The sequence below is a fragment of the Phoxinus phoxinus genome, assembly GCF_949152265.1.
Source record: "Phoxinus phoxinus genome assembly, chromosome: 7".
Lineage (NCBI taxonomy): Eukaryota > Metazoa > Chordata > Actinopteri > Cypriniformes > Leuciscidae > Phoxinus > Phoxinus phoxinus.
In genome coordinates this window covers 35,062,667-35,206,845 of record NC_136882.1, presented here as the reverse complement: position 1 = coordinate 35,206,845, position 144,179 = coordinate 35,062,667, and the positions used below count along the sequence as shown (strand labels likewise).

General features: G+C 37.9%; 2 protein-coding genes and 1 long non-coding RNA gene across 6 annotated transcripts; 1 reads left to right on the top strand and 2 right to left on the bottom strand.

The window, feature by feature from the left end:
* Positions 1-40,425: 40,425 nt before the first annotated feature.
* Positions 40,426-91,471, bottom strand: LOC307001861. Its single transcript, XR_013798335.1, has 6 exons — positions 91,414-91,471; positions 52,969-53,086; positions 42,926-43,075; positions 42,058-42,221; positions 41,806-41,933; positions 40,426-41,706 (listed from the first exon to the last, which is right to left on the bottom strand). It is a non-coding gene; the product is annotated as an uncharacterized lncRNA (long non-coding RNA).
* A 2,998-nt stretch (positions 91,472-94,469) lies between these two features.
* Positions 94,470-109,874, top strand: igfbp5b (insulin-like growth factor binding protein 5b). Of its 2 annotated transcripts, none has more exons than XM_079617915.1 (4): positions 94,470-95,582; positions 103,072-103,280; positions 103,374-103,493; positions 105,496-109,874. In XM_079617915.1, the coding sequence occupies exons 1-4, from the start codon at positions 95,255-95,257 to the stop codon at positions 105,628-105,630; spliced, it is 792 nt and encodes a 263-aa protein (XP_079474041.1). In that variant the 5' UTR covers positions 94,470-95,254; the 3' UTR covers positions 105,631-109,874. The 2 variants fall into 2 exon arrangements, with proteins under 2 accessions (XP_079474041.1, XP_079474042.1); XM_079617916.1 differs by having other exon boundaries at positions 94,889-95,582; positions 103,156-103,280.
* A 3,100-nt stretch (positions 109,875-112,974) lies between these two features.
* On the bottom strand, positions 112,975-138,285 carry igfbp2b (insulin-like growth factor binding protein 2b). 3 transcript variants are annotated; one of them, XR_013798283.1, is made up of 5 exons: positions 137,734-138,285; positions 125,631-125,788; positions 121,156-121,296; positions 116,420-119,156; positions 112,975-114,300 (listed from the first exon to the last, which is right to left on the bottom strand). XR_013798283.1 is itself a non-coding variant. In XM_079618480.1 (4 exons), the coding sequence occupies exons 1-4, from the start codon at positions 138,074-138,076 to the stop codon at positions 118,998-119,000; spliced, it is 801 nt and encodes a 266-aa protein (XP_079474606.1). In that variant the 5' UTR covers positions 138,077-138,262; the 3' UTR covers positions 115,274-118,997. The 3 variants fall into 3 exon arrangements, 1 of the variants encoding a protein (XP_079474606.1); XR_013798284.1 differs by lacking the exon at positions 112,975-114,300 and having other exon boundaries at positions 117,780-118,741; positions 118,820-119,156; positions 137,734-138,174; XM_079618480.1 differs by lacking the exon at positions 112,975-114,300 and having other exon boundaries at positions 115,274-119,156; positions 137,734-138,262.
* Positions 138,286-144,179: the final 5,894 nt, after the last annotated feature.

The window sequence follows — 144,179 nt, the reverse complement described above, 5'->3', positions numbered from 1 at the left end:
CTTTGTGGTTTGTAACTTTGCAGAGCTTTTTAATGCTCAAACAGCAACATCACATTTTTTTTTAAACCCCTCTTTTTAAAGGTTCTCTTTAAAATTATTTTAATTTGTGTTTCGAAGATTAAAACAAATCATAATGGGTCTGTAATGACACAAAGGTGAGTAAATGTTGACAGAACTTGGGTGAACTATCCATTTAAATCTACTGTGATTTTCACCAGTTGCTGCCATCAAGCTCTTAAAATCTGTAAGGGGACATTTATGAACATCTAGAAGCTTTATTTTGTTGCTAGTTCAGCTAGGACACACTCTCCCAAAGTGGAGCTAGAAATAGGAGAGTAAAAAGCAAACAAAAGTGAGCAGGTGTTTTTATTAGTCAGAGTGGCTCCAAGGAGATCTGGGTGGGGATTGTCCATTATCGAAACCTGGCAAGCCCAAATCAGAAACCCTGGGGGATTATTCTATCGAAAGGAACCTCCCGAGCAAAGTTAAAAAATCCTCTATGTGAGGCCAGAGACACACGAGAAGATGCACTATCATGTTGTACAATTACCCCGCAGGGTCTGACAACATGAGCGCTGGAAAAATAATGAAAGCAAGACGAGTATCGGCTGACTTTTCAGGACGAGTGGAAAACTAAATAGACGAGACACTGATTGCTCGTCTTGCCTGTCATAAGTCATTGCCTGACATAAGTCAGAGCTCTCCTTAATACCCCAGACTTAGGGGAACAATGGTGCACCTGCCGAAAGCAGTCTCAACACACACTCTCGCACATGGCAACAATGAGTCTACGCCTGTTGCGGAGGGTGTCCACTTGAAGGCACAGCATGGAAAACATGTCAAAACACTCTGGGATTAAAGGTCGGGTGATTACTTGCCACAGTCAGTGACTGATCAGCAGGTCTGAGATCTGAGCACTCTGCATTTATTTAAACATGGAAACATTTGTTAAACAGAGTACTACACAGCACTAATTTTTACACAATTTCATGATTTATTTATAGTTTTCAACTCTTGAAAAAAAGCCAATATTTAATCAAATGTATTCATTTTACTAAAATGCCATATAACTAAACAATGAAACCAACATTTTCGTTGGCAAAAAATTGCAAAACCCTTTTCTCTGGTCAACAGTAGGCCTATGGATTGCATTGCAAATGCGTAATTATTGTCATGATGCACATTTTCCGTTCCGCCTCCATTATCGTAAAAAAAACCTTTGTCAACAAAATTTTTTCTGTGATTTCATTGAAAAGATTATCTTTGGATCTACAATCTCATTGGTAGCAAATTAGCCAACAATATTTAGCCAAAGTACACAAAGGTTGGGGGATGTGTAGTCTTCTGTAGCTAGACTTTAGACCGACGGCATAAAGTCTAGCCCAAATTGCAGCTTATTCTGTCCAAGAACCGCCTACAACCATAGTAGTTTTGGTTTTATGTTCCGTTTAGAGGCGGATTTATCTGGAATAGATTATGCTGCAATAGAATGGTGACGGGGGGGAAAAAAGAATAATATTTCAAATAGCCTATATAAGGGTCTGTGATTGGTTATACAGAAAATGTCAAACAATAGAGAAAAAAAAGTGTATAGGCTTAATGATCAGAAATTCTGTCAGTTCAAAAGTACTGATTATTTCAAAGACATAATTCAAAAAGGAAGCGGAATATACAGTTGCCCAATTGGTACTTAGTACCCAAAAATTCAAACGGCTTGAAAAACTCAAAAGTCTCTTCAACCCCGTATCTTGAAGTGGATTCTAGGTAGAATGAAAAAAAAAAAAAGTGTTTTTACTCCTGGCAATTACGTTAAAGGCCTATTTCACCCAGAAATTAAAATTCTGTCATTAATTACTCACTATCATGTCGTTCCAAACCCGAAAGACCATCGTTCATCTTTGGAACACAAATTAAGATATTTTTGATGAAATCCGAGAGCTTTCTGATCCCCGATAGACAGCAATGTAAACACCACTTTCAAGCCCCAGAAAGGTAGTAAAACAATCGGTAAAATAGTCCATGTGACTACAGTCGTTCAACCTTAATTTTATGAACCGACAAGAATACTTTATGTGCGGAAAAAACAAACAATTATTCAACAATTTATTCTCTTCCATGTAAATCTCTGACGCTGTTACTACCAATGTAACCACTTTATAACTTTCTGGTCCTTGAAAGTGGTGATTACATTGCAGTCTGTGTGGGACAGAAAGCTCTCGGATTTCAGATTTTCATTTCAATTTGTGTTTAATCAATTAAATACAGCCTGGGTGAGCATAAGAGACATATAAAAAAGCTTTGAATGATAGTGCATGCATTACAACTTGCTGTAGAACTTTAGGTGTAACATTTCATACCCACCCAAACCAACACTCCCCTAACACTAATAAAACCATTTGAATATACATTCCCCTCAAGGCCTCAAGTACAGGGCAAAGAGAAGCACATTTGGAGCATGACTGTATGACTCCTCCTAAGAGTTAAAAGCTTAAGCTTTCACTGTAATGGCAAGGAGGTCCCTGGCCAGAAGGCACACTAATTCAAATGTGCAAGATTGAGAGCACACATCTCAGGCCGACCAACATGGTTTTCAATTTGTGTATAAGTAAAAGTACTTCTCTAGCCTGTTGGGTTGTAACTCTTCTCGTGACATGGAAGCTTTTCATAGAGGTTAGCTCCAGGGCTCTATTATTACACAGTAGGTGAATATCCTTGATGTGTCACCAAAAAAAAAAAAAAAAAGTCACTTAAGGCAACAGTTAGACTGAGGTGTTTGAGCAACTCTTTATTTTGGTGATCACCATGGCTACCGACCTCAAAAATTGAGCCAATGCTTCAGGGAACATTGACTATCTGCTCCGATTAACGTATTGGTAGTGATGCAGATAAAAAAAATATGTTAAGAAAACATATTTCAAAGTTGTACAAGTCTCAGAAGTCAGCTTTCATTCCTTCAAGATATCAAATCAGACTTGACACCATTGCTCCAACAAACACTGGTCACGGTGATTTTGCCAAGTAAGAAATGTTCCTGCATCAACATATTTTGTTGATCCTGGAACAACATTCCTGTCCAAACATTGAGGCCTAACCCTATACCTACCCTTAAACCTAACCCTACCCACAATTGATCCTTAAAATCAGAGGGAAATGATGAATAACACTGATGTGGAAGCACCTAACCCTGGCTGTAAGCCTAAACTTGACACACTATTAACGTGTCCCTCACATCTGATTGGTTGTTTGGAATGATTGGAATATTGGAAATTTGAAATTGAAATGTTGCTCCAGGATAAACAAAGATGTTGATTCAGGAACGTGATGTACTTTGTGAAATCACGTTCACCAACAAAACACTAGTTCAAAATTCTGGGCTGCTTTAGCACTAGTCTTGCTGGCTAAACTGGATAGTCATGATGTTTACCAGCCAAACTTTGCCGCACTCAAAAGCTTGAAATATTTAATATACGTTTTTGAAAGAAGTCTCACCAAGGCTGAATTAAATACAGTAATACAGTGAAAACAAAACTACAGTAAAAACAGTACAATTTTGAAATATCATCATTGCTATTTCAAACAACAGTTTTTTTATGTCATGACAAAACTGAATATGTAATGAATTACAACATCAGCAAATTTGAATGACATCTGAAGGATCATGAGGCACTGGAGTAAGGGCTGCTGAAAAGTCAGATTCGCCATCACAGGAATAAAGTACATTTAAAATATATTTCAAATCCCCCTTTTTCACTGTTTTTTAATCAAATAAATGAAGCCTTGTTGAGCATAAGAGACTTTAGAAACATTTAAAATCTCTTAATAATTACAAACTTTTGACCGGTATACGCTAAGTTTTTCAATGTTGTCACCAGCCTTTTTGAAACTAGCTTAGCCAGCAAAATGTCTTTGGTGAAACAGATTCATTGTCTTTCTTTGGGGAACAGCATTATAGTGTCCATTAGTTAGATCAGGACCAAACCAAACTAGCATTAAAAAAATTATAATTAATGCTTTTCTAAACTGGTCTTTTCAGCAGGTGTGTAAAATACACATTTGCAATGATAATTAAAAAATAATAATAATAATAATAACAAAAAGCCTGGAGGAAAAACCTGAAAGACTTCAGAAAAGGGTCATGGGAGACGGGTTTTCCCATTAGTAAAGCTCTAGCACATTATTATCATGTAAAGAAAGACTGGGTCAGGTTCAGTAGGGAATTGCACTCCATTAGTTACATATCTCGCCATGGTGTAAATCTGCCAAAGTGTTTTTTTTCCATAAACTATTCAGGTTATGAATGCTCTCTTGGGCCAGAGGGAAATGTACCCCACCTTTAGAAGAGGCTCCTCTCTGTTGTGGTCACTGGCTTGTTTAACATATTAATTTCTCAATTTATCACCAGTTTTGAACTTTGTCTGAAGTTTTGTTCCCCTCGAGTATTTTGCATTCACGCGATGCGAGTTGACGTGCCCGGCGCGTGTCCCCACCCCTGTGGAGTTCTGTCACAGAGTGCATGCGTGTGACTTTAGTCTGCTCCTTTAATCTCCCACTTCGTGGGCCTCTCAGTCATAACCACAAAAGAAAAATAGTATGCTCTCACTTTCTCTCCATACCCCCTCTGTGTTATTTGTGTGATTTTTAATTCCTTTCTCCAGCTCTCATGCACAGCAGAGGTTAAAGGTACAATCAGTTTTCCTCATTTAAAAAGGTTTTGCACATAAAGAAATGAATAGCACTTTTGACAAATGTGATTTGAATAATTCATACATGATGATGAAAATGCTATTTTATTCTACATTGAGTGGGATCACATGACCAGCCTTGTTATGTGGACCGTCCGCTTTTTCAGAGACTTTCAGATTCAAGGTGTGAGAGTTGGATAAATTTTCAATTAAGAAAGTAATTTTCAAAATGTTTATATATTGTGTTATATAAATAATATATTATATTAGAAAGTATATAGTTAAATATTAAACAATATGAAAAAAATCCTACTAAAAGCATTGTGTCATCTCAAGGTAAATTCATACACATGAATATGCTTTTGGAATGCAACATTTCTAACCAACTTGGCTGCTGCTGATCAAGGTCATGGCCTTCTCAACTACAAAATACATGTTCTATTAATAGAAGAAAAAAAGTATTGTATGCCAGTTGAAATGTAATGACTGATAATGCATGAAACACAACAAATTAAGTTTGAAATCAAAGTAGCACATACCAACTTCTGAACACGGTTCCTCTGTAGACAAAATTGATGTCACTTCCTCTTCAGTATGACATTTAAAAGACCGTTCACTATTTGAGGTTAAATAAAAGGCATTGGGAAAGTGAGATAAATCAGATATACCATCCTTATTAGCTATATTTTTTTTAAGGAAATATTTTAAATATGGTAAAATGCATGCATGTATGAAATAAAATAAAAAATAGACAAATGCAATAAAATAAAATTCAACATATATAAAATTATAATTTATTTAGTTAAGATCTTTTTATTGATTGTGGTGAGCAGGACGAGGCTAAGGGGGCGTGATTATTAATGAGCGACACCTGCGCGACGCACCGGTCTCGTATCTCTCACGGAGGAGCGGAACCATAAAAGAAGGAGCGACGGCAGTGGAGGTCAAGAGAGGCCAGGCCTGGATTTATGTTGTGTTGTTTATGTTTTATTATGTGACAGCAGTTGTCCGTGAGGGGCTGCTGTCTTTAACTTTCATTTTGTATTTTTTTTGTATTTTGTTATTAAATTATTTAAATGTTTGCCGGTTCCCGCCTCCTTCTTCCCATAACGTCTGAATTGCGTTACATTGATATTTCCAATACAATATTTGTTTGGCATTCACAGGGCTAAAATAAAATTAACTTTAAATTATATTTAAGCTGCAAAATATTGTGTTTAGTATACATAGTACTCTTTTCATGGATTTACCTGTGATTCCGGTGCTGGTATCCTCCTGCAACTCTATTTTCAACGCTTCACAAAAGAGATTTCCCAGCATCCTCCTGCTCCACCAGCGGCTACATACTGCAGTATGTGAAGAAAGAATGTTTACAAACTCTGGTTTCAAATGTACACACATATATCCGTCTCAAATTACCATTGCTTGTCACCAGAAAACTAATGTGCTTGCACAGGCTCCATATGATGACGAGGAGACGGCAACAAACGCCTGCGTGTTTTTGACAGGTCCCGTGTGAACCAGTTAAACAGCTGCCATCTCTAAAGCCCCGAGGGATCTCGCAAATGTGTTGCACTGAGCAAGAAACTGTCTGATTGTGGGTCTCCTTGTGGTTAACCCCAATGCTACGCTGAACATGGCGTTTTGTGACCTTATTTATATTTGGTGTCTGGGTCTCAGAATCACTGTACTTTCACTAATTTCTCTAAATTACTTTTCATCGCATTTGGATAACATGAATTAATTGTATGCAGTGCATTTATGTTATAGGCTAGTTATACATGACTTGACAGTTTGACATTTGTTCAAAACGAGCTTTGTTGTGTTTTAATTTCTGTATAAATTTGAGACAAATATCTAATCATGCAGACTTAAAGTCTCCAGTGTGAAATTGACCCTGAATCACAATGATGCAGATTGAATGCCAATTCCTGTTCATTTATTTGTCAAGGCCCATATAATGAGACAAACCTTCTCAGCCGGCAAGATGTAAATGTGTTTGGAAAAGACTCCAATTTCCGAGAAGAAAGTGTGTGTAGTAAGCATTTATTTTCAAAGGCCTTTGGCTAATGGGATGGACGTACTCGAGAGCTCAAATCAATGTCACGGGCAAGTCAGGATTTGTTGCCAGTTCTCTGTCTCATAATCAGCCTACACAAACATGATAAACACACTGTAGGGAATACTCCCTTCATAAAAAAGTCGAAAAATCCTCAAATAATCAAAGGCTTTGGCTCAAGTTAATTAAGCTGACACCGAACCTGACAATGCTTTAATTCCTTGACCTCCTTTAAAGTAAAGCAGAGTGTGAAAGCCTGATCTTAGTTGTTTGTATAATCATTACCTCTTCTTGTAGTCTTTCTTTTTCTTTGAAGAGTTCACAGTCCAGTGTTCCTTGGCTAGGGTATGTTAGTTTAAGCCAGTCTTTCTTGTGGTTTTCCGGGCTGGCTATTAAAGTATGCATTTTTTTTTCCCCGTCAGTGTTTACGTTCGCTGAACTTGTGGGATATTAGCAATGTCTTCAATATTTTCAGTTGTTTCTTTGGCCATAGAGTGGATTACTCATCTTCTCCTTGGCAATTCCAGCATTTTCTCTCTTTTTTTTCGTTTTCGCCTTTTCTACTCTCCGTAATGGCTTTTCCAATCCTGTCATTAAATAGTTTTATATCTGTTTGTGCAATAATGTTTTGTTCTGCTTTAGTCAAAGAGCCAAATCATAAAGTTCTCTGCCAGTCGGGCAGGAAGTCTATGGCACCATCACTGTATTTCGCATCTAACGCCATTTCTCGCTCTTGCTTGACGTATCTTGCCAAAGCCAACCGCTCAGCAGCTTGTGAATGTACATGACGGTCGATTTTTTAAAATGACAGTCCCTTTGAAGACTGATGAATTATCCACCTTTGATCTGATATTAGTTTAATAAGAAGCGCAGTGTGTGGCCTGGGAATAACGAGGCCACCTTCTGAAGATTCATTGCATGACTTTAGAATGTCCTGAATTTATATATGTGTAGATATCAATCTTAAACACATTCTGCTTTCCAAACAATGAACATTAGAGACAGTTGAACTGTTATCCATTTTTCATTTGCATCTGGAGCCAGACTGGAATCCGTTCAACCCACTTTAGGCCTCTTTTCTCAAGTACCTTTTGAGAGCTTATAAACCTAAGCAGTAGTAAAATATGGGATAAATATATAATCGCATGCAGTCTCTGTTCCAAAACCTGGTGTGCGCGCTTGCTGTCTACTGCTTACATATTGACTTCTTTCTAAGACAGCATCTTAACCTCAAGGGGGGTTTGATTTGAAAAATAGGTAGATTTGTTTTACTGCCTAGACCTCACAAGGCTATATGAAAAATAAAACAACATACTGCAATCTTTTTAAAGACTCATTTTAATCTAAATGTAAAAAAGTCTAAATGCACTTTTAGGTTGCATAAGGCAAATATCATCCGACTATGTGATGATTCCACTATTAAAGGATTTTCATTATGCAGTGCAAAAGACCAGTCAGCATACCGGCGTCTTGAATGACAGATAAACATGTGTGAATTAAAGTGAGTAAATGAGAAAAGGGTTTTGATTACACTGTCTACAGCATTCAAGCTTCTGACCAACAAACACCTGGGGTGCGTTTTGCAAAAGCAACGTTAGCCAACTATGGTCGCAAGTTCCATCGTTATCAGCATAGTTTAACGAGATCATAGTTCCAATGAACATTCGCAAACAGCATCGCAAAGTTGTGTGGTTGGAATGACAGCTCTCAAGCTGTGGTTAGAAACATAATTTCTTGTTTTCATGACATGGATTTAATAAATCCTTATCTTGAGCAAAATAAGCAAGCTGAGATTCAGGGCAATCTATATCTTTTATTTTGAATATAAACAAATGTCATTTAAGTCTTGTTTGTCAAGAGATTTAAAGCACTGTTTTTGAAGCGTACATGCTCTAGTACTATGACTGAATCTGGAAATAAAGTAAAAAATGAGAATTAGTACTCAGATCCTATGTCCGCAATTTATAGCAACAAATCTAGCATTAATTTGGTCTCAAATTGATTAATTAAAATAAGTTATTACTCCACCATGTGTGTTACATCATTAACCAACGTGGTTAACGAACAAATTTGCAACAATAAGGTTTCAGGAAACGGTCATGACTAGTTGATTTCTTCAACAATGCATCCTACTGTGGCAATTCAGCAGCGAGCTATGACATTGTACGGGAAACACACCCCTGTTTGTAAGAGCAGATTGTGTGTGAATATTAGCGAATTATTCAAAATCATTTGTCGCTTAACCATATGGTAGTGCAAAAAGACCAGGTTAGGCAACAAAAAGGAAAAACTAGCACCATAAAATATTTACATTTACACATTTGGCTGACACTTTTATGCAAAGCGACTAACATTGCATTCAAGGCAGATGCTTTATAAGTTCTTGCTTTCCCTTGGAATTTAAGCCTTGATATTGACATTGCTAGTCCTGAGCTATACTGTTATACGTATACATATACAACAGATTTATGCATTTGGCAGATGCTTTTATCAGAAGTAACTTACATTGCATTCAAGATATATATTGTATCAGTTCATGCATTCCCTGGAAATCAAACCCAAGACCTCTGCCATTCCTAGTGCCTAGTACAGAAATGAAAGCAGGCACATAAAAGTAGTCCATTGGACTTATGGGCTACATTCCAATTTTTCTGGAGCCATTTGATAGGTTTGTGCGAGGAACAGACCAAAAGTTTCCCCACAAAGCTATATTCTTAAGAATATAGTGCACAAGTACAACAGACTACTTTTGTGATGATTTTGTCATTTTTGGTGCTCAAAAGCCTCAAATATCTACCCCTATACACTTTCATTGAATGAAAAAAGGCACCTCAGAGATTCTACTAAACTTGTTCTGTTCCACCAAAAAAAAAACTACAAAACGGTAAGTAAATGATGACAAAATGTTAATTTTTGAGTGAACCTGTTTACAACCCAAGGGACCAGAGTAAGCTCAGGTCAAGCGTGGTCTTACAAGCCCTGCTGCTGTCAAGTTCATTGGAAACTTCAGCCAGAACTTGAAGCCAACAGCGGCAGTGTGAGGCCTGGCAGCAGGCGCTGGCGAGGAGACTGATTAGCTCTGCAGGCATTAGAGGATTATTACCTGATTGGTGGCTCTCGGAGAGGCAACCCGACGAGCTCCCATGTTCCGACATGGCTGAATCCCACAAGGCCATCATTCCTGGAATTAAGGGTTCATGTGGCGCTTGATCTCCCAGTGCCAGGTGCAGGGGAACCCAGAGGTGGAGTGCGCTAGGATTTATGAAGAAATTTGAGTATCTGCAAGAGCGTCAAGTCAATCCCAGAACGAGGCATGCATACGCTGGCACGCTAAACTCGCAGGTCAAGAGCACAAGGCCATTTTCGTCATCTAACCCTCTTGACTGGGACATTGAGACAAGAATAAAAATATTTGATAATACCATGCTGGTTTACAATCCTGCGGTTGTGTAAATTAAACTGGCCTGCATAAAAGCCAAATAATAAAATTACAAGTCAAAGGTAAAAGCTTTGAGCCTCGTTTACTAATCATCTTATCATAATCCTGTGAAAAATGTCATATCAGATCCAAAAAACAGATTGAGGCAATAATAAGAAATCTGATATGCATGGCATCTGAATCCACTACATACCATAATGTAAAAAAAAAAACCCTCTTTTATGTATTTCTCCTGCTACAAATCCCATATTTTGGTTACATAATTTATAACGTTGACCTAAAATTGGTCTAACAAATTTAATTAGCAATGGACAAAGAAGTCTCATGAAGTGTTGCATTTCGGTAGGGTTTGGAGCTTGTCTCGAGTCTAAACATCTTTCCTGGCTGCCGAGTTTAACCTTCTTGGATGAGGTTGAAGCCTCTTCGGAGCAAACCACAGGAGCACAAAGACTATGAAACCGACTAATTGTCTGCTGTGTTTTTGGAAATACATCTGCTCGTTGACGTTTGAGCCTCAACGTCATCCTGAAAACGCAACATTCCCTTTGTGTCCACCCATGTGATAATCATTTCGCTTGATTGCGGAATATCTGAGTGTAAATGGTCGTACATGTCAGGGTCCCATAAAAGCCATTGTGGAAGCTTTGAAAAGCAGTTTGTTTCACCAGCCAGCTTTACCTGGATTTGAGAGGACTTCGTTTTTCCATCTGCTCCCACACTAATTTATGTCCTTCTTTCCTTACTTCCTTACCCCCCTCCCCTAACTTCCCATGACTTTTCCCAAAAACCTGATCTCAGCACCAGCCCAACCTCCATCCCTTCCCGTTACCCAGCCCATCCCAGCATGTCTTTGTTCCAGCACATGATGTAATGCTTCAACAAGCTCTCGGGGACCTGAGAGATACAAGCCTCGACAAAGGGAACTAGATCTCTTTTCATGCATGAGATCTAGATAGAGGAGCATGTTTCGACAAAGTGCGAGGAGAACGAGAGGGTGAGAGCGAGCGCGTTAGAGCGAGCGGGAAAGCCACTAGTGTATAAATACTGATTACAGCGATAATGACTCAGATGAGTGTAGCATAATAAGCTCTTGATTGGTCCCCCTGCATTACATTACAGTGTCACGAGAAAAGAATTTTAAACACCGGTAAGGTTCGAACATTAAGGTGTAGTTTGTCTCTCATCTCATCATTTGATCCACACATGCATCCTCCAATTGCCCCTGCTAGATCATGGTTTATTTTTACCCCGAGCTCTGAGGGAGCGGGTGAGGAGCGATCCAACCGCTGTTTTGACGTTTCGGACCAAAACAAAGCTATTTTTCACAAATGAATCGACATCATGTAAACGTTGTTGTCTGCCGGATTCGCATGGATTCGAGAGATCACAGAGGCCTTAATTTTGGCCGGAACAAACTGATTGGGTCTCCAGAACTGGATACGGCACATATTTTAAAGGATACTCATCTGCCTCCAGTGCATGTGTTTAATGGAAAATAGAATAGAACTATAGTAGGCCTACGTTTACCTTTTCTGAAGAAAATTTGAGTTTCTCATCCAAAACATGCCACAGTTGCCTGGATGTTGAAGGTGCCCATCAAGTGGTTGCTATTGCTATGCAGTTTCTAGGGTGTTCTGGGTGATTGCAAGGGATATATTGCTTATTAGCAAATGAGTACAGCCCAAATCTTTATGTCTTTGTTGAGACAGGCAGGAAATTTGTTTTTGTCTCTCCGTCTAAAAAGGAAAAAGAAAAAACATGAAATGTAGTTCTCACAAGATTATGGTTTGTTAATGATTTAAATACTCCCCTAACCAACAATAAACTGACTTGAGAAGACACTATTGTCTTTTTAGAGCTGCTTTAACGCTGAAATGAGCCATAATTGAAGAACTTTGCATCATTATTACCGTTGTTTTCTTGTTTAATGCTGTGAAGCTGCTTTGAAACAATCTTTATTGTATTAACCCCTATTCATTTAATTGTTTGCACCATTACTATGACATTAAATGTGGACGTACTGGCAAAAAACAACTGCAGAACAGCAGTCAGTCTAAAATAATTGTTTTGTTTAATTTACAGTAAAAAAAAATCTAAAAATCCTAAAAACAAGATAGACTTTCTTGAGAAGCAACATTGCATTCGATTTTAAGACACATAAATCATTCTGCACTCACAGATTTTTCACTTGTTTTATTTATTAACAAGTTAAAAACAAGTAAAGGAACCTGTCAATGCAATACAACAACAACAACAACAAAAACTTATATTAGATACATTCTCTTAAGTTATTAGGAAACTCATCCAGCACCGTATAACGCCACGTCAACACGCCACCCGAGCAACATGGGCTTACAATGGAATTTGGAAACTCTAGAAAGTGTGAACGAATATAGAGTCCTTCCTATTGACAAGTACAAAAATAGGGAGCTTGGAGGATGGAATAACAGAGCACCCCTGGAAGCCATCTGCAAACTAGTTCGGAGGTCATTGCCTGGGGAGAAGACATGCTCTGTGCATAATGCTTTTGGATGGAATAGTTACTGGCACTGAATTTAATGTATATTGCGAGTCTTATACAGCTGTTGCTCCCAGCCTTGTAAAATAACCATCTTACTACTTAAAAAAACAGCCTTACCTAAAACACACTGCCACTCAGTGGCTCTGCAGGTCCACCCCCGCGGCCCGTTAGGCCACTTGCTGGGACCTATAAATCCATAGACACGCTGAATTCAGTTTGAAGACAGCGTACAGTTGTAGCCTCTGAAATAGGTGTTTTTTCTGTGGCTTTATATAACATTTCGTCAAGTCTTTGCTGTGGTCTATTTGCTGTGGTTTATCTGGAGTGCATTAATGTTCAACGCTGAGACTGGCTGACTGCTCTTACACAAGGGGGACGAAGAGGAGTGTTTGTGTGTGCGTGCCATTCGACACTTCACCACGTGGACAATGCAGATGAACGATTTCATTCTTTCCCTTATTGTTTCTTATTTTCTTTTGTGTATACTGAATGGCATTGCATTATTACCTCATGGAATGCCTACAGGTCATGGTTAGGAATAATGTATTCCAGAGTGCAAGAGGCTGAGAAAAGAAAATGCAGTTCTTCGTAGCTGCCGTTCGAAGGTGCTGCATCTGAAGTTTTACTTCTTTCCCAAACCTTAGATGCAACACCTTGGAACGGCAGCTACGAAGAACTGAAAATGCTGAAAAAAAAATCAAACTGAAAGGCTAGTAAAAACAGAATATGTGCACATATTTAATACTTAATTAAATATGGGTTTATATACACTACTGTCAAAAGTTTGGGGTCAGTAAGATGTTTTATGTTTTAAGTCTCTTATGCTCACCAAGGCTGCATTTATTTTATCAAAATACAAAACAGTAAAAAACAGTAATATTGCAAAATATTATTGCAATTTAAAATTAATGTTTTCTATTTTAATATATTTTAAAATGGAATTTAATCCTGTGACGGCAAATTTTCATGAATTTTCAGCTTCATTACTACTCCAGTTTCACATGACCTTCTTTTTGGCGTGTTCGCACCTCAGGAACTGGGAACAATTTTAGTTATAGAAAAGCCTTTTGGGGGGACTTTGGGCCTCTCCAAATACCCACAATTGCGGTCTTTGCACTTGACCACTTATCTACCTACATGACGTATTTCCTGTATTTGGCACAAGTGTTCAAGTGGCCGCGAAAACCACAACTGTGTGGAGAACTTTTCATTCCCCGATGGGACACAATTATAGGCCTGGTTTCACATACAGGGCTTAGATTAAGCCAGGATTAGGCTTGGTTCAATTAGGACATTTGAGTAGCTTTTTATAAACATGCCTTATAAAAAAAACATTACTGGTGTGCATCTTAAGACAGAACAATGGCACTGACATATTTTAAGATATTTAAGTTGCTTTCAGTTGAAACAGCTCAAACATGCATTTTAGTCTGGACTAGCTTAAGCCTTGTCTGTGAAACAGGGGATAGTGTTGTAAAAAGGCAAGCGTTTACTGAGCTTTATTTTGATTTTATTGGTGCATCTTTGCACTAATAAAATGTGCAACACTTTTTGTTTTACAACCAAATTATATGTTGTTTCAAATTAATGTAACTTACAGTGGAATGTTTTCCTCAACATCTTGCGATTTCGAGGCACGTGAGTGCCTGAACATGGAAAACAGCAATAGATGGATCGACACCAAAGTCCAGGCAATTCTCAAACTTTACACTGAGAAAATCCAACACGACTTTCCAAAGGGACCAAACAAAACATGATTATGTATTGCTGCTCAGCTAGGGACATTGGGCATCAACCACACGGCAAACACTATAATACTTACTTTGTTTAACAGTTCTATCTAATAACTTTTAGATAGGACTGTTCCACATATCGTAAACCAATGAAGACGGAGAATGAGAGCGATGTGTGCTCAGGCTCTGGAGTTCACAGCGCCGTCAAAATAAAAGTCCCACTCAACAACCAGAACGGCAGGACATAAGTGAAGTCACTTCAGAGTTCCAACTGGTTGGTTCCTATAACTGATTTTCATCCACAGAACTACCGCTCACTGGATATTTTCTCTTTTTTGGACCATTCTCTGATGGTTGTGTGTGAAAAATCCCAGTAGATCAGCAGTTTCTGTAATACTCAGACCAGCACATCAGGTGTTCAAAGTCACAAATCCCCTTTCTTCCAATTTCTGATGCTCAGTTTGAACTTCAGCAAATCGTTTTGACCATGCCTAAATGCATTAAGTTGCTGCCATGTGATTGGCTGATTATATATATGCGTTAATGAGCAGTTGAACTGGTGTACCTATAAAGTGTTGGTGAGTGCATATATGTATATAGAATACATTCAATTTATAAAAAGTGACAGTAAACTATTTAAAATAAATGCTGGTCTATTCAACTTTCTATTTTTTCTATTAATTGCGTTTTAAAATAATATAAAGTAGCCTACATATTTATGTATATACACACAAAATATTTGAAAATATAACACAAAAAAATAACTAAATAGGCTACATTCAGTGTTTCTTCCATTTGTTGTTTCTGCTCAGGTGGCCTGTGCCCAATAGATATAGGAATTGCTCTGAAAGAACAAAAATTAGAGGGAACATTGTTAGAGATTACAGTGTACGATTAACTTAGAATTGAGCATTGAGCAGCTTCAGTCGGATTCCATCTTTAGGTTAAAAAGTAACAGGGGCTTGTCTGGCAGGCAGGTTTCCTCCTGCATACTGGCAGCACTGACTGTAGCCAGAGGCTTATTTACAACTGGGCCTGCTCTCGCTCTGAATCACTTCAGCCTGACAAGAGACAAACACACAAGCTCAAGTTCATGCCTGCCTTGAAGAGATATATATATATGTATATATGCCCTTGGAGCAGAGATACTTCTAGAGCTGCACTATATGTGTTATTTAATATCACTTACACAAGTTTATTAATTAAATGTCTCTATCAAGTTGACTCTGGTACATTAAATGTGTGTGTAAGTTTCCAGAAAAAACATAAAAAGAAATAATATGCTGCCAGGCTGGTGTTATCCTGTCATCTCAATTCCTCTATGTTTGCGTGTGGTCGAACATAACAGGCATCAAAAAAAAATTCTGTGCTCCTACCTCTGACGTGGATTACCCAGACCTGCCAGCAGCTGTATTCTCAAAATATACTGTAATGTATGGTCACACATTGGAACCATGAATTAAGTGGGCAGTGGAAACAAAACAAGTTGTCCTTGTTACTGTGCTAAGCTCTGAGTCAGCCACAGGGTTATGGTATAGAGCTACTTGATAAATATGCTTAAGCCCAGCTCACTTTTTGCCACTTTCCATGAATACAGTACGCTGTATTAGTGTCCCGTAGAAGCACAAATCCTGTTAACTATAGCGTAAATTTATCCTTGTGGCTTTTTTAAACGCATCAAAATTTGCTAAATGTTTCTTAACTGTAAGCAATTGTGGCAGGATGGACTGTGATTGAATCCAGTCCCTCCTCCTCATTTGATTACATTGGCCGCGATTGGCTCGTGGTGTTTTTGGTGGCCAATCATGTCAGGAGGAGGATGTTATAACTTGAACGTAACCCCTGGCAGTGCGTGACGCTGGAGGCTTGTGTTGTTTGGGTTCACCCAGTTTTTGGTGGTGTCGCAGAGTTCCTTGCTGTGTTGCGGCTACCCCATTTCCCATCGGATTGATTTGTTTTCATCATTGCGTTTGTTGACATGCGCACTGCACATTGCCTGTGGGGTTTGTGTGTCAGCGCGCTGTTGCTCAGGGATAGCTGCCATAGCAGGGAAGCGTTTGTGGCCTGCTTTGGATCAACTGCTGCTTTGCTTTGCGCTGTGAATGCACGTCTCCCCTATGTACTGAACCTTTTTGGCCGCCGAGTCCAAGCTAGTGGACTGAGCTCATTTTGTTCAAGACTGCATCATAGGCCACTTGTGTGGCCGACCGAGTAAGATTTGTGCTATTCACGGATGAATGTGTTTGTTACGTGATTCATTGTGATCGTTCGAGTGTGCGTCTTTGCTTTCTGTTATTTCATTTGCCTTTTTGTTTACTTCATTTATTAGCATTATTGTCCTTTTTGCAACGTTTTCCTTTACCTTTTTGTTTATTTGATTTACTAGCATTATTGTCCTTTGTGCAACGTTTCATCTATATTTTTGTTTATTTCATTTATTAGCATTATTGTCCTTTTTGCAACGTTTCATCTATCTTTTTGTTTATTTCATTTATTAGGATTATTGTCCTTTTTGCAACGATAGTTAATTTGCCTTTTTGTTTATTTCATTTATTAGCATTATTGTCCTTTTTGCAACGTTTTATTTATCTTTTTGTTTATTCCATTTATTAGCATTATTGTCCTTTTTGCAACGTTTTCCCTTACCTTTTTGTTTATTTGATTTACTAGCATTATTGCCCCTTTTGCAACGTTATTTCCTTTATCCTTTTGTTTGTTTATTTCATTTACCAGCATGATTGTTGTTTGGTAACAGGTCATTTTCGTCGTTGTTTATTTAATTTATCAGTACTGCTGTTGTGGGGAAAGTTATTTTATTTTTGTCATTGTGTGTTAGTCTGATTTATGGTGTGAAATCATGACCTGTAGTTAATTTAGTTTATTCTGTCCTTGTTATGTGTTGAGGAGCTGAGTGGTGGTGTGGACGGCGTGCTCGAGGTGGTGGGCCCTCTTTGGTGTGTAGTGTGGGTACCTTCACAGTGTGACCGTTGCCGTGCTGGTTGTGTGGCTGTGCACGTGTGTTGGGGTGGATTATTTTGGATACTCATGCCCGAGTCGCTGGACGCCCACCAGTAAGCATCAAGCCTGGTCTTGTGAGTGTGTGTGTGTGAACTAGACTCCATGTCAGTATACTGATGCACACATCTTTGTGTGTTATTTATGATTGTGTTTTATTGACGACGATGCATTTCATCTCCATTGGATTGATGTGAATTTGATTAATAAAATTTGTATTTTTGTATGGAATCATTTCTCTGTTTGTTCAGTGCCCGAACCTGATTGCCTAATTTTATAGAAGCCTTGTTACTTACAGTTCCCCGGGTTAGATCTCGGGGTGGCGTAGGCAAATTATAATACTGCCACTGCTACACAATCATCAAAATCATGCAACGTCTTTTTTACAAATGAAAAATGTTTGAATATAGTTTATGGTGAATATACTCTAAGTTTATTAATAATATCAATAATAGTTTAACAGCATTTGGTCCAAAACTATCTTGCCTTATTAAGTAAGAAATCAAAGGCAATTATTTGTTTACACATTATTTGTCTATGTAATTCTGATGTTTATTTCATGTTTTATTGGTAGAAAATTACAAATCAGGGTTTAAAACTAATTTAGACATGTCCCAAATAAAACTACTCATATAATCTTTAGTTTGACATCCTTACATTGGCAATCGACATATTCTTAAGGTTAAGCACACAGCTGACCATTTGTTGAAAAGAGAGAAGAAAAAAACGTTTTAAGAGTTTCAGGCGCTGTTTTGAACCCTATGCCTGTAAAGTGCCTTTTGTTTTTAATTTCCATTCCTGTGGATGGATGACACTTCAATAAACATCATCCTCAAACTGAAATTGAACTGAGTGAACTGTGTTGCGCACTGAACTTGCTGAGTTGACAGGATTCTGAGCCAACTTTTAGTTCTCATAAAGTAACTTAACTTGTCAGGCAAGAGTCTCGAGCTCCTCGGGGGTTATTTTCTAAATAACAGGTCAAGCATTGTTCTTTAGAGATTACTCACTGTTTTACCCAGGAAACTCAGACAGTTGTATTTTCTGCATCTACTGTATCATCTATGCATCCAACTCCATTTACAATGAAACCACCATGAACTAAGACTATGAAAAACAACATTATATTATTTTAATTTCCTCCGATTCCTGTACTTCTTAAAGGTGTGCTCAGTGATGTTTTTCCTAAAAACATAAAATAAAATTATAAACAAAAAATTTAATACAACTTTTAGCAAATATGATTAAGATTACGTGAACTCACATGAGATTAGAAAAGGTTCCAGATGTTCTGGAAAACTTGTGCCGCACCTCATGGGCACCACCATGTTGAGACCTGCTGTGTCATGCAGCTGATTATTTATTGAATTAATAAAAATCAGCACTTCACTTCAGACAAAGTGCTTTTCAATTTGAATTTGGAAATCTGCGTTGTCATTGCATAAACACAAAGTGAAGCAAATCAAACAGTAGGATGCCGAAAATCAGATGAACAAACAGGAAAACTGGTCTCATCATATTTGCTTGTCAGAAAAACAGCAGTAGGCTATATTGACTTTTAAGGAAAACAGCTAACCTAGCTGGTTAGGTTAGGAGTTATTATACCTAGGAGTTTTATTCAATTTTAATATCCAAGTGTTAGAGAAAAAAATTAAAATAAAAAACGTTTAGATATCAATGTGCATATGTGATGGACTTTGGTTACACCGTGTCTACACCGGACACGACCTCTGTAGCTCGTGTTGTGCCGCAACAGCTAAAGGCTGTCTACTGGACGCGACAAAGCACCCGTTGCAAAGCATTTGTCCTTCATGCCAGTACGTCGTAAATAGAACGAAGCATCAGTTTCCTGTTGTAGATCTCTTGCTCGCGTCTCTCGCTGCATCCAGTGTAGACAGAATCGCTGTTTATTATGAGTTTCATTGGTTTTAGTCACATCGCATCACGCCGCTCGTGTCCGGTGTAGACAAGGTGTTATGCTCATTTTTGAAATCTGCTCTGAAGGCATTTTGAATAAAACAGCTCTATATTTAACAAAGCACATACAAAAGACTTGAAGTTAAGTCCAGTCACATTTATTTATATAGTGCTTTTTACAATACAGATTGTTTCAATGCAGCTTTACAGTGATAACAGGAAAATAATGCAACAAAGTTGGTTTCCAGAAGAAAATAGCGCCACAGTCCAGCTTAAGTAAGTTTCATTTTTGTTGTAAAAAATGTATTAATTTAGTTAATTTATATAGTCGCTCTGGAGAAAACCGTGATGTCATTGTCCAGCTCAGTTCAGTTCTCATATGGAGTCAATGCAGGCAGATTATTATTACTGTTGAATATTAAATTCATGTTAAATTCATGCCAAAAGCCAATGACAACAAAGGTGGAAAAAAAGGCGACAGTGGCAAGAAACCAAAACTTAATCAGATGGCAGAATGGAGGGGAAAAAAAACCTTGGGAGAAACCAGGCTCAAAAATTAAATTGATGAAGACCAGTGTATTTACTTTATAGGCTATCGTTTAGACTTGTAAAAAATCCGCGTTTACACATCGCCTGTACAGGGATCATTTGCAAAGCGTAAATGTAAGAAACTTATCCAAGATGATTATGACGATGATTACTATTATTTAACTGACGTTATGATTACAAATGCCTTTATCTGAATGTATTTTTATCTGCGGGGATGTTAAGGTTTCATTTCTCTCCGTCATGTCTAAATGCAATATGTTGTTGTCATCCATCCATTAAAGAATAATCCAGATATAACTTCGTTGGTGTTGTTTATTTGTAGTTTTACATCTCAACGCACTGGTATAAAATCACATCAGTACCCGAGGGAGCAGCAACACTTTCTGTATACAAAGTTCTGAACTTGAGTTAAAATAAAAGTCCTCTTTTGTTCACACATGCGCACAATGAACTCTTGCACATTTTTGGCATACAACAGTAGGTAGCATAATATAACATAAATTATATGATTAATGAGAACATATAACTCAACAGGGGACGATAGAATTTACGTCAATACGCGAGGACGTATAAAAGAACTGGTGAACCGTGTTTTTTTTAACTGATTCATTGAAACGAACTGTCCGAAAGAACCAGTTCGCGATAAAGAACCGGACTTCCCATCACTACAAATTAGACCAAACTACTATTTTATGTAACTGACTTAAAAAGTTTGGACTAGTCTAAAAAAGTAGATGACTAACTTAAAAGACTAGTCTAAGCAGTTTATGCAACCGGCCACTGTTTTACAGAATACGGAAGTTTGCTGTGCATAACAAGTTTTCCAAAGCGAACAATCCTTCTTTTCCTGCAAATGAGGCCCAGAATTACCAGAATGATGTGCAGTTGTCATTTGATTCTTCATGTGGATGAAAAGATACTAAACAAAAGGCAAAACATGTGAAACGGCAGGAGTTAGTGTATGAACATCATACATCCATGCCAATAGGTGTCAGTATAAATTAAAAACAAAAGCAAAAAATTAAATAAAAAAATAATTGAAAGCAAAAAAGTTTATAAAACAACTTACAGTACTGAGTGCAACTTGAAGTCTGGGGAGAATTCTGAGAAATGCACATAAACATGGTGTGTTAGCAGAGTTGACAACATTTTCTAGCTGAAAGCATAATCAAAACAGCCAAAATATGTATTAAACAGACACACAAGCACCAGGGATGTATAGAGCTTTGATGCACATTTGAATCCTGTGGCGTTTTCTGTTTTGAGTTTCCTGGTTGTATGTAGATGAAGGCTGGCATAGCATGCACTTAGCAGCACATTTCAGTGCCAAACAGTGGTAGTGTTTGCTTTGGAGACTGTCAAAATTGATTGAAAATCTTCCAGCATAGACCTGTATTCAAATGTATTGTATGTATATACACAGTATATATACTGTATGACAGGAAGGAATTTTGGCACTCAAAGGGCTTATTGCTTTTATAAAATGGTTATTCCAAATACCTGGCAAGGATTCATAAAATAAACACGCAGACACAAAAATGTAATGCTATTTATGCGTTGTAATGCGGTCACCGCAATTTACAACGGCTTCAAACGAGGCTCAACCAATCATAATCAAGGACCAGAACTATCCGTTTTATAAACTGTTTTATTGCACACCTTCCAATCAGAATCGAGTATTCAGACAGACTATGGATTCGTAAAATAATATAAAGCCTAGAACGCAGTGAGGGTGAATAAATGATGACAGTGTTTTTTTTTTTTTTGGGGGGGGGGGGGGGGTGGACTATCCCTTTAAGATGAGCCAATTTGGCTGAGTACTTCATATGCCGGTCATTCCTGTCTAATCCAGGGTTAGCGGTTGTGTAAATATGAGGGGGTGAGTGTGGGAGCTTGTGTAGTGGGTGTGGCGGTGGCTTTGGGCTGAGGAAGGTTGAGCCCTGCATTCTGTACGTAGTGATTGTGGATCAGGACAGGGTCACTGGCACACAGCGGACAGCAGGGAGAGTGCCGAGTACTTCCGTCAGACAGAGGGTTTAGGCCAGCCAGAGGAATGCAAGATTTTTTTTAAAAAACTCTCTCTCTCTGCTCTTTGATTGCAACCCTTCAACCCAAGCAGCAGCACTTTATTTAGTATATATTTTACAGTGGCTCGATCCACACTGGTATTCTGACCGTAGAAAAAGCATTGACGGACTCTGCCAAAGGGAAACGTTTTCTGCTAAGGCTTTGTACACTCAGATAGTGATTTGTTTAGGGAACCGCTGTGAAAGTTCACCCTGAAAGTAAGAATGAAAAAGAAAATGTCTTTGAAGTGATTAACGATATCCTGATGTGGATAAAATATCATCTGAAATACATTTTCCATTAAGAAACATTCTTCTTCGTTGCTTAACGCAAATTTATGCAACGTAATTCACAACTGAGTTCAAATGCAGAACCTGTCTGCATGTCTGACTCCCTTCCCAGGCTTTATCTGAGCTGGATTCAAAATGAACATTTAGGTGTAAATCCTACCAAACTGCAAAAAAAGTTGAATTAAATCCCCTTTCAAATCAGCATCATGAGGAATCAAATTGTTCTTCTTTTGAGATAAGAGTTCAGTTTACTGTTGAAACAAACTGCATTATCCAGAACCCCTTCCCAGTCCAAAAATACAAATTAGCTGCAAAATTGGCTTGTTCCGTGGATTTTTGATGTCAAAAGATTAACTTTTGACCACATTTATACATCATTGATGCCTATTCTGCCAGAACATGACTGCCTAGTTACAGGAAGAAATAAGATACATACCAGTATTTAATACATTCTTCTTGTTGTTTCCCCCTCTCTCATTGAATATCTAATTTCAGATAACAAGGAAAATGGGGAGCAAACTCAGTTTAATGAGGACTGAACCGCAGTACTGGAGGATGCTGAAGGATAATAGTGTCTACCTGACCACTTTCAAAATTATATTTTTTATATTTAAACGCCTTCAATAAAGTACTTGAAGCTACTTGCCTTGACAATAAGTTGCCAATTCACCAAAAAAAAAAAAAAAATGGGAGCATACTAGTCTAGAAGAATAAATGTGCATTGCTATTTTTATATGTGCTCATTAAAATGTATGTAGCAATAATATTACATGTTGTTGTATGCATTTTCATGAGATTAAAAACAAATATATGTTTTTCTATCCCTCATAGCATCAGATTCGACAATGAAAAGGGCCTGCCATTTCAATAGGCTCACTCCATCTATTGCAACAGTCTTCTCTTTGTATCAGTACTGGAGGACAGACAATCTGCATAATGTTGCCAAGAGTGCCAAGCGTTAGGATTTCTGCTTTTGAAAGGCCTGGGTCAGTGCCTAGCATTTGTACACCCTCTGCGTGAGACTGGCACAGTTGCAGTGTTTGGGAAGCTACTTACTGCAGTTGGCCAAGTAATCAGTATTTTGTTATGTTCTACAGAATAAAATATATATATTTTATTTTGAAAACAAAAAATATATAATATATATTATATTGTATATATTATAAAAATAAAATATATTAAAACGAGGTACATTTACTTGAGAACCAAATATTTTTTTTTAAAAGACATGTTTTCAGAATATATATATCTTAAATAAATTTATTTTTCTTACCCTACTAACAAATAGTTTTCTTCTTTCTGTAATTAAGACGGGGGGAAACGTCTTTAGAAACAATTTTCTAAAATGTGCAGAAAGTACATTACTTTAAGATAGACACTATAGCTGTTTCGATATTTATTTAGATTTTTTGCAGTGAAAAAGCATATACTTTTAGTGAGTTACTCAACACTGCACAGTTGGCACAGTGAGCCAAACCCTGGATTCTTGGGCACTTTTGCTTTGTTCAACGCTGCCAGTGATTGCAAATGGACCGCCTAGATACAAGAAATGGCTCTCTCGCACGAGAGGGGCGTAGCTGTAGATTTCATCCCCATTAGTTTGATGGAGCCTCGTCCAGGTCAGAGGACAGCTGTCTTTGTGAGGCTGGCTTCCAGTCTGCGAGAACACCCTGGGTTCGTGCGTTACCGGATGGGCAGTGAGAGTATGCACAAACATGCCCCTCCTCTGCGATGTCCCTCTGGGGAAACCTTTCATCGTGTGATAGTATCACAAGCAAACATCTGACTGCAGAAATGGCTTTGACAATTAAATGGACATTAAAAATGTACCTTATTATTCACTCGCTCTCACAGCGTGGGCCTGTTCAAAGAGAAGTACAAATGGACCCGTGGCGCTCGAGGGGTTTGCTAGAAACTGCGTCCCCATAAGTATTTAAATGGATGATGTCATTGTGAAGCTCTGAGAATAGCTGGAATCACATTAAAATTGCATCAAAGAACCCAGACAGTTTAGCCGGTGCGCGTAGCTGTCTGTTGCAACACAGTTGAATACCTAATGGCACTTAGACTGACTGTACCCACGGAGACAGGTTGAAATAGAGTTCCACCTTACACATGGACATCTTAGGGAACATTTTTGATTTTGATTTTTTGTACAAAAATTAAACCAACTTGATATAGGAAGCTTTGCAATACAGTGTTTATGGTATCATTGAGCACTTAATAATACTAATGGATTGCATATTTGTTAAATACACACACACACGCTTGTTTCACCACTGTAAACCTGAATAAGTTGGCAAAACTCAAAACATTTAAGGCAATCAATTGCCTCAAATCTTTTAAGTTATGAAATTCAAAGTTTAAGTAAGCAGAACTAGCAGATTTATATTTTGTACTTATACATTTTAATTGTTCTTAAATTCATACAATTAACTTAAAACTTTCATGTTATCTCAATGTGAGCACTTTTATTAGTATAAACTTAGCTAGCTTTAACAAGCTAATCTGCTAACATACTAATTTGTTAACATATTAGCAAACAGAAGCACTTGCTGTATGAGTGCAACAATATAAAGGTAATATTTGGTCTCAAATCAAGCTGCATGCACCCAGCGGCGGCCTTAAGCATCTGGGGGCCCGTTTCAATAATTAATATGGGGCCATACCCACATAAAACAGAAACATAATAGAGCAGAAAAAGCAAGGATTCCTGTTGATTTGCATCAATGGTATATATTATTTTATTACTTGCACTTTCAGCTTCATGAACAGGCAGCTCAACATAGAAATAATCCAACCTTATTTGATTAAAACTATATACAATTATACAGCGTTTTACGTTGGAATAAGCCTCGCCCCTTTCACGCAGGGCAACTTCACTGCTTAAAGATTTGCGCAGTATATTTTCAGCAATCTAAGCTGACTTAAAAAAAAAAAAAAAACTCAAACATCCCCTCAACTTTCCTGCTCAAAGTAACATTTTAACCTAACGGCAAAAAGGGCAAAGGTATAGACACAAACTACCGATATTATACTTCAGATAGCTTAAGCCGTTCGCGGGGCCAGTAAACATCGCCATGGTAACCGCGGCGCGATTTCGACCAATCAGTATTTCTCCAGAAGATCGCAATTAACAAGGTTGATTTCATACCTTGTGGCTTTGAGCAGAAACTTTCGTTTCACAACGTCGTAGCTCGTGCTCAATCTACCTTGGATGGTTTAGACATTATGGCTGAAAATTAATATCCTACGGAGAAAATGAATGTGATTCTGCTGGTCTGTTGAGGCCCCCCTTGCGGGCGGGGAACACAGGTAAGCGTCTGCATGCACCATTTGTCTCCATGAGGGTAACTATCCTACAACAAACATTAACAGAAATTATTCTAAATTAGTTTAACAAAACATTATTCACCAATTCTCCCACTTTACATCAATCTTGCAGAAAAACAAACAAACATTATATTACATTTAATTTCAGCATTTACTCTCCCTTTCGAGTGCCATCGGCAAAGCGTGCTGGGAAATAAGACATCCCAGCCGTTTCACTTAAGATAGTCTAAATTAAAAGAAGTAATAAAACTCAAAACAATGAAACAGTTCAGTTTACTTAAAATATATAAGTTATGTGAACTTGAAAGAAAAAGAAAGTGCTAAATACTCATTAAAGTTCATTTGACTGAACTCAAACCAATTAATTATTTTGAGCGTTATGCATACACTTCCACTGATTTTATATCAGGTTCATGATATGTTCTATCACCTAACCCAACCTCTGCCCCTAAACCTAAACCTACCCATCACAGAAGCATGTGCAAAACAATTTTAACTATGAGGACCAGTAAATTGTCCTCACGATTCAGTCGTCATAGTTTTCGCATGCACACACAACTGTCCTTGCACAATTCAATCAAAACAAGCCCACATGGCAACATTGTTCCTTAAAACTTTTACTCTTTTCACTAAAACAGCAAACCTAAAATCTGAGACAAAAAAAAAAAATATATATATATATATATATATATTATATTGAGATTAGAAAACTGGTTGAAAAATCTAAAGAAAATTCTCTTTAAAAAATAAAAAGATGTAAAAATCACCATTTCGTGCAGGGTTCCTGCATTAAATATCGATATGCATTAGCCTGTTCTTGTAAATGTATTTAAACACTATGGCATTTGCCTTCCCATTATTATTTCTGGAATTGTAACTAAGTGCCAATGAATGGTTTGGGAGCCACTATAGGTCACACAATCAGGCATGATGGTCAGACGTAAAATTGCAATGACACAGCAATTTTTCTATGTAATTGGTTTAGCATTATTCTATAATTCCAGAAGAAACAATGAGTCAAGTTAACATTTTACATTAAGCCTCTACATTCATGATCCATATCTGTGCAGTTCCGGTTCAATTAGTAATTCTGTCTGGCTAACATTGATCGTGATGTATAACTGCACACATCTGCTGAAGGTTCTGCTGAATGCTCTCCGCATCAAGGCTAAAATTAAACAATTATTACCAAATATACAAGTTCATTTTGACAAATACACAAAGCAACTCAACTCAAAATATTTTCTTTCTGACTATTTTCATGCAGATTACATATTAAGGAGATTAATTTAGGTAATGTTGATATCATTCAATGAATTCTGAAACCTTTTATATTCAAGAGTTCATATGATCTCATAATTCATTCATTTTTTTGATTCTATATAGTTATTTTATCTTTAGATCAATGTACAACAGATTCAAAATAGCTCATATATTGGTGCATTTAAAAATAAATGAGATTGATTACATGTTTCACTGCATCAAATCTGTCTACAGCTACCTAATTTGACATTATAATAATGGCTTCATTCTGTTCTGTGTGATTTTTAAAGACAGAATCAGAATAATTGACAAAACACGTTATTAAATTACCACATCAACAGTGTTTTATTAATGTTTCATATTTGTTGAGCCTGAACGATAGATAAATTCAGCCAAAGAGTGCATTTGACTTTACTTTCGTTAAACCACATCTGGAATTCTTCTAAAAGTAAATTAGCCATTAAAAAGGTCTTTCTAAGACAAATTTTCACCATCATTTACCGATAATTAAGAGACCTGCTAAGGCAGGGGTTTCCAAACTTTTTCTCAGCTGAACCCCAATTGGCCTCAATTATTTACTTGCAATGCCCTCTATGATTTTAAGTAATGTTAACCATTCGAAATCGATGGATGAATGGATGAACAAATTATTGAATGCGTGTTATAACACATATTTACATAAATTAGCATGAAAAGATAAAAGAAAAATTATATATAATATAATAAACTTTTTATGATTTCCAAGCCCTAATTGACCTATATTATGTACTTAAAATTATATCTGTGATTTAAATAAATAAAAATTACTATGATGATATTGTGTTTAAATTGTAGTCCACTTTTTTTATTTACTGTAATTTAACTCTGAATGAAGATATTAAGTTCTATCACTATGATTATCACTATGACATTCTAACCAGCCTTCATCGTAAAGATTTGTATGTCTCTAAATGTGGTCATACGATGCTGCCAGTATGTTAACATTGTACAGTTTAGCCAACATTTACCCCAACATTAATACATTTACAGATACACTTAAATTTGAATTAGATCCCACCATTCCAGCAGCAGAATATAGCTGGAGTGCATACCTAATTCATTTGTGAGGTATGAACTTTTATGAGGCATACTATATTGTAGTATTTCCTTACTTCTAATTGACTTTACAACGTAATGGACAGGGTAATCGAAGGGTAATTTCACTCTTCTCAAGGTCAGTTTTTCTTCTTTAGTCACACACTGCAAAACTGACATGAAACAATCATAAAAAGACACTAGCCCTGTTTCATGTCAGAATCCTTTACTAACTGGATTTGCAATGCAGCTGCGATCGAACGTGTAGCCTCACGAGTCCAGAGGAAGATAATATAATCCCCCCACTTTGTTTCTGGGGCTCGGGTTCATGGGAAGAGGGCAGTGCCAGAGTGGAACTGGCCCGGAGACAAGACTCCCCTACGCTTGGCTGCTTTATTCCTCTAACTTCACATAGCACACCTGAATACACAGATTTATACTCATGCTGAATCTGGAATATTCCACTCAATGCATACTGACATCATTACAGCTGTTCTGCATTTTGAAAGAGGCGAACAGGTCTTCAAACACTCCGAGGGCTCTGATCTCTACCCGCTCTCTTCATTTCTCAATGTGCTGGGTTCGTTTCTTCGCTCTCTCTCTCTGGCTCCATTCCAAAATGTGAGCTGCCTTGCTGTCTACTGCCTACATAGGTATCAGCATAACTGAAATGGTACCCTATAAGTAACCGATTTGGAATGCTCTGCATATGTACAGTAGCAACTCAGTGCATCATTCAAACAGCGGTTGCGCACGGGAGTTGATTTCAGACTGACCCACAATGTTTTATTTCGATTGTAAGTGGACGCTTAAAAAAGTAGACATTTAACAGCTTATTTTTTCATATTTCTTAAGTCTGTATGACCAAAAATGACGGAGTATTTTAAGTCTATTTTGCTGCTATGTAAAACAAAACAAGCAAAACGCGCCGGCACGTTTGCCGTTCCCCTGAGGGTTAAAGCCTATTCAAAAACAACATGAAATTTAACATTTAGTCCATGTCTGTTGGTTTTGAGTCAATATTGTTAGGATTTTTTTTTATTGATTTTGATGTTGCATTACAAAGGCTTTTTTGTCCAATCAAATATTATCTAGAAGAAGAATCCTGTATCAAATCATGGTTCATATTTGGCCTTATATTATCAAACTTTTTTTCCATGAAAGTCCAGTTAATTGTTTAGCCTTATAGAGTAAACAAACCAGGGTTACACTTTTTTTTTATTCGTCCACTGACATTTTACTAACTATAAGTAACTTTGCAACTACATGTCAACTAACTCTCATTATCTCATAGAATAAGTTGACACGTAAAGTTAGTAGAATGTCTAAAGTGGACAAACAACATGTTACATAAACCAGTGATACCTACACTGAAAAAAAATGCTAGTAAATTTTTACAAATGATTACAAAGAAATGGTGAGTAATACACTGAATTAAATGTGAAATTGAAAGACTAAAACTGTATTTTCTTGGTAAATGTGCTATACAACAATCTTTGTGTCATTTACGTATATGTGACCCTGGTTTACAAAACCAGTCACATGTCGCACGGGTATATTTGTGGCAATAGCCAACTATATTGTATGGGTCAAAATGATCTATTTTTCTTTTATGCCAAAGATCATTCGGATATTAAGTAAAGATCATGTTCCATGAAGATATTTTGTAAATTTCCATACCGTAAATATATAAAAAAAATCATTTTTGTGAGTGAATGCAGCACAATCGCGAACATAAATGGACAACTTTAAAGGAGATTTTCTCAATGTGTTCGATTTTTTTGCACCATCAGATTCCAGATTTTCAAATAGTTGCATCTCGACCAAATATTGTCATATCCTAACAAACCATGCATCAATGGAAAGATTGTCTTATAAGCAATTCTGCATTAAAAGCTGAATAAAATTAGATACATATTTTAATGATGTGCCTACCTTTTAGAACAGCCTACCTTTTAGAACACTTCACTTCATGTGTGTGATGCCTTTGTAGGCAGCATTAGACGTTGGAACAGAGCCATTCTCTCCTCCTTTTCTGTTTCTTAGTTGCAAAGCTAATAGAGAACAGGCCGAAGCAGAGAGCCACAGTTCATTAGTGTACGCCAGCTCAGGACCACTACATTTGAGTTAGTTGTGTATCGCAGTGAATAACAGACTGAGGAATAGGAAAAAAGAGAGGATTTCTGGATCCCTATAGGATGTGTGCAAATGGAATCATTGTGCATGGGTCAGAAGTTAAAGGGTGGTTTTAATGTTCTGGCATCTGAAGAACATCATTCACTATCATACCTCATAACTATTACAACATCAGAAAAATCAAATCATAACTATGTCATCCGTCTCACTCCATTGTACATTTCGTAATACTAGCTCACACTGAATTTGAGGTGGTGGTAGAACCCTAAAATCTGGCAGTGATTCTCATGCTCAAGAAAGGATGACGCATCTTCAAAAAACCTTTTGTGATAGTGATACACCACCGTTCAAAAGTTTTGAAGTAATGAATACGTTTATTCAGGATACTGTAACGGTGGCTGTCCCAAATCAAATTTGACTAGCACATTTTCAAATTTAAATTGTTCGGGCGCCAGACAAGTCAAAACTTGTCAAGTAAAAAAATATATATATGTAAAGAAATTCAAATTCCCAGATAGCTCAAAACCACTGTTACACAACTAAATTCCTTCCAATACCCACACTAACGTAGAATAAGGCTTAAATGACACACATTCAAAGATTGAAGGATTTCAGGTCAAAAAATATATATTTTAAGAAAACATTTAGCCAAACAAAATTTAGACAGTTCAATTTTCACACAGAGTTTGTATTTGTTTCTTTGCCTCACATGACAAATGACACAAAAAATGAATGAAAACAGACAGTAAGGAGGTTGCGTGCGCAGTTCAAGTTCCGTTCAAGATTTCCCAAACAAAACAAACAAACAAATAAACAAAAAACATTCATGAGAGTCCTTGATTGATAATGTCCTTAAGTTCGTTATTTTTTCAGACTCAGTATTTCAAGTTCACTTGCAACCAAAAGAAAATGTAAATAAAATAATAAAAAAAACACAAAGAAAAATAAATAATCCAAACGAGTGTTTGGAGTATGCGTGTGTGCGTAATGAGCGTGTGTGCGTAATGAGCGTGTGTGGGTGTGTGTCGGCTGCGTGAAGCAGTCTGTATAGCGGCCGCAAATCCAGGGCCGGGGAAAGAGTTTGGAGACTTGACGTGAGGTTAAAAGATGATGGACATCAACACTAGTACCTGAGGCAGGCGAACCAGACTGGCTTGTGTTGCACCAGGCAGACGAACCATGCAGAGTTAAATTTCTCCGTCACTTCGGCGATCGCACCCAGTCAGCGCATGCACAGAGACTCCAGCAAACAATAGCAACGACAGCCTTCAGGTAGCGTGTGTCCCACTCCGATAAACTCCACGTTCGTTTAGTTTGTTTTTCTTTGCTCCTCCTCTTCCGTTTCTTGCTCTCTTTTATATTCACTTTCCTAATTGGTTTCCGCCCATTAAAAGAATGAAAAGCTGATATGGATTTCTTCCATATCGCCACAATACATTAAATGGATCAAAAGTGACAGTAAAGACAAAAATATATATATTTCAAGTAAATGCTGTTCTTTTGAAGAAAATGTTTAATGGTTTCCACAAAATATATTAAGCTGCACAACTGTTTGTAACATTCGTAATAAGAAATGTTTTTAAGCACCAAATCAGCATATTCAAATTATTAATAAAGGATCATGTGACACTGAAGACTGGAGTAATGATGCTGAAAATTCAGCTTTCCCATTACAGGAATAAATTACATTTTAAAATGCATTAAAATAGAAAACAGTTGTTTAAAATTGTATTGTTTTTCCCCTCACAATATAAATGTTACTGTATTTTTCATCAAATAAATGCAGCCTTGGTGAGCATAAGATAATTATTTAACAACATTTTTAGTACATACTGTATAATATATTTCCTATAAAATAAAATAAAAACTGAACAATAAATAATTAAAAACAGAAATATAGCACATACCATAGAAATATAGCACACACACTTTCCATTGAAAATCTCTTTGGTTTAAATATGAACCAATATATATATTGTTTGATTTTCTGATTGTCAAACTTTGAAGCTCAAGTATATGTTTTGTTTGCAGATGCCACTTGGTTGCATATTATAAATGAAATGCAATAAAATTGAAACATTTTAAAGAGTTCACTTAAGTGTCAAAATAATGATCGTGATTTTAACGGTAAAAATGCTACAGTGAAAAACTGTTAATTGGTTAACAGAAAGTTTCCTTCCTATATACGGTAAATAACTGTGATCGATCTAATGGTACATTTAATGTAATTTTACTGTAAAATACCATTAAATTTACAGTTTTTGAAAGTGAAAAAGAACAACCCATTGTATAATTTACAGTGAAAAACCATAAATTGACATTCCCACAATTCCCTGCGTGACACTTCACATTTGATGTATTTTTGTTGAAATAACTGTTTCTTCATAGTTTTTTTCTTATCAGTTATGTACATTGGAGCTTTATGTTACATTTAATGTTGTTAAATTAATGTTTATTGCATTTTTTTTATTGTGTGTTACCATGATGGTGTTTAATGTTTGTGTGAATCACACTGCTTCTATATATTAGTATTATCTGTCTTGTGGAAAAGCTGCTTGTGATGAGCTTTGATTAATCATGTGACTCATCACTGCTGAGATTGTTAGTTGTCAGTGTATAGTACAAAACAGATATTAATTCCTCAATAGGTTGGTAAATTAACATTATATCAGATGATGAATTACGGTTTATTACTGTAAAATTAAGTCTGTAAAACCTAAAATGTTGCTACCGTATACGGTAAATTACTGGCAACCACAGCTGTACCGTAAATTGAATGGATTCTTTTTTTCTTTTTTTTACAGTGTATATCAAACAAAAACTGGATGGATGATTGGTCCATATGTGGAATTTATTATTATTATTATGAAAGGAATAGGAACAGCAGTCTGTGTTCTTTTAAAGAGCGTGTTCAGCATGGCTGTTATTAGGAGTGAGGTTGCTGGACGGTTCCACAGCATTGCACAAAATAACTGCTCTACCGAGCAATCATACTGTTCCCAAGTCAATTACTAACCATGACCATCCATAACTTAATGCAGTATCTGTTGAATCTGTAAAATTGACAGTAATGGGGCAGGCCAAGTAAAAGACAGAACAAACAGTCTGCATTGGCCCCTGATGTCCTGAAGATACAAAACCCTCATCTGGCACTGAATACAAAGGACAAAGGAAATGTCTGGACATTGTATTCTAGTTTTAGTCACTGAGAACAGAACACATTTTCGTCAGGCTGCATAATGTTTACATTGATAATCACAATTAATTTGCTCAAAATTATAAATCACAATGATTGCTGTCATTTGAGAAATTATTTTTTACATTTCATCAGAATTATTGCACTTATTATATCACTTATAAGCACAAATCTAGAGAATGTCAAAACAGAATGCATGGTTTATCTTACCTCATTTAGTTTCCTGATTTATTTTAGGCTAATGAATCATATAAATTAACACATTAAAACAATAGTAATTCCAAATTACATTCATGTTTTTCTAATAAAACAACAGCAAAAAAGACTTTGTATTGACACACAGAGCATGTATTCCGCAAACAATATGGTAGAGACCCATGTTTGGATTTGTTACAGTTCGCCACTAAAAAGGTTTGATTGTATTGGTCGACCAAGATGGATTTTTATTGGCCAATGGTGATACTGATACATAGAGTGGGGTGGCCAAAAGGTAAAGAAGAAACTGCTGCGAAGAAACTGAAAATGCTAATTATTCACAAAGTCTAAAATATCTGAAAACTGAAAATGTGCAAGGCCGTTGCAAGATTTTGAAACAATCTTAGCTTCTACCACTTCTGTTAATCGCCCTATCAGATACAGATCTCAAAACGCACATATCAGCTTAGATGGTGGATCTATTACTACATTATAAATAAAGTGTATATAAAATTACCATACAAGATATATTCAATTGTCCAGAGACTTTGATAGCACTGAACACTGAAGCATCTGTGGCACAGAGGTAAAGCAACCAGAATGTGATTTCAGCAGCTAAAAGACCAGCATGACTTGAGTAACACTGAGCAAACATCAGTATGAGACGTTATGACAGGAACCTCACAGCTCACAGGTGTTATATTTTTCCATAAGTGAGCACAGTGTTCCCAGTGAAATAACGCAATTGTACAATGCCATGAAACTAGAGATGCCTTTGCTTACCGGTCGCTGTGGTAACAGAGGAGGTTTTCTTCCGAACAGCCGATTCATTTGGCAAATGTTACTTCCCACAGGACTAGGGTATGCAATTTGCGTAGATGATTGGCACTCTTATCAGAGTATTGTATTAACCTGGAAGAACTGAAATAAAAGCCCGTCACCTCATATTTTTATGTCTGAAGCTTACGTCATTGTGTAACTCTACCCCACCACAGTTGTAGATTACTTAAGGGTCAAGTGTGTAATTTCTGCAGAAGTAGAAGTACCAAACAAACACTCCAACCTGTCAAAATTTCCATGTAAAGCAAACAATATGATCAACCCGTTATGGGATCTTCTATGTCAGCCACATACCATTTAATCGGCTTCTGTCAAACATCATTCTACTAGCATGTAGAACTTATGGTCCCTCGAGTTGGCCGGCAATGAAACTGACCACATGTTCAGAGTCACTATAGTGCTTACAATAAAGTTGTTGCCTCTCTCTCCCTCTCTCTCTCATATTATATATATATATATATATATATATATATATATATATATATATATATATATAATTCAAAACTGCCTTTTGTTACATTCAACTTCATGTCAAGATCACAAGAAAATTAAGTGCACAACAAAGTGATAACATGCAAAGATGCATAATACTTTCTTTTAAGTATTCTATCAAATTCAATAATGACATGAACAACCAGTTACATTGGGAGAAATTTATGGCAAAATATTTTCTCAAATAAATGGCCGTTAGTAGTATTTCATTTTTGGTATTTCCTTTTTGGGTGCAAAAAAGTAATTTGGTTACACTTTATTTTGATGGTCCTTATTCATAAGTAACTTTGCAACTACATGAACACGTTACCTCAGGGCGTCTGTAAACTGAATGAATTGAGAATCTCATATGAAAATCCGATAACATCAGTAATCTTATTCCACGCAGTTGATGATGACCACTAACTCTCATTGGAGTAGACCTTAGGTTAAAATGGGTAAATTAAGTGTTAAGTGTAGAATAAGTTAGCATGTAGCCTAGAGTACTTACATTTAGAAGAATGTCTGTTGCACTTTTTTTCACAACAAACGTTTTTCCTTGCACAGATAAAACCGTTATCAAAATGATTCCCATTCACACAGATCCGTGGCAAATACTAAAAACACTGTATTATGCAGGCCAGACAAGTAATTTGGCGATGTCACTTAAATAAAGACTACACGCTCGCCTCGCACATACACACATTCAAGCGAGCATATTGACTAAACACGTGATACGCATGTGCATGCCTCACTGTTTTCACAGATTCACCTTTTCGACGTTTACACGGAGATGATACCTACTTCAAAGTTTGCTTTCTCAGGCCACAAAAATGCCGCTGTCGTGTAAATGAACGGCCGGAACATATTAAAAGGTTTCTGTTTTCAGTTGAAAAAGTTAATAACTAATCATTTTTACAACAGAAATGTATCAATTAACAACTTACTTAGAGTCTAGACAATGACTTTCTTCTAGAGCTGCTGTACCCAAAACAATATGTGTTGCATTAATTTCCTATTATCACAGTGAAGCTGCTTTGAAACAATCTGTATTGTAAAAAGCGCTATACTGTAAATGAAGGTTACTGTCGAAATTAACACACGCACGGCATATTTTCATTAATATTGGCTTTATCATTACTGCATATGTTATTGAAGAGAAGCTGCTCGCGTGGTGAGTCATAGTTTACAAAGTGGAATTCTGGCCACGATCCAGCTCTTGTTGTGAAACTAGCATACTGGGTTCTAGAGTGAGCTAGTGTGAGTGGTGAGCTCTATGCCAGCTCTATTGTTCTGTAGCGAGGAAGGATGAGGGTAATGTTGTCCATAGCCCTGATTCCACACAAAAGAACTGGCTTCTTTCTCAGGCTCCTGGTAGGATGTCTTTCGGGGTGAAATGAAGGTGGCTTTGCTTTAGGTGACTCGTGCCTTTAAATCTTAGAAAATTTAAAACAACTTTAATGCCTGCAAGGAGATGGTCGAGGAAATGTGTTGCTAATTTGCTCACCCTCAGGCCACCTAAGATGTAGGTGTCTTTTTTTTTTTTCTTCAGTAGAAAAGTAAAGAGGATTTTTTAGCTGGAACCAAAGTCCATGGTGATTCATATAATGTAAGTCTATGGCTAATGTCACTTTCAGAGTAAAAAAAAACAAACATAGGCAGGCAAAACAAAATGAATACCCGTGGCTCCCAAAGACACATTGATGGTTTATAAAGTGCAATAATTGGTCTGTGCAAGAAACTGAACATTATTAACTATAATCCACAGCCTCGACAAACGATCCTGAGCGCATTCATGGTAGTCTGGAGCGAAAGCTTCCTGATTACCTCTTTTTTTTTAAGTTATACCAACTTGTACAATGTAATAGTGAGGTTGCACTATAATAAATATGTGACCTGTATTTAATCAGAAAGACTATCGTAAAAAAAAAAAAAAAAAAAAAAGATCCTCCTGCCAAGTAACTTTTTCCCCTTCCTCTCTATTCCGGACAAAATTGCACTCATTCAGAGTCAATGTGTCTATCAGAAAGACTGATGGCAGAGAGGGTGATGAAAGAAACAGCTCTGGGCCAAGAGTCTCTGTGGAGATTCAGCATATATTTTGACAGATGGCCTTCGCTCTACCAGCCCGATATGTTAAGATCATACAAACAGAACTGTGTCCACAATGGGCCATATGATGGTACTGTATATATCAGTGTGTTAATATACAGTAAGCAGCAAAATACTAAATAGTATAAATGAACAGGATCCATAAAGATTTGCTTTTGTTTTAGAAAGTTGCACATTTGTACACAATTTTACCATTTTGATGCTGTCACACACACACACACACACACACACGTATATAGAGCATACAGTCATACGACGAATACAGTCAGTCACAGACGATCCACACTCCAATCCAGAAGGGGGCGTGTGGTGATTCAACGCTGTTGCTATCCGCCACAACAGGAAAAAGAGCAGAAGAATAAGAGACGATGCACCAACCCAACAAGCGTTCAGGGTTGCGTTTCCCGAAAGCATCGTTAGCCAACTATGGTCGCAAGTTCCGTCATTATCAGCATATTCCAACGATTTGGTGTTTCCCGAAACCATCGCTCTAACGAACGTTCGCAAACAGCATCGCAAACTTGTGTGGTTGGAACGACAGCTCTCGAGCTGTGGTTAGAAGCATAGTTTCTAGTTTACATGAGATGTAGACTGAATAAATCCTTATCTTTAGCAAAATAAGCAAGCTGACATTCAGTACAACCCGTGTTATTGATTTAGAATACATACAAATGTAATTTACGTCTTTTAGTTTGTCAAGAGATTTAAAACACCGTTTTTGAAGACTGCGCATGTGCGAACGTACTCTACTATGTAAGAACGAGCCAAATATTGAGTCTGGTAATAAAGCAAAATAACTGAGAAAAATTAGAAATGGTCTTCAGATGCCATGTCTGTAACTTATATGACAAAATGTAGCGTTAATTCGATCTCAAACAGATTAATTAAAATAAGTTATTAGTCCACCACGTGCGAGACGTCATGAACCAACGTGGTTGAACGATACTTTGCGACATACGGTTTCGGGAAACAGTCGTGACTAGCTAGTTGATTTCTCCAACGATACATCGTACTATGGTAGTTAAGCAGCGAGCTATACAGTTGTACGGGAAACGCACCCCAGATTAGCCTATACGCTGAGTTTTGATTATTTTTTTGTGACACGCTCCACTAATTTCACGGAAAAGAGGCATCCTGTTTGTTTTCATGATTTTACAAAAGCTGTAAAATCATAAATGCTGCATATTAATGAACTCTCAAAGAAATATATAAATTGTTAACAAATCAACTATTCCACAATTTGTTTTTTCAGCAATCAAGAATCTGGTGCCGGATATGTAAATTTACCGAACTCGTATCGAACCGTGATCCCAAAACCAGGGTATGTACTGAATTGTGACTTCTAGCTACGTACTATGTACTAGAATTGTCACAATTTAGCTGTTACACCCCTAATATACGTGTATATATATATATTATATATATATATTATATATATAATTATATAAAATATAATTTAGAAAAACATTAGAAACTAAACACTAATTGTAATTTAATTCACTGGATTGTCGAAAATACCAAATGGTTCAAATATAAACTATTTTCAGAAATTCAATTTCCAGGAAAAAATGCTGTTATAATGATATTATGATATGCACTGTCATTGTAATTAATCATTACTGAAGTTACTCAAACCGCTCACCAGAGATGTGATGGTGATAGATGATTCAACATCCCTTTTAAAGGGGATGAGTTATCGTTCTGTGACAGCATCGCTGATGAGGAACTACTTTCACCGACACCAGGAGTTTTACACCTGAGACTCAGTATAAACACACCAGTGGAAGTCTGGAAAGGTGATTGTCACTACAGTTAATAATAACTGTTCAGTGAAGAGAAGTCATTTTCTGTGCACAGACCTCGTAAAAGAAAGAGAGAAGGTGAAATGTATGATTACTAGATGAAAATGATGACTGGATCATGCCATATCCCTGTCTTTGTACCTCGTTATCTTGAAAATGAACGGTAAATCCAGCCAGAGACAGAATAAATACGAGGAGACAGATTATTTGGAGAGAAATGAATAGGAGAAAGTGTAAAATTCAATGAGACAGCTGTAAGAATAAATATATACATATTACCGGTCAGAAGTTTAAAAATACTTCTTTTGACATGTTTTTGAAAGAAGTCCCTTATGGTCACCTAGGCTGCACTTTGATTACATTTGATTAAAAACAGAGTAAAAGCAGTAATACTGTGAAATATTATTATAATTTAAAATAACGGTTTTGTAATTGAGTATATTTTAAAATGTATGTATTCCTGTCTTCAGTGTCACATGATCCTTCAGAAATCATTATAATATGCTGATTTGGTGCTCAAGAAACATTTCTTATTATGTTCAATGTTGAAAACTTTTTTTTTTTTTGCTATATATATTAAATTCATCAAAAGTGACAATTATTAGACATTTATAATGTTCCAAATGAATAAATGCCATAATTTTAAACTTTCTATTTTTAAAACAATCCTGAAAAAAGCATCAGTTTCCACAAAAAAAATTAAAGCAGCAAAAGCTCTTTTAACATAGACAATAATAAGAACCATTAAGAATTGAGCATCCAATCAGCATATTAAAAATGTGCTTTACATTGCAGTGTATTTCACACACACACACACACACACACACACACACACACACACACACAATTACTGTGTGTAAATCTGCTATCAAAAATTGATGAGTGGAGGTGATTATCTACGTGAAGTAAGATGTTATGAAGTATATGTGCCTCCAGCGTTACGACCTGCGTGTTCCTGCACTGCCGCCATGTTTAAGACTAACTTGACTACTGCTTAGCAACAACGTTTTAAAAACAAACAGAGTAAAATGGAAATGATCCCAAAACCTGTTATCAAGCCCCAGTTTTCACACACTTAAAGCCCATTCTGCTTGGCCCCATCACTCGCCATGTCCTCTTGAGTGCTGCTGAGAGCTTTCAGTCTCAGCTTTCCAAAACACCTTGTCCACAGACGGACAGGCAGGCAGGACCAATCAGCACAGCAGCAAGAGACGAGGGGCCAACCAACCAACTCGCACATTAGAGTGTGTTTAAGCAGGTACTTGGAAAGAGTTCAAATTGGAAATATTTCTCATAAACTTTTTACCCTACAACTAAATGGCATTAGAAAGGAGACACTTTGCATTGGGTCACAATTTTTGCCTTCCCCTGAGAAAAGTTGCGTTCGCTTACGATACGTTTGTGACTTTGCTAGAGAACGCAAAAGTTGTGCGAGGGAATGCAAATGTTCTCATGGCATTGCAAAGTTCCTTATGGGGAAGGCAAAACGTTTGCGAACGAACACAAAAGCATTGGCATATAACTGTTTTTTTTGTTTTGTTTTGTTTTCATTACCATGTCCCTTTAGAGACTCCGTAGGATTTTACATTTTTGTTATGCAGAACTCAGTCAGTTTTAAAATAATATTCTTTCTGAAAGAAAAAAAAGTATTTTTGAAATATGCTCAGGACAGTCTCAGGCACTTAAACTTAATTATGACATTTATATGAAGTAAAAAATATATAACAGAATGGAAACGGAGGCTTAATTTAATCATTGAATAGTTACCTTACATCAAATTGAGGTTCATTTAGATTTTTTTTTTTTTTTTTTTTTTTTTTAACCATCCATTTGAATGTTGATTTCTGTAATATTATGAATCAGGACTGAATGTTTTAAAGTAAAAACCAACTACTGCACCAAAGCATTACAGAATTCATCTATTGCTAATACAATCTGTTATCATTCCTATTCATCTCAAAGGCAGTTACTTGGCTATAGTGCAGGACAGGAATGTGAATGTGCAAAGGAAAGTTCCACAAAGTTTTGGAGCCAATCCCCTGACCTATAAATGCTATATGACCAATCGTTCTAGAGCTGATGGTATCAAAAACAAATCCTGATGTCACTTTGGCCACTTGGTTTGTCCTAATTACAAGTCCGTAACTGGCAAAGTGTCTTTACACAAAATAGGAAACCTTGATGTGTGGTCGTGTTCAAATTGTATCTGTCTGATACTGTGCAAAATACTGTGCATTTAAAAAAATGGATTGGAAGGATCAAAGTTTTTTTTTTAGTTCTGAAGGTTGTGACCTCTTTAAATAAAGCAACCTGCTTCTCAAATATCTGTGTTAAAAGGTTAAAGAGGCTGTATTAAAGAAATACTATCATACAGACACATTTCTGTCCTACGGGCTCTTAAAGGTGATGTGCAAAAGCATTTCAGCGCCACCAGGGATGAAAAAAAATCTCTCCGCTGGCCCTTGTAAATGCCTGGGGCAGGAGATGGGAAGTGAGAAATGTCAGAGTAGCCTCAGGGAGAAAGTGCAGGTCCTTTCACAAATGGCGTAACACAAATCACGATGCTGCCGAGCAGAAGGGAAAGCACTTTTCTTCACCTCACCATCAGCCTTGGAATCCTGCTCTTTTTCCAGATGGCCTAGCAGACAGCACGAAGCCTGCTTCCGCCAGCACCTCCAGCTGTCCGCCTCTGTTGTGGGGGGAACGGGAATAACGCAGTCGCTCACAGGAGACTAATCCGTAGCTCGACGGAACACTCCGTACATTCCCCAGCAAACAACTTAATTGTTTTATTATGAATGGAAGAGGGTCCCATGTCACTCTCGATCTCTCAATCGTCAGGGTGTTGATGTGGAGCATTGTCAGCTGGGGCCGTGCGGGGACAGGGATTGCACGCTCCGTCCAAATGAGTTTGAGGTCCGTGCAAAGGTTTATAGGAGTCAATGGTTCCACACAGACACGGCGTACGTTCTTTCCTATACATATGTATATTATGTCTTTCAACTTCTTTGGCTGTAATTGGAAAATGAAGAAAAAGAAAATAACAAGCTCCACATAACCGACCACATTAATATGCGATCCAGACAAAAGAATGCAAGAGCGATTTATTACCTCGCACAGTTTTAATTAATCGACTCGCAGGAATTTGCACAAAACATGCAAATGAAAAGGATCTGGCTCAGTGTGAGCGCTCTCGTTTTGGAGCGAGGCGAAACGCATTGCGGTCGCAACTTAATTTCCTGAGGGGTGCAAAAAAAAGACATTGTAATTTTCTGAGCTGTCACGAGCATTCGAGAGTCTAAATGTGGCACTTCACATATTACTGTATGTGCTCTTTTCAATCTGTTGTACATGCAAACTCACGGTGCCTTATGAAAAGTGTAAGTGTTTCATAAACACAATGGAGCCCAATTACAAAGATGGGTGGGGTGCAGCTGGAGTTCAAGAGCGGTGACCCTACGTGTCCAGTGGCATGGAAGAAAATCGCTCAATGCCACCCAAAGCGGTTGATGTCTGCTGCTTCAGTTCTGCAAAATATTATTTACATTTAGTATGATCTACTATTGCTTTCAATTTACAAAGTCAATAAAAACATTACATTTATGCATGATTGATCCTGGAGAAATGCTAACTTTAATTCGGAACGGCCCAAGTATACATGCAACATCTATTAAATACACTTTTCTTGACCCATCCACACCCTAGCCACAATGAAAGCATGCAAACCGCATTTGAAATCAAATTAAATACAGTGAAATTTAAGCCCACATATGTATAGATCTGAGACTGCTCTCAAATAGCATTCTTGTTCATGTTGCAGCCAGTCATGTGACACACAAAACCAATGGCGTTTGGTATCGAGGTCTCCAAAGGGATCGTTTTTTAAATTTACCACAACTGTGAATGCTATTTGAGAAGCGGCTGAGAGAGAGAAATATCACTGAACAAGTTACATTTCCACACAGATTCTTGTATTGGATACTTGTATATAGATTTTTTTTTTGATTTTTTTTTTAGCTTGGCATTTAAATAATTCTACTTTCATTGAATGGAAAGTTAAGTCCTAAATCTCTATTTGCAAATTAAAGTTTTCTGTTTAAACTGTAACAGATTTTGAAATGCTCACGATATGTCACAACTTTATCTAAACTCAACTTTATAGTGAATGCGTGCATTGCTTGCCTCTGATTTGCATAAAGTTTAGCATTTCCCGGCTTTTTGACACGCTCACCACTTGCTCTGTTGTCAATCCCAAAATCCACCGTGCAAGTCTGCCACTTGCTCCCTTGGAGAATGATGAACACAGCAGCTGATGCATCACTTTGCATCAATGGACACGTATGGTAAGATGGAGGAAAATAAAGCAAACTCCTTATCAGTTCTACAAGAAAGAGCATGACATGATTAAATGCAGGATTTCAGAGCTGAAGAACATCGGATGAGCTCTGTGATACACACGGAGATAGTAAAATGGGTCATGTGCCAACGGCTATAAAATAAGAGCTGTCAAACTAGCTGCTCTTTAATATGTTACCGAGGGTCTCATATGCATGTGTTTCCAATCAAACCTTCTAAAGGAGATCATCATTGTACATTTACCAAATTTAAATGAGAAGATTTTAGAGCATTCAGTATCTCAAATAAAGCAATAAGTGTGCTTGTCATGGTAATTACACTAAAGCATCCTTTTCTGGGGGTTAAGAGTGCACCATCTCATTTAGGTCCCTGGAACATGATTCTGAGTGATAGCAGTGGGCTGGATCATGAGCCAAGCATCTTAAAGACAAGCTCAATCCTTCCATCCAGAAAATGGGCAAAGGTCCCAGCCAAAACAGCTGCTGTTGGATGCCTCATTTGGAGGTTAAATAATTGGCTCCAGGTGTTCAGCCTCTATGTGAAATCCAAATCTTTTAACAGTCCCCATTATTCATGAGAATCACACTTCAAAAACCACACTTCCATCTCATATTGGGGTCAGGGAAATAAAAAATGTATGTGTCATTATAAAGACAACATTCTTATGTCAAATAAAGTGAGAGCGAGAATAAGACTTTGAAACTGAAGTTATACTCTTAAGTAGTTTAAGACGTCATGTTAAGTCGCTATGCTATGTTACTTACAAAAGTAGCTAACTACATTTAAAGGCGTGATATTTTCAAATGTACATCTACATTACAATACAACAACTGACAATAATCAGAACAGCATTTATCAGGTACAAAAAACAAGGTTCTCAAATCGGGTAATGACAATATGCAGTTAAACTAAATAACTAACTTAACTAGACAATGCCCTAATATAGACAATGCCCTAATATAGATATTTTAGAGTTAAAAACAGTGACAGACATCAGCGTCTATAAAAACACTCAGGGATTCCTGTGCAAGAATCAGTAAATTGTTGATTTTTTTCTTTTATAACTGTTTGAACAAGCCGATTCATTTAAATTATTTCCCAAAAGTTACAGACAACGAAGCATTGCATTTGGTTACAGTCTCAGTCTGCTTGGCTACAAAGTTGTGTGCGCAATAGCATTTCTGTTTTGTCATGCTATGCTGCTACTTGTTGAATTGCGTAGCTAGTTACTGGGAAACCAACATTACAAAGCGACTGATATGTTACTGAAAAAAAAAACACAGCTTACTGTTTACTGGTCTCCCAGCTGGGACAAGCTGCTGTTTAGCAGTCAACCAGCTGATCTTAACAGCTGAGAAGTCGCTAAAACCCTTCTAAAAACCAGCAAGCCAGGCTGGAAGAAATCAAAATAGCTTAGCATCACTACTTTTAGTAATGTTTATTATGCATGAAATGCAATCATGCAAGTTTCGCCATGTACTGTGAGCATTTGTTGCATTGGCTGCATGTGTTGAGGGTTTTGGGTGTCAAAGGGTGTTGTGCGGGTCTCTCTGCATGTGAAGACAGGTTAAGCACTTTGAGGGCTCAGGGCATAAAGGGGGTTGGACAGGTTAATGAGAAAAGTTCAACAAAAGTCCAACCTCAAAGATTGGATCATCAGCGAGCGCACAAAAGGGCCGAGAATTCACAAAGAGTATGGAGAGGTAGGAAGTTCAACAGTTCAGTCCTCTTAGCTTGGCATGCCACCTTCATTTTGAACTCCCAGCTTCTTCACATGGGCCCCATTTACCTCGTTTTAATCAGCCTAAGTGTGGAATCATCTGCAGGGAATACTTAATGAGCTACTTCAAAAGAGCTGTCTTCCTCACATCTTACTTAGTGAATAACTCAAACAGATCAGCGATGAGAGGGCTATCCATACGGACAGTTGCTAAAAGCACAGAACATGAGACAATGTCGGTTATCAAAGCCGGGGGACGAGTGTGAAATCAATTCGCTCACCTGTGACCTCCTTCTCCTGAGGACTATTGTCACTCTCGGGGCAGGCGAGAGTGGTTGCTCCACAGGGTAAAACCCTTTATGGCACAAAATAATGAGATTGCAGTGAATCTTTCTGTGTTATGTCGCTCTCCCTTCTTCGCCGTGTCGTTTCCCTGACAAGCTGATCGAATCATGGCCCTTTTTTTTCCCTCGCTCCCTCCTCCTCCTCCTCCTCTCCCTAGAGATGTTTGCCCAAGATGTGTTTCATGCATATATTTGACTCACCACAGAGGGAGATAAATACATAATTTAGCTATGAAAATATAACTGAGGAATCTCACAAATACTTCCCCAGGCACTGGAGGAAGCATTGCCACGTCGTGGGGCCGACTCACTCTGGTTTGTTGGTCAGGGTCTGGACCTCCTCCAAGGCAGCCATGGGTAATGTCCTACTTCAGGTTGTTGCTGCGCCTCCCCGAGCTCTACATATCCCTCGGTTAAGGGTGGGTACGGCTGATCAATTTCAATTACAGTGAATATAAAAACGAGGGATTTGAGCGGCCTGCTTAAAGCGTTCAAGAAAGCACGGAAATGTCCCTCCAAAGGACGCTTCTTGCCAGATCACTGTGACCTGACTTGCCTGCTTCTGTGAACCTTGGAGCTGTCTGCACTTATCAAGAGAACATTATGATAGCCTATAACATTATATAGCCTAATGGTTTTGATGGATGGCAAAATTAAAAACAAACATAATATGAACAATCCCAGCTTGCTGGACTGATGAAGAAATAGGCAGAGAGACAAAAAGAGAACTATTTCAAGTGCTCTGGTATGAGGTTGGAAGGCCAGTTGGATTGTGTATCATACTGGTCATGCTAAAGACAGCAGCTGCAAAATTACAGTAGCGTGCTCTCACCACAACTGACTGCGCTACACAGAAACAATTAATCAGAGGTTAACCCGACAAACCTCACGGAGGATCTTTAATTTGTTGTACCTAAACTCCCCTGAAAAAAGACTAAGCACAGCAAAGCTTTTTCTAAAAGTAAGTACGTTTACTGCATAACTGTGCCAAGGAATTTCTCGAGATATTCTGGAGTGTGTGTACGTAAAAATGTCTCTGTGTTTTCAACTTTAAATAGGAATGTGAAGATTTAGGTTGGTGCTGGAAAGAAACACACCCATCTTGACCTTGTACTTCGTTTACATCCCTATTGAAAACAAACACAGCTTAAACCAGCCTAAGCTTGACTCTCAGCCTGCCCTGCTGACTGGTTTATGAGGTGCTTGGCCACTTTGACCAAACTTACCAGTTTAAACCAGCTTGAGTACAGCTGGATCAGCCTAGACCGATACAACTGATAAATTGATAACAGGTTGCTGCAACAGTTGTCAGATTCGTCATGTTATCTCAAATTCTTGTGTTTCTTTGAAGTCCTTAATTAACAACTTGTAAGCAACTTAACTCTTTCCCTGCCATTGACGGAATTTTCTATCATTTATAAGACAACGCTTCCCCGCCATTGACGGAATTTTCTATAATTTATAAGACAACGCTTCCCCGCCATTAACGGAATTTCCGACTTTCCGTGTTTTCACTGTTATATGGTAGGGGGCGCTATTACACATCTTCTGAAAGAGTAAAGAATCTCCAACACTATATCACGACCAATTTGAACAAATTCGTACAAATGATTAAAAGGTGGCTAATTCGTACAAATGAGGTCGTAAAAATGCATACGAATTGCTGCGAGATCAGGTTGGAATCTCCAGATCAAAAGATGTGAAGAAGCAGAAATAAGCGATATCATATGTAAGCAGATGCATGTGGAAAATAACACGATCATCAATATTAAACAGCATATATATCAAAACTGCCTAATATACTGAATGAAATGTCGACCAGGGACGAGATATAGGACTGTGAAGCTTTAGAGGTGTTAATGGACTTGATCTCCATCAATGTTTTGATCATTATTCTGAATCCCATCCAGACGTAGTCTTTGATAAAAACGCGATTTTCTTAGCTTTTTGCTAAAAAAAAAATTGTTTTGTGATGAAACATGAAAAATGAAAAACATGAAAAATGAAACATGCCCTCATTCAAGTGTTGATCAAAAAGACTGCATGAAGCTAGAACGGGGGCCATGAAACTTTTGTGAAAATGAACAAAAATGCTGTTGCTGCCGGTCAACTTTTTTTTTTAGACGCAAGTGGGACAAGACTTAAGGACACTGAATTTAGATTTTTTTTGTCAAAACAGTCCTTTTTTTATTTGTCCTACAGCTTTCACTCTTCACTAAATGTTACTTAGATGAGCTTGAGAATGAAAATGAAATACAGACTAAATGAATCAGTAGTCCTCGTGAAAAGACTATAAGCACTGTTTAAAAAAGTTGCTGCCTTAAAATTTTAAATACAATCTATTTGGATGTTTAAGTAATTTCAACTTAAATTACATTAAAGTGACTTAAAAAAAAAAGAGTTGAATCTTGTATGACTTTTATTTAGATTAGTTAAAACAATGTAAATTGTCACAATGCATTTAATTTTTTAGTGTAGTGTACAGTCTTCTGAGATATGTTTTCAATATTTAAAAAAGCTTTCAATATCAAAATATTAACTACAAAAATAATGAACTTGTATGCAAAATTCATATGGATTTGGATGCAAAACATATACTATTAAAATGGAAATAATTTGATGCTATGTTCAGTTCTGCAATCACAAGATTTACAATTGCTACAAAGATTACCTTATTAGACCTTAAAGTTTAACTTATTAGATTAAGTTATCCTTATTGTCAGGGTGACCGTAAACTTTCAGAAGCATCACATGCTAATGAATAGATTTCTCCAGGTTTTGTTGATTTCTCTGGTCGCATTATCCCAAAGAGCTGCTAAGAAAAGCTTAACTTCCTGTATGACTTGATATGTCTTTGGCACCATGCTGTAAGGCTACCGAGTAGGTTAGTGACCACCTAGTGGTAAAAAAACAAAAACAAAAAACATATTTGCATTACAATAATTAGAACCAAATCAATCATGTTGCGGTTCTTTCTAAATTCCTTGGCTGATGCACAGCAAAACAATAACCAGTTTTGGGTGGGTTGATCATATATATGCCATTTGAGTTGTACTGAAAAACTTTTTTCTACTACTCCAACGAAAAAAAAGTCCTAACTAATAAAAATATACCAGGATAGATGAAAAAAAAAATATATATATATAGCTATATATATTTTTTTTTTGTTGTTGTTGTTGTTGTAAATCTAGATATGACGTACATTGCATTGTCAACTTCTCTCAAACAGTGTAGGCAAGCCTCCCTGGTGTCATATAGAGGATTAAGAGAGTTTTTTTGTCCTCCCCTGATACAATTCACATTCAGGTGTATTTTTTTTTCTTCAAGTATGACATCACCTTCTTTCGTTTGGGCTTTCTTTCACTTCTAGTGGGGGACACATTGAACAGCAGATAGCGTGTTCGCTCAACATAAACTCAAGACTGGAAGTAAAAAAAATATCGACTCAAATGTTCCTTTCAGTTGTGGCTTGGTGATTTGCCATTGCAACAACAGGTTGTAAATCTTTGGCTATTACTGCATTTTTCCCCCATCCTATTGAAACTGAAACCTTCAAACCGAGCCATTGTACATGGACTCATACCTTGACTTAACAAAATTACCATTGATCCAGAGCCAGTTTCTTTTACTGCATGCTTTTCAGCTTCCCACCTTTCCATATTTTTTTCTTTTGACCATAATCACTGGGCCATGATTACTGTGCTCTTTTGTATGACTATATTGGAGATTTATGAAGCATAGTGTGGCATTATGTTTCAGCTCAGCTTTACGCAGTGTACAATATGTGCCATAACCAGTCTTTTGTTTGGATTTTGAATAACAATGGCCCTAAAGTTTATGTGCTCCATAGTTGTCAGCTGAAACCAATCATTGACTCTTAATTTGGAATTAAAATATCCTTCCCCATTCATTAAAAATGTCTTAATTTAGTTGAAAATCAACCGCAGCAGGATACTGTGCAGCATACATGGAGCTACAATGGTTATCCAGTGGTGCTGTAATGTAATGTAAACTTAACCAATAATTAGTCCACCAAAGGCTTTAATCTTAAAGATACGGTCACGCTAGACTTCAAGCATGCAAATTACCTCAGGCCCCTGGGCAACAGGATATGATCTCATGCTCTCAGGCTTTTGTTTTAAAAAGAGAAATACAACAACTAATAATAAACTCAATTTTACTCAAATGTAATATATTCCATGCAGCTTCAAAGGGGCCATATTTATTTTAATTTTCCATGAAAAAAAAGACTTTTGTGCAACAAAAACCTTCTTCTAACCTCTTTCATTCAGCCTTATATTAAAAGTGTCCATTCTGCTGATCCTTAAAAAAAAACCTTGCTTGCATGTGCAATTATAGATATTAATATACAAATGCCAGATTAGAAACTTTTTAGATTACCATGATAGGTCACATCAGCTATAAATGGAAATGTCAAGATCCATCTGTAAATACTTTAAAAAAAAAAGAAAAGAAAAAAAGTAATGCCACAAAGTTGCAGAAGTTCAGGAAGAGTCATTTTGCAGCTTAGTTTCAATATGCACTTTGTGAACTGGTTTGAGTTTTGCTAAATATATCTCAATTTCATAAAAATGTGATTCCTTATCACATACCCCTTTAAAAAGCTTTAAAAGCGGAATAATGCATCTTAAATAGATTGATTACTTGGATTAGTTTAACAAGGATTAAATGATGATGCATTGGCTATTAAAGCAGTTTAATGAGTATACCATGTGACTAATTAACACTCGGTTTCGGCGCAGGAAACTGTTGGCGGTGGTTGACAATGACACTTTCCTGATGATCGTCATCAGTGCAGTCAACTAGGGTACCATCTGTTCGACAGCGTTGAATTACATTACAGCTTCATAAAAGAATTACACTACCGCTGCATTTCCAGCTTTCCTTTGACTTAATGTTTAGCCTGAGTCACAACGGTTATGTAATGATGAGAAAATTACAGGTATAAACAAGACTTTTCCACTTTACGAAAGATATGAGGTCATGTCAGAGTGCGAGAGAGATTACCACTCATTATCTCAACAAATTAGGAGTGTAAAACCTATCTTCTGTGGTTTCTAGCCAAGATTGACTTATTTCATAACTTCCTTGTAGTTTGTAGTTCCTTACTGCAACTCAATTTAAACATTAGTTTGGAAGAAAGCAAAACCCCTTATCTTTGCTGTAAAACCTTTCTGGGTATTTTCACCATTAGATTTAAATGGGTTAAAAAAAAAAAACAGGAAGAAAGAAATAAAATCCAGTCTCAACTAAGGGCTTAGAATAATCCTTCTGAAGTTTTTATTCTTGCTTCTGTCAGCCCTCCAGTTGAGTGCAAGAGCTCTTTTTCTCACTGCATAATAGAGGGCAACAGCAACTTTATAAGTGGCCTTGGTTCCAGAAGTATTTCTCACCATTCACAGGCATTTCAAGGAATTCTTTAGTAAAATAACAAGCCCAACTATCACAATATTATAACTTTTGGATCAAAAAAAGAAAAAAAGAAAAGTGGAATCCACAGAAACGTGAATCATAAATTGGAGCTCATGGTAGGTGCACCTTGAAAGGTTTGAATAATAATGCTAAAAAACTATTTCTGTATGGAGAAATAACCAGAAATGGTGCACCCTATTGTAACTCTTGGGGAACTCTAGACTTACTTTCTTCCTCATGTCACACTAAAAGGCTATTTAAATAAAGGGTTAAGGGACATGAATATATGAAGACTGTGAACATATATGCTTGTGAACATAATGCAAATAGTACGTCCTATGGACATAACTCTGTTCTCTTCGAGAACGGTAGAAAATTGAGAACTTTGATTGTATTCCAAACCCTGCAGGTACAGCAGCTTTTTCTTTGCAAGCACGTAATGCTTGCAAGTAATCCTAGACCTACCCTTTAGCCACCTACCCTTTAGATTAAAAAATAAATGCCATCACACCTCTGTAACTAATCCGGTTGCAAACTTCAAATGACCCTTTGCAAAGATCAACCAATCTATGCATAAAGCACACACTGAACTGAATATCTGATTCAGGGTCACATTTGGTTGGCTGTGAATGGCGGGCCCTTCCAAAACCTACTAGGGGTTATAAAGGCCAAATGCAAAATCAGTCGTTAATGCTCGAGTCCTATATTCAGCTTCTAATGCCCTATTTCCAGTGATAAATGGGACATGTCTTGCATGCAAAGCATAATGTGATAAAGACGAAGTAGTTAAGCTTATGTGTATGGAAAGGCCACGAGCGTATAAGGCCGTGGAAGATATCCAGTAGATAAGTAAATGTGAGGGGAAAGATTGCCATTGTCCCTGGAGACATATTTACATAGATCAGGACAGAATGTGTCTCGGCCACGCTCACTGGTCGAGATAGAAGCAGGCGGATTACGTCACAGCTGTCTGACGAACAGTACGGTTACGTTAGGTTATTGCGTGAAATATGAGTCGGGGAATTTAAGGAGGAGATAATCTCCAAGGCTCAGTGTTTGTGTTATTAAAAGCCATCGTGTAGGGTAGCCCACTTATGGCCAGTGAACGGTGATGTGTGTAATGTTTTCAATGGTAAAACACTTTCTCTTATGCCAGGTTAATAGGCAGAGACAGCTTTAAGTAAACCGTTTCGTGAGTTGATTTCCCTGAAAAATATAAACACTGTAGCTCCGGTGTTCTCAAACATTGTTTGGTTTGTTCGAGTGGCCCAACACAGCAACTCTGGTGTAACCAATGGCACGGGTTTGGAATGGGAATTACTGTTTGTCCAACCAATGGCAGACAGGGGTGTGTTCAGAAACCTTTAAGAAAACAGGGCCAATAATCATAAAGGGACACCCCAAAATAATGAAAATTATTCAAAACATGTTTGTCTTTCTAAAAAGAGTCCAGTAGCAATTTATCTGCATTTATAAAGCGTATTACAGACAAATCAACTGATGTTTTGTGTGCTCACTTGCATACAATTGAAAATTAACAACTGCAGGTCACCAAATGTCCCCAAAAAGATTCTAATACCAGAATTTTCTGACCTTGTGGGGAAATATTTGAATCCCCATGATGAAAGTGACTTCTAAATCACACTAAATATTTGATTAATTAATATAAAATGAAAAATGCAGAATGTTTTCTGTGGGGGTTGTGTTTAGGGGAAGGGTTAGGATATAGAATATAAAGTTTATACCATAGAAAAGTCATTATGTCTATGGAAAGTCGTGAGTGAGTGAGTGAGTGAGTGAGTGAGTGAGTGAGTGAGTGAGTGAGTGAGTGAGTGAGTGAGTGAGTGAGTGAGTGAGTGAGTGAGTGAGTGAGTGTGTGTCAAGGATCCATTAAATTTATCAAAAGTTGAAACTTGAACCTCAATAATCAAATAGTCCTGAAAAAAGGTATCGCAAGTTTCAATGAAATATTAAGCAGCACAACGGTTTTCAACGTTGATGTTTCTTGAGCAGCAAATCAGCATATTCAAATTATTTCTGAAGGATCATTCTTTCTCAAAGATTTCTGAAGTTACACTGAAGACTGGAGTAATGATGCTGAAAATTCAGCTTTGATCACAGGAATAAATTAAGAAATGAGAAAACAGCTATTTTAAATTGTAATAATATTTTAAAATTTGTACTGTATTTTTTGTATTAAATAAATGCAGCCTTGGTGACTGAGCATAAGAGACTTTAAAAATAATAATTTTAATTTAATTTTGAACAGTACTGTATATATGCATGTATATGCATAAATGCATCATCTGCCAATAGGAGTGCAGATGGTGATCTGTTATCTGATACAGGAACAAAAGGAACAAATACTAGCAGACAATAGCACAGTGTGGCTAAAAGTTGCATACAATTTTTGTTCCTTACCAGTGCTGAAATTCCCATTCAGGCCGTCACTCATAACTGAAGCTCAAAGTCAGCAGTGCCTCAGGCTGAACCCACACTTCCTGCTTCAGAGGTCATGGTCACCTTGCACTTGATTCAACTAGGAGAAGATGTCAGGGTAACAATAGTTTTACTTATGATGCCACAGCTGGAGGCAACAACCACTGCCAATGGCAACACAGCATTATTGAAAAAAAAGTCAGTGTTGCTACAATCTCATAGCTGGTAATAAATACTGCAGCTAATGGCCCACAAGGCATCCTCAGACTCTTACACAGTTTTCAATTGACTTTCCACCTCATTTAGAGAACAAACAAACAATAATTATATTCTATAATAACTAACTTCTTTGTTGACATCATTGTTAGGCAATAGAGTTAAACAATGCATAATTGAAATAAGCTGTTCCTGAGCAAAAAAGCCAAACATAGGACAATATCTCAGGATTTAATTTGATCAGAATTTATTTGTCCAGATTTGCAACATCAGCTGCATATGTTAGTTTTGTATTCATTTAAATGCAAGTGCGGAGAATGCGAGCAAAGAATGCCTAATATAAGTTATTATTGGTCACCTTTTAACAAATAGCACGATTTGAGCAAACCCCAAACCAGCTACGATGATGCTACAGAAAAGAAAGATGCTTCAAATCATGCGGTTTGTAAAGGAGAAATGTGCTGCTATGTTTCAAAGAGATCAGACTTCAAAAAAATATTTCATAAACGTACTCTGAACGAGTGAATGGTGCCATATATTAATAAGAATATCATAAAAACTTACGTATGGGTTCTTTTGAATTAGGAAGTAAAAAAAAAACATATAGCAAACACACTTTAGCACAAGGAATCACATAGAGACACACTAAAAACCACAAATAACACATTAGCAACCACACAGCAACGCCCTGGCAACCAAACACAACACTTTACCACTGTAAAAAGGCACTTTGTATTATTATGCATCATGCTGAATATCAATATGCTTTATGTGAGCATCCAATATGTAAAGAAGTTTTATGATTACAAGGGCCTTCACTTTTTCAGTTGTGTGCTATATAAACAATTCAACCACATTTTCTGTATCAAAGTCCTGTTAACATCGATAATATATATATTTATCATTGGCCAAGCACTCGAACTTGGTTTCAGTCCCAGTTATTCTGGGGAAAGCCATTCGCCGCAGCAGTAAAGCATTCATCTGCCATTAGGATCCCAGCTCTGTAAATCAATACAGGATGTTGGTGGGTAAAAACCCTCTGCATTTAATTGCACGATACATTTTATTTTTATCTGCGCATATTGTACGGGGTATATTTAACTACACATTGAGTTGATTTTAGATTAATTCATTTTGTGACGAGCAAACTGGGGCTATGAACTCCGTCCAAGAGAAGGAGGAGAACCATGGGAGTAATTGCATGTATGCTGTAATTGAGAAAATGAATAACAACTTGCGGATTCCACAGCCTCTTGGAAGCAGTCGTGCTTACACAAGGAGAAGCATGTAGTTAGCTTTAGTTTTCAGGCTAATAAGCTCTGACAATCGTGCACCAAAATGAAACGTACAGATTATATTAAGCATGTGTGGCCACATTTACAATGAAATCGCTAATTATTGGATCAAGAGGATTAAGGGATTATTGATGCAGTAAACATTGTGTTACAGGTTTTAAACCGAAACAGTGGGCTTAAGCGATATTTGGTCGGTTGATGCGCTTCAAACTGCAAAAGGAAATGCATAAGGTTTATGTACAGGCTACGAGAGGAATTACAGAAGAAACTAGAATGAGAGTGGTATAGATGCAGGTGGAGAGGGTTATTCAGAGCAGGACGTGTCTAAGCAGGTCTTATCTGGCTCCACACAATTTCATGGTTGTTTGAAACAAGTGGGCCATGTTCGGCTCAATCATTGGGATTCCTGTTCAAAAAATATTTCTATGATGTGCCGAGAATGGAGTTAAGAAGAACTTGTTGAAATACCAAACTTTACGTTTTTTGTTCTGCTTATTAAAATTTGCCATAACAACCCAAAATCACAACACAATATACAAACCGATTTTGCTTTTTGACTTGGTGTTTCTGCATTGTCACACAAACACAATTTAAAACACCTTGGGCACTATTTTAATGATCTGAAACGCAAGTATCAAATGCGAAATAAAAAGTAACTTTGTAGGCTATTATACTGGCAAGATAAATGACTTTCGCGCTCGACGCGAATCTAAAATTGTTTGGTCTGAAGTAGCTTCATTATTCATAGGTGTGGTTTGGGCACAACGTGAAATAAACCAATCAGAGAGTCATCTCACATTCCCTTTAAGAGCAGGCGCGCTTGTTCCATGGCGGATAGCTATTTTAATGGTGGATTTGCCAGCGCACGCCAGGAGTGATCACAGCCGAGGAGACAGAGAAGTGGCATTGTATGAGGATGGGAGAAACCCACCCAAATTAGCTTCGGTTAAACAGGTGTATAATAATTTGGGTAAATGTGCAAGCTAGATTTATGCCTATTTTTTTCACATCTTCATGAAAACAACAATGATTTCCCTCGTGTGTTAATATTTTTCCTTGTAATAATGTATGATTTGCAAAAATGAAAACGGCTGCATCTGTTTAGATTAGAGAATCAAAATGTATGCGCGTTGTTCACAAGCTACATAATGGCCAAGCATGCGCCCTTGAAATAGCATATGACTAACGCGCCACTGACTTTAGACTAGGATTTTCCTGGTCAGTGGTGGAATTGTTTTCTGAAATTGCAAAATAGCACCAGGGAATGTTTGCGCCGGAACACACCTCCTCTTTTCGCTGAACTGTCCCCGCGAGCGCAAGTTCATTCCCTAATTTACCAACATGCGTCTGTGGAGGGAAAAGTCCGCTGTGCGCGGGTGCAAAATAGGATTGATACATGCGTCGGTGTACAAAGTCAATTGCGCTGGGTGCAAGATAGGGCCCATTGAGTCAAACATTTCATTTGTGGATTTGCGCTATAGGGCTACATGAAAATTTTGCGTATCCCATTTCTAACATATAGAACCACTGTTCACACTTATATTCATTATGTACTATTGTAGAAAAATACACCGAAAATATTAGTTATATTGTATTATAAATAATAAATGTGAACACTGTGAAAAAATATTTTCTTACTTAGTATTTTTGTCATGTTTTCTAGTACAAATATATAAAAAGTCTTAAATCAAGATGCATTTATTTGAGAAGCTAAGACAAGAAATTAAAGACCAGATTTACTAAACAAGGCAAATTCGCATGATGGCGCAATTCCAAAAAGGGCAGATGAGAGAGATCTACTGACGACCATGCAAATTAAAGAACACAGACACAGCCAGATCATTTTCATGATAACCAACACAATCTACCAAGAGCAGCGCAAAGAGCATCTGGTTAAATGCTTTTTCTGAGCGGTAAATAATGGTGCAAATACCAGTAAATTGACTAGTGCAAACTTTAGTAAATCACCTTGCAGGATTCATTTGAATACTCTCCTCCCATACATTTTGCTTCTGAAAGGGAAGCTCCTACAAATGCAATGTAAGGTCGTCCATAAAAATAACCCTGTCCTCATCTTTTCACTGTGTGTCTTCAGCAAAACCTGACAGTAGTTGTTTAATGCCAAAAAAGGGTTTGAGCTGGTGCAAGAAGTTAGTAAATCTGGCCCCAAGTCTTGTTTTGTGAAAACAATCATCAAAATTAAGTCAAGTCACCATTATTAATAAAACACTTTATATAATACAGATTGTTTCAAAGCTGCTGTACACAGGGATAATGATTCAATGATGCAAAAAGGGTTTAATTCTGCTGAAAAGCAGCTCTAAAAAGAAAAAAAGAAAGTGTCATTGTTTAGCTGAGGTCAGTTCAGTGTTGATTTAGTTCAAAGTGAATTCATGCTTAAAACAAGAAAAAAAAAGTCAACGTATTCTACTTAGCCGAACCATAACATCATCTACTACAGTCTTATAATAGAGTTATTTGACATGTAGTTGCAAAGTTACTTTTAGTAAGTACAATGTCTAAAGTGGACCATCGAAAAAAAGTATTTCAGTGAGCGGAGATAAATTATATTAACTAGAAGAAAACAAGATTATTTTTCTTACCCCACACTGACAGATATATTTTCTTTCACTTTTCTTTTTAGAACACAAAACCCTAATAACTTAATTGCTTATGTCAATTTGCATCTCAAGTAAATGTATCTGTATTGAAGAACATTTAGATATTTGTAATGGAAAAGAAAATATTTTTTTGCAGTAAATATTTCTAAGCATTTCTAACTATATTCCTTTGTGACTAATTAATCCCGACTCTTGGAAGCACACTCCCAAGTGTCTTCTTTCAGAAGAGACCACAATTGTGCCTGCAGTACAAAGCATTCGTGAGCTGCAACCATTTCAATTTGGGTATGTCATTTCTGGAGCTGGAGTTCAAAAGGGGGTTTAGGCAAACAGGTTGAACTGTTGTAATGTTACTGGCTGTAAATGGATCACAGGAAAGCAGTACACTGGTATTGAACTGCCATCAGTGTTAAATAAATGACAGTAGAGATGCCACAATCCATTTTTTTATTTTTTCAGCTGTTTTTACAACAATGTATAGCTTTACTAAACATTTTCCAACAAGAATGTTGCATGTCTTTTTTCCTAAACTGTATCTTAAATAAAGCATTGAGAAGCCTGAGAAAGTCCGGATTTTCACCTCTTCTTCCGCATTTAAAAATCGATTGAATGTGTAAATTGGCAAGACAAAACACCTCCAAATGATAAACTTTAACTCTATGATGGTTAACTTAGTAGTTAATCGAAATCACATGCGTGTTAAACCGTGGGGCCTGGTCCGTACGGATCATTCACGGATCAACTGCGATCCGTTGCACCCCTAATAAATAATGAACACACCAGTTATGTGCAACCATGATTATGAAGAACCTTTGGTTCAACGGAAAGTTTACAGGAATGTTAAAGGTTCTTCATGGAACTATCAATGCCAGAACCTTTACTTTTAAGAGTGATGTAAAATGATGAATTATATACCTGTAATATAATAGTTATACACTTAACAAATTGCCCCCTTAAGTAGCTTAAACATAGTTAACTACTGTGTAAATAGACGTGGTATGTTACGGTTTCAAAGTACCTTCTCCGACACTGACTGGCTGCCATGTATACGAAACTTGTCATATCTCATCTCATCCACACAGAGTTAATTTTACACATTTCAGGATCCTCGAAAGACTTCCCGACCCTAGAGACAAACAGACACTGCTGAGAATCATGCACTGGTTAGGAGCAGATTAAAACATCACAGCTGAAGTATCCAGATAAACATCACTCCAAACCTCACGGAGACATATTCTTGGTAAACACCCCAGAGATCCATCAACACTGAACTTGCAAAACCAGCCCAGCCTGAGAAACCACCGAATCACCAAAGGTTATTTACAGAGTGATACAAAAAAAAAAAAAAGTATTTTTCTCAATCCCCGTTGTTATGCATCTCAGTTTGAATCATTGTTGTGGTCTCAAGTTGACACATGATAACTGCTCTTCTGAGAACGAACCCTTTGACCTTATATGCTGAAGTCCCAAGGCCTTGAATGTTATGTGGGCAACCGTTTTATCAAAAGTACGATTAAAATCCCCTGTTATGCTGAGAAATATTTTTGGAAGTGGTCAAACTACTGTCCTGAGAACTCAAGGTTATTCACTGTTCTCAAGACATTGCAACAAATTTGTTGGATCAGTCAACAGGAGTGGAGATTGAAAATAGGTTAGTCATTTCCTCTCCCATTCCTCTTCCTCTCCTGTGACCTTAAACAACTAAATAAATCCGCGAGGATTTATTCCTGACAAAACCGGGATGATATACGGTCGATTGATGAGCTAGTGATATTTATAGGATTGTTATCTCCAATCCAGCTCTTGAACTGCATGAGGATTTTCATCTCTGTCAATGTATTTATAAGCTAAGCTTTGCAAGACTGAAGGATCGAATTAGATTTGTTGTGCGTGTCTTGAAACATTCTTGTGTTCTGTAATGTAATATAAATAAACCCGAACTTGACTGTGCCGAGGGGCGGAGAAAAAAAAAAAAAACGCTGTAATGTCTTAAGTCAGCTACAGATTACACAAAACATAAATTTGTTTCAAGCCACGAGTTTAGCTTTTACAGTACCTGCAGTCGGATTAGCGAGTGAAATTCACAGCCGCCCCAGGCACAGCTCTATAAACTCGACTCATAAAACACACAGCAGACTAATAATGGAGGCATGAGTGGGGTTTGCCCTCCACTCTGCACCATTTAAGTAATGTACAACATGTCAAGGACTGACTTAAATCACGTCATGTAGAAAAGACAAAGAAAAAACTGAACCAATGTGAAGTGTACAGTGGAAATCAGCATATAAAATTCTGGTTTTATTAAAGGTTTTGAAAATAAATTGAAACACAATTATAAATGTAAAATCGATGAGACATATTTTAATTCAGGCTTTTGGACCCCGCCTTTACATAAAACCTCCCCTGGTGATTCGAAAGGTCATATATAATGCATCCTGCTTTTGTGTTGTTTTTTTGTTTTTTTTACATTGCCATGTAACAAACAAAGAAAGAAGCATTGTTTAAGATCAAGAGCTTTTTTCTTTTTTTTTTTGCATGTGTATGATTATGAGGCCTATAACTCATGTGCATATAGTGCTTCTTTGTCCATAATAATGTTCTTATTGGCTATGGTTGAACATCATGCAAACATGGTATGTGAAAGAGAACACTAGGCACTCATAGAAACTTCTACAAGCTCTACACTGCTTAAAACAAATATTCAAATAGACTGCCAGACAGCACATGAAACCAGGCCAACAGAACACAAACGCAGCAAACCTTAAAGGAGTATTTCACTTTAAAATGAAAATTATCCCATGATTTACTCACCCCCAAGCCATCCTAGGTGTATATAACTTTCTTCTTTCAGACGAATACAATCAGAGATGTATTAATAAACACCCTGACGCTTCCGAGCTTTATAATGGCAGTGGATTGCAACCATCATTTGAGATGTGCATCCATCCATGATAAAAGTGCTCGGCTCCGGGGGGTTAATAAAGGCCTTCTGAAGCAAAGTGATGAGTTTGTGTAAGAAAAAGATTCATATTTAACACGTTACAAATAAAAATTATAGCGTCCAGCCAAACGCAGTCTACTTCCGTATAAAGCGCAACTTATGACATCGGAATGTGTCATGGCGTAGCGTAAATATCAGCAGTACATCGCATTACTCGCATAAGTTGCACTTAAGTTGAATCTGTATGTTCGTTTGACCGAAAGCTAGTTATGGAGACGTGTGGATTTCTTTTATGATGTATGGATGCACTTATTTGAGCTTCAAACTGTTGGTGCAATCCACTGCCATTATAAAGCTCGGAAGCGTCAGGGTGTTTATTAATATAACTCAGATTGTATTCGTCTGAGAGAAGAAAGTTATATACACCTGGCTTGAGGGCGAGTAAATCATGGGGTAATTTTCAATTTAAAGTGAGCTACTCCTTTAATAAAGTTTGTGGTAAGAAATTATCTTTATGTTTGAGCTAGTATAAATGGTAATATACGTATATAGATATGAGCATTTCTTACCAATCATACTGTATGCATGAACACACACAAACACACATGAGCTTCTCGAAAAAGTACCATTCCAGAACACTGTTCATGAGGCACGTGGTTTTGAGGGGTCAGCAGGGTTCAGCAGGTCATGCCAGTGTGAGAAAAACGGGCGGTGAGTATTGATCTCATCCCTGCAGCGATGTGGTTTTGTCAATAAGCTGCGTCTGAGATACATCCTGTCCAACCCAACTCTCTGTCATATTAATACAGCCCACTGTTCCAAATCAAATCAGCTGCTCTTCATTACAGCGGATGCATGTCACCGTTTTGATTTTGAAATACTTACTCATATGCAAGTGAGTCATTTAACGGTTGATTTCCTGAAAAGTTCTGTTTTGTTTGTTGGAGCGGCAAATTGTGGCACAACCAATGGTGTGAGTTTAGGGCAGGCTACCTGCTTGGCTGACCACTGGAAAACGAACACTAAAGCTTTGTGAAATCCTTCAGGCTTTGTGTTTGAACCTTTAAGATTGCACCCAGAATCCCAAATTACATTTTTGTATATCCGTCAATGATGGGTGAACTGAGAAAAGTTTCAAACTATGTACATATTTATTCGCAGCCATGAAATTTTGTATTTGCATGAACAGCATTTATCACAAACAATTTTTACAGTATTTAGTAATCTTGGTTAATGCTACTTTATACTATATTGCTCATTCATTTTCGTTCATTAAACATTACCTTGAATAATGTATTATGATATTCAATGTTTGTGATAGTTAGATTTTTTTATTTAGTAACATCAACTGAGATTAAGTATTGTTCAATGTTATTCATGACAACTTAACATTAACTAATGTTAATGAATTGAACTTTATTGTTACAGTTCTTCTTTAGCAAATGTCTTTCACTTGGATTGTTCACATCAGTTACTTCACTGAAGGTCAGACTACTGTTCTTATAACTCATCTCAAACCATTCAAATCAGCCATCTGACAAGCATCTAGCCAATTTTTCCTCTCATTTGGCGCTTTGGCGAGTATTCATTTTGGATCTTGGCTGCACCTATTCTGTCTGCAAGCGTTACCATTTCCTAATGGGCGATTTGTGAAAGAAGTGAGTCACTGCATGTCAATTATCCAGCAAAATACAGGATCTTATCAACATTACATCATGAAAACGATATTGAGGAAAATGGCTGGTAAAAAAAAAAAAAAATCCCCACTGACACGTCAAAGAGGGACAGGGTGTCGTTTATGAGAAATCAAGGCGATCCATTAAAATTCCATTCGGGTGATGTATTCCACGTGTCAATTGTACGTTATCTGCCAATTCAAGCACGACAGGAAACATGCACACTGGGAGGAGATAACATCATCTTTTTTTACCACCAATGAACGGTTGACCAGAGAAAACAAACTGTAAGGTGCTGTGGAAACTGGTTAAAATCCACTTGTCAAGTTTTAGAGTAATTGGAACACATTCCTTTCCCGTTTATACACGTTTACATGTTCATTTAAACTCAGTTTGTGTATTCATTCACGCTCTCCTCCTGCACACACATCCAATCATCTTCTGCAGGCTGACAGGTGGAAAGTGACATGGCCTTTTCACAAGACACACACACATTGAGGATTTCCACTGTCCGAGACAGAACCTGCTTAATTCTGGGACTATATGGATACCTTCAAGCAAATCGCTACCTTTAGGATCAGAACAAGTGCTTTACAGTCATTGAGTTGGGTTGTTTTTTTAGCATAGTTGTCTTCACGTGGATTTTTCCTGCAAGGACATTCTTCATTCCGAATACACAGTCTGGTATTTGTTTTGACTCATCTCACAGACATGCTGCTCATTCACTCCCGGTGTCTGTAGCTCATGAAAATAGCTAAGGTGCAGTGGGAGTGAAAAACCTTGAGCGAAGGGCTAGTTGGGTCTGATGCGTGTTATCTACGTACTTATAAACATGTCGATCCTACTCGCTGTGTGATACGTGCACCATAGACAGGATAGTCAGGATCGACGCCATAATTGACCTAGTAGTCCATTTCATTGGCTGTATTGTTGGCTACCTTGTTGTCAACCAGAAAAACTTTGAACATAAATCATTCCAATATATCTCCAACTGGACAAAACCTTCAGAAAGTCAAATCAGACATGACTTAAGAAAGTCTGCAGTGCCACCCATGGAAGAGATTATATTCATGTCCCTTTTTTTTACATTATGAACATTTAATGGGGATTTTTTCACCTTTGAAGAAGGTGAGATGAATCCTGGTTGACATGCTTTTGCAAAAGCTCAATAAGAGATAAATTACTGCCACATGCAGGCAAAAAAAAATGAAGTTATCCGTAGTGATTTCATATGCATGATTAATATGACTCATCTTTGACCTACAATACGTAACTCTTTTAAAATAGCAAACCTTCAGTTCAAACTAAATATAAATTGTCAAAACAAACAAAACCGGTATTGTAGCTATTTTTTCCCTATCCGGAAAGTTCCACATTAATTCCCACACAGGGACTTTCCAGTTGTTGTTAACTTCCTCCAACTAACTAGGAGGCTGTGTTTCAGTACAGCGCACCTTTTCACAAATTAAGAAACTGGTCTGTCTTCATGTCAATTTGAGGAAAATCTGATGCCCCGCAGCAATTATCGGATTCTTCCTTCGTCACATTTGAGAATTCCCCTCCTGGTCAGTGGTTTTTCATTTTCAAGTTCATGCCAGGCAGCAGTGATTCAGATGACACCCGGAAAGGATGGGGACTTTTCCAGCTCTGTTCACGCTCATGAAAAGACCAGCCACCCTGGGCTTATCAGACAAGTGCCCAACCTGAAGAACATGGTACAACAACAAGGAACTTGGCAGGAAGGCCACTGAGAATCGTATTCCCTGCTCAATCTCTTTGGATGAACTGAATTATTGCATTCAGTCTTGCCATTTGATTTTTAATGCAGTTGCTATAGTGAAAATAAATAAAATATATCTGCAAGAAGCATTTACAAAATCCATCTGCAGGAAGTGGAAGCTATTGAATAGAAGTTGAAATGAACTCACTGACTTCTGGGTTCATAATTGAAAAATTAAATATTCCAGACTTTTATTGTTTATGATGTCTCACTATAGAAGCATTTATCAACATTCTGTCTACCCAATAGGACCAAGGGCACCGGACTGGAGTAGCACACTCACAAAATTCTTTGACTGATATTAAAATATGTAGCTCTGCTTACATTCAAATTATATGTATGATACAGGAAAATATGTTATAGTTTCAGCACCTGATGTTATTCCAGACAGGTAAAAGTGCCTTTTTGGCACACAATAAAAAAAAAATGAAAACCTAAGAGCTTGTCCAGAGATAAACTTTATATTTTGTATTCTGCAAAAAAAAGAAAGGTACATGCTCATTTGTGGTCATGAATTTAGCAAAAAGAATGAACGTCACACAGATTAGCACTTTTAAGAGAGCAAATTTATATTTATGTTGTGAAATAGTCATGCAATGCATCCTTGACAACTTTGTTTAAATGATTGGTCACACTTTATATTAGGGTCCAATTCTCACTATTAACTAACTTAACTATGACATTTGCCTACCGCTTATTAATAGTTAGCAAGGTATTTGTTCAATTTAGGTATTGGGTAGGATTGAGGGAATAAGGCATTAATATGTGCTTTAGTACCAATAAGCAACTAGTTAATATTGAGAATTGATCCCTAAACTGAAGTGTTACCAAATTATTTTTTTAAAACTCTTTCCTAAATGTAATATTTTTCCATCTCAATTATAAATTGATGATATTTCAGTTTTGACATCTCAGACATGACCTCTATTACAGACTCATTATCCAGACTAGTTATTAATAATAAAAATGTAAAAAATTATTTATGCAAATGTGGATTGATAATGTATCTCAAAGCCAACTCAGCATTAAATCAAATCAATTTTCTTGACCATTAGTCAGTCTCCCAACTTTAAAACGCATTTCATTGATCACATTAAAGCTTAGAATTGACAACCATCAGTTCATATTCATTGCCTATTGCTCAGAAAAAATATATAGATTTGGCATGTGTACAAAACATGACTATAAGCTGAGAAAACACTTCCATTGCTATGACAAAGACCCTATTTACTGCATCCATGCGTGTCAAAACTGCTAATACTTCTGTTTCTTAAAACCACTCAAACGTAGGATGCTTTCTTTAAACGTTTTATAAATTATGGATAAATTATATATAACATCTCTTATTGCAAGCTATGTTGTTTTCTTAAAGCAACAGCCATTTATACAAAGGAAAAATAACATTTATCACATTACATTTTAAATAGCAAACCCATAAAACACCATGTCCAAAGATTGCATGTAAAATAATTAAATAAATTAAAACTCAAATCAATCCGACAAGCAAACCTCCTATCCATCCCAAAATTACACAACATGCATTTAGGCACAACCTTTTTATGCAAGCAAAGTTTGGTGAGTTTTTTCAGTAGGGTTAAAAAAATATAGCAGTACCAAATTACGGATAATATTTAAAGACCAGAAGAAAAACATAAACCTTATAATTTCCAAGATGCAAATAAATCTTTTTGAGAGCACAATAAACGCTGTTTTCCCTGAATTGCACAAGTCATTGCACATTCATTAATATTCGAGGCGTCACCAGACCTGTTACACATGGCCACACCATTACACTGATACAATAGAGCAAAACATTCCTCACTCCAAGACAAAGTGTTGACAAGCGCAGTGTGGGATCACCCATGGCTTCCTTACATGTGTTTGCTCATTCCTTACGTCATTATTCTATTCTTCTGACCCCCTTACAGAAAGAGACACCAGAGACGGTTGCATTCATTATTTTGTCATAGACAATCGGGCTTGAATGTAGTCAGTGTTTGTCCTTGGGTTTAGTTAGAGCTGAGGCTTTAGACCACACCAGGTCAACTGTAAATGAGAGATTTTAAAACTGTTGAAGCGTTCCCTTGATTTGCATCATCCACCTGTGCAAATAGCAAGCTGAAATCACAATCGCCCAAACTCAGAGTTTGTGACAAATCAGTGTCCTCTTCATATTTACTTCATTGTTAACCATAAATGGCACATTAGACCCATTTTCACCAGGTTTAGCCATCCATTTCAGACAATATATTTGGAACAGGATGTTGATAAATACAAATATTTAAGTGAACCACATCCAATGTTTAGATAATCCAATTACTCCACTAAAACAGCTAATTCTGCACTAAACATCATTTTTTGTTAGATGAAAATGTCAATGTATTTGGTAAATGGTTTAGAACTTTATCAACATGCATCAACACATTAACATACATGTTAGCAAACTTGCTGAGATTTAGGGTGACCAAATGAAAAAGTTTAAGAATTGGCCACTGAAAACCCATTGTGATCAACTATTATTCTGAAAAATTGTGCGGACAGGTCTACTTACAAATCTCATCAGCAAATATGATCTCAAAAGTGATCACATGTTATTATACCCTTATTATATCAAGAGAAACCATTTTCACAAACAATATTGATGCCAAGCGTTTTAAAGGAACACTCCACTTTTTTTGGAAATATGCTCATTTTCCAACTCCCCTAGAGTTAAACAGTTGAGTTTTACCCTTTTCGAATCCATTCAGCCGATCTCCGGGTCTGGCGGTAGCACTTTTAGCATAGCTTAGCATAGATCATTGAATCTGATTAGACCGTTAGCATCTCTCTCAAAAAAAAAAAATTACCAAAGAGTTTCCATATTTTTTTTTAAACTTGACTCTTCTGTAGTTACATTGTGTACTAAGACCGACAGAAAATGAAAAGTTGCGATTATCTAGGCCAATATGACTAGGAACTATACTCTCATTCCTGCGTAATAATCAAGGAACTGTGCTGCCGTACCAGCAGGCGCAATGGAAAAATATTGAAACTCTATGGTCATTTTTTTGAGAGATGCTAACGTCTAATCAGATTCAATGATCTATGCTAAGCTATGCTAAAAGTGTTACCGCCAGACGATCGGCTGAATGGATTCGAAAACGGTAAAACTCAACTCTAGGGGAGTTGGAAAAAATGAGCCTATTTCCAGAGAAATGGAGTGTTCCTTTAACTAATCTTATTATTCAGCATGCAATTTACTGTACACAATGCTACATTGAAAGCGCTTTTGAAAGCAAAATTTTGCTCCAGGCACATTTTTTTCAATTTTATTAAAAACATGAAAGTTGCAACGTATTATTACATTGGTTGTTATACAAAGATGAAATGTCTTTTAAAATGTGCTAAAAGGTTAATGCTCTCGCAATATCGTGTTTGAAAATAGCATATTGTACCACCTATGCTAAATCCTACCCTAAACTTAGTGTTAACAAAAGCAAGTCAGATAAAAACGCATTTGAGCAACCATACCATTTCAGCTTGCTTCAATGAGGCTTTTAGCTCTTTTATCATGACTCATGGGATTCTGAAGTTTACCAAGTCAGAAAAGCTATACATGGAGCTGGTTATGTGACGTCAAAATGTATTAGTTTACAAATCATGCACTATATGGTAAAAGTGTTTTATGGTCATAACATTTTACTGTGCAGTAAGGAAAGGAACCACACGGAAATAAGTCTTTATCAATCAATAATCTAGCCAAAAAACATTGTGTTCAAAAGAATAAATGTTGATTGTGTGTTACTGCCACTAGTGTTCATTTCAGCTGGTAACTGCAGCAATTTGTATACAGGTAAAAAATTGTTTTTCACAAAGCTTTACAAAAAAATTTTTTTTATATAACTTGTAAATATGACTTTTAAATATAATATTAAATGTGTATAATTACTCATTTTGTTCCTTTAGAAATTGAAAAATAAAAATCAATCATTAAAGGTATTGACAATACTGCCTTGATACCACTTGGCATCAAATCAGTAAAAAAAAAGAAAATGTTGTACAAACAAAAAAGGTAAAGTAAACGGGCCTTGTTTATTTGATCTCAAAATGATTTAAAATGTGCTCATCGATGCAAAATGCACTATTTTGCGCAACACTTCGGTGATAACTGGAAGCTGTCCGGATGATGTAAAAGATTAATTCCTGCATGATGTGGTCTATCTAAATCATTTTAGCAAATTATTTCGATGCTGTGTGGTTTGGCTCTGTGTAACGAAGAACTCTTCCATTACCGATCGCAGTTGGACCACAGCGCCGCTCCTCCTTGTAAACGTCTATTCTGCATGCCTCTCTCCGCCAGACACAAGGAGTGATGTCATCTTGATCAGAGCGAGGCTGCAGAGACACGAGGAAGCCCACCATGGTTGTCCCACTCATCTCTCCCATACTCTCAGTGATCGCAATTGTACGTCATCAACTATTCCAGAGGTACAATCAATCAGTGAGCTAGAAACACGACCTGCTAATATGTTCCATGCACATCACGACTAGTTGGTTCATTGACAGGGAGATTTCACCTAATTACAAAACTGTGTTGTTATACCCTCAGGCACTGAGGTACTTACACAAAACCAAACCAAAAGTGTGAAACAGGGGAAATTCTTGACTGGAAACAGGGGAAATCACTTCCAAATAAGGAGTTCCTATCTGTGGAGGTACTACAACACACCCATTTGACAAAAACAAGATTTATTTGTTGTATATACGCACCTTGAAATAGTATCGAGGTGTTGTATAGAAACAACCTCAGAGGAATTTCCATTGAAAAGAGGAGACCCTGTAGGTGGGGTAATACATCACACCCGATTCAAATCTTGTGTCCTAACCAGGTTAAGACTATGGAAACATGAATACAAAACAGGATTCAGGCAGGCTCAACTAAAATCTCAGGGTGCGTCTCAATCAGCTCCCTAGTTTTGTATTCAAGGCACTGAACAGTGAGTCTGCGATTTTAAGAGCTGCCTAACTTGCTAAATCTTTCCAGTGCACTAAAATGTTCACCCACTAAAAAGTCCCACAATGCACCGTGAAAACCACTGCTCCCTTATTTATATAGATCATAGTGTAATTTAAATAAGATTAAAAAATAATGTCAGAGAGATGTCAGTTCTGCTGTTGTTCATAATGTTGTGCAATGAGGGTGTTGTCATGTAGCTGGAAATCATCAGTGTCCCAATATGTAGTGAGCCCTATAGGCCCTTAACAGTGCCCGAATTTGTGTAAAATAGCATTCATTCGTCTAAAAGAAACAAACAGTGAGCCGATGCCACATTGTTGTCACATAACCTGACATCCAGTTACCATCTTTGTTAAAGAAAAAGGTTATTTTGTATTATTATAGCATACATTATATTTTTTTCATTATTATATATTTTTTATTACAAATTTTTCAAATAATTGAATCAAATAATTGAGAAAAAATAAAAAAAAGGTGTAAATCGAAGATGATATTGCTTCTAGTTCATTCGTCATAATGGAAATAGAATGTTACGGTACAAGAAACAAGTTACCATTTCTTGCACTATCGGTTCCATAATAATAATAATTTTACAATCATAATAATGATTTTACAATGTCTAAACATACATCGAAATTAAAAACTTGTAAAAAGACGTAATGAATTGCAGCCATTTGGTGGCTGTAGTTGAAATTTCATGTCATTTCAATTTGAAACATGTTTGTTTTGCAGAAGATGGAAACAATCTTCCATTAAACCATGACACATCTCCATGACTGAAAGTTGGAAATGTGGATCTTTTTTAAAGTGAATTGTATACAAGTTATTTTATTTAAAAAAAACGTTAAAAAAAAATGATTTAATGTATTTATATAAATTTAAACAATACCATAAAACCCACAAATGTAGAGTTAAATAATTAATAAAGTGACTGATATTACATTTATTTTTTAAAAAGTTATAAAATAAAATTTTACTGTCAGGTCTGGGGAGACCCAAAACATCCTGAGTGTACACCCTGAACGAACAGTGCATAAGGGTTAAATAAAGACTGAAAGAGTTGTTGGAAGATTAGAAGTCGTGACACTGAAGTTGTGCAACTGTGGTGTAGTTATTTATAGCCTAACATTAGCTTTCTACTTCTGGCTAATGTATTTAGATTTCAAGATTCATAAAAATTGTTTATGTGTGTCCATTTTGGTGAACAAAACAAGTAATTATCATAAACTTTTTTAGGTCACAAGGCTTATTTTCTGCAATAATCCAAAAACCCAACAAAAAATATATATATTGGCTTTTTGTCAAGGGAACCAGGGTAATGCTAACTTGGGTTGGCATAAAAAGGGCATCCCTGCATCATAGCCTATACCAAGTGTAATATGCTTTGTTGCATAGCTACAGTATAAAATACTGTAGATCGCCCATGTATTTTGATAACGGAGAAAATGTGCCTACTGTGCACACTGCATTCTTGCACGCTTATCAGGAAGCATGTCAAAAGTTTATGTATAAAGAAACTGCTAACAACAAATAAATTGCTAACGTTTACCTGCTAGCTAACTGTATGAGTTTGATAGCTTATCAGAAAGAAAGGGTTAGTTTGTTTAGCCTGTAAGTTACAGTCTGGCTTCGATTAGCTAAAAGTGTTTGCTGACTGTATTCTAGCCTGAATCACTCAACATCAGCCAGGGGCAAGGTCAGAAAAGGCTAACACTGACTCAGCAGGGTTGTCATGTTTAAAACGTACAATTTGTAATTCCAAATTGCTAAACATTTACAACAAGAGTTGGCTTACTGTTTGGTGTCAGATTACAACCCTTCTGAGAAAGACATTGTAAGCTAGAATCATTTGAGCACACTTGTGCAAAGCTAATGTTGTAGCCATTGTGTTTAATTAGTATTATTTTGAACTCTAGATGAATGAACCAAGAGTACCAAAAGGTTAACTTGTCCAAATCAGACCCATTTTAGAGGATGTACTGTTTTTTAATGCTAAGAAAAAGGTTGAAACGCTGGCCCTCAAACTCTACTCCTCATATGTCTTCTTTGGGGAGGCGAAGGGTGGACCCTTGGTGTGATCATGATTAAATACAACACCATTCAAGCTTTATATCATCACGGTGAACACACTCCCTCTTCTTAAACAATAACAAAGAAGAGTCAGATTCGCTTACATCCGTAGAGAAAAACAAGTGTTTTTTCCACAACCATTTACGCCATTAAGACACACTGATATTTCCATGACTGTTCCCCAGTTTCATCCATGAGTCATTAGAGGTCAGGTGTGGGAAGGTTAGTCATGACCCTGGCATCAGTTTGAATGCCAAAACAATGTGCTCTCTTCCCGCATGCCCCCAAAACCCCTTTGTTGACCCATCTATGAACCTCCAGACACTGTGTCTCACTTAGCTCAAGCAGAGCTGGTTACTGAAACCACTCTCTGGGACTATCACAGGTTTAACATCTACTTCAAAATGAAGGTTTGCAGTCTGTAGTCATAAAACATAGCTTGTTAGACATCTTGCTTGAACCTTCTCCAGATTGGAGGAGCTGATATAATGTAGCCAGGTGTCTTTTGAGGTGCTTTGGCTTCAAGAATAATGAAATGAAAGATAAATAAGCACCTCTCAACCATTGTCTCCAAACCTCCTTGGACACAAAAGGGCTTGTTCTTTGCATTCATAATGGGATTGTGGTATCGTACCATTGACAATGATTTGTCGGTGTAGCCATCTCTGGAAACCCAATACTGAGGCATCCGAGTTCTGGAAGAAAGAAAATAACAGAAATATCCTGTTGCCTGTCAGAGAAGCATTAGCCAAGGCCAACACATAAATGCTCTGTAGACGTAGCTGACTGACATATAACACGCAGACGCCAAAGCAAACAGAATCACTGCGACTATCATTCTGGGATTTTGCCTACGTTGCTGAAAAAAAAAAAAAAAAAAACAGCCTAGACCCGAATGTTTTTCTAGACTGGTTTGTACTGATTTTGCGCTGGCCTTCCTTGTAAAGCTGGTTAACCAGGTAAGTCTTATTGGTTAAGTCAGGAGTTGATGCCAAGGACCCTGTATACGATTATGCATGGGACCCCCTTTCTAATATAAAAAGGTAATTATATATTTGTTAGTACAAATAAATTAAACCCATTTATTCAAAAAAAAAAGTTCAAATGTTTAAAAAGACAAGTTGTTTGCGATATAGTATCATTGCTAAAGTGAATGACTAATATACTCTCTGGAAAATATTTATAAATGTGATTTGTATTTAAGTATTTGCTAAAGGCCACATTGGATAGACAAAACTCCCTTGATAGAGACTACACACACATTGTGTAGTAAATTATCTATATCGACCTGTGAGAACAAAAAAACAAACACACACACAGTTTGAAAAGCCCTGGTTTGTCCAGAGTATAAGAACAGTTACAACGATGATGCAGTAAACAACATTTGACACTAGCTCACATTGAAATCCATCAAAGTGCCAAATGCTCTGGAAGCCATCAGAAAGATATTCCACCCACTCAAACTCTCTATGCAGCTGTAATGCACTGCATATTTTAGCACTAAAATGTGGAGCACATCAAGAAAAAAAAATCATATTTGATGGTATCCAAATCAAAAACCCAAGGTGTGGTCAAAGCTCTCAAAGCGTTTGAATGACGCATGAAGTGGTCAAAGCTCTTGAATGACGCATGAAGGAAGGTGACAGAAGGGTGCAAATTCTCACTCACCGGTGGCGTGCCTGAACCCAACGGGCTTATCTGATACATGATTGCCATCCATATCAGCGTTCACATTTCAAGTTCAGTAAGTCCAACGCAAGGACGTCGTCAACTGCAACAACTGGAAAAAAGTACACTTGGCCAGTGTTGTAACTGACGTCTCTGTTTATGTTCACGTCTTCTTTCGCCGTCCTGGCAATGGAAGAGATTATATCCCGACATGTTTTAGCTTGCAGCTTGCCCAAAACCCAGAGAGAGTGCACCCACATACCCAGTACTTGGGTTACAATAAAGGCCTTGGCTCAGGCGTATACTCACCTCTAGCACTCTCTAACAGTCTTTTCTCAGTTTCTCTACCCTTGAATGTTTATTTGTTTTCTTTAGTCTGCACATCTCACTCATCGGAGATATAGATCCTGCACTTATGGAAATGGAAACCTATAAGAGAATATGGTAGACAAAGGGCTTACGCACCAGTGGAAAGACACATCCGTGGCACGTGTTTGGGAATGTGTGAGGATTCTTTCTCAAGTAGATGGCAAACGGGAAACTGAATGGGCCGAAGTCAGGGTAGAATTCAAACCAGGACAGAAAAGGGGTAATCTAAGCTACTTTTAAAATCCTCCTACGATGTTTCAATGAGATTGTTGGATCGACAAATAACCACAGTCTTAATTGTGATCTCTCAATAAATCTATCATCCTCAAAACATCCAGAAGGTTGTATGTTTTCTACATTATTTCTATGGAAAGGCAAAAAAAAACATAATAAAATACTGCAAGTCCACTCTTCAGAGGAAACTGGCGGTCTTATGTTTCCTTTGACTATAGGATCATAATGGGTGATGGTGTATGTTTCAATGTTGTCATTTCCTTGGCCTGTCTGATCTTCATTTCATCCTGTACAAATCAACATCAAAGGGGGTTCCAAATCCTTAAAACCTCTGGAAGAAAAACTTAAACTGTGCTTGAGGGTACAAATGATGAAAATGACTCAATGATTAACATACCGGATCCTAAAATAAATGTCAATCTTGAAAAGTCTAGTATACAAATAGACATGGAGATTGCCTGCAAATATTCTGTGCCTTCATCAATAGCAAAATGTATATTATATAAATGTACACATATTTGACAAATGCAATGAGTCTAAAATATTTATATATATATATGAGAGAGAGAGAGAGAGAGAGAGAGAGAGAGAGAGAGAGAGAGAGAGAGAGAGAGAGAGAGAGAGAAGAGAGAGAGAGAGAGAGAGAGAGAGAGAGAGAGAGAGAGAGAGAGAGAGAGAGAGAGAGAGAGAGAGAGAGAGAGAGAGAGAGAGAGAGAGAGAGAGACGTATATAGTGTTGTTTCTGACCCTGTCCATGCCTTTATGACCACAGTATACCCATCTTCTGATGGCTACTTCCAGTAGGATAACGCGCAGGATGTCACAAAGCTCAAATAATCTGAAACTGGATTCCAAATGGCCTCCACAGCCGCCAAATCTCAATCCAATTGAGCACCTCTGGGATGTGGTGGAATGGGAGATTCGCATTATGGATGTGCAGCCGACAAAGTTTTTTTTGTGCTCAAACTACTTGCTGCTTGTCAAACAACTAACAGTAGTTTAGTGATTTCTGACTAACAGACTGTTTCAACCAAGGTCAGAATTGTATTTGTACAATACATAGAAGTGGCATACACCATAAGATTATGCTATATTTAATGTGTTAACAAAAGACTTCAGCTAACTGCATCTCAATCTCCGAGCAGCAATGAGCAGTTTATTGCACAGGCCCACCAATCCAAGAACACTTCAAATCAAATAGAGAAGACAAGCTTCCTGGTTGGACAAATATTAACTTTTTGAATGCCCATCGAAACGAATATACCTGTATGTATGTTTATATATATATATAAACTAGGCTGATTATGGCTGTCTCCCAACCCGTTTTCTAGCTTAACTTGTAAGACGGCTACGTTTTCCTCAACTACGTTTTACTGGTGACCTCAAACAAGCATAGAAACACAAGCTTGTCTTTTCTGCATGAGAACAGATCTTTCTGTTTCTAAGTAATGGTTGGTCCAAAAATGTTCCTTACCAGGGGAATTGTATCATGACAGAAGCATTTATTATGTGTTTGGTAAAATGATTTGGATTGATTTGCTACCATTAGTTATTGCTTCATATTTAAATCAAAGCTATTGGCAAAGCAATGAACTCCCAAATGGCTAATATTTGCAAGTGCAAAGCCGATCACTGAAAAACATTATTTTTTCCCAGTATTCAAAGCTTGCGTTTGCATAAAATAAATGAAAATCACACATAAGATGTGACAGGGAAACATAGCGGTTGACTTTAATGCTTCGCTGACACATTTTACAGTCGGAATGAATCTCATCCTTCACACTTTAAAAGACGAAAATGAGGGACAGAGCGTTTTCGTCAGTGACTCATCTCACCGTGTCATGGCCCGTTTCCCATCGACTCCCTCGAGCCGAAAGTTCCATCCATAATGCCCGCAAACTGCTGAGCATCACAATAGCACATTAAAACTACCCACGAGGCACTTTGAAGCTGGTGAGTGAAGCTTGGCCGAGGATGTTCACAAGGCCAGGATGATTTTTCAAGACTGAAGTGCCTGGCACACACGTGCATCTGGAGCCAGATATACAGAGAAGTCCACGTCTGAGACAAAACTGGCATTAACGACTCCATCTAATGACCTTCAGGTATTAAACTGTTTCCTTATTTAGAAGAATCATTTGATGATAAACATCACTGAATCTTTAACCCTCTATTGCAGCGCAGCCCAACTACCCGTTTTTCTCGAAGTCATGATGCCAAATTGTTAAGTGCTGTCAGAAACCGAACCTGCTTTTCATCTCTTTTCAAAAACCAAAGCCAGGCTTCTTTGAGCAACAGCACTTAATATTGTGTCAGCCATTGTGTGTGTTTATTTCCATGAGCTGTATGTGTATTCAAAACACCTGCACAACGCATGCTTGAAGACTTTTGGCTTGTTAGTGTTCACTTTACACAACTAATAGTCTATGAGGTGGTAGCTAAAGTGCTGTAACTGATTATTACCAACTCACCCGGTTGCATGCGCTAAACAATGACAAAAGACAGCAATGCAGCTCCTAGTCACGCTATACGCCTCCACTACCAAAAGTTGCTCATTACTGGACAAGCTCTAGTTTGAAAGCTGAACTTCTGTCACGCTACTGAAAAATGTAGTTTAAATGATTAACATCTCCAAGTTTCAGTCAGTCACTCCCCATCACTGCTCACAATACACAATCAATGCATTCAGCTCCGTTAATGAATTCCAACAGCCTCTTAAAATCCCCGAACCTCAAAAGCAATTGCCAGCCTTCAGAAGCAGATGTCCTGCAGGTGACCAGCTGCACGGGCCCAAATGTTTATTATAAGACTGAGCAAGTGTCTCGCAAGGTGAGGGGTCAGGAGTGGCAAACGGCATTAGGGGCCCCCTGTCATGACCTTTTAAATAACTGCAAGGTTATGTGACTCTAGGGTTAATGGTCACATGTTGGGGTCAGGCGTGAGGCTTGACTAACGCTTTCTGACCTCCAGGGTGCTGACATGTGGGTACACTGACACCCGTCTAATACAAAAAGACACATGGCCGTTGCACGGGCCGAGTTATTAAGAGAAACTGTGGCAAGAGCTTGGAATTGCAAGTCACGCTGGTAATGACAGAGGTTTTATGAATGCCAGATCTTTGAGTAATGTCGCTTTCTGTTCTCTGGTCCAAAATGAATTTGTCAATTCCAAGTGGCTTGGGAGAGCTAAAGCTATTGCAGCAAGGCTTTTCTCTCAGAGACCGTCCAAAAGTTTAATCATCCATGAAGAATATAGGTCATTAGAACTAAGGTGTTAGCCTTAAGGGTGTCCATAGCTAAATAGTTAAGGACCTGTGCTGGTGACAAAAGGCTTTCAGATCAATCTTAGCCTGGATAAAGCAAAACCTGCTTTTACTGACAACACAATCCTGATGATCAAGGCACTTGAGCCTTTAGTTGACCTTCCCTGCAATTAGTATACTGTAATACTAGAGCAAATCTATTCTTTTTGTGCAAAAGTAGATAGTTATCTGGTATAAAAACAATAACTGCTTTTGAATGAATGAACCTCACAATACGAACAGAAACGTACATTTAAAATAATTTTCCAGTACAAAGTATACATTTTTCAGTTCAGTTACAGTAAGGCTCTTACAATGGAAGTAAATGAGGCCAACTTTTGGAGGATTAAAAGGACAATTTTGGAAAGTGGAAGTGGAAATTTACTTAGCTCTAAAGGTGATGGGCAAAAAAAAGTATGTAAAAAATAAAAGCATTTTGTCACGTTACACTGATTGTTGTTGGAAGCAGAGCTGCACGATTAATCGCTAAAAGATTGTGATCTCGATTCAAACCTGCACGAAAATCTCATTCCTAAATGACAATGATTCGGCAGTGTCTAAAATCGACATAGTTTGGATATAAACAGTGCCAGGTTTGCATAAAGTCATTCCAATTGCTATTCAAAACCCACCCAATCACAGCCAAAACTGAAGAAAAAAACAATAATAATGGGGGAGTGCTTCAACCCACGGACAAAAAAAAACAACCCGAAGCAGTGTAAAAGAAGCCTAATTCTGGGGGAAACTGAACTTGGCAACACTGACTGTTGTCTAAGACAGTAGGGTCTGTTTGAAACTTGATGCTTCAAATAACAAATAGTCATTGAATCAATCATTCAAACTGTTATTTTTTTTACATTTTAAAAAGACTGCAGCAATTAAAATTTTGTCAGAACCTCTAGTAAATTACATATTATTGTGTTCAGTATCGTGGGAGAATCATGATCTTTTTTTGAAGCAAAAAAAAATTGTGATTCTCAATTTATCCAGAATTTTGCAGCTCTAATTGGAAGAAGTGAGAAAGGTACACTAATCTGAAAACAGCTGAGACCCTGCCATGCTGAAAAATATAGTCAAGTTAGCAGTTAAGTTCTTTTACAGTGCGCACTGTAAATCACTGCATTTCAGCGCAGCCCAAGACCCTAGCAACGACATAGCAGCACACTAAATCCACACTAAATACCTTAGCAACCACTCACAAATCCCTAGCATCTTGTGGTGAGCTTTTTCAGAAAATGTTAAAATCCCATCTTTGTCTTAGCCACACATTTCTGCAATTAAATCAGATTTAAAGCTTTTAAATTTTTCAGTCTTATATTTGACATCAACATTTTTAAATCCCATCAAAAAAAAAAAAGGCTGGCTGTCATCATGCTATTTGCATACTGAATTAAGTGGTCAAGGTTTGGCTGGTTAGCACAACCCGTTTAACACTATTCACTTCCTGCATTGCATGTCGTTGCTTCCTTCAGGAAATGCAGATCTAGTTTAGCGATTGCTCTGCTTACTTGTGTGCATTGCTGTGAGAAAGTAAGTGAAAAAGACAGAAAAGGGAATAGGAAGATAAATTGCTCTTGATTTTGGCTCGGCTGTGCTGATATCATCGCTGCATGCATACAATTACATGCAACGGACACATTTATTCTGAAGCGCGCTAAAAAATGTAGTAATACTTGGAGAGAAAACTAGCCCGTACAGTGATTTCACTGTGGACGGCATCCATTATCTTACCATATCAGAGGCAAGATGATGTGTAACCACTAATTGGAATCTCCATGGCAACTCATCACAAGCTTAGCTAATGTCAGATCTGCAACATAAATCTTTCACAACAGCTCAGCTCTGAGAGAGAACAGATGCGCTGTAAACAATCCAAGACAATCCAACCATACTGAAGCAGTCCTGATTCAGTAACATCAACACATGAGCTGTGACCACATGGACCATGTATATTTTCTGGGATGTTTTGATTGCACCCAGTTGCAAATTGATCCTTTGTAGGCGATAGTGTTTAGGATTTGTAAAGTTCCTTGTGCAATGTAGGATTTACAAGGCCCAGGCGACGCTCACACGGCCAAGGCTAAATGATAAAGAGTTCTGCAAAGACATGTTAGACAAGCTAGTTTAGATTTGTATCCCAAATGAGACATTTATTTAAAACAATTGACCCTTCGCAAGGCTGCGCCTCAAAAACGTTACTGACCGGTCCAGCCGTAGCAACTGTTGCCGTCTGCCATATTAGCAGACAAACTTTTCTAATCCAAGACTATTGCAAGTCATACCATGGTATAGACATGGTGCGAATTACAGGGGGTTTGTTGTGGGTTTCCCATATAAAATTGCTATGGAAGTCAATGAGGCCCATCAACTCTTTGGTTATCTTTTGTGTTCAGCAGAAGAAAGAAATTCATACAGGTTTGGAACAACTTGAGGGCGAGTAAATGATGGCAGAATAAAAAAATTTGAGTGAACTATCGCTTCAACTATATAGTAATAGTATGCGAGTACATTCTTTTATGATTTTCCATTTATCTGTGAAATGGTTAGGAATCACTTACTGAGATAGTGTATCATAGAACTTTTTTTTTTTTTTTGTTCTTTTCTAAATTGTTCATACCAATTTCATATTAAATACAGGCCATTATATATGTTAAATTATATGATTTATCCATGTATAGTTTATGTTGGTCATGAACTGAAAGTAAATGGAGTGACCTTTTCACATATAAATAGCAGGCCTTTTTTCCCACTCTTTTTTATTTAACACTGATTTCAAGTAAGAAAACAGAAACAGACATAATGCAGTATTTTACTACTGTATACTGCCTGCTGTATTGGCCAATACGTACAATGTTTTGAAGTAGGTGAAACTGTTCGGCAGTTTTAATAGCTATTGTGTAAGAGTTCATTCCAGTGGTGTAGTCTACGTGATACGCAGGTATACGCCATATACCCACTATAATGCCAAGAATTTCTGTATACCCACTAAAAAAAGCGTGAGGATACGTAACAACTTCATTTTGTGACAGAACTTTCACACTTTCGTTCATAAATTCACCGTGTCTGTGTTTGCAATGGACACAGATCAAATCGCGGAATCCACTCACAACTGTATAAAGCAGAACGTCACGGAATTTGGTAATTTTTTGAATGAATAAATCAAAAGTAGGGCTGTACAATGAATCAAATCTCGACTAGTGTCTGTGAATATTAAATACTCAAAGAGACTGCAGTTGTTCAACACGTCTCTGGGAATAAGCGCTCAATGTGTGCTCTACTACACACACACACTGAAGCAAGCGTGACTTCACGCTCGTGGTGTTTTCAGCGCTTCACTGTAGCTATGAGGACATGATGTAGGCTACACATGTGCACTTCATCACAGAGCTGCTATGAGAGTCACTTCATGAGAATTTCACCATTTGATTTGATAAAACTATCGTCATTCATTCATATCATACACACACAGAAACTGCAATGTCTTTACGACAACCTGTCAAAATAAAAGTTTGGTATAAACTCAAAGAAATTATTAAAGAAATTGCACAGTAAAATAATAATAATAATGAAATCTATTAAAACTTATTTTAAAAAGGAATATCACACACATTTTCATACATGTTTTAATTTAAACAGTAAACTTGCCAAAACAATAACACCATTTTCTTTCAAAAGCACCATTTCTAAAAGTAAATTTGTATTTGTGCCTATAATGTTTTTATTTTATTTTTTTATTGTCAGCTGATAAAACCTGTGCTTCAGGGACCATATTCATATAACATCTAAGGCTAAATGTAGCTCTTAACTGGCTGAGTTAAATGGTGATTAACACTAAACAGTAGAAAATCAGTCCAGTCTCATCAGCTGTAAATGTCATTGGCTGTTAAAGTCTTGTGTTGCTTATAATAAATTGACATGTTGATAACACTTAGTCTCATAATGCTCTCAATTACATGTCGTTGCATACTGTATGCATTAGTGAGTGTGGTGGTGCTTATGGGGTGATGAGACGGGTTAGTATGAGGCGGGTTAGGCGGGGGTCACAGTATACTCACTACAAAAAACTAGACTACACCACTGGTTCATTCTGAATGGAGGAATGTTTTTCTTTGGAAATTAACTGCATATTTGTGTTGAATAAATGAGATCTAATTGAATTAAATTTGATGAGCTTGGCTTTAATCTAGGTAAACTAAACAAAGCTGAACCCCCTGAAAGTCAATGTATTCACACACTGTGTATAGGATTTAGAATTTGGAATTTTAATTGAATTAGCCAAATCCCATAGGAAGTGGAATTGGAATTTTCTAGGAAATTGTAGTGTTCTTCCACACTGAAAGTTAAGTTACTAAATATGATCAAATATATAAATTAAAACACAAATTTCTAAAGGTGGCATTTCAAACATCCTATTCATCCATCCATCCATCATTGTCTGTGTCCACAAAATCCTTAAAGCTTTTTATACTTTTATTCAAAACAAAGGCCCACTTTCAAATAGTTAAAAAATAGGGTAAAATATAGTGTATATGAATTTCGATTAATTTTAATTAGTTACATACAAATTCTGCATTATGGTTATCACCTCAAATACATCCATTAATTATCACTTCAAATAGAATAATCATAATAATAAATCCAATCAGTTTTTACCACTTCACCGAAATGTCAGATTCGTTTATTTTAGCTTGTCTTAGTTAGAAACACAAACCAAGGGGTGGAGCTTAGCGAAGGTTCAATTAAAACTAGCCTTTTTTTATTATTATTGAACAGGCCTTTGTAAATTCCCAAAGCTTTATAATTTATGCCCTGAGACAGAGTAAATAATATGAATATAATGTTGGGATGACTTGCCAGAGCATTACATTCTATCATGCTTTTTCTTCCAATGTACAACTGACAGACAGATGTTGCTTCTCTCTCACAAGAATGCTGATCACTTGTCAGGTTTTCCAGCACAGTACGCCAATGCAATCCCATTTCTTTCAAGGTGAACGTTACTTCAAACTTTTTGTAGGAATTATCCTTCACATGACATAAATCATGCTTAATATGCTACTGATGAACTGAGTTATGACCAAAGAAGCAGGGATATAACCTCAAACTATTTAAATCTCAATATCCCAGATGTGTTGGTGCCTAAAAAGGAATAACTTGACATTGTATTTGCTAACAATACCACTCATACTACTCGAATGGGCCAAAGATGTAAATAGTTCCTAAGTTAAACTTTTTTGCATTTTCTGTGCTGATTGAGAGGATAAATCCATTTAAAGATACTAAAATGAGTTAAAGGGGAATTTGAGCATTAGAATGCATATTCTAATTAGTCAAAATATTCAATAAACAAACATGCAATGGTCCACGCTGCAGCTTACTTTATACCTATTTATACAAGAATGTGAAATTAGGCTAACTTTTACAAATCAGAAATGACTATTCAGGTTGATATGCATCAGCTGAGAATTGGAATACACATGCAAAACATATAAATGGTAAATCAATGGCATTTAAAGATATGGCATTGATCACAATTTCCACATCACCTGGAGATGAGAGAGAGAGAAAAGTGCATTCAGGGTTAGTTTTTTTCTGTGGCCCTTTAGAACCTGATTTGTCAGAAACATAATTCCTATCTGCTATTGCCATAGTAACAAAAACTTGTCACCATGGCCACGGCTAAATTAATACAAAAACATGCCAAAATACATTGGCAAAGACCTCAGTGACAAACATCAGTGACTATGGCTACAGTCAATGAGTACAAAAGCTCCCTTCCTACGGTAGGCCGTGCCCCTATAGGAACTGCCTGGATGCAGTTTGCTTCCCAAAGCTTACACATTCTCCTGGTGGGAAGAGGGCAAAAGCAACCAACAGGGAAGCCAGATAAAATCTATGCCTTCGAAATCTCTGAAAGCCCATTCAGGGCCGAGCTCAACCCTGGGTTTCTGAATGGTGCTGTTAGCTAAGCTTTTCAAGGAGAGGTATGTCTAGCACATGTTCATTTTGGCTTTGAATTTTCCAGGAATTCAAGGTCAATATCTGCTCATATGAAAGCAGTACCTGAATAGCAGTAACTGTTTAAACTAGCTGCAAAATACACTTAAACTACTGATAATATCAAAACTAAAGTAAAAGTTTGTTGTGCAGCTAAAATATTTGAAAGGCGCTCTAGATGCCTTAAACCCAGCTGAAGAACCTATGTTTAAAAATATATGTTGCTTGTTTGGGTCAATTGTTAACTGGTGGGAGAACTAAGTCAAGTGAACTCAGAACTGCTAGGCCATCTTAAACCAGCTTAAGACCAACAACCCACCACAGATAACACATTTTTGCACAGAGTTTGGTAATACAAAAAAAAAAAAAAAAAGTCAAGGCTTTATATAAATATTTTTAAAAAGAGGGAGAAGATTACATTTGAAAACTCAATAAGAATTCATTTTTGCAGATGTTTAAAACCCATTTTACTTTGGCAATTTGACATATTTATAAATGAAACTGATTTTGGTTATTGAAAACGGATCCTTACACTTCAAAATGGAGCCAGGTTGCTGAAGGGGGAAAAGACAAACCGTTTTCTATTGTTTGAAATAACATGCACCAATGAACCGCACGCAATAAGACCACGCAGGAAAAGTAAAAAGGATAATTTTTGATGTCATGTTGACTTTAAACACTCACAAATTAAAGATGTGAGGGCTAATAGTTCAGAACTGGGATGGTCGGGTGAATATATTGCTCAGGTTGCAAAAATAACAAACAGCTTTGACAGTAGCGCCGAGACATCTTCCCTGTGAGCTGAACTGGGAGCCAAAGAGTTTCATTCACCAAGCTGAAATTGCACATAAATTACCTTGAAGTGCTTCATGCTCTCCTTGACTGTGTTTCTCTGGTTCCACCCTGGCTGGCAACTCTAGCAGCATACTAAAATCGGAAAATAAAAATGGTAATGAGAGAAACCGTATCCTCTTCCAAATAAAATCTCATGCTAAGTGAACTTTCTCCACGGCTGAGATAGAACCATTGTGAAACGAGTGCATTTAAGTGTCCTTAATGTTTACTTGCTTATCAGTTCTGTCGCAGCAAGGTTTGTCTTTATAATTACACCATAATTAAACCGGTCTCATTAAGACAAGCTAGAAGAAGAAACACTGCCAGGTTTATGGTTGACTGCCAGGTTTATGGTTGACAAAGTTTGGTCAAGAATTCACCTTAACCCTTTGCAGAGACGGGAGGCTCTCGTAAGCGGGTTCGAAAATGAGGGCCCTTGATAAACATCCTTCTTACCACAGGAAAATTTGCAACATAATTATATACTCTGTAAAGCCTCCGTGTCCTCTCTAGAACTATTTGAGAGTCTCTGCAGAGCTGTAGACGCAGTTGGGATCCACGACCAAACTGCAATTCTTACCCACCGACTGGTCATAAACTAAAAACCAAGAAACAGACGATTCCCCTACAAATGGCTGCCATGTTCGACAAGTCCCAGCATTCCTCTTGGCTGGGTCAGTGAAAGAGAAAACAGAACATGCCACTGGTGTGGCCTCAATGTGGTCAAAGCGCAGCCACCTTTCTGAATGGGCGAACACAAGACTCTAACAATACATCCATTGTAGTGTGTGCATGGTGCATATCTTTGGTGGGGTATAGTGTCAGAGAAGACAGATTGCTAGAAGAAAAAGCAATTGCGCTGAAATAGTGACGACATTATGAAGGACAGCAGAGCGTGTCAAACATGCATCGGTTTGTGCAGGCCAGGAGTCTGACAGGCCTAGAGGAAAGAAATGCAGGGCACAGTCGCCTATAAAGACTCAAGATGAGCAGCAAGTGCCATGAGAGGCCATGTCTTAAGTCACAATGAACAATATAAATGGCATCAGTAATATAATAAAGGATACCAATGTTCAATGATAGATCATTAGTCTACACAACAGAGGCATCAATATTAAAATCCCTTACTACATTTTGTCTGATTAACTAAAAAAAGAGGAGATATTATGATTTTTTACATTTTCAACTTTCTTTAATGTTGTTGTGTTTGAGCATGAAAAAGTTCTGCCAAGTTATAAAGTGCAAAATCCAGTCCAAAGAGTTATTCTCTATATCAGAAAGCACTGTTTCTGAACTCCATGAAACGCATCGATTGTAGTCTTGAATTTTCTTCTTCATTTAAATATTTCCCACCCAAGGTATATGCAAATAAAGGGCACGAGGCTTGGTTGAGTTGTGTTAGTAGTGTGTTGAAAAACGTGGGTAAGGTTAAGGGATGTGACATTTCCAAAACACACTCAAAGCGGTTGACCAATCACAACAAACTGGTCCAGCCGACCAATGAGAGCATTTTTTTTTTATTATTGTTTTTGAAAAAAGTCCTTATGCTAGCCAAGGCTGCATTTATTTGATCAATAATACAGTAAATAATGAAATGTTGTAAACTTGCTGATTTTAAAATGTCATTTATTCCTGTGATGACAAAGCTGAATTTCCAACTCCAGTCATCAGTGTCGCATGATTTTTCAGAAACCATTCTAATATGCTGATTTGCTTCTTTTTTTTTTCTTTTTTTTTTTTAGTTTTGGAAGCATTTGGGCTGCTTAATATTTTTATGGAAACCATGATACCATGATTTTTTTTTTATATATATATTTTTATGAATAGAAAAGTTCATAAGAAATTTTTTGTAACATTATACTGTAATGTCTTTATTAATTATTTAGCAATAATGAATTAAATATCAGTAAATTCATAATTTCCCTAAAAAAAAAAAAAAAAATCTAAAACATGTATAAAACCTGTTCCATAGATATCCACTGATTTTGCCCAGAAAAGTCTGCAAATTCCATCTGGGTCCAGTCACAGCTATCCATCTTATAATGTCCTTTAAAAAAAGGCCCCTTAGGCACTTTATAAGTAGGATAATCTTCAGTCAGGAATGATTTAGACAACCCTGTGCTTTTTTAAGTTCAGGAAACGTGGGTTAGCTGAGAACAAATTCTACATGCGTTGTCTGGAGGAATATATTGTGCCAGCAAAAACCACAGCTTTGACCTCTAAGAATGTGAACGGTCCCTGGGCCAAACATTCCAACAGACATCAGAAATGCAAATGAAAGAAACAATGTAATATTGATTTTGCATTAAATGAATGATTATTTTTCTCAGGCTGCTTTTAACATCTCTGTGTACTCTGATATTGTGGGAAATGATGGTTGAGAGGAAAGGATCAGAAAGACCATATGAGAGCATTTCTAGAGAAGGACACTCATGCATCTATATATCAACTATAAATCAGCATCAGCAAAACTTATATCAACTTAAATATTTTAGCTGGACACCCTCAGAAAGCAACCTGCTTTGATCAACATCAGTTTGGGGTTTAATGCATTACTAAGAAATGAATTAATGTAATTTTCCCTTGAAAAAGGTAAAGTAAGGGATTACTCTTATTTTTTCTGTAATTTAATTAGTAACTTCTGGTGTAATTGCATTAAATATGTTATTTAACCAACAATTATATTTAAAAGAAAACTAGTGGATTTAACATCTAATGATAAAATGTATGTTTTTAATGTAAACTTCATTTAAATACTTTGGTCAGTTCAAGAATAATTTATAAAATGTTATATTTATTTGAAAGAATTAAAAGAGCAGTTTCATGTCTATCCTTGTATTGTACTGGTCGAAGTTGATATGGGATTTAGAATATAATAAGTGCAATACTTTTTGAAAGCAATTAGTACATTAAAATAATTGCACAGCTAAAGATGTAATTAGTAGGCTAGATATAATTAACTTTGATTCCCATTACTGTTTTCAAAGTTTTTGTCCTGCGTTTTTGTCAACTATATACTGAATACGTGGCATCCAACACAACATCCAAAACAAAATAAATCAGCATAAATTACTGATTTGGAATCATAAATCTCTTTATGTTATATATATATACATATGCCTGAGGGCTTTACTGGGTGGCTGAACATGAGGGAGAGCTTTAGAAAAGAATTAGCTGTGTGAGTTTAAGACATCCAGCGGCCTCATTGTCTCTCTGATGCTGCTTCTATTCATCAGGCAAGCCATGTAATCCCAGGAATTAGGCCGAGATGAACTATGGAAAGATGGATCACTGTGACCAGTACTACTGGCCAACCCTAAAACATCTGGACACAAACTATGCCTACAATTCTAAACTTACTTTTTGTGCAGAACTAAACGTAAAGAAAAGCTGACAGCACCTCAGCCAGTAGTGATTCAACCAACACAGACTCAACCAGTGGGGCATACTATCTGTTGGACCAACCAATGAAAGTGTTCAGGAAACTAGAGTTGGCAAAAAAAAATATTAAAATTGTGACGCTTTGAGCGGAATCATAAACACCTCTGATTGGCCATTGTGTTCACGAGCTCATCAGATAGATCTGTGATTGGCTACAATAATAAAGGCACATGAGCGTTTGAGGGGGAAAAAACGGAAGTATTTGAAAGTGTTTTTAAAAAATATCTGGATCTGTGCAAGCGCTCGGTGAAGAGTGTCATTGATGTATTTTTACAAAATATTTTTGAAGCGCTGATCCTTGTAGACAATCACAGACATATTCGATGAGCTTGTGAACACATTGGGAAATCAGAGGTGTTTATGATTCCGCTCAATAGCGCTCAAAGAGTACATACTTTTTAACAACTTTATTTCAAACATTATTTTGTTATTGCAAGTGGTGCAGAAACTACTCAATTTAAATGGCTAGATATAGCAAGAGGAAGAGGGTGTTAAAGCTGCCGTCAAATTCAGTGAAATTGACACTATAATCCGACAGAACAACATAAATAAGGTGGTTTTAAAAAAAACCCCGAGCTTCTAACTCCACCTGGAGCGTGTTATTTTGTTTTGCAAAAATCCACCGCTCCCGGATCATCGGGTCTAATCAGCGCAGGGGGGTGTGAGATCTGACTGTCAATCACAGGTCGTGCACAAATCACAGATCCCCCTCCCTTATGGAGCTAAATGAGTCTCAATAAAGATAAATACACACACTACATTCACATATGCACACACAGGATTCATACATGCACACACATGATTCATAAATACACACACAGGATACACAAATGCGCACAAAATTCACAAATGCACACACAAAATTTAAAAAGCACAGAAGATTCACAAATGCATACAAAATTCACAAATTCACACAAAATTCATAAATACACACACAATTCAGAAATACAAACAAAATTTACAAATGCACTCAAGATTCAGAAATGCACAGGGCAAGATTCAGACGTGTATTTCTGATGCACACACAAATATATATTGATTTACAAACTGCTTGCGGTCTGTGAACTTCACTGCATTTGTGTGTGAATTTTGAGACTCCCTTGACTTGGCTCGACACACAAATGCCTTTTTTTAAACAGGGAATGATCGGCAACCAATCAGATATCTCCCTTGGTTTAGCCAATCACAAGAACGCACCCCGCGTGGGGGATTGTTTACTCATAAGCCAATCACATGAATGCGTTCACACAGCGCGATATGCATGTGGCGCGGGCGCGGTTGGTTGAGACATAGACATCATATAGATAGACGCCCTATCGACCGCTACTGTATGGGAAGCCAAACAAACCAAAAGTGGGACGAGACAGCGGGGGTTTACAGAGCTTGCGCCGCGCTGACATGTCATCTGCGCGGTTCAATGTTCCGAGCCGCGCGGCCGACTCGTCAGCGCAGCGCGGACGTGTTTCCTAGCGACAACCAATGGGCAGCGCGGCGCGAACAATCCTCACCAGCGCTGCACTGATCAAACAGCGCAGCGCAACCATACATGCAAATAAATGTACAATAAAGAAACCCCAGCTTCCTTACAAAAAATTGGTTCTCTGCTGAAGTTTAGGAGTTTTTCCCTACAGAAGACAAAGAAGAAGAAAGACAAGATGAAATGCATACATTTCTTATGTTTATTATAGCTATTTAATACTGTTAGTAAAGAGTAGTGTTGTGCGTCGATATTTTGAAGAACTGCACATATATAGAGGCTACGGAAAGAGCAGTACAAAGCAGAAACTTCAATGACTTTCAATTTCGTAGTCGTCTTGAGGAGCACGCCAACCTTCTGGAAATTATATCGGACAGTTTACATGTTCAGGTAATGTATGTTAGTAAGTTTTGCATTCAGCCATCATTTGTAGACTTTAAGCTTTTTATGTCTGAATTCCATAATCATTTGTTAATTTTGAATAAAATGCTAAAACTAAAGATCAATTTTATGTTATCTTGATATTTTGTGATATTGATTTATAGGGTGAATTCAGTGTGATTTGGACACTTTTTGCTATTGAGATTAATTGGAAAAAGTGTCCAGGTCATTCTAAAACATTATACAGTTTTAGACTAGGCTATATAGGCGACCAGGTTGATTGGGAGGGACACTTTTTCCAATTGCTGAATGCAAAACTTACTAACATACATTACCTGAACATGTAAACTGTCCGATATAATTTCCAGAAGGTTGGCGTGCTCCTCAAGACGACTACGAAATTGAAAGTCATTGAAGTTTCTGCTTTGTACAGCTCTTTCCGTAGCCTCTATATATGTGCAGTTCTTCAAAGTATCGACGCACAACACTACTCTTTACTAACAGTATTAAATAGCTATAATAAACATAAGAAATGTATGCATTTCATCTTGTCTTTCTTCTTCTTTGTCTTCTGTAGGGAAAAACTCCTAAACTTCAGCAGAGAACCAATTTTTTGTAAGGAAGCTGGGGTTTCTTTATTGTACATTTATTTGCATGTATGGTTTGCGCTGCGCTGTTTGATCAGTGCAGCGCTGGTGAGGATTGTTCGCGCCGCGCTGCCCATTGGTTGTCGCTAGGAAACACGTCCGCGCTACGCTGACGAGTCGGCCGCGCGGCTCGGACCATTGAACCGCGCAGATGACATGTCAGCGCGGCGCGAGCTCTGTAAACCCCCGCTGTCTCGTCCCACTTTTGGTTTGTTTGGCTTCCCATACAGTAGCGGTCGATAGGGCGTCTATCTATATGATGTCTATGTCTCAACCAACTGACAGACAGAACTCCACCGCGCCCGCGCCACATGCATATCGCGCTGTGTGAACGCATTCATGTGATTGGCTTATGAGTAAACAATCCCCCACGCGGGGTGCGTTCTTGTGATTGGCTAAACCAAGGGAGATATCTGATTGGTTGCCGATCATTCCCTGTTTAAAAAAAGGCATTTGTGTGTCGAGCCAAGTCAAGGGAGTCTCAAAATTCACACACAAATGCAGTGAAGTTCACAGACCGCAAGCAGTTTGTAAATCAATATATATTTGTGTGTGCATCAGAAATACACGTCTGAATCTTGCCCTGTGCATTTCTGAATCTTGAGTGCATTTGTACATTTTGTTTGTATTTCTGAATTGTGTGTGTATTTATGAATTTTGTGTGAATTTGTGAATTTTGTATGCATTTGTGAATCTTCTGTGCTTTTTAAATTTTGTGTGTGCATTTGTGAATTTTGTGCACATTTGTGTATCCTGTGTGTGTATTTATGAATCATGTGTGTGCATGTATGAATCCTGTGAGTGCATATGTGAATGTAGTGTGTGCATTTATCTTTATTGAGACTCATTTAGCTCCATACTCCCTCGCGCAGACGCGGACAATATCACATGCACACGACACGCCTGAAGTTCGCCTGAAGATTGTACGAAGCGTGATGGCAGAGAGAAAATCTAATAACAAGCTTCCAATTCCTCGGTTATTGCTATCTATGGATAGATTAGCCAGGGCAGCCTACCTCCGAGTCGATGGTGTTGATCGATGCTGAAGAGACGGACGCGTTCACAGAAAATCAGGTACACACGCACTGACGATGGGCGGGTGCTCGTTGGTAGTGGGAGAGGGGCATGAGAGTTGTAAACATTCAAAATTTTGTCTAAGTCCACTCAATCTGCCAGACTTGCCGACGGCAGCTTTAACAAACAACGTTCTTGTGTCGCTTCATAAAATTGAGGTTAAACCTTTTATGATGTCTTTACCACTTTTCTGGGGCTTAAAAGTGGTAGTTGCGTCATAGACTGTCAATGGAGGGACAGAAAGCACTCAGATTTCATTAAAAAGATCATCTTAATTTGTGTTCCGAAGATGAACGGAAGTCTAACGTGTTTGGAACGACATGAGGGTGAGTATAATGACAGCATTTTCATTTCTGGGTGAACAAACCCTTTAAAAATACGTTTTCGTAGAAAATATCAATGTACATGAAATGTTTTAATTGTTGCCAAGTAGACGTTTAATTAAAAAAAAAAGACAAAAGCACAAAATTACTTAAACCTAAACTAAAAACAAAACAAGTATAAAAAAATAAAAGCTTTTTCAAAATATTAATAAATACTATACAAATAGTATATAAAAAGCATTCTAAAATAAGACCGTGAGCAGCTCACCACACACAAAACAGCATTGTACAGTCTCACAGCTACATATTAACATACATGTTAACGCTTGAAATCATTAGTTTGTGTAAACAGTGCGACGCCCACAAGGCTGACTGAATAAAAGACAGATGGAGGCATTACACGACGAGAGACATTCATTTACCAATTAAGGCGTTTTTCATTGTGACGCAGAGATGATGGAGTGCGAGAAAATTCCTACACTGATGTTCACAGACCACATCCTACTCATAATATTTGTACATAGACACCTTTCTTCCACTGACAACATTTTTCCATCGATTTTTCACCATGTGGGCGACTACATTTCCAAGCTGAAGAAACATTTTCAAGCATTGTAAATATTCAAACACCCAGACAACACAATTAAAACGTGATTAAGATTGAGAAAAGATGACAATGCATGCTTTTGCTATCACTGACAGAACATTGTAACTATGACACGAACAACCAGCAAAAGATACATGTAAGTCATGTCATTAAAGCAAAAACAAAAACAAAAAAAACATACATTTTATATTTCACCTGGACCTGTACTACTAGATGTTTTGAGATAAACACATAAGGCAGAAACATACTTCACACAAGTCCACAAAAACTTAATGTTAATAACCATCAGTTTGCTCAACTAAATATAGGCCTACACGTCAAGTAGCAAACACTTAAAAATAAAGCGTTACGGTTAGCAATTTCTTTTTGAGGGATTGAGAGTTCGCTTAACTTTAAGTGCATTTTTATATTTTTAATATTAATATTACCATATCAAAGAAGATTAAATGTTTTAGAGTGCAAACCACAGCTCATACTCACAGAGGCTTGTGCTGTTGCTTTCCCTCCAAAATGAAGTCACTTCCTGTATGATGACGTCATGAGGGAAGTGACTGTTGTTATTTAAAAGGATAAAAGACAAACAGGATGGAAAGTAATATTGAGGACGGGGAAAATGTAAAAATAGACGACCAATTATGACAAAATTTCTGAGAACATATTATTTTAAGCATTGATTTTAGAAAGAAAATTATTCTTGATGATTTTTTCTAAATAAATGTTTCATGTTAAAAGTTCATCTGCTCAGACCAAAATAAAATGAAATAATGTATGTGAAATACAGTGATATCATTCAATGTGCCATTGTGATAAAGGAAAAACAACAATATTTTTTATTGTATTACATTTAATAACGTATAAATATTATCTTTATACAATATAAAAATACAATTTGTAAAATAATGTTTTAATATATTGTAAAAAAAAAAAAAATTAAATAAAAAGTACTTGTGTTTTTATAATATTTTATCCAGTATATTAAAACAAGATATGCACAATTTTTAAAAAATAAAAAAATTGTTTTAGTTTATAAAAAAATATTTGTAATATATATTTCTTTTAAATATGACTTATTTTTGAGACAATCTTTTATCCTTTATATTAAAACATGATATGCACAATATTTTTTATAAAATAAAACATGGTTTTCAAATGTATAAAATAATATTTTTAATATCTTTTCAAATACAAATATGATTAATTGGTTTCACTTTATTTGGACGGTCCCTTTAACACATTCTGTTGTCTATAAGTAACATTGCCCCTTCATGTCTACTAACTATCAGTGTTAGTAGAGCATTAGTAGACTGGTAGGGTTAGGGTTAGAATAAGTTGGCATGTAGTTGCAAAGTTACCAATAGTAAGTAGAGTGTCTGTTGGAGGAGCATCACAATAAAGAGTTTGCAGATATTAAGCAGACAGTCTACTAATACTCTAATGAGGGTTAGTTGACATGTATTTGCACAGTTACTGATAGTTAACAGAATGTTCAAAAGGGACCATCAAAATAAAGTTTTACCGGTTAATTTTTTCGATAATATTTTATCCAATATATTAAAACATGATAAGCATGAGAGAAAAAAAGCTGCCTGACATAAATGACTCAATATCATCAATAAACCACATCCACGTGATGCTGTGGCGGTTAGTAGTGTTCACACCAGTAATTTGCAACAGTTTATCTCCTCATTAGCGAGCGTATAACAGTTCCAGCTTGTTTCCAGTAACTTGTGCACTCTGCATCCATTAAGTTTGTTTTATATCCAGGCAGGGATAAATACACTGTGAGTGAACCGGGGGCAATCTGATATCTTATACGACTGGAAAACAGTCCCGGTTCAGGTCCAGAATGGTAGATCATACAGGAACTAAAATGAAAACAGGCATACCGGTAATTCAATGAACAGCAACACATCTTTGCGGACACCATGAGCAACCAATGCCAGGAAGACGGGCACTGTGGACCCATTAGTGTAAAGATGACATCAGTCAAACAATTCAGACTTACTTGAAATATGATTATCAAAACAACATATAGGCCTATACAGATAATGTTTTCTAAACATGCATACAGAGACAACAGGGCACTAAACTTCTCGTATCAAAACCGCATGTGCATTCTTGACGGCTGATGTTTGTCTCTTCGACTCCTGAGTGTGAGATGTGTACAGCAGCACTGTGTAAATCTCTGGTAAAGAAACATCAGTGTCTGCAGGGCCAGCGTTCATTCCTCTTACCATTGCTAACAGCTCCTTCTAGTGGTCAAAATCTCAGAGGTGAAGTAAATCTAACAGCAAGGCCCACACCGACACTCAGCCTTGTACAGCTGGGCAAAACAAGAGACAGCGTGCGTGTATGAAAAACACAGAACAATCAAAAGAAGCAAAATATCATGTGCAGTCCTTTAAACTTGGTATCACACATCTGACAAAGCAATTGTTAAGCAAAACAGAGCAACTAATTTTGCCGCAGTGATGAACTTTACATATGGGACATGTGCAAATGCCATTTTGGAGCTCTCTATAAGGCAAACCAGGGACATGTAAACAGCAGAGAGCCACTTGGACACCGAGCAAACGGCATGATTGAACAATCGTGTCTGTTAAATCTCATCTTTTTCAAAGTGTGGTTTCAGTAGTTCAGAGTTTGGAACAGGTGGGTGTAGATTGCCTATTCTTCAACTACCACCAAGACCACTGTAATTAAAGCTCAAACGAGACTTGGCAACTCAACGAAAGCCTCTCTGCATGAGAGAAAAGAGACTCGAAGCATTTACCACAGTATTTACCACACACCTCAGCTGGTTTTAATTGTGCACTGCAGTGATTTGTCTTCATGGTTGCTGTCAGTAGCTATTCCTGCACATGTGAATGTTGCTTATAAGTTTCTAGGGGAGACTGTGTTAGTGAACTGTAACCCCGATAGTTTAACCATTTAGAAACAAGTTACATGGATGAAATCACTATTGATGATTGCCACTCTAATGAGATGAGTTAGGTATACTTTCACATCTGGCTTTTAATTTGATTTGTGATCACGTTGATGAAGATTACATGACATATTCTCTGAATCAGCAGATTCTCGTCAAATTTGACAAATAATAAAAAAAAAAATCTCTACTTTTGGAGAGTTGTGACACCTTCAAAACTACTAAGAATTCCTGTGTGATTGACACTTGATAGCCTTTTATGTTTTATATGTTAAGAATGAAAATATGTCCTATATGTTCACTGTTTTGAATTAAAATGCTTCAAATGAGAGTGCGGTTGAAATTTAAAAAAATGGCATAGTCCTTATTTATATAAGTCAATTTGATTAATTTTCTATACTGGTAGGTTGTATAAGCAGCACACTTTGTACTAATTTGAACAGTTTGAGGATACGCAATAGATTTCAAAACGACTTGAATTTGTAGAAGCCAAACATGGGAATAATATTAAACAGTTTGAGACACATACAGCAAAACAATACAGAGTTACAGACGTTGAAACAAAACACTCCCCGTTCTCCCCTACTCGTACATGTTCTCTGCGCTCACTAATATACGGGTGGTGCCTAGAGCGCTTCTAATCGCGCTCTTTTGTGTGTATTCTCCGTAACGCATGTTTATGTGAGGAAGCGTCTTTATCATGTCACATTCATGTTGCCTTTTGTCGCGATTTGTCTTGAATCTGTTGGAAAGCCGCTGAGCTTCGCGCACGAATCTGACACTATACCAGCCACAAAGTGCACGGACGATCTCAGAGGAGCATATCTTCGATTTTGCATGGATTTGTGTTTTGCTCTGCGCTCTTGGCATCACTGCGTAAAAGACTGATCCTATTGCCGAGGGGGGAAAAAGGCGCTGGCGCTGCGCCACGATCTGGCAAGTGCGCCTCCCTTCACCGCTGTTTGGCTTATTCATAGTTAGGGGTTTGGGTTTGGCTGTTTTTAAAAAGGCAAGCACTGCTGTGAAGTTGATCAGTCTGCTCAGAAAACTTCCAGAGGGGAAAGTGTTTTGGAATCGGAAAGTCCAGAATTTCAGTGCGCAACCAATTGCGCACAAACTGGACTATTGGAGAATACCTATGTGATTCATTTATTTTATATGTATTTATATGAAAATCCACCGGATTGTTCTTTATCATCCTTTTAAGAGACTGTTTTTAATTTAATTTTAAAACACCACAACCAGTGCTTTCACTTTGCATGCGGACTTTTCCTTTGAGTCGAATCTGAGCCAAACGTTCATGCGTTCTCATATCTAGTTCTAGGTCTTGTTTTTTTTTTTTTTTTTTTTTTTTTTTTTTGTCGCCATCGGACCTCATTCACTTTGACACTAAGTATGGCTCTTCTTGTGCTGGGTACATTTCTGACGGCGTTGACCATCAGCGGAGGCTCTTATGTGCCGTGCGAGCCGTGCGATCAGAAAGCGCTCTCCATGTGTCCTCGGGTCCCGGAGGGCTGTCAGCTGGTGAAGGAGCCCGGCTGCGGCTGCTGCTTGACTTGCGCTCTGGCGGAGGGGCAGGCATGCGGGGTGTACACCGGTACATGCACGCACGGGCTGCGCTGCCTGCCGCGCAACGGTGAGGAGAAGCCGCTTCACGCCCTGCTGCACGGCAAGGGAGTGTGTACGAACGAGAAGGGATACAAACCACCGCACCCACCTATTGGTAAGTTAACTGGAAAGCAGTGCGCCTTTGTTGCACGGAGGCATTGTTGCGTTGAGATCGTGTATCTGGTGGGAACTTTGTGGCTTGCGCTGATCCAGTTTTATTGCGTGCGCATGTTTCTGCATGAGCTTTTCTGTGTTGTGGCCGGTCTGTGCTGCTCACTGCTGTTTTCCATCATATTCCAGCGCAGTATAGTGTTAGGATTAGTCAAACCTGTTTGCGTTTCATCCAAAGCCAATCATTAACAAACGATTTTCAATGCAATCTTTACGCTGCAAAGGCATTTACAAAAATAGTACCGTGGAATGTACCGCGTTTTATGGAAATGTACCGTGGTATTATTGTACGTATAATGTAAATGCTATTCCGTTACCATTGTATTATAATCTGGTACTTCCAAATTTGAGTGCTGCACATTATAAGTATAAGTGCAGATTATTTTATTCAAAGCCAATATCAACAAACACTAGCTTACAACTAAAAGTACCATGTTTTTTGCCGTGGTACCATTGGTCTACCATGGTATTTTGGTCATGTACTAATGGTACTACTATGTTTTTTTGGCATCTACCATGGTAGCATCATGGTATTGTTTTGGACTTACTTGGAGTTCCAAATAAATGCCATGGTCCGAGTCTCATATAATGGCATTACTGCCACAATACTTTTTTTGTACGAAATATTGTAAAAAAAATAAATTGTACTGAAGCTACTTATGTATATAATGTATGTGCACAGAAGTAATTTGCGGTGAAATGTATGAAAATCTGTTTGTGAATAAAAACATTAAACTATAAAAGATAAACAAATGTATACTGTATATTATCATGACAAAGTTCAAGCCTGCTCTGATGCTGCATTTCATTGGCACAGAAGCAAAGCAGGATCAGACTCACCAGAACTGCATAATTTAGTATGCTGCCCAGAACTGTGTAAAGAGCCTCAAGACAGATGCATAACTCCATACAGTCTTGCTGCCTTGTGCATAGTTAGTGTTTGATTTGGCAGTGGTGCTCTATTGACATTAGTGACTCCTCCATTGTTATGATCACACCTCTCATCATTGTACGGTGTACCCACGTCTCATGATATTCTTGATTGAGATTCTAGGTTGCTCTGAATTTAGGTCTAAAGTCTGTGGGTGGTGTCGAGGGATGGATTACCGTTCAAAGATTAAATCCATGGGAAGGAGGGCTGTAGTGTGTCTACAAGCCCTCCTATCTGCAAAAATCGCATGTTTATGAAGAATAACCGTGCACAGCATGCATATTAATTTATATTTATGTATTATTATTCAGTGCATTCAAGTCATGCTTTTCCGCAGAATCGAACCCCCAACCTTGGCGTTGTTAGTGCAAAACTCTACCAGTTGAGCAACAGAAACAAAAATGGACCATGTGGTTTCAAAACTATATATTTTAGACAACAGCAATGCATGAAATGGAGACAATTTGCTTTATTCTACAAGACAGCGCATATTTCGTAAAACAGATGAGGTTTAATTCAGCCGTGGGTGTTTGTACACAAATACAACCCCCTCACACACAGGTGCACATCAGAAACCAGTTTGTCTCTATCTGAAGTCCTCTGATGAGTGCGGTTGCTGGTTTACCCCTTCTGTGATTGCAGTGGGCACACAGTCGAGCCCTTGTGATTCAGCAAAATGTCTGTGGAGCCGATCTATCAAGAGCTGTTCGTCAAGCATGGGGATGAATTTAGAGGAACGCTTCTAGCCTCCCGTGGTATTCGGTTTCAGCCTGGTTTTACTAGCTGGGCAGGACAGACAGAGAGAGAGAGAGAGAGAGAGAGAGAGAGAGAGGGGGGGGTCAAGCGTCCTTGCCCGCATTAGGATTCAGAGCTTTCTGGCTCGTGTCTTCCTGATCCATTTTTATTCCCCCTCAGTTTCACAGTTATGCAAACATGAAATTGAAATACAAGTTTAAAACGGATGTAAATTCTTACTCAAGGAACATAACATGTGAATAGTCTCATACCTTCACAGCCTCACGATTTAAAGATTGAATGTTTTGAGCCAAGTACAAAAGGTTATGGCGTCGCCATTGATGGATTGGCGAATTCTGCAAATGTGTCAATGATCACATGGGAGGCTTTCTGTTTGGACATGCCATGTGGCTCTTGGATGCAGTTGCCAACAGATATGACTACAGGCTACTTGCCCGTTAAGTCTGTGTTAGCAACGATTGCACACCACGGTCTGAATCTAAGAGCGTGCAAATAAACAAACGTAAAGAATCGGGCCAAAAGAAGTTGGCTGTTGTATTCGGTTACTTCTGTATCTCTGATTTATGCGTTTTATTTACCCACCAGAGACGTAGCCATAACTAAACAACGATTACAAGGGAATGGAACGCAGTTGTTCTTCTATTGCTTGTCTGTCATCAAATTTTTATATTATGCCACGGGCCAAACTCACAGAAACGTATACTTGCTTGCAACATCAGAATGACATTGACAGATATATGGCTTGCTTCATTGAAAAGGATCTGAATAGATCTCTGGCACTTTTTGAAAGTGATGCCTAGCTTTTGAAACTTTGTATAATCTGCTGCACGTTGGTTACTTTTAACCATTTTTTTTTTTACCATAAGTCTAAAGCGCTCATATATCAAGTGCCCTGTCATCCTTTGCAGAGGTATGCAAGCAGGGAACCTATTTAGCATGCTTGAATGACTTCTTCCAGTAAAGTTTAACAGCAATCTGCCCAGCGTGTATTTGTCATTGGCACCTGGAAAGCTAGTGAGTAACAGCTGTGAAGAAAATCAGCTTGCACAGTAGTCTCGTCTCTGTCAGAAACGTGATTCCCAGGCTGCGACATCCTCACGCTGGGCCCTGCTTAAATAAGAACACATGTTAGGCTGACCTAAACAGTGAACGCACAAAAACAATCTATTTAATCTGTGGGTTTACAGCTCACATTTAGAAAATTAAACATACAGAATGTAAGCAGACAGCAGGGCTGCAACCATGTGGTTTAGCAGAAGACGCCGACCTGTTGAAACCTCCTGTCATGTGCTTCGGGGGGGTGGAGGGGGAGCCGCAGTGTCACGTTTCTTTAGGGAAGGAGAACAAAAGGTGCCTAATTTCTTGCCTGCAGCACAGGTTCAGATGTGGTTCCAAAGTGCTGCCTCAAATTTTGTGCCCTGCAGGATTCTTGGGAGGATAGATAAGATACAGCACAAGACAATCGTTACTTTGCAGTAGCTCTGTTACAGTTGTTACATTTGGCTGTTGAGGATCATGGGAAAGGTGATTTGGAGCTTGGACCCAACATTTTGCTTGCTCAAAAAAGCCGATTTATTTGAAAATGATTTAATAAAGCTCATTCTATGAGTAACACACTTGTTGTGTGCATAGGTCTACTTGCTACTGTACTATAAGTGGGTGAAATTACCCAAGTTTGATATTATGTTAATTTATATCACGCTAACACTCTAACTGCTGTGAACTATAGAAGTCTAACATCATATAACACTCAAAATGTGTACTATTACTTATTAAATGTTCACATTGCTGCATGTTTCTTTGTCGCTCTCATGTGTAAACAATGTAAAGCAGTCCTGTCCACTGATAGTCATGCAAATATATCTTCCACAGTTTAAATGGTACAGCAAAATCTCTGGCTGACACAGCTCTACCATCATAACACCCAGCCGTGCTTCCTACAGTTTACAATGAATCCTTCTCATTGACATTTCATTATTTTTGGCTTTTCAGTGTCAGTAAAAAATCTTTTTTTAAGGCCCATTTTACCTGTTGAAAATCCGTAGGTGTGTTTCCACTTTAAGCCGCACATGAACAATTGCGTATCCCCTTTAAATGATTATATAGAATCTTAAGAATAAACAAGTTGATAAATAAAAGATAGTTTAGAAGAGGAAAGATTGTACCTAGATACTCTTGACGGAAAGATGCCTTGAGCTTATAGACAGTATCGCTCTCTTGCCATTGTCTGAGCTAATTGAAATCAGCGACTTCGAGTGATCCACTGATGTCCTGAAGAGCACCTCTTGAGTTCATGTTTCGCAGTGTTGATGACATGAGACACGGTCAGGCGATGAAGAGGTGCGCACATGTCCTTTCAGCCTTAAAGGCATCGACAGGTGTCATCACTTTGCATTGTCCTGAATTACAGGGGACTTGTTTGAATAGTAAGTTATATGATGACTTTCTTGGTTGTAACTGATAGCATATTGCAACATGGAAACTTTTATCCCAAAGTGTAGCTTTTAATGTTACTTTGCACTTTGCAACTACCCCGACTTCAACTCGCATTAGTGCACAGTTGCATTTCTTGGTATTCGTTCTGGTAATCTAACATGCTTCTCTGCTACAGCGGCCCAAGCATGTTGTGGACACGGTCCAGGCTTTAAATATTTAGCAGTGGAGTCTTGCCAGAGATGCCATGGTTGGTCTGTGACAATGAATGCAAGACAAAGACAAGCTCAGCAGAATGGCCTGCTTCAAGAACGACTTTCAAAGGAGAGCTAGTCTGAATATTTAACAATAGCAAGACCTAATTCTAACCGTGCATGCTAATAAGAGACTAAAGGACATGGTTTGAGGCCCCTAAGGATTTCAGAAGCACCTTGTATTTGCATTTCTCGGATTGTTTGGCTGCACATTCTGAAAAAGAAATCAGACTAGGTGACAACGCAACTCAAACAGGGATCTGCTTTCACCATTAGCCCCCAAGCTGTAAGAAACTGTGGATATTCATGAAGTATAATTGCCCAGCGCACATGTAAATTATTAAACAGGGCCCTATCAGATGCATCTCTTTTGGCCAGGCTCGGTCCCTTTATCTTAATGAAAAGTTTTGCAAGACCAAGAGGAGAGACACCAATACCTCTTGAGCATTCTTTCCAAAGCTCATTTGAATAGACAGGCTACACGTGATACGTCTGGTTTGGCCTGGCTCCAGGATCTTGGCTGTGTGTCAGATGTTAAACACAGACCCGCTAAACCTTTACAAGCTGGGGACCACGAGCATGGAAAAAGTGATTTTGGTCCTCACTCCGAAAAGCCTGCAACTGAAAAGACGAATTTAGTGGTTTACAAACTCTAGTCATTGCTGATTTCATAAACGGGATGCCTTTGGACCGTGCGCAAGGAGTAAAATCACGAAAACAACCGTAAGGAATTGTTTTTGCCAACCCAGTCATCCTGCACCCTCCCTTTTAAGTCTACATTTCTAAGCCATGTAAATCTCCCTCTAGGCAAACTTCCCTATGACATTTCCATGAGGTGATCTCAAATTCGGTGGCTTCAGGAGCCCAAACCTGCGGGGAAATCTGTACAGAAATTTCAGTCTGCCAAGTCATGGGTTGCAGGATTGATTTCAAAGAGACAGCACCATGCTCTGATTGTAACTTCAGAAGCCAGGAAACCAATTCCTGTAATGACCAGGCACCCGCCCCGTGCGTCTCCAGGTCAGACAGACTCTTTCACCACCGGCCCGCTCCAGAACACCCTGCCCCAGTCCGCAGCAATGTGAAGCACTGGAGCTCAGAGGGACTGCGAGGGCAGTTATCTCAGTCATTTCTGCTGGCTGCCTCAGCTGTCTGATAATGCCCTCTTGGCTGTATGCGCAAAAAAAATACTTGGCACGGCACCCCCAACAGCCTTGATGTTCTGCCCTGAATCCGTATGTCCATTTCCATTCGGATTGATTCTCGAATGAAGCCACGACAAGATGCGATATCAACAAAATACTATAATATCAATCTATATGTTTTAATAATCGCTTCGTGTTGTGCCTAACACGATCCTTTTCCTCAAGTATTTACAAATGAAATACTCTACAAATGCATAAAACAATTAGCAATTTTAACAAAACAGCTTGGTGTGTCAATATAGAACGTGCAAAAAGGCATTTATCCGAATTTAGAATTGCTACAAAAATTCGCATCGCATGGCATCAGGTTTAGTCTGAAAGGAAACAATATAATATTCACTAAATTATATAATTAAACCACAACCATAAACAAAAATACTTCCTATAATAACTACTATTAAAAATAGCATTTGGTATTGTAAATATGATCAATATTAATGTATTATATGTTTTTACTGGTTTGGATGACTAAATGTCAATGTAATTTTATCTCCTGATATTGTATGCTTAGTGTTAATGATCTGTTAATCTCCTCTGGATGTACTATGTTTGGCTTCGCTCTGCATCCAAAGTATTTGACTTCAGTGGAAAGACAATTTATAAGTAGAGGCATGTATCCTGTGGAGTTTTACTATCAAACTATATGTGCTTGCATTACTTGTTCTGCAATATCTCCACATTTTCCCTGGACACATGTTGACAGTTACTACATACACAGCCTTAGATTCTTGTAGAAGAAGGTTGTGGTTGTCATGGTGTTATGGTTATTGTGACTTCAAAGTTCTTCAAGTACTTCTCTGAGCTGTTAAGGGTCCTTTGAAAAGCCGTTTCTGTTCTCACTCATGCACGTGCACATGCGCTCAATGTAATCAAAGGAATTATTCAGCTGTTAAAACAGAAGCACATTCATTGTTAAGGCAGTACACCTAAGTGCATTTTAGAAAAATCCCATCGAATAACATTAGAATTTTGAGGATTTTGTTTCAAGTTGTATAGGGTGTGATAGGTTGGGTGGTGAGGGGTGGGGGGGGGGGGGTCATCAGCTGTTGATCCTGCCCCCTCCCTCTGTAAACAAATGCATAGGAAACATTTGGTGGAAAAACAGTTGCTTTAATGTTTACACTCTAGACACTCATTAGCAACCAGGATGTCTAAGAAAAAAGCCTTTTGAGGGGGAGATTTTTCTGACATTTGTCTTGTTTTTATAAATCAAATTTGTAGCAGTGTTGCTTTGCAAACTCCCTAAAATACAACATATCACAAAAGTCGACCAGTTGACTAACCACCGACTCTTATTATACTGTAATAACATTGTATGTTATAGTAATAACAGTAAATGATGCATAATTACAACAAGTACCTAACCCTAAACCAAACCCTAACCCTAACTCAATAGTAAGTACATGTAGTTAATTAATATTAATCTGTTCTTATTTGAGTAATGTAACTACATCACCTTAAAATAAAATGTAACCAAAGTTTTAAAAGTACAAATGGTATGCTGGCATGTCTCAGTGGTCTTATTGCGCTCATCACTGTCAAAATGACTGAGATGGCCAATCAAACAAGATTAGTACTATAATTTGAATGATACAAAATTGTCCGACGTATTAAAGTTTGCTAATCCATTTTTAGCTGGGTGGATGAAAAAGCGAGTGAAAAAATCCCTTAGATTTACATCAAAGGACCTGAACATTTCAGAGACAAGAATATAACAGAGAATAATATACTAAAAACAATAGCAACGCCCTGGCAACCACTTTACCATCATGGCTGTGAGTTTTGCACTTGCACTCACATTTTCTTCCAGTAAAAGCCTAGTTAACGCTTATTGTTTGATTCTCTTTGTCTTAGATCGTGAATCAATAGAGCATGATGATACAGTGAAGCCAGACACGACTGAAGACCAGAGTCCTAAAATTCCCCTTAAAATTCCAGATGTTATCAACAGCAAGAAGCATGCTGCCGTGCGCAAGGACAAGAAGAAACAACAGGAGAAGCTTCGCACACTGGGGACGATGGATTACTCCCCACTTCCCATCGACAAGCATGAGCCTGAATTTGTAAGTTGTGTGACGCAGCAGCTGCAGTAAAATGATAGCTAGCCGTAAACACTGAGGTGATGATGTAACTCACAATGTGTTGGTCTGACGCAGGGTCCCTGCAGAAGGAAGCTGGATGGAATCATTCAAAGTATGAAAGACACCTCACGCGTCATGGCTCTTTCCCTCTACCTGCCTAACTGTGACAGGAAGGGCTTCTTCAAGCGCAAGCAGGTAAGCCTGTTCTTTATTTTATTGTATAACATGGATATTTCAATTTAATATGATTTTTTATCATTTTAAATCAGTCGATTGTAATGCCGTCGACGGAAATAGTTGGAAACAAACTCACTGCAGAACTAATGCGTCTCTCAGCAACCTTTCCTGAATATATGTTTTGAACAAATGGAATCAGTCAATAATTTAAATGACAGATAGTCACTGTCACCACCAACTGGTGTATTGATGTCATTTACATACAGTCAGTGAAAAAAAAAAAAAAAAAAAAAAAAAAAAAAAAAATATATATATATATATATATATATATATATATATATATATATATATATATATATATATCATTGTCTCTTGTACACCATGTGATTCTTTCTTTTTTTTGGGCTACATGAACCCAAACCAAATGATCAGATTATTTAACAGATTTGTAAGATATACATACATATGGCCATCCATCAGTTGAATTCTATAATAATGCAGTGATTTGCAATGTTGCTTTGCAACCTAAAATACACCATATCACACCAGTCGTCTAATCAAGTAGTCTAATCGTGAGGTCCATTCGTTTATTTACATTTTCTGCTCTGCTGGGTTACATTATGCACCGCTTCTGCATGTTGTGAGGGTGATATTAAGATTTAAAAGTTACATTTTTAGGCTGGTCTACCTCAGTGGTTTTACAGTCTTCGCCAATTTTAAAATGATTGAGATGGCCAGTCAAATCAAAGAAGGTGGGCGTTACGGTTTACAGAATTAAACATGAATTGAAGTGAAACGCTTCAGTTTTAGTGGGGAGAAATTGTGAGGTAGAATGCAATTAGTGATGCAAACTACTCAACCTTTTTGTCAAATGTCACCCTTTTAATTCGGAGGTATAAGCTATCATTTATGTGATTTGTGTAAATCATACTTGAATATTATGAAAACAAAAGCGGAGTCATTTTCGCCATATTATTAAGAGTGAATGCATGCATATTTAAAATAATATTTGCAAAAAGTTCAAACTGAATTTTAGCTCTTTTACTGTTCTTTGTTTTTCTTTATTCCCTTAAATGTTCACCCACAAATGAAAATTCTGTCATTAATTACTCGCCCATCGTTCCAAACCAAATCTTCGGAAAACAAATGAGAGGTGTAGTCCAAATTGTCTGAAGACACACGATTGCTTTTTATGATAAACAGATTGAATTTAGGTTTTTATATTAGCATATAAACATGCATCAACTCACACATCAGTTGTGGTAAACGGAAGCTGTTTGACCTGCGAGAACCAATGGCGTTCATTCTCGTGTTACGCAGGACGTTTGTTTGAGCTTCAGCAAGAACCAATTAGTTTTCTTCTCGCGAGACTTCTGTTTATTCTCGCTGATCAATGTTTATGTGATTAAAAGCCTAAATTCAATCTGTTCATCATATAAAGCGATCGAGTCTTTTCAGAAAATTCGGACTAAACCACTGAATTCATATGGATTAGTTTTACGATCTCTTTATGAACTTTTTGAAGCGTCTAAGTGGTAGTTGCGTAGCTGTCAATGGAGGGACAGAACTCTCAGATTTCATCAGAAAGATCTTCATTTGTGTTCCGAAGATGAACGAAAGTCTTACGGGTTCAGACCGACATGAGAGTGAGTAATTGATGACAGAATTAAAAATTTTAGGTGAACTATCCCTTTAAATACTTATAAAAAAAATTATAAAAAAAACCCATTTCTACTACCCTCATATTCATACATCTTTACAGCTGTAGCTGTAATGCTTTTTTTCTTTAAAGTCTAGTCAACTAGTTGCGTTTAAAAATATGTAGTTTCAAAACGAAATCACTCCCATTATAATCAACACAGTCATGTACACTTGAGTTGTACACTTGAATTGACTGTCTTTTTCTAATTACATCACACCACAAATATTTAGTGAATGCATAACGGTCCTAGTTGAGGCATTCTCATTGAGTTGGACTGCTTGCAGTTATATGACCCTTTGTCCCTTGTCCACCCTGCAGTGCAAGCCCTCCCGCGGCCGGAAACGAGGCATCTGCTGGTGCGTGGACAAATATGGCGTGCAGCTGCCCGGCACTGACTACAGTGGCGGTAACATCCAGTGCAAGGATTTGGAGAACAGTAACAACAACGAGTGAGAATCATCCCACCCGGATCACCAGACCTAGGGCCCACCCTCCTTGTCCTGTCCCACCAGTCTACCCGCCAGTCACTTTGAGATTTTGATGCAAAACGACAAAGAAACACAACAGCTATTACAAATATGAACAATCAGACTAAAAAGAAAATGTTAAAGTGAGATAATCCACAGGAATCATTTTGACTGAGCGCTCATCTCTATCTCACTGGACTCAGCCAATCAGAGGAGCCCCCTGCTAGAGCTGAGTCCCGGCAACAACAACAACAACAACAACAACAAAAATTTTTAAAAATATATACATACAATTATATATTTTTATAGAAGCTGGAGTTTGAGCACCATACTGTTTTGTTTAAAGTTAACATAAAACAAAAAACTACAAAAAAAAAAAAGAATATATGGCATGTTGAATATTAACAGGGCTATCTTGGTCTTTTACATCTTTTGTTGTCAAGGTATCAAAGGAGATAGCAGGAACTCTTACTATTTGAAAAAAAAAAAACGCATTTGTTTTCCAAAAGAGAAAAAAAGGAAAACACATGTTAGAGATCTGCTGATACAGTCATCTCTATCTGGCTTTTTTTGGTCATGTCAGAGCACTTATTCATTGGGGAACCTGCTTGGAAATGTGTAACTTCACCAAGTTCAGTGTATGCTTGTGTGTGTACGAGTGTGCGTTTGCGTGCACACCCGCGTGAGCAATGAAATACGGCGATAGCTTTCAAAAAGGAATGTTTTTTTTTTGTCTTTGTGGCATATCCCTCCCAGAACGTAGTGAAAACCAGGATCCCATTAGACAAATCTGTTTCAGTGGCTCCAGACATTGTAGCTTACCTAACATGCCAACCGTGCCTATGTAAACAGACGCTGCCACGCAGTTTTACACGGGTGAGCCGAGCAATCCCGAACGAGAAATAAAGTCCACACAGAGAATCAATCGGTGTCCACGCCTAGAAAAGAAAGGGCCACTCTGGAATAGTTTCGTATCAGATATTGTGGCATCTGGGCTGAGTTAAAATCGAGACAGATGCTGTAACCCTTAAACGCTCCCAGCATTTGCGTTTGAACTTTGACGGACGTTCACCGCGAAGAGCGGTAGTTTCTTTCTGTCTGTAATGTTTGATTCTATTTTTTATTTTTTTTTGCGGAATAACTTTTGTTATGTGCTGTTTCCTTTGACTTCATGGAGGTAATGAAAGTCCACTTATGAGCCATGTTCCTCGACCATGTGGTTTCACTGAAAATAGGTGTAACCTTGGTATATTACCTTTAACTCTAGATTATTGAATGTTTTCTTTTTTGTTTTGTTGTCCTTAACAAACAACCACAACGATCTGGTGCTCAGCAAAGGAGTTTTAGCATTATCAATTTGCATATTTCCATCTGACCTGTCACAGTGACAACTTGCTCATTTGAATGCAGGTCGGACCACTTTTTAAGATCCGCCCACTTTGACTGTTCACAAATCGGTAATAGCTCTTTTGGTTAGCATGATGACACATTTAATTTGTATTTCTGTATTTCATCTAACCACAAGGCACGGTGGAAACAGAAGGTGTGTTTCACTACAGCGACGTTCAGTGTGAGTTTCTGTGTGCGAGTCTCAGTGCCTTCCTACATGCAAATACATTTGAATGGTGACGTGAACGTTACACAATAGCCAAGGGGAACGAAACAACCTTTTCATATTGACGAAGGACCTCAATTGCGTTCAAATATTGCATCAGATCAGATATACGAAATCCGTTACACTACATTGTATGTCAAGCAGCTATCAGAAATCGCTCCCTGCACCGAGGCTAAGATAGGGAGGTCGTAGTCCAGCTAGCGCTAGCTCATTTACTGTTATTTCTCTTACGAATAAGCTGACGATTGATTTGACAGAGACTGCAAATGTGTGTAATTGCTGACAAGAGTATTTTCAATCAAGCTATACATCAAACAGGGATACTCACCGGTCAGCTCTTGAAGAGTAAGTGAAGCCATTCCCTGCCACAATGGGTCCGTCCGGATCTTATTTCAGGGCCCGAATGATCATAGTTTCACTGCTGGGAGGGGGCTGTAAAAATAGTCACTAATCTATCCAGATCTCAATCATATAAATACTCATCATAACCAGGCCCAGACGGAATCCACCCATCTGCATATTCCATATTTCAGACATGGAGTTGAGAGAACTACGTTCTCATTGGTAGCTGAAAGCACAATCAAATTAGCCAGAGAACGTTGCATATAATTCCATGCACAAAGATTCCGTGTGGGCCTGGCTGTAATTTTAAATAACCACGGGTTCGCAGAATGTAACCGTTGCATGTCAAAAAAGAATTGCGAATGACAATTGGCTCTCAAATAGGAGGTGGTGGTTAGTGAGAGAACGAGTGAGTTCAGGGCGTGCGGGTTAACCAGACTTTCGCAGGTGTCTCGAGTACGTCGTGGAGGCGTAGTCGCCGCTGTTATTGCACAATTCGCCTCATAGGTGTCTTTACCACAGGGCGAAATCAGTAATCAAAGTAATCCAGGTCCTGATCCATGCCGGAAGCCCCCTCCCCCATTTAAAGAAAGCAGCTTGCACTTAATTCCTTACCTTGCCACACGTTTAGTGCCGTCTCAAAGTGAATCTCAGTTCAGGTATAGGAGCAGGAGCAGGCCTCGGACAGATACCCTGCCTGAGTACCTTTGACAGGGGCTTCGCAAGCCCAAGCCTGAGACCCACGTCATCATTCAGTGGGTTTACTAGTAATACAACTCTACCAATCACAGTCTATTCTCCATCTACTCTTAATAGACTTTGCGTCTCAGTGATATCCGGGGAGAAGGAGAGCGGGTGAGAGCCTTACGCGGTGATCTTGTGCTGGGCCTCCCTTCACAACACACAACACACACTGCAAAAATCGTTTTCTTAATCAGTATTTTTGTGTCTTGTTTTCCAGGGAAAATCATCTGAACGACTTTAAAAGTAGTTGAATTTACTTGAGAAGCAAAATCATATCTTGAATTGCATTCATAAATCGAACAACTTTTAGGGAAAGAAAAACAAACTAGTATGGCCAAAAACGAAAATGTGTGTCAGATGTTTCAAACCAGTTTGACTGACTTTCGTCTGTGGAACACCAAAGGAGAAGTTTAGCATAATGTCCGAGCTGCTCACTTCTATCGTTTGTCAAGCTTCAAAATGAACAAACGAAGCACCATACAAGTCATAGAAAGTTGTATGAGAGCTTTGTGCAAAAAATTTTTTGTTAATTTAAAATCTTGCCTTGAAAATCTTGCTTGACAGCCGTGTTCACCATTCACTTGTTCGTAACGCAGCTGCAAATATCTTCTTTTGTGTTCCATGGAAGAAAGACCGTTATGAAGGTGATAATTCAAGACGTATTCAATGAGAATAAGCATTATTTTATTCTAAAATGTTGCTTCTCAAGTCAATTGATCTTGTTTTTAAAACGTTTAGATATTTTTACTGAAAAAACAGACAAAAATACACATTTTTGCAGTGCTTCACACATCATAGTAGAATTTTTAGATAGACAGTCTCGGAATCTGATAAGCAGGCACGCAACGGCTTTGGTCACGAGTAAAAAAAAAGTGTTTATCTGAAAACCCCTGAATGTTATAAGACGATGCACTGTGGCTGAAATTAAGCTTTACCATGTTTCCCCAGGTCGTAGAATCCATCTGGGTGTCATTGTGAGAATGGGAAAGAAATGTCATTAATGTGATTTTGATCCGTTCTGATTTGTAATTAGAGGTAAAAGACTATCGATTGCCAGGACGCAGCGTGTTGCTTTTGTGCTTATCTGCTTTCATCAGATTCCGAATCTCCTACTTGGGTAGACAGCAGTGTTCATAACTCACACTACAGTAGAAACGACAGGTTTTCTTTCTCTGAATGCATAACAGTTTTTTTTCTTTATTGATTTTTTTTTTTTTTTTTGGGATGAGAAAAGACTTGATGATTGACCACCTAAATGTGGCTTAAACTGGCATGTGAAAAAGACCCATTAGTGGCTGGAGGACTCTAAAAATGTTCAGCATTTGGAACTCTTATTAAAAACCAATAAAATGAAAAAAAAAAAAAAACTCAAATTATTAAGAAAGTGAATATCACTGTGTAATATTTATTCAACTTGTAATTTATGTACTCTTTTAACCTTTGTCCTTTTTTTTTGTTATGACAAAGCATTTATTTAAATAAAGTTATGTATTCATTTAAGCTTGTGCAATAAATTTATTTGTACATGACAGGAATTTGATCTCGTTTATGAGAACAATTTGAATAAAGCTGTATCACTAGCCACGGCAGTAACCACAGGAGTTTTCCAGATGTCACATCATTAACACACACTGCATGCAAATATAAAGACAAAAAACACTGTGATATTTCAATAGCGCAATCTTGATATGATCATTACACTTACCAAGGACATACACTGCTGCTTATATATCATCATGCTGGCATATGTTTATGTTCCAAGTGCTATATTTTGTACACTGACCGGTCTGCGCAGCGCCACTTCAAGACGAACACACCTATTGTCAATCTTCCATCACCAATGTCATGAGAATATAATAACTTCAGCACGATACATTTTCCACATTTTATAATAATATTAAAGTAATCAAAACTACAGCGTAAATGGAAGAATGGGAATTATTTAGTAACCAAAATATTTAGCTACACTATAACTTCAGGTTATTTTATCTTCATGAGATGCAGGACTTTTAAACATTATTAAAGGGGTTTACACATATGCTGTACATTTGAATAAATGAACCAGATTATCATTCACCTAGAAATGTACTTACATCTGAAAAATTATGATTTAGAGATTTTAGCAGATCAAACATACATGATTTCACTGATTAATTAATGCGTTTAATAAACACATTCTTAATATTTTTTTATTTAAACCCATGGCCCAATTTACTTTGATGGTGAGTGCCATACTGTAATCATTAATATAAAATTATATATATAATATTGAATTAATGTAGTAGCCTACTGACACTAAAACTCTGTACACTTGAATTTTTTTCTCACACAGAAATTGTTTTTTTATTGTTTTATTAATACATATTGTCACTATATCCACGATACATATTGATGCATTTTTGTATTGCGATACATTGTGGCACTATATTGTTACACCCATATACTCTATACATATATAATACACACACAGAGTCACACCAATCCATCGGGAATCTGTGACACATGCAGACATTGTTCATCTGCTAATTCAATTGTCTTCATTGTTGAACCAGGATTTGGGTGATTAACAGAGGAGCCCAGAGGACCAGAGCGTTACAGGATACAGGTTTATTTTGGGTGAAGACTTGCTGCATTTAAACTCTGCCCAGAGGCAAGGCACCTGGCTTTCCACAGAAGTCAAAGAGATTGCTCAGGAACAAGGAAGTCATTTACCAAGAGCCCCAACATCAAGGGGGGATCTCTGACCGACAGAAAGGAGTCCCAACTTCTCCATTCAAATAAGTGGGGAAACCAACAGTACGGATATTACTGTATTGTGGAGCCATGTTTTATCACAAAGCTCCAGGGCAAGTTAGCACAACATTTCATGACTGCTTGGACTCGAGCATCAAGCCAAAGAGGCAAAAGTGCCACTGATAAGAGTCTATATTGCAAAACATTGTTGATGAATGGATTAAGCGGGCATTTCTAACATGTTTTCTTGTGAGTTCAGAGCCAAACCTCTATGCAAATGGCTGGCAAAATGACAAAATAAGTGGATTTTATTTAAATGTATGGTGTGAAATAAGTGCTGGATAGTGTTTGGGGTCTAATGAGAGTTAAGTCGCCTCAAGGTAATGGCTAATGCAGACATACAGGTGAAGTTCTTCCTGGGATAACTCAGGTTTACGGACTCCAGATGTGATGGATCAGGACTTGGTCCGCAGCCGGGCAGCATTCATTTGTAAGAGACAGATCAAGGATGGGGAAACGAAGCAGACCCGGAGAGGAACACGTGTCGGCGATTTGATTTGTGGGGCAGTGAACATGACAATTACTATAGCCTTCAAAGAAACTGACAACTGCGTTTTAGACTTCAAAGCACTCACGTCCCTTTTATCGCGCAATTAGTTGAACAACTATAGATGGCTGCATCTTATCACAACATGTGGCTCTCCACACCGCTCTTTCGCCTGAGAACACAATGATTAGAGTTTAGCTTTTCATCCTCGGCCGGTCCCTGCATGAGGCGCGCCGCTGCTGTTCGTTCCTGTAATATTTTTGAGATTCACATTCTGCTTTCTGTTTTAAGGAAGGAATGCCAGCACAGATGTGATAAACGCAGATAAACTACTGTACACCAGGGGAACCTTAAGGTGGATCTCTTACCTTACAATCTCTCTCCGTAGACCAAATAGGCCTGAAATCATGTGCACTGCCAAAGTACACAAGGCTCTAAGTTTATACAGATAAAATGGAAATAAGAGATAAAAATAAATAAACATAGAGAGACAATGACCTTGATAATACTCACAGTCATCACAAGGATAATCTGGCCAATGAATTTCCAAACCTCTTCCATTTGCTTGCTTTTACTGAATAAAGCTCTTAAAAAATAATTTTACTTACATGAATTTCAAGCTGAAAAAAAATATTTTATAGCAGAGCATTTAGAAAAATGAACAATCTATATAATTATATATTAAAAAAATCAGAGACACGCAAATAAAACACTGTACACTGTTTTACTCAATACAATTAAGTTTCAGCTATATACAGTATTAAATGCAGTGTAAAATTGAATTGTGTAAATATTCTTGGAAATATTTGGAAATATGTCTATAGGAAATATTCTTGTTTTAGTGAACTTGATTAAAATAAGTTCAGAGTACTCATAACTATTGTTTTTCATACACTTAAATGAATTGAGGCAAACGGTTTCCTTAAATGAAATGAGTTAGCTTAACTTGTTGGGTTTTACAGTGTAGTAACATCAATTCAATTAATTTCTTGTCTACCACAATAACGTTTTTGAATCATTTTAATTTGTGGTCTAATTCTATAAAGGATAAACGTTATTTGTGTGCTGGAGTAGACTTTACAGAGTGTTTGACTCTTGCATAGTCAAACCAAGATCATTATTTTCCATTCCTTGGCTTTTTCATACCTGTAAATCACCATTTTAAAATTCCATAATATTATTGAATGTTTTATGACCATGGGAACCCTGAAAAGGTAATCACCACTTACAAAAAAAAGAAAGAGATAACACTTCAGGACGGGCTTATGATTCATATGCATGGAAAACATTAACAAGACGACTCAAACCCCAACAAAGAAATTCATAAAATGAAAACTCGACAAATGAATCATGTGTCTGAAAGATAATACATTTAATCATGCTGGATTTTATTACAAGAATTTAAAACCAATGTCTATTTTTGCATGCATTTATGGCTTTTTCCATTGCAGTTGTACAGAAAACTCAGTTCATGCACCATTCGCATGACAGTGGACACAAAGAGCATGCTTTGAGTAATGTACGTCATTTAAAATCACCGCATCTCGTGACACACAGGATACGCAATGAAATACAGAAAAAGAAAAACACGTGAGATGCTGGCATGGTACATGGCTTTGGATTTGCTCAAGAAATTCCCCCTGTCATTTGTGTAAGACTCTCCAAATGCAGAGACCGGCTCTGACAGTTTTACACTGCACCAGATGGCAAGCAATCCTTCCCACCGTCACACTGGCTCCAGGCATGGCACAGCATCGAAACGTTCACACAAGTACACACAAACACACACACATACATGAACACTTCCATCCCATCGGAACCGCTCTGGCAAATCAATATGCCCGAAAACCACAGGGATTGGTTTCGCACTGTTTTCAAACTAGGCCAAACTCGAGCTACCGTAAAATTTACTGTACCACCGGAGGGTAGGCAGCAATCTATTTTGGAAACAAACCAAAACGGAAAACTCGTAACCCGTGTCTCAGCAAATCTATCCGTGAGGCACCAAAATCACACGAGGGGCAGTCTGTAGCAGTAGTTAGCACAATGCTAACTAGTTAAAGTAAACACATGTACATGCTACTACTAAAGGCGAGCGAGATGTGGTAATACTGTGAAAGTTACTGGAGGTTAATGTGTTAATATATCATAAAGACTAAGCTACAAAAGCAAACGCTGGGCTGAACACTGTCTAACACGTTAGGATCAATGCTAAAGCGCAATCGACTTCTATTTCTGGATTGAGCTGTTCAATTCAACTCTCACAGCAAGGGAGATGATGGGAAAGAGAGAGACAGATGGGGAAGAGATAAAATGAGTAAGAGATATGGCTACTAAATGAAAACATAACTTAATCAAGGGATGTTACAGCTGCCGCCCTTTAACAACCCTTAACTGTCGTTCACATTGACAACGATGCCAGTTTCCAGCGACATGACAATAAGGTCACGTACAGTGGCACACAAAAGTCTGATGCGAGGCTACATTGACAGTCGAAATTTTAAAAGTTTACATTTATGAGCAACACCCGAATACTTGTTTAATTTGTGATCAGATTTTCAAAAGCTACGGCTATTTACTCAGGCCACCAATGACGTCAGAACATGCAGCAGTAGGAAGGCCCAGAACAATCATTGATCTGGGGACCTCCAGCAATAAAACCACTGAGGCTGTTACTAGAGTTGGGGTACTCGAACTCGGACTCGGACTCGAGTCCGGTCTCGAGTCCAATTTTGAATGAACTCGGACTTGTCACGCACTCGGATGAATTTGTACTCGGACTTGACACGGACTCGAGACATTTTAGACTCGGAAAAATGTCCGAGTCCAGTCGAGTCCGGGCACTGGATGACACAATATTATTCAAAAACGAAACGAAACGACGTTGTTTCAGCGTTGAGCATATTGTAGCCAATCACAGTTAAGTGTATAAACACAGTGGCAAATCAGAGGCGTTTTAGAGTCAGCATGCGAAGAATTCGCTCAAAATGTATGTTCAGAATCAGCACGAGCTTTATCCTTTCGCAAATCCCCTCATAAAAGACAAAGTCTCTCTAGACGCAATATAAGATATTCACTGTGCAGTGCGGACAACTTCAGTCAGTGTTTATGACGAGAGTTTTAGGGAGAGTGCAGAACGCGGTAAGTGATGGCTTAAAGGGAGCGCTGTTGACAATCTAAATAGTTTTTTTTTCATACTTCTAGAGGACCACTGGTTACGTTCACACTGTAAATTATAAAGAGTGATAACTGCATTTAAATGTGGGATTTAATCCACTTAATTTGTGTCGTTTGAGTCATGAAATTGCGATGATTTGACACATAGCAACATAAGAAACTTGATAACCATAGCAACATTTTGGCGTCTAATAATGTTGTAATTTTGTTTACATTTTCACTTTAGTCATAAGTTTACACCTTGCAGAATCTCCTAAATGTTATTTGTATATTTTTTTTAATAAGACGGATCATACACACATTGTTTCTATTTAGTAGCCTACTGCCCTGAAAAATATTTTTCACATAACAGATGTTTAATAGCCTAAATAAAATACAAACACAAAATAAAGACAGATTACATATTACATATTAATATTAATATTGTGTCATTACCTGAATGATCCACACATTTTTTTTTATTTTTTTTTTATGGTTGTTCATGAGGGAAAATCCTCCAGCTCCTTACATTCTTTGCTTTTCCAGCATCTTCTGCATATTTGACTCCTTACTAGCAGTGACTATGATTGTAAGATCCATATTTCCACACTGGTGACAACTGAGGGACTCATACACAACTATTACAAACCCTGCAAACATTTAGTGATGCACAAGAAGGAAGCATCCGTTAAGAGCCAATGGTTGTAAACTTTTGAACTGGATCATTGGTGTAAATTGTTCTTATTTGTTTAAAAATGTATTCATTAATTTAGTCCAACCCTTCAGAGGAAAAATAAGATATTAGCATGTAAAACAAAATAAGAAAAATGTAAACATCATCTTGCTCAAAAGTCTTGCCCCTGACTCTTATCGTGTTGCATTATTAAGCATTACCTTGCAGATTCTAAAATATGTACAATAGGTAATGTACAATAAACAAACTGTAACTACACATTGCAATCATTTTGTAAGGTTTAAAATATTAATTTAAGAGCTCAGTGTTGAGACCTTTCGTCGGAATTTGATTGACAGGTGATCTGACCAATTATAATGCAGATACGCGCCATTTTTGTTCGACAGACAAACCAAACCAGTTAGTAGATTAAAGTCAGTGGACTTGAACTTGAAAAATGCTGTGTATTGATTTCTTTTTGCAGTTCTGATGTTCATTTATGTTTAGTTTGTGCTATAACTAGAAGAGATTATCAGTTCACGTGCTGCTTGAACTGAGGCCTACACATTAAAGCACCACAAAACAGTATTTATTGTTTGAATTTCATAAAATCATACAAAATTTGAAAGCTGAGACTTTATTTCATACCAAAAGTACCCTGCTCTGTCTTGTCTGTTGGCACATTGTCAGTGTCCTCTTTTCTCCGACCGAGAACATGTGGAGTGAGAGAGGAATGGCTTGTCGGACGTAGCAACAGTAACCAAGAGGGGCGGGTCTTTGTGAAAGGTCAATTTCAAATAATTTAAATCTTTGTGGACTCGGCCGGACTCGACTCGGACTCGGATGTTAAGGACTCGGACTCAAGTCCGACTCGGCCCTTTTTGGACTCGGACTTGGACTTGTACTCGGTTGTTAAGGACTTGGACTCGACTCGGACTCGACAAAGGTGGACTCGGACCCAACACTAGCTGTTACAGATCACACCTGCTAACAGAGCAGTTTAACCCATTAAATCCCACTGCCTATCCATTTAGTTTTGATTTGAAAAATGCTTGGGGTCATTAAGATTTACATTTTTTAAAGAAATATGATACTTTTATTCAGCGAGGATGCATTATATTGATAAAAATGGGCAAAAGATTTCAATTAGAAATAAATTCAATTTTTGTTTTGTTTGTTTTTGAATTCTGAAAAAAAAAGCAGCAAATCAGCATATTAGAATGATTTCTGAAGGATCATGTGTCACTGAAGACTGGTGTAATGGCGTAAATAAAAGCAAGTAAAATTCAGCTTGTCCATCACAGAAATACTTGATTAATAATATATTAAAATGGAAAACAGTTATTTTGAATTGTAATAATATTTCACAATACTTTTATACTGTTTTTTGATCAAATAAACATCCTGGTCATTTAAGAATTTTTTTCTATTTACTTATTTTTTTTCACCCCAGAATTAGATTAGATTTTGAATTGGATGGATGGATAGGTTCAAGGTTCAGACTTTTGTACCCCATTGTATGTTACTTTTGTTACTATATTGTTTGCAAATTTCTATTGGACCAACTGAGCCTAGCCCTGCAGTTCCCCACAGGTTACAATTGACCCTTCGCAGGGAGTTTGATTGACAGGTGATCTGACCAATCATATTTCACCATCCGCCATTTTGTCCGACAAAGCAGTCAGGAAAGTTAGTAGATTAACATGGGAGGATTTAAACTTGAAAAACGCAGTGTACTGACGCATTTATGTGGTTAAAAAAAACATTCCTTCTTATGTTCATTCATGTTTATTTGATGCTATAAATTAACTAGAAGGAAGAGATTATCGGTTCAGGATCAGTTTTAACTTAGGCTCTACAGCGATCTGTCAGACACAATAAAGAGCCACAAAATGTATGTATTGTTCACATTTCTTTTAAAAAATGACCAAATTTAAAAGGTGAGACTTTGTTTAATATCAAAAGTAACCTGGTCTGTCCTGTCTGTCAGTGTGTTGTCAGGGTCATCTCTGCTCCGCGATGTATTTTTCACTGCGTGAGAACATGGTGTGTGTGAGAGCGGCGTGGCTTGTCGGACATAGCAACAGTAACTAAAGGGGGCGGGTCTTTGCGAACGCTCAATTGTGACCCAAGAATAAATCATACACTTTCACTAACTTCAAGCTTTTTTTGTTTAGAAAAAATGTGTTGCATTGGGCATTCCAAAGAGTAAAAAATAATGTTTTTTTACATTCCTTCAGAGAACTCTTCAAGTCCACATTTAAACATTACACTGGGCAAAATACATCCCTCTGTAGATGAGAGTGAAGCAAAGTGAGGCACAGCCCACTGGCACTGCAGGCAAACCTGTGTTTATTTATAGGCACTTATCCCGCTTTATATCACATTTGTCAATGTCAGCCCTGTGTCCAAATCAAGCCCTCTGTCAGCACGTCATTAGTAAACTCTGATCCCCACTCTGCAAACACACACATACACCACCTGCATTCTAGCACAAGTTCGAAAGACCACGAGAACAGAAGTCTATCAGCCGCCAGGAGCAGGGATGGCCAGATCATGAGTACCTGGAAGCGACAGCATTTATCGATTATAAAAATACACTCAATTGCGTGAACTTCAAAACCTATGATGCCGATTGAAGTTCAGTAATATGTGCCAAAATGGGGTCTCATTTTCAATTTATCCTTTGTTTCTGTCACATTTTAGGCCTTTAGTACATCGCACTCTGATTGGTTAGAGGGACGGCAATTTGCGGTGCCCCCGCATAGCAACTTGCGTACATGACGACTTTCAGCCCGAGGCAACTGAATGGAAACAAAGGTAGTGGTTTAGAGACACATTTTAAAAATGTTTTAAACGCATGGTCTTAATGCAACACTCATACGGAAAAGACTCCAGTTTGATGCACATCTACAAACGGCACTTGAGTACTCAAGGTTGATTTATCAGTCGGGTACTCAAGTAGTCAAAATGGCCTCCAGCCTTTCAAGCACAGGTCCTCTCAAATCAGCCAACAAATCACGACCCTTCTGCTTTCTCTGTCGACGAGTCACAATTTTTGGTTTCAGAATTTGGGAAGTCAAGCTCCTGCTGTTGTTCATTTGCAGTTTCTATAATCTGTTTCTGGTGACCAACGGTGCAATAAATGCGCAACCATTTTTATTGGGTCTCCAAAAACAAAAGAGAGAATTAAACGGGCACATCTTCACACCGAACAGCTGCAAATGCTGTACAAGCGACTCCCTGCAACCAGATTCAGTCACAAGATTAAAAGGCACCAGATGAGCCTATAAATAGGCAGAAAAAAACAATCACTCAGGGTTAAATTTGGAGTACAGTTATCTGGATTTGAGAAGTTTAACTACCTGTCCTTGAATTGTCTTTGCTGGCATGTGACTTTCCACACTCCTATTGACAATACAGATCATACTATTTTGAAAATACACACACATACATGTACAGAATTACACACATGCACACCACTCTTGCACTCGCTTTTAACTCTCCTTGTTTGTGACCCGGTGCATCTCTCTGATGGAGCGTCTATTTCTGCTGGGCGGTGGGCGGTTCCAGCTCGGGACCGCCAAAGAATTGGCTGCAGTTGGGGTCCCCCCTCACTTCGGGGGACGAGGGTATCTGGACACCAGTGTAGGGGTTGACACACCAACACTCGCCCCTCTGTCCGTGGTTGGACATGTGACACTGTAATACAAGAGAGGGAAGATGATGAGAGGGGCGGGGAAACGGTGGGTGTTGGGGGCTTAATGAAGCTCTTGGGCGAGTACGGGGTGGAGGCACTGGCCCAAAACAGCCCTCCCGCCTCATTTGGCCCAGCACGTCTCATTGACCCCTACTGAGCACTCCCAAAATGAGGTCATAATTGAACTGGACATAGCTGACGCTGAGACCCAAAATAGGCAAAAAACAGATTCTCAATTTTGTCCTCCAATGGCAAAGAACAAAAACTGACAGTTACAGTAATCGCAAGAGGAACAGGATGATTACAAAACAATCAAGTGTGGTGAGGTACACTGTTTTGAGCCCTGGGAACAGGGTTTGCACGTCAAAACAACATACCAATTTACATCTCTGGGACATGTTTGTCCCGGTTTAAGCTGCAACGTGTCACGTCAGGACATAGAAATATTATACCATAATTGTTAACTCACAAAGTTCTCAGTTATCAACTCTGTCAGCAAAATGTCAACTTTGTCTCCAAAATGTTTTTCTCTAAAATTCCTTTGTTTGGGCTGTCAGTAGATAAAAAATTGTAAGCCAATAAAGTACATGACATACTGAATAACTAATCAAAATAACTGCATGCATATTGAAAAGTATACATAAAAGCCAATTATAAAAATAAATAAAAACATAATATAAAATTATATTATTTAAAATTAAATGAAAAAGAGCCTAGACATTAGACAAAACAATAGCTGTGTGTGTGTGTGTGTGTGTGTGTGTGTGTGTGTGTGTGTGTGTGTGTGTGTGTGTGTGTGTGTGTGTGCGTGCGTGCGTGCGTGCGTGCGTGCGTGCGTGCGTGCGTGCGTGCGTGCGTGCGTGCGTGCGTGTCAATGCTATCTCAAGACCAATTTGTACGAATGTGTACGAGTGAGTAAAAGGTGGCTAATTTGTACGAACTCACTCGTACGAATTCGTACAATTTGTCTAAACCCAGTGAGGGGAGGGGTAAGGAGTAGATCATTCGTACGAATTCATACGAATTGGACAACTCGTAAAATATGTACGATTTAGCAAACATTTTACGAATTCGTACGAGTGAGGTCGAATTTGTACGAATTAGCCACCCCGTAAAATTCGTATATGAATTGCCGTGAGATCGGGTTTGTGTGTGTGTATAAATATATATATATATATATATATATGGTAACTATACAGTATACAGTAAGAGATAGAGCTAAAGAATGTAGGTAGGTAGGAAAGATCAGGTCATTTGTTCATCACTTTGGTATCTTGGTAAATTTGAGCATATTTTAAGACATTGTTAAGACTTCTGAAAAAAAGTGGACATGTGTGACATTTTTTTCTCAAGAACCTAAGAACCTTCAACAGTATCCGTCTATTTGCTTCTCATTTGATCTCATCAGGCTGTAAGGGATGTGTAAGGTCATTAAGATATAAAAGAGATTACAAAAGAGTTCTCATTAGTGATTCTCTATCCTCTGAGGACGTCACTACGAAGAAGGGCAAGCCACCCCACAGACAGGTTAGTCATTCAGCAAAATTTTCATTAGCTTGTAACTCTCAGCTCAGATACGGTTGCCTTGGCTTTGATAAAACAGCCTTCTGTAGAGAATGTGGGAATGTTTTATACACAGTTTCTCTTTGGCTCCATCTTTGTGTCATTATTGAACCTTCCATGTGGAATTGGATAATAAAACAGCAGGCTGCGCAGATTGAAAGGTTGTGCAATGTCTCATATTCCTATTGCCCTACAGTGAAATTAACACCCGCCGCCATTCAAATGTGGGTACTTTTTGTTCTAATCTACTGGCCAATGTATCAGGTGACCTATAAAACATTTCAAACTTACAAAGGACAAAAATACTTCATAAACAACTTTAATTTCATTTACATAGTAACTTATCTGATGCATTTCGATTGGTAAATTAAAATGGTTGGTTAAATTGGGCATTGCCAAGCTACCACTGTCTTTGAAAGTAAGTGTAGATAATTTCACCTGCTTAAGGTTGTACTGTCCTGTCTTGTCACAGTTGGGAAACTTCAGGTCATACAGATTTTCCAGAGGCCCCTTGTTGTCATGGAACGTCATTCGGGAGATGTTCTCTAACACTTTATCCAGCTCCTGCTGACACTGGCTCTGTAAGACAACACACACATACAAACATAATATTTGAGTAAAATATATTCTTAAAATATAAACAACCTAAAACAAATAGTATACTTTGATTTGTATACTAACAATGTCCAGAAATGGACATACAAACATACAGAGCAACTCTGTCATTTTAATATATTTTCTAATTTAAAATTTTCCTGCCACATCCCAAATTGTTTAATAGCCTTCTATGATGAAAATTAAGTTTTTGGAATAAAATCACTTTTGTCTTGCTAAGGCTAATTTCACACTTTTTATATCAAATGCACAAGATTACAGCTTGAAATTCTTTGTAAGTCGTAAAACAAATGTAAAAGTAAAAAATATATACATTTATGTGTGAGATTTACCTTGAATATTTTTTTTTTTTTTTTTTTCATGAAATAATAAAATATTAACACAAAAATAACTACCGTATCAAAGTAGCAAAAATATGTGATATAGGGGCAGAGTTAATTTGACCTTCATATTTAAAAAAAAGAGTTAGTTTTAATAAAAATTCTCGAAGAAACACTCATATAAGAAGGAGAGTGAGATAAACAGCGGGCCGGCGGCTTCATGAAACATTTATGTGGCTGATATTAATCTCGTACTCCAGCTAATTTTCTGGCTTGGTTCTACCTCCCCACCTCTCAACAAGGACAGGCATCGGCATCAAAGACCATTCCTGTCTCCCGTTCCTTCTCTTTTTCCCTGTATCTCTCATGATGGCTGCTCCCTGCTTGGCCCGGGATAAGAGGGCACTGGGGGAAGAGGGCCTGCCAGGGATCTTATCCGTCCCGTGCGGATGAAAAGTGCTCCATCACAAAGCAGTGAACAGTCCCCTGCTGTCATCGAACATGCCGTCACCCTGACATTCTCCTTGAATGTCTGCTTTTCATTGGGATATGTAATGGTTACACTACTGATTTATGACCCCCACCGAAAAGTTGTTTATTCGGTTTGGCTTTTATTACCCTACCATTATCACTGGTTTGAATTTTTATTGCCTTGGCTTCTTCTTTTTATTGCATCTACCTTATTTTAGTACTTTCCAACATCCATTTGCTTTATCAACATATCATTTAGCCGTTTTTATTGTAGTTACTATAGCTTTCAGGTCAGCAAAACCCGAACCAGTGTGCTTCGTAGCACAGCTATATGTTGTCTCAGCTGATGTTTGTTGATGGTCACATCAATTGTCTTTTCCCAAACTATTTCTTGCACAATAGAATACGAAAATATGAGTGGATATAGGACTGTTTTCATCAATGCGCTTAAGACATCCTTTAAATATTGAGGATATGCTAATATGACAATGTAAAATGGGGAGGCTCGATCTAAATAAGTTGTCATGCAAAACTAGGGCCTGAAACTCAATTTTGCCAACCCTGCAAATGACCAGTGACTTCAGAAAATGTACAATATTTTTTTACCAGCCATAAAACAGATTAATCCTAATAAATGTTACAAATTATTAATCTAGAGCAGTGAGTGATTTTATTTACCTTTTGTTGTTTGATTAACATTAACATACAGCAGAAAGACTATTAGGCTGCTGTCACTTTAAGAGCTAATGCACGGATCCAATATATCCTAGCCCGAATCACATGCGTTTTCTTTCTCAATTGTTTACAAACACTTGAATCATAACTGACTATGGGCCCTATCTTGCACCCAGCGCAATTGACTTTGTACAACGACGCATGTATCAATCCTATTTTGCACCCGACGCACAGCGGACTTTTCCCTCCACAGACGCACGTCGGTAAATTAGGGAATGAACTTGCGCTCGCGGGGGCGGTTCAGCGAAAAGAGGAGGCGTGTTCCGGAGCAAACGTTCTCTGGTGCTATTTTGCAGTTCCAGAAAACAATTCCGCCACTGACCAGGAAAAACATCAAAGTTCAGTGGCGCGTTGTGCGTGTTATTTATGGTATTTTAAGGGCGCATGCTTGGCCATTATGTAGCGTGTGAACAAGGCGCATACACTTTGATTCTCTAATCTAAACAGACGCAGCAGTTTTAATTTTTGCAAATCATACATTATTACAAGGAAAAATATTAACACACGAGGGAAATCATTTTTGTCCATGAAGATGTGAAAAAATAAATCTAGCTTACACATTTACCCAAACTATTATACGCCTGTTTAACCGAAGCTAATTTGGGTGGGTTTCTCCCATCCTCATACAATGCCACTTCTCTGTCTTTTACGGCCCTGATGAGAACGTCGGTCTCCTCAGCTGTGAACCGCTCCTGGCGCGCGCCTGGCAAATCCGCCGTTATAATAGCAATCGCCATGGAACAAGCGCGTCTGCTCTTAAAGGGAATGTGAGATGACGCTCTGATTGGTTTATTTCACGTTACAGCCAAACCACACCTATGAATAATGAAGCTACTTCAGACCAACCCATTTTAGATTTGCGTCGTGCGCAAGAGTCATTTATCCCGCCGGTATAATAGCAACAGCGCCCGGGATCCGGCCACAAAGTTACTTGCATTTCGCATTTGATACTTGCGTTTCAGATCATTAAAATAGGGCCCTATGTATACGAGGATACTTGTCAGGTATCTTGACATAATTTGTCTAAATAAAGACGTGAAAGAGAGCTTAATTCAGTATTTGCTGTCTGAGACGTGACTTTCTGAGCGCGCTTCGGATGTTTGCGCACAGAAAACTTCAAAATGCAGCGCACCAGTAATGAATTGAGTTCCCTTTCGCATCTTCTTCCGGTCGAATATTTAAATTGGCAAGGCTTAAACTTTCAGCGCTGGTCCTTCAACTGTCTTGAGCGTTGTTCACACAATATTGCATTGTTAGAATTTATAAAAATGTCATATACCGGTCAACGTCGATTTTAACTCGCATTTGGAACTTCGCGGGTGTTCATTTTAGGCCCTGTCCTAAAATTCACAGATTAGGAGCAGTGAGTAGTGAACACACACACCCTGCAAACCGTGGACACACACAATCGGAGCAGTGTGCAGCCATTCACTGCAGCGCCCGGGGAGCGATTGGGGGTTAGTTGCCTTGCTCAAGGGCACCTCAGTCGTTTCCTATCGGTATTGAGAATTGAACCCATGACCTTCTGGTTACAAGCCTGACTCTCTAACCATTAGTCCACAACTGCCTAAAAAGGTATGAAAAAAAGAAAAACGACTTGCCAACTAAAGTTAATTAGAAAGAAAATGTGTCTATTGGCTAAGAACAGTAGATGATGCCTGATAGAGATGCTGATTGGGGTAAGGTCCTGTTGTAGTGGTCACTTGGCTAAGGATTTAAGGGTCCAGGTAAAGCATGGTACAATTCCAAGAAAAGTTAATTAACTCTGTGGATTTGTGTGATGGCCAAATTCGACAAGCACTGGCCCATTCCTTGTTTCAGCAGAGACGGGAGCCGTTTGTTCTGTCTTGGCAATCGGATTGTGACTGTTTGCTATCACCGGGCAGTGTTTTAGACATCAGAAATCGCTCGTTAATTAGGTAACTAAGGAAATTATCATATGTTTTCAACTGAAAACATAGCAAAAGTGGCACCAGAAACAGCCTTGATATGAAAAACACTCGAAAAACAGCTTACAGCTGTTTTTGCACAGTTCCAATCATGAAAATAACATACTGGAGCAATAAATTATACATTGACAAACAACCTCAGACCACAGAATTATAGCGACATCAAATTTAGAGGGTTGTACAAAGGACATACCGTAAATCTGAACCCCAGAAAACTGTGTTAGTATAATTAATGTTTAGCTGATACAGAAAAGAGCGTATCTATGTCAAAGTGAGAGACTGTGTGTGTGTGTGTGTGTGTGTGTGTGTGTGTGTGTGTGTGTGTGTGTGTGTGTGTACTTAACTATATTTTGGGGGCAAATTTGTACCCAGAAGTGACCAAAATCTCCAAAAACCTTCCTTTAGGGATGTCCTCATTTGTAAATCTGGTATAAAAAATAATTAAAGTTTTTAAAAATGTTAAAATGCAGAAAGTTTTGTGTGGTGAGTAGGTTTAGGGGTAGGGTTAGTGTAAGGGGATAGAATATACAGTTTGTGCAGTATAAAAACCATTACATCTACGGAAACGTGTGTGTAGCCACGTGAACGTGTGTGTGTGTGTGCTGTGTGTTTAAGCCCATACTGTTGTGTATGTGGTGTATTAGTCTGATAACCAGAAGAGGGCACTGCCGGACTGAACACAATGACATTCAAGGTGAATACAGGTCTTTATTTCAATAGGTCTATCATTCTCTGTGTTAATCTAAAGGCCCTTTCATACGACTCGCTTTAGTGTTCGCCAGTACTCAAGAGTGCTGGGACTTCTTCACAGGGGGACACTCACCTGTTTGGGGAGAAGCGTTTTGAGATCATCCTGGGGGCTGAACATCCTGTTCCTCTTATTGTTGTGATGCTGCTTCACAGCCATTTCCTTGTAGTGTTGGTAGTTGTTTTCTTTGCTGGTCTTCTTCATCAGAGGGGAGCGCGTGCTATTTACTTCTCCTGATGGAGGGAAGAGTAGGCAAAATTCTGAATTTAATCATTCTCTCACTCTCACTATATATACATATATCATATATATACACTCTCACACATATATATAGATAGATATACACACACACACACACACATTATTAACTTTAGTACATGTAAAGTTATGTAATACAGGTCCAATACTGAAAAGTGAGTACCGGTAATGTAAAAAAAATCTGAAATGCAATTGATTTTTAAAAGTCATTTTCAATTACATTCTGAATGCTGTGCAACTCTATCAGGTTAGATGTTGCTTAACAAATTGACATATTATTTATAGAAATTTGTATTATTGTTCTCAGGTCAAAGACCGCAAGCTATCTTTTTAGTCAATAAAAACAAACCCTGGATCAGTGTCCTGGCAGTGCATCAAAGCATGGCAGAGAAAGAGAGTTAAAGGCTGGGATTAATGACAGCTCTTGATTCCGATAGGCACAGAGGCCTGTGAAGAGATACGTGCCTTTTAAGTCAAACCATGCCTGGCAAATCACAAGTGAACTACTAATAACAAAAGCAGACTTTCATCCTTATTTAAAAGTATAGTGTACCCAAACATTACTTTCATTGTATGGCAAAAACACAAAACATTTTCAGAATATCTTCTTTCGTGTTGCACAGAAAAAGAAAACCGTAAAGATTTGGAATGGAATGAGGGTGAGTAAAAAAAAAAAAAAAGGTATATAGGTTTGGAACGAACTCTGTATGAGTAAAAAATGACACAACTGTTCTTTCACAAATCATTTTTAACATATGGCTCTAGTCTGACGCCATCAGGTTTTTTGAGCCGATTCAGCATGTTGAGTCGAGAGAGAGAGAACTCTGATTGGCTGTTCAACTTCGCGAACGAGTCAGTGCAAGATAATAAAAGTGAAAGTGATGAAAGCGAGCAAAGAAGTCAAGACAGTACAGATAGAAGGCTGTATAATTTACAACATCTTACCTGTGCAATTGAATGCATGAATATTTTCATAATAACATGAGCCGACTAGAATGAAAAAAGTGATCAGTGTGATTGATATTCAAAACTGTAAGCGAGCGCTGCTTTGTTTGCGGTTTTATATGCAGTCCTAGTTTTGGTTTCCCTTTTTGAATGACAAAAATAGACTACTGATACCTGCTGATATAGACAGATATTGCACACAGACGCAGAACGCACATGCTGACAGTCACCTGACCTTTAGTCCTTTATGTGTTTAAGTGCAGCTTTTTGGCCTAGACACAGCCAAGGAGAGGTGACAACACACAGTCAGCTTTCATCGCATCTAGTTCTTTGATGTCGGTTCGGTGTTTCCCAGGCTTTACATGTACCTCTTGGTAACATAACTTGCACAAAAGCGGGTCATTTGGACTCTAGCTGGCCCTTTGAAACTCTCGCCTGCATTCAGATGTGTTCTGTGTCTGGCCCATCGACATTAAAAAGCAGAAACTCAGGCAATGAGCCCAGAGCCGCTCGCATGATGTCAGCGTAGGGTAAGTATGAACCTAGAGATCTGAAGGAGGGTGATCGCTCTGAGCATTGTCCAGCACTGAATACTGTGGTCTAAAGTTTCAAGCCCAATTGTGAGGAACCGACCTAAGAATAGTGTCTGAAATAGCGGGTGACTTTGCCAGAGTTTGCCTCATTGAAGACATTATTGGCGGGCGTGCTTCAGCAGACACCTGCCATTACATATCCTCAGAAGCATCCCTGTTCCACACTCTCATCCCTGGGCCTACACCAGCAACACTTCCCACTCACAGTTCCTCTCTCTTTCCAAAGGCTTAGTGTGTGGGCTGTGCGGTTGGGGAGTGGACAGGAACTCTTTTCAGGGCTTGGGCCGGTTTCTCTCTCGCTTCTCCCAAGGAAGCATGACATGCTGTTGAAAAGTCAAGTGCCACTTGTGAATTTACATACTGAGTCTGATCCAAAACCTAGTGAGATATCTATGTAGGGTCTATGTAGAGGCATTTTGAGGCATCATTGACATACTTCCGGCACAAAACCTGTTTCAAGAAGATTTGTGTCGATTTTCAAAAACTCAGGCAATCCCATATATTGAGCTCAGTGGGGGAAAAAAACATCTAATTATGGTGGACAAATCTAAATGGAAAAAAACAAACGCAATGGGTTCAGATTCAGAACAAAAAAAAAAAAAAGGACGGACCAACATTACATTTCTGGACCAATATTTATAACCAATAGTTTACTCTTTAGACAGGAGCTAAAAAAAATAATAATTCCCTTGACTCAAAATCTGTGAGAAAATGTATCCTGTGGTGTTGGTTAGGCTGCAATTTTAAGACCTTGGAAACATTAAGACATTTTAATGCTAATAATTAGTAGTATTTATCATTTTGAAGTACTTTACAACAACAGCAGCAACATCATATACTAACATAACATTTATGAACCGATATTAGTGACCAATATTTGACCCTTTAAACAGGAGCTAATTTATTTTTGAAAAATAACTTCACTTGACTCACGTTTCAAAACCTAGAATCCGAACTCAAATTAAATCTGTTCATCATATAAAGCGATCGAGTCTCTTCAAAAAATGTAGACTAAACCGCTCAATTCATCTGGATTAGTTTTACAATCCTTTATGAACTTTTTGAAGCGTCAAAGTGTCAGTTGCGTAGCTGTCAATGGAGGGACAGAAATATCTCAGAATTCATGAAAAAGATCTTCATTTGTGTTACGAAGATGAACAAAAGCCTTATGGGTTTGGAACGACATGAGGGTGAGTAATTAATGACTGAATTTTAATTGTTTAGTGAACTATCCCTTTAACTAGCACTTTTCTGACAAGTAAACCCATTTAATTTAATATGAAATGTGATCATTATAGTGTAAAAACATCATACAGATAGAATAATCATTACATATATCATCTAGTAGAAGGAAAACTGAAAAGATAGAAAAAAACAACTCAAGGTCATTTCTGCTCTGGTTGTATGCTACCACCCATAATCAAACACTTCAACCCTTCTCTTTCACCACTGATTTGGTTTAATCTATGCATACTTCTTTAATGAGTTTAAATGGCAGGCTCTCTCCAGGATTTATCGAAATGCAGAGGTCTGACGGCAGGATTATAATAACTGGTTGTATTGGTTTACATTACACAATCTACTGATACAAACATGCACTCTGCGACATGCAACATGAAGCTCTTGTAACCAGTAAGCTATGGTCAATTTGTGGATGAACTGAGGCCCACTGCATGCTGGGAAAACAACTCAAAGACACTGACATTGATTGAAACCTGTTCGCAGTTTACCCATCTGGTTAAACATTTACAGAAAATGCTCTTTCAACCCACACGGCCATGAAGAGGGAGCCGAGCAGCCATGTTGTTTTTCCAAACAGGCTGCAGTGAGCACGCTGGCTCTCAGAATGTGTCTGCATGAAAAAGTAATGCAAGAAAAACATAAGCAGCTGTGATGCTCGAGAAGCCAGCTTGTATTTGGCGCTTTTTCTTGCTTGCATAACCATGTGGCCTTTTGTAAAGTTTTGTAACTTCAAGGACTCACTGTACCACGACGGCACGAAATAACAGTGTAGAATGTAATTTAATTTCCTTTCTTCTGTGGAACTACACGACTCACAGGAAAGCTATGCCAGTGTCCGGCAAAACAGGACCAGGTGTGGGAGAGTTTTGCAAAAACTAATTGTTGGTTTTGGTGGGTGCAGGATGGCTTCCCTTGGGCATGTACATGAGGTTTTTGGAGTTCAAATTTGATACAGCTTTTATTGGCACTGGTACATCGTACGATTACTTGCAATAGAGTTTGAAGTTCCCCTGAAATCAAAATTGAATCAAAGTTTCTTGGCTTTTAGTATGAATATGTTAGCCTTCCTCTAATCTATAAGCTAGTGTGCTCCAAAACAATGACAAAATTCCCATTTAGAAGATATAAGCATTCAAAACTTACAGTCTCTCACTTTTGCCAATATGGATCAATGATTTGGATGACATCATCACTCTGCACTCCAACTTCTCACCAGATTTTCTGTTCAATCAAATGCTCTCTAGTATCTGAAGCATCCCGGGGTCCCTACACTATAAATAGATGCAGAAGCTGCGGTCTGAAATCAGTCAGTTGTTCACACATTCACCAATTTCTACATGGTGCACTGTGCATAGGGGACAGGAAATGATTCAGAAAGTGTAAATAAGCTTTCCATTGGGGCGAATGAAGTCTTGTTTCACGTTAATGTCATGTGAAACGCTGCAGTGCGCACACAGTCTGCTCCGGTCCAGAGACTTGATAGCACAGAGCAGATCATATGCAAGTCGGCGCATACCAGAAAACGTATCGGACCCATTTGAATTCTGCTAAGAATGCTATATTTTAACACAAAATGGAGGAGAAACACATTACAGAGCACAACGGCTCATCAAACAAACTTCAAACCTCATTGGTCCTTGCCGAAGCTCAAACGTGCTGCGTAACACGAGAATGAACCCTCATTGGTCCTTGCCGAAGCTCAAACGTGCTGCGTAACACGAGAATGAACCCTCATTGGTCCTTGCCGAAGCTCAAACGTGCTGCGTAACACGAGAATGAAGCCTCATAGGTTCTTACAGAAGCTCAAACGTCCTGCATAACACAAGAATGAACCTCATTGGTTCTCGCACGTGAAGCAAACATGCTTGAGCTTCCATTTACCACAACTGATGTGTGAGTTGATGAATGTGAATAAAAGACTAAATTCACCTGAAGCGTCAAAGTGCCAGTTGCGTAGCTGTCAATGGAGGGACAAAAAAGCTCTCAGATTTCAACAGAAAGATCTTCATTTGTGTTCCGGAGATGAACGACATGAGGGTGAGTAATAAATGACAGAATTTTCATTTTTGTGTAATCTATCCCTTTAAACTAAACTGAAACCTGATAATGTAAACATAAAAGATCATTTTAAATATGAATAAACTATAGGCCTATAAACAGTACTAAAATAACATTGGAAGAGAGCTCGGGTTTGGTCCAAATAAAGTGTGAAAACAGCTGTAAGAGCTAGTTGACTTATTTCCCCAATGCTTACCACTTCTTCTACTGTTCTGTCCTACAGGAACTTTCACTGGTGTCCTCTATCTGTCCTCTACATCATTGAAACATCTGTTCGGTGTCTTAGTATTTCGCACTCTCTCTGATTCCACTTAAGAAAATCGTTCTGAGAAGTAATTTGTCACCATCCTCTGGGAGCACTTCTCCGTTTTTTTTTACTCCCCCCATTTGATGAAAAAGCGTTTAAGATTTCATTCAACCTAAACTAGCCTCCCTGAGCCTCTTCTCAATATACAGTGGATCGTGCCAGCACATTTCTCTGTCTTTCTCTTCAACTCTCCCTCTCTCTCTTTTATCTTTTCTGTAATTGCATATGCAAAGACTAAACAGCAATGTTGTACAGTCATAAATCAGAGGCCTACTGAGGGAGCCTCGATGATTCAACAGCCACTGTGCACAAAGGAAATGTTCTCAGCAGACGAATGAGATTCAGTCCTCGATTCTGCTTTTGAGTGTGTGCTTCTTCAGATAATTTCTATATACTAAACACAGATTTCAACAGCAAAAAAATGTAGTATGAGATGCCGGAAAATGAAGCACTGGTATAGGTTTCTCACGAGTCATGCAGGCATTCAAAGGTGTTACACGTAAATATACTAAACAAGAACTCAATAACTGAAATCAGTGAAAATATACCATCACAGCATTTAAATAAACATCAAATTGAAAAGTCCGGTATCCACTTTTTATAATAACAAACATTACAAGAAAATATCAATATATTGTGATTAACAGTTATTTCAAATTCATAACACTGACATGTTTACTAGTGCAAAGTGTAACAAAACTTTCTCTTTCACTAATATGCATATGCAAATTAAGAGTACGTTTACATGACAATGATGTACTAAAACCTGGAATGTTTTTCCTTATCTTTTTCCGCGTACATACGACAACATTGTCAAAACAATCGCCGTTCACACATATATGTATTATGACTGTATTATACTTCCAGGTTAGTAGTTGGCGATGTTACTTTGTAAAGAAACACTACGCGCCTAAAGACTAAACATGTAAAACAAATGCGCATGATGTCACAGGTTTCACAAATTCGTGTTTGTGTATAGTTTAAACGGAGAGTATGAGACGCTTTGAAATCCGTTTTCAGAAGCTTGCGTTTTCATGGCCACAAAACGCTGTTGTCGTGTAAATGAACGGCCAAAACGCATAATTTTTTTTCTATTTTTAGTTGAAAACAGTGACGGGTTAATATGTTATATGTGTTAATATGAATGATTCTTGAAAATTCTGTTATCATTTACTCATCTTCATGTAATTTCAAACCTGAATCTTTTTATTTATATATACTGTATATGTATATATTCCTGTGTTCCTCAACAGCAAGCAATTTGATAATCATTTAGAATTTGACATATAGTATTACAATTTCAGACTTTGAGGAAACAGCTTGAAGTCAAAGTTTTCCTCAGGAAATGCCTTGGATTCATTTTGTGAAGTAGTGTTGATCTTCTTTCTTCACTTGGCACCATAGCAACTACAGCCTCCTGAGTGTCAAGAACTGCCTGAGCTTGAACGTTTGACAAGTGGTTGAGCAACAAACTTATAAAACTAAGCGCAGGGCTAAGCTTGGGTCTCAGGAATATGCTTTGCTATGTAAGCTACCATTAGTTTACAGAAATAATGTCCTCCCTCCATGGTGATCTCAAGCGATCCCTGCGATGATCTGGACGAGAGTTATTAATACAGCCTCACTGCTACTAGATTTTTCTTTTTTTGCAGTTATTTTAGAGTGAATATACCTGTTGCAGTCGATATTGACATTTTCAATTGTGTATCAGTCAGGCAGGCAGCCAGAATTATAGCGAGTAGTGAAAGATAGCTGGATGTGTCAGACAGTGTATTTTGCTGACGCTTCATCGTCTCTACAGTCTGTGGGGTGGGTTGTCTGGGACGGCCTGAGGTAAAAAAAGAGCCCAGGAGTTCTTTGTTATTTCAATTGCTTGTTTGACACCCATGACACTCCAGATGCCCCGGGGTAAAAGTAAAGTCATGGCGCCTACATGGAGCCTTTCTGGTGTCACAGGTCTCGACAAGCCGCCGCCACCCAAGGCACTGGAAAGGTGTTGAAGAGAGCGTGTCTCTGCATATCAGACCCCGGAGGGTTCCGATGGCAAAACACGCGATATGATGTTTTATTAACAAAATTCGGGAGGAGCACGTTCAGATAATTAACACGAGTGGAGATCACTCAGCAATCAACGATAAGAGGTGTATATATAATTCGTTGACAGTTTAGCAGCTTCCCTCCACCACCCCTTCTCCACTCATCTAGCCCTAACCATTTACACACGGGGGGGGGGGGGGGGGGGGGGGGGGGTATAAACATGAGATATAAACCGCTAGCTTGAATAAACGCGAGAAATATTTTATTATGGTGGTGAGGAGGCTGGATTTTCTGGAGGGAATCGTTTACATTTACATCTTTCTACTTGCTTTTATCTAATGACCGATGGCTGTCTTTGCAATCCCAGTGTCCATTTTATTTATTGATCAGTATAATTTCAGATTTATCAGAATCATTTATCAGACAGTTGTGTCCAGGTTTTGTGTCATTTTATTAGAAGCAACATAAAGCACATTGACTAATACCCACAATAAGCAGTGTACAAATTATTGCTAATTCAAACTATTAATAAATAATATAAAAGTATATAAATAATACTACAATAACACCATCTTGTAGCAAACCTGCCGTTAAAGCAATAGCTGACTCAAAGGTATTTATGAAGTCATTATTTACTCACCCTCATTTTTTACCAAACCATTATGATATTCATTCTCCATGAAGCACAATAGATGAAGTTAGGCTGAATGTTGACGCTGCTTTTTATTCCACACAAATAATTTTTATCGCCAAGCCCCAAAAAGTATCATGAAAGTAGTCTATACAACTCATGCACTATATTTCAAGTATTCTGAAGTCATATGATAATTTTGTGTGAAGCACAGACTAAAAATGCAGATGTCCACTGATTATCTAAGTTCAGAAATATTCCAAGTCATCTGAAGCAATATTATTACATTTTCCCTCTGCTATAGCTTTGAAATTTCATGTGTAGTTGAATGTTTTCAAACATTGTAAAAGGGCACATGACAGATGAGAACCAATGCCGTTTTCAATCTAATCTTGTGTGACACACATAATTACGCCATTTTGTAATAAAACACAAGCTGGAACAAACTTTTTTTGAGGGGTGGATTATTGAAAAACAGCCTAAATTTCAGTCTGTTCTTCACAAACTAGGATGGATGGATGGATGAATGGATGGATGGATGGATGGATGGATGTGATTGGAGGATGGATGGATGGATGGATGGATGGATGGATGGATGGATGGATGGATGGATGGATGGATGGATGGATGGATGGATGGATGGATGGATGGATGGATGGATGGATGGATGGATGGATGGATGGATGGATGGATGGATGGATGGATGGATGGGTGGATGGATGGATGCTGAGGAAACAGAAATGGCGGACTACTGTGGCTCACACAGGGCGGGATCTATGCTAATAAAGCAGATCGTCACCAGTCATGGGCGGAGCTTCCCCCTACTCTCTTACGTAAGATTAGGAGAAAAATCTGCAACTGCTCTTTCGGGGAGACTATTTATGATATATGGGGATTCTAAAAAGGAGTGGGTGGATTTGTACCATTCTAGGCTGGTTGTTTACACACACTGTGGACACACATCTGTGTTCAAACATAAAAGTATTATTTTGCATAATAGGCCCCCTTTAAGTGCCACGCTAAAGGTCACAAAGACAGAGGTCCTCAGATGTGTACTAGGAACATATTAGATTAATAATGGTCATTCACACACATTGCAAAATAGTTATTTTTAAAATCCATATGGACTAAACACTTTTAAGACTTCTTGTAGTAGCAAATCCTAATTTAAAGCCAAGGGAGCATTATGCAAGTCAGCATCTGTGCACCGCTTAAGTGTCATTACTAAAGATGTTCCTCTCATCAGGTCCTACAGCACGCTGGATCATGTCTGACGCAGCCGCTCGACATATGAACAACGCTAGCTACAGGTGGTGCAATATGCTCACAGTTGAGGCCACGCACAAATCTGCCAGATGATTCTGCATCTAATTCAACAGATTCAGTGCAGAATGAGCTTTCTTTTGAGATGCATTGTGCCAAATCACCACAGTTAGTTAAAGCTACACTGTTGAGTGCACACTAATGCAGTAACAACACAAAATTAATACCTCTCGGCATGTTGCGAACACAAAGATGAGGATCAGAGGTCCAGCATGTATCACCTTGTAGAGAGTTTTCATAATTGCAGCATTCATTCAGAGTTCACTGCATTAATTAGCCTTAATAGACAACATAATCGCTATTCATTAGATCATCATTCATTTGTGTTTTCTTTTCAGCAGAAACAGAAGTACTGGGCCAGAACGGGTCTAGCCTTTGCTAACAAGATTTCCACATGACTTTCAGTATCATATTCACTCACAGGACTTACTGGTTTGATGCCGATTTTGAATTCTTCCCACAGAAAACAGTGAGAAAAGAAAGACAAATGTGCTTATTACTGACCGTAATAAGCGCGGGAGCTGAAGATCGGATTTATATTTGTTTTGCGGAGACACATTTATGTGGCCCAGTGTAAATGGACCAGTTTTAACAAATCAGATAGCTATCTGGTCAGTAAAAACACATTAAGTGATCCAGTGTGAACTGTCTATTAAGTGATTATAGGCTGAATGTCCAAAGGGAGGGTGAATTTTGCCACAACAAAAAAAGAAAGTTTCATAACAGTCCACATGACTCATGCACTATATTCCATGTGTTCTGAATCTGAAGTCATACTGAAGCTTTGTGTGAGGAAAAGAACTTCACTGTTAATATTTTCTTCATCCAGATCAGTCAAATCTTTAATGCAGATTTAATGGATCAACAAATATGAGCTGCATTTTATTTATCATCAGCTAGTTTCAAGATCAAGGAGAGAAATAGGAAAGAAAAATCCATCTCGAATGCGTTTCGGAGGGCATTTACACCTGCTGTTTTCACAATCAGATAGCTGTCCGATCAGTGAAAATCCATGAAGCGACCAGGTATACACAGGCCCAAAGAAAATAATACAGGGCCAGAAAAACTTGAAGGGGAGTAAAGGTGAATTTTAATTTGAACTATCTTTAGAGCTGGCAGTGTTTTCTCTTCATTAGAAACCTGCATTGGAAAGGGTTGGACATGAGCAGATTAATTGCCGGTGCTGGGCAAGCCTGTTGCTTTTGGTATCCCAAAATACACCATTCAGATTCACAATGGTGCTTACAAAAGTCCAATTTGTGCAGGGCGACATTAGCCTTTCACCCCTGATTTCTTGGAAAACTCAAACAACACAACAGTATAACGGCTGCCAATTTGTTTCAAAGCAGAGGCATTTGGGACAGTTTAGACATCAGTAATTTGAACATTTTTATTAGAAATCTAGGTCGCATATTTCAGTTGTATGGCAAAGGTTTGGAAGCGCTCATCCTGGCCTCTAGAGAAAAAGAGACGGCCTCTGATGATACCCAAATGAGATCTGACAATTATCAAGGCAAAAGGCAGCATTGTGCAAGATACATTAGGACTAGGTTCCTACAGACATATTCAGAAAGGACTAGTTGTCCCTGAGAAAGTTTCAGTTTCAAAGAAATTTCTTCTTTTTTTTTTTTCGTACAACCTTGTAAAAAAAGGAGGGATGAAACTACTTTTTTCTGGCTAACTCAATGCGTTTAGTGATCCATGCTGTTGGTCATTCAAAACCCTGAAAAAAATAGATTTAAAAAATAATTGCTTCTCTGGGGACCACTGGATTAAAAAAAGACAGACAGAGAGAGAGGCTGATACGAATAAAACGATAAAGAACGGCAAAAACGTCACAGTGTCAACAGTTTAACAGGTGATTTGTTTGCTTGAGGAGATCAGTGGACTCATGGTCAACTGAATGTCAACACTGTTCATCCCATTGCACCTTGGTTCCAATAACAATGTTATCTCCAATTGCTTCTAATGCAGGTACAAAAGAAGCAGACCTCAAAAGTCTAAGGCTGCTGCTTACTGATCTATCTGACTGTATTAAACCCTAAGGACCATAACAATAAAAGCATGGATAAAGCACCATCTAACCTAAGCAAATATAACAGAGTTCCCAGAGATTTGTTAGTGACTACCAGATAAGCTTAACATAACTAGTAGAATTTGGGCCTGCAGTGACAGAAACGTCCATTATTTTTCCATCCACATTCACATCGGAAGCAACCTGCAGCAACGAAAGAACTGAACCCAGTATATAGAGATACTGAGATACATAAGTAGAATGCTTCAGAATTTAATAGTTATTATTTATTTATTTATTAAGACATTTAGGCATATGCCTATGTTTTAAAATATTATTTTATAAATTTCTAAAAGATGAAATATTTGAATGTCCATGACTTTTTAATAGGCTATTGCATTAATTCCCATGACTTTCCCAAAGAAATCTAAATTTTGACAATTTCTGGCATTACCATGTTTTCCATGACTGTGATAACCCTGATATAAACTAAATCAAGCATGTATGAGCAGATGCACCAGAAGCAGTTCAGACAGAAGTTGGTGATCTAACAAAGGGGCTGTATAAACAATCAAACAAGATGGTGGAGAAAAGGGTGCCAGAACAAAGACCCTGCACTGATTTTTGACTCAGTGTTGATTCCCCAAGTCCTGACACATGGAGAAAAGAGGAGACATCAAAGTGCAACATCATCCGTGTGATATACTTGTATGCGTACATTTTGTCAGCGGCTGTGCATCATTACATGTTCTCAAAGTCTTGAGACTCACCACTGTGTCCTGACTCCTGGTTGGTCATGGTGGGCTCCAGGTCCACTTTGTTCTCGCATCGTCCTAGTCCCTGTATCAGCTGTTCCAGTGGTAACTCTGAATTCGCGCTCGGGTAACACCTTAAACCGCTCCCGCATCTCGGCGTATAGACGCCGCACAGCTCGCCCTTCTGCCGTGCGCAAACCGGACAGCAACCGCAACCCGGTTCCCTGACAATCTCGCAAGAGGTGGTGGTCTTGGGACACGCCGCCTGGCGCTCCGCGGTGCAGCTCGGGCAGCGGAACACGATCTCACCGACCGAGCCGTGCAGGAGCAACAAACTGCAGAGCAATGCACAAAACATGCCGTTATCTTTAAGACTGACAGATGTCGGGATTCTGCAGGCGACTTCAGGTGGAAAAGTAAAAGTGCGTTTGGGGACAGGTGAGGTTCGCCGGAGAGCTCTGCTGGGTCCTATTTGCTGTCATGTTACTCCGACATGACATCACGTCAAAACCTAGTCAAAGTCAAAAGAAGAGTCGATGTAGTCGGACTGCAGGCTGTTTCATCTGCGCAAGATACGCTGTTTTGGATTAATGTTTGTTATGATTGACTCTACTATCATGTTTCTTAAGTTGAAATGACATATAGTAACCATATGTCTGGGCTAGCCAAAACAACAGCATTCGCCTTTTATGTTTATTGTTATAACAATACAACCAGTGTGCGATTTAAACATTGACTTGATTGGAAGAGAATTTGTGGAAGCTTGTTTCCTCCACTGAATAAAAAATAAAAGAGGAAGGCTAATTGCGACTTTTTATCTCACAATTCTGACTTGTATTTATCGCAATCGCAAGTTCGTTACATCTCGCAATTCTGACCTTTTTTTCTCAGAATTGCGTGATATAAACTCACAATTGCGAGGTTATAAAGTCAGAATTGTGAGATATAAACTCGCAATTACAAGTTTACATCTCGCAATTCTGACTTTTTTTTTCATAGAATTGCGAGATATAAACTCGCAATTGCAAGTTATAAAGTCAGAGTTCCAAGATATAAACTCACAATTCTGACTTGTTTCTCACAATTACAAGTTTACATCTCGCAATTCTGACATTTTTCTCACAATTGCGAGATATAAACTTGCAATTGCAAGTTATAAAGTCAGAATTTTAAGATGTAATCTTGTAATTCTTAATTTTTTCACACGCTTGCAAGTTTAGCTATCTCGCAATTCTCACTTTTTTAGAGTTAGAAACTCCTAATTGCGAGTTATAAAGTCCAGTTTTGAGGGGGGGGGAAATTAATTCTCAGAAATGTGAGATACAAACTCGCAATTCTGACTTTATAACTCACAATTGCGATTTGATATCATGTAATTCTAACTTTATAACTCGCAATTGCTACTTCATATTATATAATTCTAACTTTATAACTCGCAATTGACTATATCACGCAATTCTAAAAAAAAAAGAATTGGTACACTGGTACACGTGATATTTATGTGACGTTTTGTCACTGTTTGAAAACCGTTCAAACGTATATTAGCTACTTATACATAAAAAAAAAGGTTAACTACTTTTTAGGAACTTTTTTTTATAATTTTTTTTAAGGGGGTTCAAGCCAAACAAATTAAGAAGCTTACAGAAAGATTATTTTTACAGTCTCCCATTTTCATTACCTTTCAGTAACTCTCACTTAACAGTTTATTTGGTATGTTGACGAAATCTAAATATTCCACCTGTTTGAAGTCCCCTTGTGGGTCTCTTTGGAAATATACTTGTATTTTTTATTTATTTTTTGTGATGGTGGTTGCTATAAGAAAATAGGTGGATTCAGAAAATGCTTATTTTTTTATTTCTTGTTGATCTGATTATTCCACCCCTTTCAATTAGATCAAAACTTAATTGGGTTCGAGCTCAATCTTATTAAATGAGATGTTTACAAAGGCTTTTACAGTCTGATTGAGCCATCAATCCGATTATAAATGGATTATTTGGTTGCATGTAAATGTAGCTACTGTGGGACAGGTTATGCACCGAAGTTTAATACTTAAAGTTAAGCGTTTGTTCAAGTTTCGTTCAAACTTAACCCAGTAGTAGCAATGCTTGCGTTAGCATAGGCCTACCAATATTGAATGCTTAATAATATTTAAGCTCCTTTGCTTATGTGTTCCTTGTTAATTAGTTTTGGCTGCCAGGACTGTTATATTTCTGGACTTGGCAGAAAAGGCTGGGCTTGACAATAACATCTGTAGCTAATTTATTATTTAGTTTATTTATTTCTGTTTCCAAATCACGTATCTCTCTGTATGTTAGTCGGGAGCTGAGCTAAACAGGCTTCTGTTACCCCATGTGTCCGTCTCTCATGGTTGCTGTAGAGACTGAATGTTGTTGATCACTGTTGATTTATGAGCACAGAAACAGCCGCTGACTGAGTAACTCTAGCCTGTAGTAACAAGCTGTCAGGCATAAGGATTCTTTGTTTAATGGATTGTCTATGATTCTATGGCTTATTCATGCCTGTGCGTCCCCGTGGCTTATGAAATAGACTTTGGAGACTTAAGGCTGAAGTCTCGATTAGCCCTGAATATACAAATCACTGTTTATCATCAGGAAAAAACACATGCAGTCAAATTTGCTTAACAAACCATTTGTCAGATATAATGTGCCAGCAGCCATATCACCCTGTAGCCCAAGACTGGTTTCCCACTGAAGCTAAGCGGGGCTGAGCCTGGTTAGTACCTGGATGGGAGACCTCCTGAGAAAACCAGGTTGCTGCTGGTAGAGGTGTTAGTGAGGCCAGCAGGGGGCGCTCACCTTGTGGTCTGTGTGGGTCCTAACACCCCAGTATAGTGATGGGGACACTATACTGTCAAAAGAGCACCGTCCTTCGGATGAGACGTCAAACCGAGGTCCTGACTCTCTGTGGTCATTAAAAATCCCACGATGTCCTTCGAAAAAGAGTAGGGGTGTAACCCCGGCATCCTGGCCAAATTTGCCCCTTGGCCTCTGTCCATCATGGCCTCCTAATCATCCCCATACACTGATTGGCTTCATCACTGTCTCCTCTCCACCAGTAAGCTGGTGTGTGGTGGGCGTTCTGGCGCAATATGGCTGCCGTCGCATCATCCAAGTGGATGCTGCACATTGGTGGTGGTTGAGGAGATTCCCCCCTTCTATGTAAAGCGCTTTGAGGTCTCAGATAAAGCGCTATATAAATGTAACGAATTATTATTATTAATTATTATAATGTAGTTTTTAGTTTGCTTTCTGGTGGGAAAGAATATTTGATTGATTACGCCAATTATTTTTGGACTAGTGGTATTTCAGTTCTATTAAGGGAATAGTTCACACAAAACTGAAATGTATCTAATATTTATCTATTAAATGAAATAAAAACTCACTCAATCTATTTTCTAAATGTGTGTTAATATGTGCATGTTTAATTTTTTAAAATATTTTGACCTCATAATTTTTAATCAAAATGTCATAACTGGACCTTCCGGTGAAAACGGCAAACTTCTCTCTAATGATGAAGTACTTCTCCCTAATGATGTAAGAAGTACTTCTCCAATCATTTGGTCCACTTAAACCCCGCCCACGTTCATCTGCCTACACTTTTGAGTGCCACGCCCACATATCATCATCCAATCAACAACTGATTCATGGAACCAAATCCCCGCCCAACATTTATTTTATTTTTTTCAATGATCTATTACACTCGGATGTACTTCAAAATATGTATGAAAAGATTTGTCAGTACTTCGGTTTCATCGCAACTTTCAATTTCGGTCTGTTTCTCACACAAAGTTATCATATAACTTCAGAACATTCCGAATATAGTGCAGAAGTTGTATGGACGGCTTTTACAATTTTTTGTTCGTTTTGGAGTTTGTATGAAAAAGAGCTATTACAAATCTTCAAACCTTCTCCTTGGAAAATAAAAAGCAACAAAACAGGTTAGATTAGACTAAATAAATAATGAGAAAAATTTTATTTTCTGGAGAACTACAGTATTCCTTTAGAAGAAGAGAAGATGGACAGATTGAAATGGAGGGAGGGAAAGAGGTGTCTCTTATTTTCGAAAAGCAAATAAATGGCATGAACCTGAGCAGCTGCCGTATTACACAATTTCTTTCCAAGGTCACTAACTGGAATATCAAAGAATTCCCACTGAGCAGCCAACGGACCTGGTCTATGTATAAACATCCTCAGAGTCCGTGTTCTTGTGCCACACTAAATATGACATTTATTCTCACTAAAAATAAATCTGTGTGTGTGGGAAAGTCTTAAGTGAAGTTTTCCATAATTAGACATTTCCTCAACCAAACATTAGGCACAGAGATCCAGGAAGACAGCTAAGGGTTGAGCAAACTGGCATCCAGGTGAAGGGACACCTGTTTCATGCTACCAATACACGAGGCAAGAGAGCATCAGGAAAAAATGCCTTTTACACTTTTTCATGTTAACAAGCTTCCTGCATTTGACCCATGGGTAAATTCTGGGATTTCCAGGCGGATGTTGTACAACTTAGCAAAGGATGAAGTCTGAGCCACCTTGGATTGGTCTGTGAGGTAACGTCTGACAAGTTGGTCCCTCAACACCATCTCTGAACTTCCTTTCTCTTAACACACCAGAACCTGGCAAGGCTTTTTCCACAAGGAAGTCTATACGGAATCTACGGTGAATAAGCATTACAGATTTTATTTCTCACCACTGTTAGGGCCAGCTCTTCATGTCATGTTTTACTGCAGCTTGGGTTAGTTATTATTAGGCCCAGACGACTTTTATTCGGATTTTCAGTGTTGATTTTGAGGAACCATGCAGCGCAATTCTCCAAAACGGTTTTAACTATGTCAAATGTGTTAAACGGATCTTAAAGTAGTACTCTCTTTGGGCGTACTTTAGATTATGTATGGGCTAGTTATCCAGCTAGGATACAGTATATTCCATGAGTGAAACAATAAATAATAGTGTCTGTGTCCTCATTTTTTTTCTATTTTAGGAGATCTCCACAACTAACTTGCAGATTTAATTTTACACTTCATTTGTCCTCTGCAACTTTCCTCCCAGATCATGATATGTGGACATCATTCTCTCTCTGCATTCTCCATGTTTCATTAATTATCCGGCCCCCACCGCACAGTAATTTGTTTGGCACTGGTGAACTGCGGCCAGTCAACTGAAAGGGTTGAACCCTCGGCATTGCCAAGATACACAGTCTCTTCTTTGTGTCCAGATATAAATAATTGCATTGAGTGTGGAGAACTGCCTGGACATCTTCCCTTCGGGTTTCTAGGAAGAGTGGCAGCAAAGACCAATGAGATTTGTCTGGCTCATTGAAGGACTGGAGTCTGAGTGCCACCTGGAGGATTAAGCCAGGGAAGATCTAATGCAGGTCTAGAAGGTTTTGGGTATAAAGGGTTAGTTCACCCAAAAATGTTCCCAAAAAAAATTCTGTCATTAATTACTCACCCTCATGTCGCTCCAAACCCGTAAGACCGGTCAGAATGTCGGCTCACTATTGGCCGACGCTGGTCATGTGTGTGATGCTGACCAGCGTCGGCCAATAATGAGCCGACGTTCTGACGTAGAACCCAGAAGCGCTGTACTGTTTACACTACGTCAACAGCGTATGAGAACGACGTGGAAGAGAAGAGATTGTTGAATCATGTTGTTATTTGGGGGGGTTTTGCGCACAAAAACTATTCTCGTCGCTTCATAATATTAACGTTGAACCACTGTAGTTACAGTACATGGACTATTTTAACAATGTTTTACTACCTTTCTGGGCCTTGAAAGTTGCAATGACGTTGCTGCCAATGGAGGGACAGGAAGCTCTCAAATTTCATCAAAAATATCTTCATTTTTGTTCCGAAGATGAATTAAGGTCTTACGAGTTTGGGACGACGTGAGGGTGAGTAATTAGTGACAGAATTTTTGGGTGAACTAACCCTTTAAGGACTTTCTGTATAAAGTCTGTTCCACATTGCAGCTCATTTTGGCCAAAAACTGTCTCACTTAGACAGAAATGTACAAAGTGTGGACTAAGTACAGATGATTTCAGTTGTGGATGCAGATATCTAGTTTACTTACTAATTTGTGCTTCAAACTACTTAGTTTATTACGTAGCATCTTTCAATGATTTGGGGTGACTAACCTGACAAACTTTTCTCAGAAGCATTCACACACATGGCTAGAGTTAGAACAAACAGAATGCAAAGAAATAACCATATCTGACCTCCCATCCATCACAAAAAAAATCAAACAGAACAATCTTTTTAAGAATGTAATGATTAAAACAACTCTCACTGCTTGGTGGCAAATTAATACATTGACAAAACATGAACTGATACCACACATTAACTCACCTATATGGCATAATCCTGATTTTACTATCAATAAAACTCCGCTTAACAATACTAAATGGAAAGAGAAAGGTATTACACATCTACATCACCT

Excerpts from the sequence above, each read along its gene's own strand:
- igfbp5b (XM_079617915.1), top strand. The coding sequence starts at position 95,255 with ATGGCTCTTCTTGTGCTGGGTACATTTCTGACGGCGTTGACCATCAGC. Across the intron at positions 95,583-103,071 it reads ACCACCGCACCCACCTATTG|ATCGTGAATCAATAGAGCAT; the intron begins GTAAGTTAACTG and ends TCTTTGTCTTAG. Across the intron at positions 103,281-103,373 it reads ACAAGCATGAGCCTGAATTT|GGTCCCTGCAGAAGGAAGCT; the intron begins GTAAGTTGTGTG and ends GGTCTGACGCAG.
- igfbp2b (XM_079618480.1), bottom strand. The coding sequence starts at position 138,076 with ATGTTTTGTGCATTGCTCTGCAGTTTGTTGCTCCTGCACGGCTCGGTC. Across the intron at positions 121,297-125,630 it reads AAACGCTTCTCCCCAAACAG|AGCCAGTGTCAGCAGGAGCT; the intron begins GTGAGTGTCCCC and ends GTTGTCTTACAG. Across the intron at positions 119,157-121,155 it reads GACAGTACAACCTTAAGCAG|TGTCACATGTCCAACCACGG; the intron begins GTGAAATTATCT and ends CTTGTATTACAG.